At 40.0% G+C, this 144,179-nt stretch overlaps 1 protein-coding gene across 1 annotated transcript; it reads right to left on the bottom strand.

Annotated features, from left to right (window-relative positions):
• Window positions 1-23,685: 23,685 nt before the first annotated feature.
• On the bottom strand, window positions 23,686-105,173 carry LOC126158442 (protein amalgam-like). Its single transcript, XM_049916443.1, has 12 exons — window positions 105,029-105,173; window positions 84,552-84,773; window positions 81,776-81,979; window positions 73,806-73,930; window positions 73,518-73,659; window positions 72,695-72,967; window positions 62,328-62,455; window positions 59,558-59,723; window positions 47,229-47,261; window positions 32,584-32,701; window positions 31,325-31,351; window positions 23,686-26,496 (listed from the first exon to the last, which is right to left on the bottom strand). The coding sequence occupies exons 1-10, from the start codon at window positions 105,171-105,173 to the stop codon at window positions 32,595-32,597; spliced, it is 1,545 nt and encodes a 514-aa protein (XP_049772400.1). The 3' UTR covers window positions 23,686-26,496; window positions 31,325-31,351; window positions 32,584-32,594.
• Between the last annotated feature and the right edge of the window lie 39,006 nt (window positions 105,174-144,179).

Genomic DNA, 144,179 nt, shown 5'->3' with positions numbered 1-144,179 from the left:
GCCGGGTGCAAGATGCTAGCAAGGTCAATTTGCAGTCTAACTTTGCTCAATATCTTACGCACAAATTAACCCAAAGTGAACAATCCACCACAAAGTGTATGAATAATCCGTCGATGAACATAATCTCTCAAGCACCAATATATGTGCAGGACAAAAACGAAAGAAATTCCAGAACGTTACATAGCAAGAAAATCTCGGAAAAAATGAAAGTACTAATATTAAGTGACAGTCATGGAAGAGACTGTGCTCAAATACTGCAAGACAAACTAGGGCCCTCATACCAGGTAAAAAGCATAGTAAAACCTGGCGCCCCACTAAAAGAAGTGATAAAAAATGCAGAATATTTGACAAGAAGCTTCGGTACATGTGATACTTTGATTGTAATAGGGGGTTCTAACGACATAGACAAACCTCTCGATCTAATGTTGAAGCATGTGGTACAACCATTGGAACCAATAGTCACTCTAAGTCACAAAATGAATATCATTATCCATCCTATACCCAGGAGATATGATGTTCAAAATTTAAATAGTAAAATTAATACTGCAAACCTCCACCTGATTCAGGCTCTGAATTTAGCTAAACACGCGTACAAAAATAGAATTGCTGTGAACTTTGAAATAGAGAGACTAGCCAGAAACACATGGCTTACACCTAAACAAATGTGGCAAGGAGATTATCTGCAATAGACTGGCCTTCCTGACAACTATGGGTGACAATAAGAAACCAAAAGAGAGAAACCATAAACAGACGCTAATAAGCAACTGGATAAAGATAAACAAGATGGGAAATAAAAAGAGTAATAGTGGCCATACTGTGCAAACTACACTAGACAAATGGGTCACGAAGTCACAGAGACGAAACACAAATCCCCTGACCCCTCAAAAAGGTCAGGAACCTGAAAGGATCAATAATGTGATGGTGAACATCATCGAGACATCCCTCCAAAACGTCAATGTGATGCCTCAACAGTGTGAAGTGCATGTGGATACTTTTCAGGCCCACCTGGAAGATGAGATGGCTGCCAAGGGCGACCAACAGAACCAGCACAACTGCTCAGAAGTCAACATACCTGGAATACAGCACAATTTAAACTAAAGGTCAGTGACACAGTAAATATGACTTCGAGCCCCCTGAGTAAACCCCATTCAGACGTGAAAATCTATTATCACAATGTCCAATCCTTGAGCAACAAAACTGATGACTTAAGCATTTTGCTGACCAGTGACCTCAGTGATATCTCAGTAGTATGACTAGCAGAGCACTGGCTCTGCACTGATGTGGTTAAGGTAATCTCACTACCCAACTTCAAATTGTGTGAACACTACTCCAGATCAAATGATGGACATGGTGGGGTTGCCATCTTCATCAAACAACACATTGAATATAGCCCACTTCCTACCCTAAAGGAAATAGGAACAGATAAGATCTTTGAATGTGCAGCCATAAAGCTTACAGATCTAAATCCAATCGTAGCTACAATCTACCGTCCCCCCTCCAGTAGTATTAATGATTTTCTGTTACAAATGGACTTGTTTCTATCCAAAATAAGTCAGTGGAAACAGGAGGTGATTATATGTGGTGACTTTAATATAGACTTTCTCACCCACAACAGAAACAGGGAAACATTGATTAACATTGCAAAAACTTATAATCTGCATGGCCTTGTAAACAAGCCCACTAGAATAACACCCACATCCAAGACAGCTCTAGATCAAATTTTTGCAAATAGAAATAAACTTAACCCAACTCTAGAAGTATACAATGCAGGATTCAGTGACCACCAAGCTTTCATTCTAAAGGTCGATGTTAGCAAAGATACCTCAAACCCAGTCCCACCTAAAACTTTACGAAGGTTTTTCACCCAAGAGAACTTGAACAAGCTAAATGCCCTCCTTAGTAAAGAAAAGTGGACAGAGATGTACACAGCAATGATGTCAACACGAAATTCAACATATTTCTTGACTTTGAAGAGGCCTTTCTGCAAAAACCAGTAAGAATAAATAATAATAGAAACAAGAGTTGGATTACACCAGCTATAAAAGTCTCTTGCAAACATAAAAGAATACTCCACATGTTATGTAAACAAAGTAGTGACTCCCCCAACTAACAGAATACTATAACAACTACACATGTATCCTAAGAAGAGTGATAAGACATGCAAAAAGGATGCAGAATGATGAGTACATTGACAAATCCAGCAATAAAGTAAAAGCAATGTGGAATATCATAAAAAGGGAAAGAGGGGAAATGAAAGCTTCACATACGAACATAGAAATCAAACTCCACAATGAATCTATATCTAATCCCGAAGTTGTGTGAACTCATTCAACAATTTCTTTACAAGCATAGCTGAAAAACTGGTCCAAAATAATCCTAACACAAATTACCAACCAGCAAACCAAAAATATCACTCATGTGCAGAGTCAATTTTCATTACCAAAGTCACTGAAAATGATGTTGCAAAAGCCCTCAGAGAGTTAAAAAATTCATATTCAGCTGCAATTGATGGTATCCCAGCAGCTGTAATCAAAAATTGTGAACACACAATTGCTGAACCATTAACTCACCTCTGTGACTGTTCTTTCCAGGCAGGTATCTTCCCTGAAGCTCTGAAACTTTCTAAAGTAATTCCTGTCTTCAAAAAAGGTGATAATAAAGATATGAATAACTACAGGCCTATCTCAATCTCATCCTGCTTTTCTAAAGTTTTTGAAAAAATAATGTCCAAAAAAATGATGGACTTCATTGAAAAAAAAGATTTACTAAGTTTAGCTCAACATGGGTTCAGAAGCAACAAATCTACAGAAACTGCACTATATGATTGCATAAATACGCTTTTAGAACTGTTAGATAGAAAACAACCCATAACAGGCATATTTCTGGATCTGTCAAAGGCTTTTGACACTGTTGACCACAAAATATTACTGGAGAAATTAGAACACTACGGTATCAGAGGAACTGCAAACAACTGGATTGCTACATTCCTAACCAATCAGATGCAGAGAGTCAGCACGAAATATACTAATAGACAAAGCAACTCAATAACCGAAATACTATCAAGTAATAAAACTGTAAAGCAAGGTGTTCCACAGGGCTCAGTATTGGGACCCCTACTTTTCCTCCTGTATGTTAATGACTTGAGCCTGAATGTTGATGCACACGAAACAATAATATTTGCTGATGACACAACTGTACTCCTCAAAGGGGAGAATACAGAGGTGGTGCAAAAAGCTGTGAACGTGGCTACTGATCAACTCAGCAACTGGGCAAAAATCAACAGATTAACTATCAACACCAAAAAGACAGCTTCCATGAACTTCCACACAACACAAAATGCAAATTCCTCTCAGCCATCTGACACTATAAATAACCAGTCAATAGATACCGAAACTGTTTTCAAATTCCTAGGTCTGTGCGTTCAAGATAACCTGAAATGGAATACACATACAGGAAGGGTAAATGCCAGGATTTGTACTGGCTGTTATGCATTGAGTGTACTGAAAACATGTGCTAGCCTGAAAACATTAACCAGTGCATACTACGCTTATATACAAGCCCACCTAAAATATGGTGTAATATTCTGGGGAAATGCTCCAACTGCTCTGAGCACATTCAGAATCCAGAAGAGAGCATTGAGGATTATGAATGGGAGCAAACCCAGAGACTCCTGCAAACGCATCTTCAGAAAGTTAGAAATCCTTACACTGCCTTGCCTCTACATTCTTGAGACTAAAATTCTTCAGAAAACATATAGTACCAACTGACCCCAGAGTCGTAAAAAATAATGAAATACATGAACACAACACCAGGAAAAACGCAAACCTGCATGTTATACGTACAAACACTCAACTGTGTAAAAAGGGAGTTTTCCAAATGGGCCTCCAACTGTTCAACAATCTTCCCACTAGTATTAAGTCCATCGAAGACAACATAAAATTTAGCAAAGCTGTGAAGTCATATTTGTTGTGTCACTGTTTTTACTCTGTAAATGAATACTTAGAACAGTAATCTTGCTGTTTGTGCTAAATTGAAAACATTGAGCAATATAATACATTAGAATACTATAGTCTTACATTAAAACATGTTAACAATGTTAAATGACATTTTCCGACATCTGCAAGACACTGTGTACCATCAGATCACATGGAATAAATAAATAAATAAATGTCTTCTGACTGGGGCCACAGGAGAGTGAAGTGTGCTGATTATTAGCATATCCATAAAATAGTGATATATAAGAAAATCAAAAAACAGACTTTGTTCAAGTTGGGAATAAGTGTTCTCATTTGAATACTCTACTTCAAAGTGAAGATTTTTCTAGTGACGACTTTTTGTGTTCTAAATGTTTTGACAGAATAACAACAATGATAGTATCTGAACAAGGTGAAGCCTCCCATGGTGCAGATGATGCAGATTTTTTATTAGTAGAGGAAGAATTAAATACTCTGAATCAGTCAACTACAGAGGTAGGTGTTAGTCCTGTTAAAAAACCATGGTCAGTGAAGTCGAGCCATAAGCTCTGTGCTTCAAGAAAGTGCAGAGATAATATTAAAGCTATGGATGAATACACTACAACAAAACTGACCACACTCTTCAAAGTAGAAATTCTATCTTCAGAACAAAATGAACCAAAGCACTCTTGCCAGGAATTTTTCACAAATATCAATTCAGCTGTTGAATATTGGGCATCCTACAGTAAAAAGGTGCAAGTTTTAACTATTATTACAGAGGCATTTTCAAAGAAAACAATTCTGAACCACGTTCCATCAGTATCAAAGTACATGGTAGACAAATCAAGAAATATGAGGTCTGTAAAAGGAGTCTTTGGAAGACCAGATCCCCATTATGGTCATCCTGTAGAAGCAGCTCAAGTTCAAATAGTGCAATCATTTTGTTGGGAAGATAAATGGGACTGTTCTCGCTAAAGTGCCAACAGAAAAGACACTATAACTGTAACAGTTGAAGGTCAAAAACTTTGAACTTTGTTTGGTAACTTTGAAGAACTTACTGGAGCATGTGACACATGACACTTTGGTTGGGCATGTTAAGTCATTAGTAGTCTGTGACGTAAAGTGAGAAACTTGTTTGTTTCAAGAATGTGGTGACTGCCCTGGAAAGGGAGGACTATCATTACAGACACTTGGCCTGCAAGACGTAGCAGATAACTCTGCAGAAATTACGAATGTGGCATGGGAGGAAAATAAACTAATTAAGAAAACTGTTACCTTTGACAGTTTCATTGATGAAATTGATAAATGGTCAGTGAAAGCAATAATACACAAGCATCTGAAGAAATTGCAATAACAAAACATTGCAGAAGTGAAAGGGTCTGCACAGGCTGAAGAACTATGTTTCGCGCTTCACTGTGATTTTGCTGAGAACTGATTTATAATTCTCCCACAAGAAGTACAAGGGTATCATTGGTGTAATGACCAGGTTTCAATTTTTACAGCAGTGACATATTTTTAAAACAAGACCACATGTGTTGTAGTTATAAGTGATGACACAGGACATGACTCAGCACATGCTTTGCTAGCAACACACAAAATTCTTCAACTGCAAACAGGGGCAGAGAAGATCATCGTTATTTCTGATGGTGCTTGTAGTCATTTTAAAAATCGTTACTAGCTGTTTGAATTAAGTAAGTTGCTTGTGCCAACTGACTGGGCATACAGTGCTATTAGTCACAGGAAGGGCCCGAGTGATGGAGTAGGAGGCTTGCTGCAGCACCATGCTACAGAACATAATCTTTAAATACCAAATATAGCTGCGATTCAGCATGCTGAGGATTTTATGAGAGTAGTGGAACCTTACACATCCACAGCCCTCATTCTTTTAGCCAAAGATGAAATAAAAGAATTTCATGTACAGAAGAAAGAAGAATAGTCCAAAAAAACTACTCCTGTGAAAGGAATTCAGAAGACACATTTTTGGACTCAAAGTTATGGGCAAACTCATATTGTACACACTTTAAAGAACAAGAAAGAAGAAATTTCGTTCATTCGGCCAACACCCCAGAAACAGCAGGCTAATATTCATATTGACAACCTGAGAGAGGGTATCTTTGTGGCATGTTTGTATGACTGTGACTGGTGGATTGCAGAGATTATAGACACCAGTTATGAAAAAGCAAAATTGTAGTGAACTTTTATGCTACCACATGGACCAGCTGAAGGACAGCAACAGCGCCATCAGTGCTCACTTCCTGTTCACTATGTTTTGGATATTGTAAGTGCTCAAGTTCCTATTGGCTCAACAGGCAGGTGTCACTCTATATCAAAGGAAGATACTGAAGCAGTTGAACACATTTTTAGTTCATTGACTGGCTAATTTCAGTACAAAACAGAGTGCACAGAAGTTGTAGAAATTGAAACCTTTAAGTCTTTCGACCTTTCACATACATTTTGCAAGCATTTAAAGTGCTTAAAAAATAAGTCTCTTACTCATTTTCAAAACTAAAATTATGTTAAATACAGCTAGGTTTTGATTTTTATGAGCCTGTTATTTGACATTGTGGCAATAAAACAGGTTCTATGTACGGCAAACATTTCAATTGTTTATAAAACCTGTTAAACCTAAAAGTGGAAGCTCTCATTTTCAGGGAATGTAGAACGATATGGTACTAATCAACAACAACAAAAAATCAAAATTTTATGGATTGGTATTTTTGAAAAAAAAAATGTTTTTCCAGAAATTACAAAAAAAGTTCAGAACACTATAGTAAAATAACTTTGACAGATAAGTCCAAATGGAGGGTTTCTTTGTAATCATAAAGCAATTATCTTTCAAATAAAAAAAAACCAACAACATACCTAGAACTGTTCCAGAGATACAGCATTTTAAAATTTTTTCCAAAATTCGCATATTCAAAATAGTGTGCTCAGTGTCATCTTTGGAGGGCTGTATCTTGGAGCAGAAATGTTTTTGGAGAAAACAAAGAAATACGTTTTCCTAACTTAATCCTTCATTATAACATATGCTAAATTCAATAACATCCGTGACTATGAAGTTAAGATTTTTTCCTAGTCTGCCTGAATTGACATGGACAATACCATTGTATTATGAACAAGGAATTGATAATTCTAATAATAAGACGAAGACTATTTGGCAATGGCAGTAGGGGGGGAGCACAATAAACAGAAGTTTGGGAACCCATGATCTTGAACTTTATTTATGAAAGCATAGAGTGCTTGTTCATTTGGCATTGTTATCACAGATGCACAGAAGAACAAAAGAACTTTAGAGGACTTCAGAATCAAATGTGAAGGAAATCTTGAATGCAATTCTGAAAACATTGCCAATATTTTCAGCTAACACGTCTTATCAGTGCCAGAACAAATAAGGTACGAGGGCTCTGTTTGAGGTCTTGAGTCTTATGCAAAATACTATTCCCACAAGTATCAGAAAACTCATATTAGTCCGGTCACAGTCTCTGAAATTGATGGAGCAATCATGTCTGCGAAGAATAAAAATTCCATTGGAGCAGACATTATCTCTAACAATTTGTTGAAACCCTGCCATGGTTCTGTAAGTAATGCACTTAGTCACATTTGCAAAGCATCCTTACAGTGAGAAACTCTGCCTGACAGATTTAAATTTGCTGTTGTGAAACCTCTCTTCAAGAAAGGTGAAAAAGCAAAAGTTACACATTAAGATAAGTTTTAATATTCTCAGCAAAAGACAGCTTGGTTTCTGAAGGGATCTGTAAAATGAACAAGCACTCTATGCTTTCATAAATAAAGTTCAAGAGCGTAGGTTACCAAACTGCTGTTTGTCGCACCCCCCCCCCCCTCCCCCCATTGCCAAAAATGGAAACTTTGCACTCCTCTTCGCGATGGTAATTCTGTGTATTACCTACAACAAGCACCTGAAAATGCGACCGATTAGCTCATTGTATTGGAGGTGGAGGGCTGGGTTAAAAGGGAAAGTAGTTAGGGTTTGGTGAGGGGAGGAATTCGTGAAAGGGGAAATGCATATGTATTAATTTCTCTTGGCACTGCCAGCATAAATGTAGTGCATGTGCCTTGTATCGCTCTGCCATTGTGGGGTAAATACCACACGGAAGTAACATGGATTTGTGAAGACTCATTATCGGAGCCGCAATTTCCATGCACTATCATATCTTAAAGTGCATGCGTTCATGAGCAGTCACAATACCAAAATTGCATAATTAAGCAAACAACATTAAAAATATGCAGTATCAAAATTCAGTTCCAGTTTTATATTTACTTCGCTTTGGCACATCCTTTTTCCAAAACGTTTGCCAACGGGCACCAGTTCCATTTCGTAGGAGGTGCACGCACCTGTGGATTGGCACCACTGATGTGCAGTCAAGTTAACATTTCCCCTCTCACGAACACAGCGGTTAAACAACACTCCCTCTGCAACACTCGTGTCTTTGAAGTAAGACGCTAATTAAAATCGCGCATACAACAACCACAAACATAATGTTCGTTCTTTAAAACTGTTTCCTCAGTTCATTTTGTGAAAAGGTCTCCTCTTGCAATACTGGTAATTGCAATGAGTGCACTTCGCAGTTTTACACAAATATACAGGGCTATTACAAATGATTGAAGCGATTTCATAAATTCACTGTAGCTCCATTCATTGACATATGGTCACGACACACCACAGATACGTAGAAAAACTCATAAAGTTTTGTTCGGCTGAGGCCACACTTCAGGTTTCTGCCGCCAGAGCGCTCGAGAGCGCAGTGAGACAAAATGGCGACAGGAGCTGAGAAAGCGTATGTCGTGCTTGAAATGCACTCTCATCAGTCAGTCATAACAGTGCAACGACACTTCAGGACGAAGTTCAACAAAGATCCACCAACTGCTAACTCCATTCGGTGATGGTATGCGCAGTTTAAAGCTTCTGGATGCCTCTGTAAGGGGAAATCAACGAGTCGGCCTGCAGTGAGCGAAGAAACGGTTGAACGCGTGCGGGCAAGTTTCACGCGTAGCCCGCGGAAATCGACGAATAAAGCAACCAGGGAGCTAAACGTACCACAGCCAACGGTTTGGAAAATCTTACAGAAAAGGCTAAAGCAGAAGCCTTACCGTTTCGAACTCATTGATGGGGACATGCTGCGCCGAGTGTGGGAGGAACTTGATTATCAGCTTGATGTCTGCCGAATCACTAAAGGGGCACATATCGAACATTTGTGAATGCCTAAAAAAAACTTTTTGAGTTTTTGTATGTGTGTGCAAAGCATTGTGAAAATATCTCAAATAATAAAGTTATTGTAGAGCTGTGAAATCGCTTCAATCAGTTGTAATAACCCTGTACTGGTGTCCACGCGTTCACTGGATTATGAGCGGTAGAGTATTTGTTACAGTACGAATATTTGAAGTTAGTGTTTTATCTCAAGGGCAGTGAGAGGTGATGTGAGAGGAGGAATGTTTATCCGTCACCAGTTGGGAGCTCCAAAAGCTACAATATTACATAAATTTGACACGGAAGAAACAAAGATTCGAGATGTCGCATTATACAGACAGACGCTCATCTTCCAACGCGTTACTCACATATAACAAGGAAAATGAAACCGTCTTAACGGTGTTGTAGCACTAAGCAATGAGGAAAACGACATTTCAAAAATGTATGGAGCATTTTAAACAGTGTCAGATAATTTTATATAAATACAATTATTACCACTAGCATTCAACCTCTCATTTCATTATTATTTAAATTGTCAACAGCAAACAACACACTGATCGCATCTATGGTGCCACAAGAGTAAAATTTTGACTGTGGCGTCAGTGGGGGAAAAGGAGCTTTATCGATTCGAAATGTTCCGACTTGATGTGCCACAGGAACTTCTCTCGGCCACCTTCCTTTGTTGGTGTTTCGCTTTGTCGACTAATACCGTAACACAGACATGGGAAGAAAATGGGTTAGGCATATTGTGTTGTATTTTACACACAATTCTAGGATTCACACGAGAAAAGAGGGTACGGTGCCTATTGTGCCTATGCAAGCTATTGCAACATCTCCTTTGAAGCCAGGAAAATTATTTGTATCCCACACAAATTTCTAAATACGAGGATATTAAATAAAAAATTCTTCGATGTATGCATTTATTCCCTAAAATGGTGAATATACACATTTTCATTTCAGGCTCTATTCATTACAGACATTGCCAGTTTCAAAAGCGACACTTATATGTAGCAAATATTGTGAAAACAAAGAAGTCTCTTGAAATACATCGCAATAATTAGAGTAAACATGGCGACTGCTGATAGTTGGAATACTGATTGGAATACTCTCTTTCAAATTCTGAAAGTGGCAGGGGTAAAATACAGGGAGCGAAGGGCTATTTACAATTTGTACAGAAAGCAGATGGCAGTCATACGAGTCGAGGGGTGTGAAAGGGAAGCAGTGGTTGGCAAGGGAGTGAGACAGGGTTGTAGCCTATCCCCAACGTTATTCAATCTGTATATTGAGCAAGCAATAAAGGAAACAAAGGAAAAGTTTGGAGTAGGTATCAAAATCCATGGAGAAGAAATAAAAACTTTGAGGTTCGCCGATGACATTGTAATTCTGTCAGAGACAGAAAAGGACTTGGAAGAGCAGTTGAACGGAATGGACAGGAGGGTATAAGATGAACATCAACAAAAGCAAAACGAGGATAATGGAATGTAGTGAAATTAAGTCGGGTGATGCAGAGGGAATTAGATTAGGAAATGAGACACTTAAAGTAGTAAAGGAGTTTTGCTATTTGGGGAGCAAAATAACTGATGATGGTCGAAGTAGAGAGGATACAAAATGTAGACTGGCAATGGCAAGGAAAGCGTTTCTGAAGAAGAAAAATTTGTTAACATCGAGTATATATTTAAATGTCAGGAAGTCGTTTCTGAAAGTATTTGTATGGAGTGTAGCCATGTATGGAAGTGAAACGTGGACAATAAATAGTTTAGACAAGAAGAGAATAGAAGCTTTTGAAATGTGATGCTACAGAAGAATGCTGAAGGTTAGATAGGTAGATCACATAACTAATGAGGAGGTATTGAATAGAATTGGGGAGAAGAGGAGCTTGTGGCACAACTTGACTAGAAGAAGGGATCGGTTGGTAGGACATGTTCTGAGACATCGAGGGATCACCAATTTAGTATTGGAGGGCAGCGTGGAGGGTAAAAATCGTAGAGGGAGACCAAGAGATGAATACACTAAGCAGATTCAGAAGGATGTAGGCTGCAGTAGGTACTGGGAGATGAAGAAGCTTGCACAGGATAGAGTAGCATGGAGAGCTGCATCAAACCAGTCTCAGGACTGAAGACCACAACAACAACAACTGCTGATAGATCGGTGAGGCTGTGAGCAGTCTGAAACAGAAGACAGCTCCAACAAGTTCATATTTGCAAAAGAATTCAGATATCACTGCCATTACATGAACTGTTTAAAGCAGTTGTTAGCTCTGTAGAAAATACCATCTCGTTTTCAATTGTTTGTTGTGTATATATCGAACGAAACTAAAAATTTGCAACATCTGTACTCTTGTACAACTGTAATGTGAAAAATTCTAAACTTGCACTACCTGATCGTTATGTCTTCGGCCATACCATCAATCCGACGTTTCACAGTGTTGTCAGAAAGCAGTGCTTGTGAAAGTTTCTGTTTTCTTTCTGGTCCAAGAACAATATCGGCTGCTTTCAATAAATAGGGTTTGACAAATGTTTCTCCAACAATATGACTTTTCTTAGCCTTCGCGGTGACTAGCCATTACTCATAGGAAGCTAGGATCGTTTTTTCAGACGTGTAGAAGTGTGCACAGAATCAGTTAAGTGAAAAATCCGTGCAAGTCACACGTGTATTTATATTAAAGCCAACTTAGAAATTTTCCCTTGTGTGAGACCGTTTGTATAAGATCGTGTGTCGATTTAAAGTTCTAGATTCACATATTTTACTATTGCCTTGCTTCTTCTGCGTAATTTTTCACTGATTGTGTCAATACCTGTTTGTATCATGCCATAGTATGAAATTTCTATCATTTGCGAGCGCCGCAATTAACTAGTAGTGTTATCTTCAATTGTAGACTAAGGCCTAAACTAAATGGTGCTCGTTTAAAATTTTTAAGGAGTCAGGCCTATCCACATTCAAAACAATCTTTCTCTAATTTCATTGTACAATTACATGAGAAATAGGTTAGTTTCAGAATTTTCGGACGCTTACAAAACGATATTTTCGTCAAGTTAGTTTTCGATATGTAATTTAATTCGTAGCAAGTCAGCATTTGTGGTTCGCAGTTCAACCAAAGTATTCATCACCCCTGAATTTCATTCTATACCAACTCAAATAAAGTTGCTTTTTTTTAGAATTTTCAGAAGCTACCATTGTCCTTTGTATAAACTACAAGCAATTTGTAAAAAAATCGGGGTTTGTGGTTTAGTTACTGTAGCAGATTTTCTAACTATCATTCTGTGTTACATCTAGTGTTCCCTTAAGAGGGGAAGCCCTATATATTATCTTCATTTGTCGTAAACAAAATCGGTTTTCGAGTTGGCTAACGACTATAAATTAACATCAAAAAGTTTTAGGAAACTAGTAATTTTTACTACAGATTTTTGTGTTGTTTGAAAAGAAATCTCATTTTGTGTATCTTCTTCAGTTCTTATAGGGAATTAGCAGCTTTTTAGCTCTACAGAGTAAAGGATTATCAGCAGGTTTGGTTTAAAGTTCTTCGTTCACTGCCTTGTAATACATTGCACCAACCAAAATACAGCCTGACTTTGAATGCCGTTCTCAAACACAGGACGTGTTGGCTGATGGTTCATAAGCTGCTAGAAATCGCACTGACTGCTGTCAAACGATAGAATTGGTGTGTTGGAAGAGCTCCTGAGAGTCATGTACCTGTGATACCTTACCAGAGGTACCTCAAATACTATCCTGTACCGTGGAGCCTATCCCCTCTGCAGAAAGTACAGGATCTGTGAAGAGCCATCCACTTGACTGCAAGATGCTTGTCAATGGTAGATCTATGCGTCCTCTATAGGGTGGACAGGGACCAGGGTGTTGTATTGATCCCCCTAACCAACAATTTTGAGGTGCTGTCTTTCACTGAAACTCATCCAGTGGGACTTCACTTTGTACACATCAAAAATAACATTACTGCACAAACAGCTCTGTCCATGACCATGCAACAAGAGATAGGCTCAACTTACATTTACCAAGAAAAAAATAAACATAAAACTCCAAACAACATTTTCTACCAAGGAATAAAACTGTACAATAAATTACCAAAAGAGATTAAAGAAATTGCAAAAATACACTTAGGCCTATTTAAAAAGGCAGCTAAAAAGTACCTGTTATGCAATACATTTTATACATTGATGGATTACTTAGAGAGAGTAGGGGGTTTGATAAAAAATGTTATACAAATAAATAATAACAATAATGATTATAAAGCATCCAACATTCCACATAACACTTTCACTTTATGTTTTTTTTTTTCCTTTCAAGAAATACTTACCCCCCAAGCTATGCCTAGCACAATACTAACACCTCTTCCTCTTTCTGAGCTCAACATCTCACTCATTATGGAGGGACATTGACTCAGTTTTTCAGGATAGCAAATGGGAAGTTGCGATGCAGAAAATGGCCCAGAGATCACCAGTGTGTGTGTGTGTGTGTGTGTGTGTGTGTGTGTGTGTAGTGAGTGAAGTGTTATGAAATGATGTGTGTATAGTGTGTGCAGTGGCTGGTAGTGAGATATGAGTGAACAGTGTGCATTACATTATTTAATAATCTATTTGTAAAAAAAAGTATTGTATGCCAGGAGTAAATGTAATGATTGTCTCTAACTAGAAGTCTGTAAATATATGTGTATATGAATTAGCTTATTTTAAATTGGTCTTTGACATGTCCTATATCCTTGTAAAAAGAGATCTACGGATGAATAAAACTGCTGCTGCTACTACTACTATTACAACCTGTTGTGGGAAAACCAATTTTGTCCGACGTCAGGAGGTGGCAAACACTAAAGGATAGGGGTCTATTAATAGTTTGGCAATTCAGACATATGACGAATGATGCTATCTCTTTGGGAAATGGTAGCAAGAGACAGGAAATGACACCAGGTGCACTCAAGGTGAGTGGGAGTGTCATTCAACATGCTGAAGAAGCTACTCCAGCAGCCACTGAGGGAACAGGGTGCAACCAACTACAGACTGCGGCGCACGTTGAAACAAATGATGCCTGTCGTCTGTGCTATGAAGTCATTCCAGCAACTGGCAGAGAAGGTTGAGAAGACCAGGCTTGCGCGTGGAGTTTCAACGAAGCTCACAATTTGCAGCACTGTCCCTAGAACTGATTGTGGCCCCTTGGTTCTGAGTCTAGTGGAAGGAGTGAACCAGAGACTTTGAAGGTTCGGTGACAAGCTACGCTGCAACTTCCTGGACTTGCACCATAGGGTTGACAACTGTAGGGTCTCTCTAAATAGGCAAGATGTGCACTACACATCAGAGGCCGCTACTCAGGTAGCTGACTGTGTGTGGGGTGCACACAAGGGCTTTTTACATTAGGTGACTCTCCATCCATCCCAGATAAATATAGCTGTAGGAAACCCAGAAGTATCAGTGTAAGATCGAAAGAAATGCATCCCACAGGTGAGATTATTAAAATCCTAATGGTACAAAGAACAAGCAGAAAGATATACATGTTCAGTAAACTAGATAAGAAACATCAGTAATGTCATAGTTCAATGAGGAATTTGAAAAACTTTCAGCACAGGTCAGGAGCATGTAGAGGAACTCTAACTCAAGTTAAAAAGAATAGTTGACCATTCACTAGACAGACATGTACCCAATAGAACAGTTCATAACATGAGGGAATTTTCATGAAATACAGTCACTCTACAGAAACTTCTAAGGAAACAGAGATTACTGCATAATAGATGTAAAACAAAGTGCAGGGCTATAGATAGAGATGCTGAATGAAACACGTTTGGCTGTCAAGAGAGCAATGCCTTCAATGACTATCAAAGCGAAATATTGTCAAATGACATTTCACAAAATCCAAAGAAATTCTGGTCGCATGTAAAGGCTGTTACTGGCACCAGAGTTAGTGTCCAGTTCCTAGCGAATGAGACAGGAACTGAAATTGGGGATAGCAAAACAAAAGGTGAAATGCTTAACTTAGTTTTCAAATGGTCCTTCACAAAGGAAAACTGCCCCAATTTAATCCTCATACCCTTGGAAATAGTAATGAAATAAGTATTAGTGTTAGTGGTGTTGAGAAACAGCTGAAATTGTTAAAATTGAACAAAGCTCCAGGGCCTGATGGAATCCCTCTCAGATTCTGTACTGAATTTGCGGTGGACATACCTCTTCTCACTATAATCTATCGTAGATCCCTCATACAAAAAACCATGCCCATTTCTTGGAAAAAGGCGCATGTCACACACATCTACAAGAAGCGTAGTAGAAGGGGTGTCTACAGGGACTGAACCGTACAATAACTCTGGGTTTGGTGTGGAGTGGCGGTGAGGTGGGTGGACTTCTGTGGCCTGTTGTGGGGTTGTGAACCACCGGGGGCTATGGCAGGATGAAGCCTCTCAGCCGTTTCTAGGTTCCAAGTTTAATATACACAATACAATGGGGGATATTGAACGCAAACAGAAAATGGCAGCACAATGGGGAGTTTCCTTGTCGGAAACAAAGCAACTACTGTCAACAATTAGTACATCATGAAGCTGTGAGAAATCCTAAACAGAAGACGGCTGACCCGAAGTTTTCCGAATAGGACCGACGTGTGGTGATCGGCAAAGTTTTCCCACGTTTACTGTACTTGTACACTACGAATTCCGGCGGCCAGATTGGCTTACATTCAAGCTAATGGTCTAAGATGAAAATGAATCTCACAAAACACAGGAAATAGTGGGTACCCAGTTGACAGTTTGTCGTAAGTACTAGCACATTTGTCTTGAATAAAGTACTAACACATTTGCGTTGAATAAATAGCTATTTTCTATTTTTTTTAACACTGTGATGCATTTGTACCATTCACCCCGGCTGCATCCTCTTCCATCCCCACTTTTTTTTTTTTTTTTGGTGCAAGGTATTACAGTACCAAACTGCTGAGGTCATCAGTCCCTAAGCTTACACAGTACTTAATCTGACTTAAACTAACTTACGCTAAGGACAACACACACACCCATGCCCGAAGGAGGACTAGAACCTCCAATGGGGGGGAGCCACACGGGCCGTAAGATCGTGCTGCAGTGCTTTACTGTTCCTGATATTTATAATGACTTAATTGTAGGTAGGCTAATCTTATATTTTTTATACAGGAGATCCAAGAGTAGATTCTTCTTAGTAGCAAAATTATCAATCAAGTCATCTTTAAATTTCTGTTCACTTGTAAGGTTTTTTTCCTGTGGAAATTGTGTAGAGAGAACTTATCCTATCATTTGAAACTGAATTGTGAACGCAGTTTTTAATTCTTTTATGGGTGCTCATGCTTCTTTAAGAAGCTGTAGTGACAGGGAATGTAAGAATTAATTTGATAAGCTTTGTTACTTCATTATAAATATTTTGAAGATCATTGTCCATTATGAATTTAAGAATGTCTCCAGGTGTTCAATATTTGTGTTTGTCAATGTAAACATTTCCTAACTTATTTTCCAGTCATTTTCTGTTCTAGAATGGGTAAGTTGTAAGGAGGACATCCAGATTCATTGCTGGGAAATGTGATTTACAATTTCCAAACCGATTCTTTTCAAGCAATTCTGTGAACCGAATATTCTGAAGACATCCAAAAGGCATTTCCATTTGCACTGTCATGTTATCTAAAGTCTCGTAAGATAACATCTTAAGGGACTGAAAGTCATGCTCATGATCAGTTATTTCACTGTTAAGTTTCTTGTTATAGCTTTCAGTACACGCGGTCACAGTTTTTTCGATCTCATATCGTGTAACAAACTGATGATCTTCTTGAATTCAGCATTGAACATACTAATTACACATGCAATTTTGTGTTAAAGAAATGCATAGAGATGGTCAACACACATAAATATTTCATTGTAAGGGCAAGACAAGAAAAGGAATTGAGTTTTATTAGCTAGGCAAGTCAGAACCACTACTGAACGAATCTGCATCCCAATTTTCATCATCTGTGGTGATCATCTGAATAGCTTGTGAACTGAAATTCGTGCATGCAATACACATATGAGGTGATCTAAATTTTTTATTTTCTAAGAGTTGTGTTCTCTTTGAGGACATGCAAAAAAGCGACTGGAATGCCACAAGATTGCAAATAAAAAGCACAACAGCACAAAAATTTAGCTCGCATACATTTTTGTTTGGTAATAGTTTGGAACCCTTCATGTTTACCTGCCCAAACATCGAGTGCATTGACTACAATTTCTTATAAACAGTGAGGAGTTTTGCACAACAAACATTGTAAAAACCAATAAATCTTTCTTTGGGATTGTCTTGTGAAAACCTGTGAGTAATACTCATTTGCAGCTTACAAGAAATAGCCATGATTCAATCTGCTTCCACTCCAACAAACTCATATGACTGTAAATCTTCTTTAATGCGATCATTAATTGCACTGATAACCGACACAGTTAATTCTTTTTGAATTGTGTTTGATGTTTCTTTGAATGCAAGAGTGCTCTGCAAGTAATCGAGAATGAACTGCTTGTGTGTAGACAAAAGCACCAATAATTCAAGGCAATCCCTCTGTTGTCAGAATTTTCATCTCCAAAGTGTCCTCTGAATGAAAGCTCTTTCTTGCCCAAGAAACAAACATCATCAGTAAGTCTCTCAGTTACAAATGTATTTTGTTTCACAATTGGAGTATGTTTTATAGCTAGAAGTTTGGCTCCTTCAGAAATTGAATGTTCAATTCTTCCATGACCCAACAACTGATGGCGACTTCTTGAATTCTGGTGTTTCTCAGCTTCTCTGTCAAGTTCTTTTGTCAAGCATACTCCAAAAAAGGAGCTGATGTCCATTCTTTTTCAATTCCAGACCCACCAAATAAAACAGAAATTGTTACAGAGCAACCTATAAGCCAAGGATACTTCCTATACCATGAACAATGAAATTTTCTGTTTTGTTTCACATCAACTATTGTGATGTCTGAGTGTGATGTGGATCATTTATTTTTATAAGCACACTTTTTTGTTAAGTCCAGCTTGGAAATGGTATGTCTTTTAATTCACAAAATAAAGACACAAATGTTCCCTCTGCATAATGTGTAACACCAGTTAATCAAATCCACTCATGAATTATACTACTAGAAGAAGTTCTGTTAAATCAGGTTTGAACAGTGTGCGAAAACACACAGTTTCACAGCTTAGACAAGCCTCACTGCCATGCTCCTATGACACATGTGACTGCCTGCTGACCTGCTGGCTGCTGCATGGAAACAAGAGGCTATTTCTAGAAGCCTCCAGTGAAATGTTAAAACTGGATAGCATAAACAATGCACCAAATTCTCACTCATGGATGGATCAAATGAAACTGCAGTAACATACAAAGCAGACTTATACCATTTTCAACTCTAATTAAGAGTTTTCTTCAAATTTTTGGGTAGGGTAAGCCTCAAAAGCCTCTGAAGAGCTTTGCCACTGCTTACCACAATGTGCAGTTTTACCACTTTTGCAGATGACACCAACCTTATGACTGATGGTCATAAGTGTAAAAATCTTCAAATCTTCAAGGATCTGTTAACATTATTGCTTTAGTAGAATGTTTCATGTCAATACACTCTCATTAATCTTTAATAAAACTAACTGTATTCAATTAGGTGCAACTGCAAAGGAAGAGTTAACTTTGAAGTATGCCACACAGACAATAAAGGAAATTGAAATGAAAAATACCTGGGCATTATGATTGACTGCACCATAAACTAGTGTCAGCATATAATAAACCTTCACAAGACACTCAGGTCACAGATTTTTGTGATACGTACTATCTGTGAGAGTGGGAACTTAAATACTATGAAAGCATCTCACTATGGATACTTTCATTCTCTAATGACATATGGAATTATGTTTTGGGGAAACAAATCGCTACCAAAGAAAATTTTCTTGGCCCAAAAACGTGTTGTAAAAATATTGGATTGTATAAGCAGAATAGTGGATATCATGAATACAATACAAGGAGAAAGCATGATTTACACAATGACTGGAAACATTTGACAATCGTAATATAATGTAAAATTGAAAAATTATGTACATACTCATTTTTTATTTTTAACCTGCTGTGTCAAATTTTTGTATAACGCAAATGTGATCTAGTATTAATTTTGTCTTTTTGTAACATTACCAGCTATGTATTGATTTATTTAGAAAGATCATACAAATTGTCATATAAAATGTGAAAAAAATGAAACAAAAAGAATTTACCCACAAACATCAGGCTGTTCCAACTCGCCGGCTCCGTTGTGAGCTGCGGAGCGCTCCCTGCTCCAGGGAGCCGTGTCGCTCGCTGTGACCATTCAAGTGGGCCGGCATGTGGCACGCCTGGCTGAGGCAGGCGTTTTGATGTGCCAGCTGCGTCTTACATGATCGACAACCTCATAATCTTAGCTGCTAAGACGTGGTAACGTGCTAAACCAGGAAATCCAATGTTCAGGAAATAAATAAGAAACAACTGTTTTACAAGAAATTGCATACTAAATTTATTGGGCCTCTGTTGCTTGACATTTTATTTTCATTACAAGATCGGAAATATCAGGCGTCAAAGTGTTCGCAGCGTTAATGCGGAGGATGGGCTTCATTGTTGCAGCCTGAAGAAACGATCGTTCCTTACTATTTACTCTTTTCACTGCTGAGTAAAGCTGCTCACAACAATACGTAGATCCAAACAGGCACATGATCTGAGAGACATTGTTGTAAAGCTTGGGAAATGTTCTTTGCTGTAAGGAACAATACCATCGTGACAGACCCAACGTGTTGTAGTACCTGTCTTTCAACAAAGTTGAACTTTGCACAATAATCTCTAATTGAAGTGACGATGACAACCATCGGGGGAAACTGAAAAACGAGTGCTGAACACATTAAGTTCCATTTCCAAATTAGTGAGGTCTCGGAATCGTGTTACAAACAATGTGATGAGCTGCTTTAACTTTGCTTGGTAATCTCCGAAAGTAGTACCTTCAGGTATATTTAAAGAAGCAAGACGACTGAAGAACGTTAAATGTTCATTACTCATGTGCCTCTCAAATAAACGTAACTTTTCCATGAACGCTTTGATCTGGTTGTGCATATCAACGATTAGCTGCCCTTTGCCCTGCAATGACAGATTTAATTTATTCAGATGCATAGTTATGTCAGCTAGGCACGCCAGGTCTGATATCCATTTTATATCTTTCAGACAACGCATTTCTTCCCCTTTCATTTCGAGAAAACAGGATATTTCCTCATGAATGGCGAAGAAAACATCGAGAACTTTTCCCCGACTCAGAAAACGAACTGCACTGTGGTAAGGTATATCCCCATACTCCGCTTCCATATCTTTCAGGAATCCGTGATTCATACCGTCACGCCGCACAAAATTCACGCACTTCACATCTTTCATTACGCCACCCAGCTCTACTGTTTCAGCACACAGTGCCTCTTGGTGAATAAAACAATGAAGAGTCAAACTGTCTTTCCCGAATTCGTCCCTGAGTTTATTTTTCAAACGAGAAGCAAATCCTTGGTGACGCCCGATCATTTTTGGTGCACCGTATGTTGCTACAGAATGGAGCTTATCCCACGGATATTTCATATTGTCCACTGTTTCACAAACAGCTTCAAAAATGTCACGTCCTGTTGTGGTGTAATCGAGTGGTACCTCATCCAAGAGTTCTTCAGTTAAGCACAGTCCTATATATCGGTGCTTTCGTCAAGCGCTAGCGAAAATGCAACAAAGCTCTCCACCTTTTTCCTGATCTGTGTTTCTAAATCCGCTGCCATGTCCAGGATTTGACGAGACATTGTCTGCTTCGATAGGCAAACCCCTTCAATTGCCTGCACCTCCTTTGGAAACAAACATTCTTCAACTGCTACCATGCACGATTTTACGAGTGGTCCCACCGAAAACGGCTTGCCACTCGTCGCAATGATGTGAGCGACCCTGCAGCTTGCTCGAACTGCAGATTCAGTAGTGTTTTCTCCGCTCTCATTCACCTGAAAATTATAAACGCATTACAGAACACGAACTATGTTGTATATTTTGATACCCTCCGTATTACGAAACCGTTTTTAAACTTACATCTCCTGGTATGTCGTTCTTATGCCTGACTACCAATTCTCTGCGTGCAACACCTTCTACCTGATCATAGACGCGTATAATGTCGTCGTATATTGTACCTCTTCGCAGAATTAAATACTTTATGACATACAAGACAGAGAGGACGACCATCCCTCTCAATGAATGTAAAGGTATCCTCCAATAGAGGTACAGGGCTCCCGCGGCTAGTCATAGCTGTCATTGAACATGGATTATTGCGTCAGTTGCGGCTGCATGCAGCCAGGGGCCAGTGAGTTCGCTTTCCCCTCCACGCGGGCTCCGAGCTGCCGCAGCGAGCGCTCTAGCTCCCTGGAGCTCGATTGGAACAGCCTGCACTACATCCTTGTGAGATTATTGCAGACAGATCAACGGAATAAGAAACAAATAAGTAAATTAGTTTCCTTATAGGCAGGCTGTAGTCCAACAGCAGTCTCAAATTTCTTCTCTTTGCCATTTTGGGCACAATATTTCCTTTCAGTGTAAGGAGGCAAATTTTAGTTATAGATTGTCAAAATAATTCCCAGAAGTTCACTATGTATGAGAATTTTCTTGACTGTAGTTATTAATTGGTGTATGTCCACAGATTAGTGATTATCTTCATTTCCTGATTTGACTAGTAACACTGAAATGCTATCAGAAGGTGATCCAAAGTGGTTCTATGCAGGTGTGAAACCTAAACAATAGGAAAACAAGAGAAAAGACAGGTAGAAAACGTGGAGATTTTGTGCTACAGAAGAATGAATATCAGCTGGAAACATAAATTTACCTATGAAGAGGCACTGAGATGAATACAGGAAACCATATCCCCTTGGAGGCACATCCAAACAAGGAAATAGAAACTCATAGGACACATTTTAAAGTCACAATTATATCGATAGCAGGTGATATTGAGGGAATTAATTGCCAGGGAAGACCAAGGACGTGCAGCAGATTATGAGTGATGTAGGGTGTACTACGAATGTAGAAATGAAGAGGAAGGCAGACAGAACAGTGAAATGGTGTGCTGCTGCAAACGAAGTGCCACACTGTGGGATTTTTTATGTGACTGAAATTCCCACGATTTGTAGGTTTCAAATTTATTTTGATCAGGGTACTTGATTTATGAATTACTAAAATTTGGATATCAAATTCGTTTAGTAGGCATGTTAGCTGCTTGAATACACCATTATTTACATGCCTAAATTCACTAATATTGCAATGTTTACCGATGTATACAATGTGATTAAAAAATTTGCATTTTTGCTGAAGAGATTTGGGAAGGTCCCACAAATTCTTGATGATGTTCTTAGTCCCCCAGAAACTCTTAACAGACAGATCACCAATTTTTTTCACTGGGTCTTGGGCTGATTTGTTTTTCAATGTTTCCATAATGTCAGTATGTTGAAGATGGCAGAGAGACTGATCTTGGATGACATCATTGTTACAATGCAGTTTATAACAACTGCTTTACTTTCTTAACGTATTACTTGACCAGTTCTACATCCATTATCATCTTCCTTCCTAATTAAGTCTATGCAATGCATTCAATGTATGAATCAAAGGAACACATACAATACAAACATAGACAGAGGACAAAGCCAAAGAAAAGATAATCATTCTAGGGAGTACCACCATAGTCATTATTTACACAAAGATGGATACTCATGAATTGTCATTAAACTTCCATACCCAGGGACATTTTAACAATCTGTTTAAACAATTTTAATGATAAGTTGATAATGAAATGGTATTTCTTGAGCTAACAATCCAAGAAAATATATAGTAGCGCATGTTCTCGGTGTGTGAATAAAACAACAACAGCCAAAAATAATAAGTTAAAAATATCACACAATCAGAGAAACATATTAGCAAATACTCAGCTCTTAAGTTTCACAGTAAAGTCCATTTAATGGGCAACTAAACCGCTGAATGTAGAAATCCACTTTCTGAAGTGAAAGGCAAATTTGAGTACCATTCATGATGTTTGTTATTGTAATATACTTAACTGAGACGATGTTGATGTGCTACTGGTCTTCAGCCATCATTCAAGATTTCCTTGAATAGTATATTTCAATAAAAGAAATATCTGTTCAATTAAAAACTAAAAAATGCTAAAACTCTGTCTGAACAGCTGTCAGAAGACCCTTACAGTACTGACCAACCACTGTGTCATCCTCAGCCTATAGGCGTCACTGGATGCGGATATGGAGCAATACAAAACTGGAACTATCAAAATCTTACAGAAATGCTAATTTTTTTAAATGCCTGAAATAAAATGAAGTTTGATAATTACCATTACTTAAAAAATAATTTATGACACAGAAACACTAAGGAAACAGCCAAATAAATAATGATTGACGTTTTGAGAGGTAATATTTCCAGACACAAATTCCCTGTTTCATTTGTGACCCACCAGATTTGCATTTGTGAGAGACTGAATGCATCGTTCTATGAAAAGAGTAAATAAAACATACACAGACAGAGAGTTTTCTGTGATGTTAATTACAGTTTTATTTCTTTAATCAATAACATTTATTCCTCTTGTACACATTTATGTCCAATCTCATAAAATTTTTCAGAAAATCACATTCACACAGGAGTTTTATCCTATAGCTATTACTGTGCACACTCTTGGCAATAATGAATTATTCTATATCTGAATACATTTGTATCACAGCAAATATATTTACTATGGTATGTACTACTTATAGACAAAATTAATGGTTTGTCACTGATGAAGACTATTAATTCTGCTTTATGACAACTCTCAGAGTATAGATCATTTAAACGAATAAGAGAAAAATGAAAAGTTTGCTTTTGATTTGACATAAAGAATGTACTCAATATTATTAATTTGACTAGAAAAAATCTGTGAAGAGTTGGGTATAACACTTTCTAAATATAATGCAAAAACAGAAGTGAAGGAAGTTGTATAATAATAGAAGTTACTGAGAACCTAATACAGGCACACAAGGCACACATAAGCTGTTCACCCCTATGATCCTATGATTATAATATCCTTCACTGGTAACAAAATTAATGTGATGCTTTCAAAGTGTCCATTGATACATACTCTATAAAATACAGTACAGAAAACCAGTTTCTATTATTCATCTTCACTCAAAAATGACAAAGGAAGGGCTATCAAAGCATGTAGAACTTTGCCAGAACAGACCAACTAGCATCAATTAACTATGATACAAATGTATTTCTCAACTGAAAGGTGACCATAAATTAAGAAAGCTAATTACATTTCCATTTTTGAATTTTAAACGAGTACAACATTAAAAATTAACTTAATGAGAAAACTTTTGCATTAAAATATAACAGTGACATATGGAAGCAGCTCATAAAACTCATAAATAAGTGACAATTTACAACATTACACACATACAAACATTACAAACATTAAAAATACAATCTTTTGTGAATTGTCTTGTCAGAATAGACAAATAAAATATTTACAATTCTAACATTATGTGCAAATGTATCAGTGTTTAGCCTTTTTCAGCACTGTACATTATGTGTTTCATTTGATGTATTGACCATATATTATTCTATTTTATGAAAATAATTTCAACATATGGAACTTTAATAATGATAATTACTGTTTTATGCTCCACTCAAATAACTCTTACAAAATAAAGTTTACTATGAGAAGGCACAGTGCATAGATTGTCATTTTTATTTAAGCTGCAGGTAATTTCAATGACATTTTTATGAGGTAACATAAAATAATTTAAATTTCAAAGCTGCCTTTTGTGCACTTAACTGTTATGCAGTCTTTTCTGCCACAAAAATTTCTGCATGATGTCAGTTTTATGAGAAAAGTACATGGCAATATCTATCACAAAGTAACATGTGTGAAATAAAAAAAAGACTATAGGGGATACTGTCAAATTACCAAATCACATTGACTAAATGCACATACATCTCAAAATATAACTTTCATTTATTCTTCATCTTTAAGATAAATACTAGGATGGTCCATTAACTAGATGATATAAGGAGCTGCATGTGAAGGAAGCAATAACAATATTTTACTGGACTCATCATGGAAAATAAGTGGTACACATAATAAGCCTATCACAAAACTGTGTTAGCTTAGTGAAAAAGGCAAAAGTGAAAAATTGTTCACTGAGGGAAATAGAAATTCATCAAGTACTTTCTTCCAGAGAGGTCACACTGGTATCACATTATGAAGGCATGTAATAAATAACAGGAGAAAAATAAAGACAGCAGTAGTAAAATAAATTAAAGCCTTAGAAAATATTTTCCTTGTTTCTCATTATTTTGCTGTCTTTAAGATACCAAGGAACAATAATAACAACACTTATTGTACCACTAGATGAAACATTGCTTTCTTTTATTATTACAATCATGCAGCTCAGCTGTACAAACAGAAAAAGGAACTGAGTTCAGTTACCCTTCGGTCAGTTGAATAACTGGGGAAAAATTTGATCACTATTTTCAGTGAAAAACCTCTTGACAAAATGACTGACCTATATAAAAGACTTAAAATATAGAGTGTTTTACACATATTTATAGATATGTACAAAGCAATTTGTAAGTAAAATATAACTGGCTTCATAAAGTAGGCCAAATCACATTTTATGATTGACTATAATATATATTTATACAAGCATAACTCTATAAACATGTACGTGCCCTAGGAGTGTGCCGATTCATTTCTCCAGAGGCATCAAATACTTTGGTTTATGCATGATATTAACAATGTTTTAAAAACAAGATACTATCTGTAGAGTGCAATTTCTTTCTAAAATGATGACCAATATTTGAATCTGAAAGAATACTGGCACTGATTTCCCAGAAACTGTTTCTAAGTATGTTAAACTGCAGGACTTAAAAGACCAATAACACATTCATCATATAAGGCTAACCTGCATTCCTTATTCAGAGAGCAATTGTGAACAAGGACAAATCTAACAATATTTATAAAATAAAAGCTGCATTCTTTCTTGTAAATGCAATTTTAAAAGTGTCATATGATGCACATGCAGCTTTACTGGGAAATATATGTTTCTGACTGAAAATTTTAAGATCATTTCAAGCACGAAAGGGAATTTATATGCTACTTCTTAAGTCCTAAGTTTCAGATCAAAAGAATCCTGAGTGACTGGCACAGTCCTGCAAAGCAGTAAAGCTGTCACTGGTTGCTTCAAAGCGAAGATGAACTGCTTGGTTGTTATTGATAAGAAGCTCATCAGCTATTACTCAACCGCACTCAATCACACATGTCAGGTCGAGGTAACAAGAGAAGCTTCCGTGTTACCTGAAACAATAATCATTGGATTACCACAGCTTCCAGAAAATTAAAGAGCATATTTTTTTATTATTATAGATTGGCTTCACTTATACATAACAGGAGGTTACAGACTGTCTGAAAAGCCTGTCTGCTGCAGGATAGGTTGTACTGAGAAATAATTTTTAAGAAAAAAATTCAATATGTTGAGCTGTTTCTGGGGTAATTAATGTTTAAGTTACCCAATCAGGGCATTGCTTCCTCAAATTCAAGTGTCCCACGAGATACAATTAGTATTAGTTGTTATCGCAGTGTAGATGATAGCACACAAGACTGTTTGGCTTGGGCTCAATCTTTACTACCGCCCCATGTCCAATTTTTGTATCGCTCTGTTGTTCGGTTTTTGGAAACATGTTTGGTGACACCGTCTCTGGCAGGCCACTTGAATTTGCCTGCACAGTCACATGTGTGGCTAACTTTAAATGCTAATGAACTCAGAAACAGTGAAATGTATTGAGTTTTTTCATAACAGTTATTTCTCAGCGAAACCTACCCTACAACATTCCTTACAAGCTTTTCAAATTGTTTCTGACCCACCTGTATAAACTGTATTATTTTATGTTTCAGCAGATATTTGTAATTTAGTTTTCACAATATATAGCTAGAATCAGCTGATACAAATACTGCCCAGTGTCAATGGAAAGGGTTGGTTTGTTTCCACTTACAAACAAAATAACTTCTGACGTGAAATTTTAGATGTGCATTTGATAAAGCAGTCCAAAATTAGTCTAGTGCTATAATTACAAAATTAGTCTAGTGAGATAAATATTAACAGGGACAGCAAAACACAAAGAATGACCATTGCTACACAGCACCTCGCATACCACTCTGGCCTGTGCCGACTGTTACTGTCATATAGCACCACCATTCAGTCACTGCTGGAGTATTGTTTATAATTTGTGTTTTACTGTCTCTGGTAATACAGTTCAATAAAACAGATATGTATCATACTAGACTAATTTGGGACCTCTCTATCAAATGCGCCTGTAAAATTCCAATTTAAAAATAGTTTTGTTTGTAAAGGTGTAAAGGAAAATAAACCAGTGTTTCCCATTGTCACTGGATGTCACTTGACAGCCGTGATGAGCAGTATTTGTTTGGGCTGATCGTAACTACACACTGCAAAAGATAAACTGAAAATATCTGCCAAAACACCAGAGAAAATGTTTGTGACAAGTCTTAAGAGGGACACTATATATATTGCCCCACAACTTTAATGTGTGATGTTCTGTGATATGAGTGGCCCTGTGATCCCACAAAATGACATCAACTACTTGAATAACATGTACAGGGAATACTTTCAATTATTTATTGCACAAGAACCAAACATTGTACAGATATCATACATATGTCATTTTGAAAAGAAATCCTGAAAGTTTTTTTTCACGTATACTGCCACAGCTAAGTTTGGTAATTTGCCGATAGTCAGCGCTAGTCACAAACATGGCTAGTTCAGGTGCGGAGCGAGCTTTCTGTGTGTTGGAGTTCGAGAAAAACAAGTGTGCTACAGCTGTTCAATGGATGTTTAGAACCAAGTATGGTAAGAAGCACCAACAAGGGAGGTCATTTACCACTGGCACAACAAATTCGTTACGACGGGTTGCTGGTGCCCAGCAAAGAGAAGTGGGCATCCCAGTGTCAGTGAAGTGAATGTGGAGCACATACGAGAGATGTTCATAAGGAGTCCAAAGAAATCGGTGTGTCGTGCATCCTGTGAACTCGAAATGGCTCCAATGACAGTGTAGAAGGTTCTGTGACAGAAACTGTCTATGAAACCTTTCAGATGGGAGCTAGTGCAAAAGCTCAATGATGATGACAAAGATAAGTGTTTTGAGTTTTGTTCGCAGTTGCAACAACTGAATGACAATGGGAATGGCATTGCTGATTGCTTAAGTTTTAGCGACGAAGCCACTTTTCACACTAATGGGAAAGTGAACATGAATAATTGTCGAATCTTGGGTACAAAGCATCCACACAAATGCATTGAATTTGAGTGTGATTCCCCAAAGGTGCATGTTTTTTGTGCCTCATCACGTCGAAAAATGTACGAACCAGTCTTCGTCGCCAAGAGCACTGTCACTGGATATTCCTACTTCGACGTGTTGCAGCAACAGCTGATGCCGGAAATGCAATCGGACTCTCCATTCATCTTTCAGCAAGATGGGGGTCCACTCCATTTTCATTGCGAAATTCATGGGTACCTGAACATGGAGCTGCCACATCAATGGATCGACCGTGCTACAGAAGGGGGCAGTTGTTTCATGAAATGTCCCCCCCAAGCACCAGATGTCACTCTGTGACTTTTTTCTGTGGGGACACATTAAAGATCTGGTGTATATAAAGCCTCTACCACATGATGTAGCAGAGATCCGGGACAGAATACGGGAAGCAACTGTCACAGTCGAGGATGCCATGCTGGGACAGGTACAGCAAGAATTCGATTACCATATTGACGTCTGCTGGGTCACCCATGGCTTGCACATCGAATGTATGTTAAAAAAAAAAAAGCTTTCAGAGTTTTTCTTCAAAATGCAAGCAATATGAATTACATCTGTACAATGTTAAGTTCTTGTGCAATAAATAATTGACAGTGTTCCCAGACATTATGTACACGCTGTATAAAAGAGAAGGGGAAAAAGAGAAGACAGCTACGTGGTTCAGGAGGAGGCAGGGATGGAAGGAGGAACGAAATGATGAAATGAGTAATGTATGCCTTAAAGTAAGTCAATTGCAAAGACATGAAAATAGGGAAAGTTTAGCCAAGAAGAAATAAAAATGTGTGACTGCAGGACAGGGTGGAAAACCATGCTACTAAAAGCTGAAAGATGGAATGAAGAAAGTAACATTGTTACAAAGTATGAAAGGGAAACAAAGTAATAACACTGCTTCGAAACCAACAAAACACATGCAACTGTCAAACATTTAAAGGCAGTTGACCTGCAATAACAGTGAATACCCAGAAAGAATAAAGATGGATTTACAGTGTCCACCACACCAGCTTCATGTTACTTAACACAAAGATTGTCCTAAATAATTAAATTTTCTTTTTAACTGATTCTTTTCTGATCACTATTTGACATGGATATATGAATAGTTAATGCCTTATAATCTGAAAGATATGGTTTTTTTAGGTTATTTTGTAATAAGAAAAGCACATATGTGTTGTGAACAAGGAAATATGGCTGTATGATCTGTCTTGTTAATTACTACTCTTCTCCTCATTTGTAAAGCTTTCTGGGGCAAGTTAAAAGAGTATGATTTGATTTTTTCCAATTTTTGTGCAAGACTTCACTTATTCTTCCAGTTCCCTGCAGTTTGTGGAGTTCACTAAAGGAAACTCTCGGATATACCCATCATGAATTTATTTTGTCCCTAAGCTGCAGTTGTTACCACTGCTAGTTTCTTAATCCTGGGACAAAATGCTTACTTGTGTCATGAGAGGTGGCTCATTCTAACATAGTATGCACTTTCAGTACTGGCCAATATCACCTGACAGTGATGTTAAAATGGCATTACATACTGGAGAAAACTAGCCATTCTCTGATTGGACATGCTATTTCATGAAGTGACATGCAATGTGAAATGATAAAGAAAAAGATAACTCTGCTCCTGATGTTTCCATGGGGCAGTAATCTCCAGAATGCAAAAATATAGTAATTTTTTCCCACCTATATTTAGCTCCAAACACAGTAACCAGATGTTTCTGTTCTAATATTATGACTATGAAAAATTCCAACATGGAAACAACAAACAAAAATGAGGCAAGGCAACCACTCATCTACAGCTGATTTTTGATTTGTACCTAGACCAATGAAAAATGTGAATCAAACTGAACTCAAAGCTTGATCTTTCCCTTTTGTAGCATTTTCTATTATCAGCTTACAAGACAAAATAAATACTTGTACTTGCAATAATTCTGATGGGATTTCATACATTCTTATATATTCTCAGTATTTTATTTTTTATATATTTTTAGTATTATATTTTATTGTTATTTTTTTATCAGATCACTGTGGAATAGGTCATACGTCTTGCTCTTCTAGAAAATTATGAGTAACTGTGCTTCTGTTTTTAATTATCTCACATGAACATTCCAGCTGTATATGTAACTAGTTTTACATGCAAGCAAAACTTAACATAATTCTTTCAGCTTGGTGAATGCAACATCTGTTTTACTCATAAATTTGTGTTTCTGCTTCCTTGCACTTCTTGGGAATTATATCTTCACCAATGATGCTTCAGGCTTTTACAAAAGGTTCTTCATCAGTTTTCTTCTAAAACTGCCCAAGTTGACTGCTGGTAATGTGATTGGAAAGTGGAAAGGTGAAGGAATATCCATAAATAAACCCAGACCTGGTGTATTGTGGACAGGGACTGTTGAGCATTGCAGAAGGTGTACATATCTGTGAGCTTTAAGATGACCTTTGCTCTTCAATTCATTCATTGTACATCCTTCTGCCTCATTTTGCCTTCAGTTCAAATAAAATCAGGTGCAGTATATGACATAATAACATTTCATATTCCAATGTTTTCATTGTTAATTAAAGATCTTTGGAAATACTAAATCACTATACTACAATCTGTATGAGAGGAATTAAGAATATAGCCTTGTCAGTCAAGAAAGAACTTTAATAATAAAGGCTTTGTATTTGTCAAAATTAATGGATACAATACACAACTTTGCAACTCTACCATGCTATTAATAAGAAAATGATTATAAAAACTATGCTGTCATAACCAAACATTTCAAACTAACACTCTTAATGGTCAACTAAAACCAAAACACACACTAACTCACCCTGGAAGCTTCCCATCAAGAGGTGTGCTTAAATATAAAGAAAAGCAAATTACCAAGTAATCTGAATACACAGATTCAAAATTTCTAAGCACAAAGATGCTGTCAACATGCTACACAAAAATAGTTGTACAGGGAACAGAATTTACTGTACACTAAGTCCCCTAATTATTTATTATTAATAAATTGGCATATTATACAACAGCAATAGTAGACACAACACTTTACTGTTAAATATTATAATACAATATTGTCACAAAAGTTTTCAGATTATACTTATGATACTGTATCTTCTCTTATATCTACAGACACATGATAAAGACTTGTTCCAGCATCTGGTAAAGTGCACTGTGTAGGTAGAGTATAGACTGTATGAACGTACGGAATGTTAAAAAATGTGATGTGAAAAAGGTGACAGAATAGATATGCATACTAAATTGGGCCATATATCACCTATTGGTTCAAACCTAGCACATCAGAAACATAATGTGCCTATACATGTATCACTGTGTACACTATCAGATCAAAAATAACCGGACACTCCTATGTACTGCAGAGCTGACCACAAGACGACATGTGTAGCAGACCTGCTATTATAAAATGTGGTGCGGAATACTGTATCATCAGTAGAAAATCGATAACAGCAAAATGGGCCAATCAGGAGATCTCTGTTACTTCGAATGTGGACTAGTCACTGCATGTGCTCTGAGTAACAACCCTTCTAAAGCTGTCCAAGTCAACTGTAGATGATGTGACTTTAAAGTGGAGATGTGAAGGAACAACCGCAACAAAACCAAGACCAGGCAGCCTTCATGTACTGAGGACAGGGACTGTTGAGCACTGCACAGGATGATTGTAAAAAATTATGATATCAAAGGAAGGAATCACTCTTGAGCCTAAAGAGCTACCAGTAGTTGAGCTACTACGAAGGAAGTAAAAAGAATGCAGTACAGTGGCCAAGCAGCTCCTCAAAATACACACATTTTTGTTCTAGGTGCTAAGTGACATCTGAGGCAGTGTTAAGAGTGACATGAGTGGACAGTGGATGACTGGAAGCAACTGAGAGAAAAGAGAAAAGATTTAATGAGCAGACCTGTAAATTATGATTTAAAAAGAAAGAAAAAAGGTAGTCCACAAGCCCAAAAATAAGTTTAATAACATTGATTAAAATAAGGCACCCATTTTTACACAAAACATTTTCAGAGCAATAAAAATTCTTTCACATATTTATTTCATATAGTGTGAAGAACAGTAATACTTACTTCAAAGCTAACTACAAGAAAAAAGTGCTTAGACTCAGGACAGTCAACAGAGCCATTAACCTTGGCCTAGTTTCACTTCCATTATTTCCATTTTCTGGTATCTTTTGTGGTTCAGGTTCTGTGAAAAAAACAGGAAGTAACATTTCACGTCAGTAGAAGGTCATGTACATTTCTTCAGTTGATGCACTTACATATTCACAAATTTTTTCTCTTAAAGAAGTAACCATTACAAACAAGTTATGAGGGGAAAAAATCTAGGTAAATTTCTGATATTAAATAATTGTCTATAGTGTGGAATACCAACAACTTTGCTACCAAGTAACCTTATGTATGAATTAAACGATATTTTATGGTAAGATTTATAATAGGAGTGGTCAACTGAGTCATTACACATTATACACAGGTGCTATTTTGCAAAATGCCCTGCTTTTCTAGTAGATAACATTTGTAGTCACCCTTGTTTCAAAGTTCTCACAATAAACCAAGAGCATACCTGGAGCTGTGTAGGTAAGAGCAGCTGCCCTGACTGTTGGAAAAAGAAAAGGAATTTGCAAACTGAGCTGCATGCTGGCCTGCCACACATGCAGACACATTACTTCTGTATCAGCCTGCCTGACAGCAAAATAATAAGTGCAGTTTTCACACAAATTATACTCTCTCAATTAGAGTGTTTGTTACAAAGTAGTAGCCTCAGTATGTTAGCCAAATGAACACAAGTTTTCAATAGCTTTGAGTTTTCTTTTGTGGTAAATTATATTTCATTTTCTCAATACTTCCAATTCCCAAGAAACTAATATGAGTTGCTGCCTCTCCAGCAGAGCTCATGAGTGTGCTCTTGCAATCCACGAACCATATGCACACAAGTAAGCCTAAACCCACACCTTTTTTTGCACTTGTCATTACCATTTTGATTTATTTGCATCTCAGTTGTGCTACTTACTTTGGCATGGTTCTCATTGTGTATTTGTCTTTCCTTGTATGTATTCAAGTTCTCTTCTTCCTTCTGGACACATGAAACAGTTCTTTTATAAGACTCTCCCTTTGCCATTTTCCTATCGTTCTCCAAATGAATCTTCCTTGTGCCCAAAATTACATACTAAATCCAAGTATTCCCATCCTGTTATGCAGTAGCTTACCATAGCACTAAGTCCCTCACACATTCATAAACAACACACTTTTGTCCAGTCTAATACTGGTAACATATCTTCTAAATCACTTCAAGGTTTTCATAATACACTGAATTATCTGTCTCTCTACATAAAGAATCATTACATGCACTGAAAATTATTTTATCTGTGTACTCACCAACCTTAAGTGTTAAAAATATTTATCCTAAATAGTAACAGCCCTAGTTCACTTTCTCATGTTATCTCTCTTTACCTCTGTTTCTCTTTCAGTATATGAATATCTCTCTCCTTGCTTACATATTACGGTTGACTTGATCATAACTATTTTCTTTGATTCTGATATGCCCCCAATAATTTTAGCACAGCTGAGTTCAGCGATAAACTTTTAACACAATGACACATTAAAAATCTGCACATGATTACTTCAAATATTTTGCATATGGTACAAGTGCATCTGAATGGCTTGATGTTTCTTTGACTGTTCACCATGCTCAGTTCCTTCCTCATGGATACTACTCAATAGTCTTTCACACATTAGAACCACACAACTGTCCTAATACTATAAGAACTAAAAAATGAAACAAAGTACTCGTTTCACTACTTAACTTTCTAAAACACAATGTTTGCTTCTTCCAATGCTACTTATCTTTGTATCATGAACTCTTTGCTATATTTTTTGGACTTCCATTCTAAATTGTACTTTTCCTAATCCTTTGCAAGTTGGCAGTCTATATACACTACCATTTATGGAAATTGCAACACCAAGAAGGAAACACATGAATTCAATTTAATTATTCAGTATGCCGTGTGGCCACCATGCGCTGCAATTAGAGCTGCTATATGTTTGTATCCAAGCCCATAAATCCATGACACCAGTTACTGGAGGACCGCGATGCACCAGATGCTGACCAATCATATCCCAGACATTTTCGCTGGGCGACATGTCTGGTGAACATGCAGGCCAGGAAAACAATAGTACCCATCGCTCTTTGAAGAAGGCCTGTACATTCTCCACAATACGTGGCCAGGAATTGTCCTGTTGAAATGTGGCATTTGGAGATGCCTGAAGCAGGGTGAATACCTCAGGCTCCACAAGCTCAGTTAGGTACCAGTCGCTGTTCAAAGTGCCCACAATACGTACAAGGCAAGATCGGTTGTTGTAACCAATGACCATTACACCTGGTGTTTGTCCGCTATGCTGCACCACAATGCAGCCCTCGTGTTGTGCTCACCACATTATCGCTGGATGCATATGTGGCCATCACTGTAGGACACATTGAAGTGGGACTCATCCGAAAAGATTACATGTTGCCACTTAGCACCCCAGTGACTGTGTTCACGTGCCAATTGCAGTTGGAGGAGCTTGTCATTTTTGGACAATGGAAGCCGATGTAATGGCATGCATTCAACCAGTCCAACCTGCAGCAGATGGTGACGAACTGTTGATGCAGACTAGTTCACACCTGTTGCTGTGCTCCAGTGATGAGCCAACATTGTGGATGATGCTGTACGGTCCGTAATGGCCATGCGGACAAGATGACGGTCATCCCGTGCTGTGGTCATGTTCCATGGTCCAGTTCCCACTTGTCACTGTGTACTACCTTCCTCTCTTCACTGCTTCCACACACACATCGCTGTCATAGCAGCATGACCTGTGTGAGCCAAAATGTCATGGTATGACAACCCCATTTCCCGGAGACTGACAATTCTGCCCTGTTAGGCTCCCTTTGACATCAACAAGGCATACCAGCACTCACTGTATTGTTTCCACCTTGTGTGACAGCTCTGCACTGACCACACTAGGCACAACACTGACCCTATTGGACAAACACGAGATGGCTCTGCCTGGCCTACATGTACCTCATCTTGCTATAAAACGTATCACGTATTGCTTGCACACCTGTCGCCACTTCCACCAAATGTGGCACTATTTGGGTAATTCCTTCTCGGTGTTGCACCTTTCACAAATGGCAGTGTCTCAAGTTTTGCTGCCCCCCCCCCCCCCCAAATACATTACTAAGTGTTAATACACTCAGCCCACCCATTCTAATCACTCTGCCTCATTCTCCTACTTGGTTTCCTCCAGCTTCCCCTTTTTGCAGTTCCACACCTCATTCAGTGGAAACGAAACCATTATAGGATCACTTTGTTGTCTGAATGTTTGACCATCTGTGAGGACCTCTTTTCTCACGAAGTAACAAATTGAGCTTTACCTCAAGTACTGAGGTCTACGATCCCTAGGATGTAAATTATTTAAGCTTCAAATTCAATGCAATCAGAAAATATGGCCATGAACAGGGTGGTCCATTGATAGTGACTGGGCCAAATATCTCACAAAATAAACATCAAACAAAAAAACTACAAAGAACGAAACTCGTTTAGCTTGAAGGGGGAAACCAGATGGCACTATGGTTGGCCCGTTAGATGGCGCTGCCATAGGTCAAACGGATATCAACTGCATTTTTTTAAAATAGGAAGACCCATTTTTTATTACATATTCATCTAGTACATAAAGAAATATGAATGTTTTAGTTGGACCACTTTATTCGCTTTGTGACAGATGGCGCTGTGATAATCACAAATGTATAAGTACGTGGTATCACATTCTGCCAGTGCGGACGGTGTTTGCTTCGTGATACATTACCCGTGTTAAAATGTACCATTTACCAATTGCGGAAAAGGTTGATATCGTATTGATGTATGGCTATTGTGATCAAAATGTTCTCAGAAATGATAAGTTCACAAAGGTACATGTATGACATTGGAACAACCGAAATAAAATGTACCTATGTTCTGTATTTTAATTTAAAAAAACCTGTCTGTTATCAACTGTTCATCTAAAATTATGAGCCATATGTTTGTGACTATTACAGTGCCATCTATCATGAAGCGAAAAAAGTGGTCCAACTAAAACATTCATATTCCTTCACGTACTACACGAATTTGTAATAAAAAATGGGGGTTCCTATTTAAAAAAACGCAGTTGATTTCCGTTTGACCCATGGCAGCACCATTTAGTGGGCCAACCATAGCGCCATCTGGCTTCCCCCTTCACGCCAGACAAGTTTCGGTCTTGGTAAGCATTTGATGCTTATTTCGTGAGATATTTGGCCCGGTCACAATCAATGGACCATCCTGTTATCACAGGTTTTAATACTCACAAACTCACTCATCAAAACCTACACATGAACTATGTATACCCATGTTGGGCCTGGTGGCCCATGTTGCCTAAAAACTGAGAGATTGCTGGATTGAAACTCGGCCGGACCACTGATTTTTCAGTCTTCATTTTAAACCAGCCTTCACCTCCCAACAATGTGAGGAGTGGCCAGAAACATTGCATGGTTTGGAGTCCACATTCAACTGTAGGTCCCCTTTCCCCAGTTGGATAACTGGGGTAGGTTAGGGACATGCAAGTCACTGAAATGGTGTCCAATAGAAAGGCTTCCAAATTATTATTATCTATGTAGATAATAAGTTTGCATGAAACCCTCAGAGCACGAGTCCTACTCAAATGTTCTGCCCTGGCATGATCTTTTCTAACACACTTACATTCCCTTCCTACCCCACCACCACAACAATTACTTTTCTCCCCAACTAACAACCCAGCCAAGACTACTGCTCGCAGTTATGTCAGGAGACAACAATTTCTCTCTCTCTCTCTCTCTCACTGTGTGTGTGTGTGTGTGTGTGTGTTAGCCATAAAGAAAGACTTTTCTTTTCCAGATGCCTGTCCACTTTGGCAGTAACAGTGATAAATATTTAAGGGATATTTTAAACTGTAGGAGATGTACAAATAAAATAAACCAGACCATAGTTCCTAAAGGCAGGCTTTTTAAGTTATATACTATATAAAATCCAGAACAATTTCAATATTTTAATGCTTTATATTCATAGACAATTCAATTAGATGGAGAACTGTCCTGCTGAACTGACACCATTGCCTCAGTGAATAGCATCACTTAGTGTGGAACGTGACAATGAATTTATCAGAGTTTTACTGCAAAGAAATGCAAGACATGAGGTCTCAGCACTTGTCCAGTTTTTTCTCTTCATGTTCCTCCTGATAGTCCCATAACCTGCATGCATCAAAATGTTCTGCCCTGGCATAATCTTTTCTAATACACTTACACCCCATTCCTAACCCACCACGACAATTTTCCATCTACACAACTGATGCATGAAGTACTACATCTTTGATACTGCGTAGGTAGCTGAATTTTTGCAGCCAGCCCAGCATATTGAGGATATACTGGGAGTGGCTCCATCTGAACAAAAATAGAGTTGACAATATAAATCCTCATAGTCAACAAATCATGGATGGCCGAGGCCATAAATGGATGCAAATCAATTCTAAGAGTCAACAAATAAGCGTTAAAGCAGTACCCACTTTTCGTACTATTCAGAACCACCTCCTTGGTAGGGGTTACAGAAGCCAGCAGTATTACTGCTAACTCCACAGCATGTGCTAAGAGTTTGGGTAAATGTCCATTGGCTTGCTGAGTTATGGTAAATGGTGGTAAGAGAGCATCAAAAAGCAAATGAATTCCTTGCTTGAAGGACAGTACTGATCCTGGTCTGGTATGAAATTCAACTGTCATCCCTCACAGTGATGTTAATATACTGAATGTCACATTGACGCATCTGGTACACAAGGTGGTACAAGGGCATCAAAAAGCAAATGAATATCTCTTGCCTGAAGGATGGTACTGATATTGGTCTGGTATAAAATTCAATCATCATCCATCACAGGTGATTTTAATATACTGAAGGTCACATTGACGCATCTGTTTGTGTACACACTGCTTGTTCATAAAGCGGGGGCACCAGCCATTTTTCCATTCAAATTTTATCACAGTTGTTTGATAAATGCTTGATAGAAACAAAGACCACTGATCTCAGTGTTACTGAGCACATATCAGGTACTATGGAGTAACATGTGTGCTGCAGAGTATATGCATTCTTATCTTCCACCCTTCTGATAGCTATTGAATGCTGATGCATAAATGTTCCACTTGCCAATATGAGACACCATCAACATTGGGGAAATGAAGTGCCTAATTTAATTAGTGTAATTACACATGTTAAAAATATGTATAAACCCTAGACATAATGTAAGACATTTCAAATCAGAATGAAAAGCAGAAATTAATACTATCAAAATCTGATAAAAAAGACTACTTACTAGCTGCCAAACAGAAACAATTGGAGTAGCACTGACAGATACACAAATTGCAAAACATGTATGAAAGTTTGTTTTCTACAGGGGAAAGGAAAAATGGATAATTCAGATGAGATACAAAGTATTACTTTCATACAGTACCACTTTTTCCTTGTGAAGGAATTTTTGAAAAATCCAAACACTAAAGATGCAACTTTTGATGTATATAAATATATCTATTGTGTTTATCAATACTGCTCCAGGGTCATCCCTATTGCTCTTCCTTATTATTACTCATTACTTAAACATGGTCTGTGACTTACTATAGTAATTTAAACAGCTAACTGATATCACCCTGAATATATGAGCTATGAACTGTTACACGAAATAGCAGACATATGAAGATTTTGCAAACAACAACATAACTATTAATGTTAACTGCCTTCACATTTTTGAGCTCATTTTACATTGAATCTCTTTTATTGCATTGACTCTTGTAATGTTTTCTGGTCATACTCAATTTAACTTTCTTTGAAATATCACAACAGCAAAAGAATTATAAAGGAAAGTGCACTAAGTAACTTGAACGTATTACACAACATGCTTTTAAAGAGTCTGTATGACTCTAAAAATCACATCATAACAAAATTAATTTTTCCATTACCTATTTTGCTATTGTATTAAGTGTTAGTTTCTTGCTACATTCGTATTAATGGCATTACAGCTAACATGCATTAAATGATCAGCTAAAGATATTAATATAATAACTGAAAGTGCTAAAGGTACAGCACCGCATGCTATTGCTACCAAATCAGTTTTCGTAGTTCTCAAGGTAGTCTCTAGATTATTAAATACATACAAACCATTTTACATGCAAAACATACACTTCAGAATCAATATTCTATAAAGCACACAGCAACAGGACACCAGGAAAAACATGTATCTTATTAGTGCAAAAGCTTCATAGTGTTACTGAAATGAATACAGGAAACTGGCCAGGCTTCAGTTTATTTAAAAAGATGGATTCTATATTCGGTAATGGGATGAAACAATATGCATGACAAGTTTTTAGAAACAATTTATTCTCTTCAAACATTTCAAGTAAAATACTTTTTTCTGTTAATTTGCATAACTCTAGAAGAATTACATTTTATAACATGGCCACAAATACTGTTTGTAGGTGATAAGTGAATGAGACTGAAATACGCAGAGGTTACAAGAGTAACTGATCAAAATGCATATTCTTTGGTTTCCATAAAAGCAATAACGAAACATTCAGTTTATATCTTTCCTTAATACAGTTTTATTGTTTACACTATCTTGACACAATAATTAAAAAGGTGTTCCAAATTTCTGCCTAGTCTTCAATGGATCGTCTGATGAACTCTGAACTAGTGACCAAATCAAAGATGAAATTAAAACCAAATGCAGGACTAAATTTTCCACCTCATATCAATGCACTTGCTTCCTCACACATCCATCCTAAAGCAAACAATAATTTTCACTGCATGCATTTTATAGATTTCTATTACCCACCTGTAGTTCCAGAAAGTGAAGTATCGATTAGGATTCTATTTCACACTAACAGTTGAACGCAAGGAACTTCTCTCTCTCTCTCTTTCTCTCTCTCTCAGACACACACACACACACACACACACACACACACACACACACACACACACACAGAATAAAAACAAGAAATCTTTTCCTTCAAAGAGAGGAAATACTGAAAAGTAATTACAAATAATGCTGCTTAGAGGAAAACAATCTCATGCCAGTATTTATTAAAGCCACTGGGCTTTACATCTCCTTTATTTACACATGTCAAAAAGTAATCTTCTTCTCATTATTGCTTGGTTTGAGTGACAGTTTTATGAAATCAATTTATTCTTAAGTCCCCTGTATTTACCTGAACACTGCCTGCAGAAAGATCCTTTCTGTTATTTCTGATTCGGTTAGTCTTTTCATGTTATTCTGCAACTTTTAGTAAATATCAACTCTGTACATTGACATGTACTTCTTGGCTATTACTACAGGCAATACATAACAACGGAAAGTACAGTATCATGAAATTTTAAACATCTTTTCTTTTTTTTAAGTAATTCATATGGAGTTTTGTTTACGTAAACCACTGTGTTATACACCTGCAGATAAATCGTGTGTGGTGCAAAGATCCACTTAGAGACTGTACAACTTCACTTGTTTTTAGTTTTTATTTTTTTCTTACAGTGAGCTAGTACGATTTTGAAGTGAGTCTATGTGCTATCAATAGTAAGTAGTAGAGAAGCAGTAAAAAATCTACTGATATGTCACTTTCATTTTTCATCAATTCAAGAGCTTGACTCTTTAGATGTAAATGCAAGAGTTGAATGACAATTCTTTGAGATTTTAAAATAGAGGAACTGATGGCATCAATTTTAATATCATCTACCCAGATTGATATGCTATCACCTGTCTGCGTAGTAACATCACGCTTATGACATGGAAAGATGCTACACACATTTGCAAGCAATGCTGTAAGCTAATCTCCAGCACCCTATATCTTTCAATGGGAACAATTCAGTTGTTTTTTTGGATGAAAGATTTACGCTGTTGCAAACAATTTTCTCAACGCAAGCCAGATAAAGCAGCACAAGGACTTTTTTACCTTGCTATAGTGAATATATTATTAGTGCAATATGAGAATCTTCACATAATGACAAAATGAATGTGGATTGCACAACGGGGAGCAAATAACTGCAGTTTTTGCTGCTGTCTCAATTGCCGTCTATGCCAAAAGTAAATGCTACTCCATTACTGAAGAAACATATAGCCAGCCAACAACACTGCATATTGTCATTTGCTAAACCTGCGCCCCCCCCCCCCCCTCCCCCCAACGAACCATGGACCTTGCTGTTAGTGACGAGGCTTGCGTGCCTCAGCAATACAGATAGCCGTACTGTAGGTCCAGACAAACATGTGGTTCCTGAAGAGGGGCAGCAGCCTTTTCAGTAGTTGCAGGGGCAACAGTCTGGATGATCAGCTAAAAGCAAGGGGAAACTATGGCCATAATTTTTCCTGAGGGCATGCAGCTTTACTGTGTGGTTAAATGATGATGGCATCCTCTTAGGTAAAATATTCTGGAGATAAAATAGTCCCCCATTTGGATCTCCGGGCAGGGACTACTCAAGAGGATGTAGTTATCAGGAGAAAGAAAACTGGCGTTCTACGGATCAGACCGTGGAATGTCAGATCCCTTAATTGGGCAGGTAGGTTAGAAAATTTAAAAAGGGAAATGGATAGGTTAAAGTTAGATATTGTGGGAATTAGTGAAGTTCGGTGGCAGGAGGAACAAGACTTCTGGTCAGGTGAATACAGGGCCATAAATACAAAATCAAATAGGGGTAATGCAGGAGAAGGTATAATAATGACTAAAAAAAATAAGAGTGCGAGAAAGCTACTACAAACATAGTGAACACATTATTGTGGCCAAGATAGACACAAAGCCCATGCCTACTACAGTAGTACAAGTTTACATGCCAACTAGCTCTGCAGATGACGAAGAAATTGATGAAACGTATGATGAGATAAAAGAAATTATTCAGATAGTGAAGCGTGACAAAAATTTAATAGTCATGGGTAACTGGAATTCGATAGTAGGAAAAGGGAGAGAAGCAAACGTAGTAGGTGAATATGGATTGAGGGTAAGAAATGAAAGAGGAAGCCGCCTGGTAGAATTCTGCACACAGCACAACTTAATCATAGCTAACACTTGGAACAAGAATCATAAAATAAGGTTGTATACATGCAAGAAGCCCAGAGATACTGACAGGTTTCAAGTAGATTATATGATGGTAAGGCAGAGATTTTGGAACCAGGTTTTAAATTGTAAGACATTTCCAGGGGCAGATGTGGAATCTATTGGTTATGAACTGTAGATTAAAACTGAATAAACTGTAAAAAAGTGGGAATTTAAGGAGATGGGACCTGGATAAACTGACTAAACCAGAGGTTGTACAGAGTTTCAGGGAGAGCATAAGGGAACAATTAACAAGAATGGGGGAAAGAAATACAATAGAATAACAATGGGTAGCTTTGAGGGATGAAGTAGTGAAGGCAGCAGAGGATCAAGTAGGTAAAAAGACGAGGGCTAGTAGAAATCCTTGGGTAACAGAAGAAATATTGAATTTAATTGATGAAAGGAGAAAATACAAAAATGCAGTAAATGAAACAGGCAAAAAGGAATACAAACGTCTAAAAAATGAGATCGACAAGAAGTGCAAAATGGCTAAGCAGGCATGGCTAGAGGACATATGTAAGGATTTAGAGGCTTATCTCACTAGGGGTAAGATAGATACTGCCTACAGGAAAATTAAAGAGACCTTTGGAGAAAAGAGAACCACTTGTATGAATATCAAGAGCTCAGATGGAAACCCAGTTCTAACCAAAGAAGGGAAAGCAGAAAGGTGGAAGGAGAATATTGACTGTCTATACAAGGGCGATATACTTGAGGACAATATTGTGGAAATGTAAGAGGATGTAGATGAAGATGAAATGGGAGATATTATACTGTGTGAAGAGTTTGACAGAGCACTGAAAGACCTGAGTCAAAACAGGGCCCCAGGAGTAGACAACATTCCATTAGAACTGCTGACAGCCTTGGGAGAGCCAGTCCTGACAAAACTCTACGATCTGGTGAGCAAGATGTATGAGACAGGCAAAATACCCTTAGACTTCAAGAAGAATATAATAATTCCAATCCCAAAGGAAGCAGGTGTTGACAGATGTGAAAATTACCAAACTATCAGTTTAATAAACCACTGTTCCAAAATACTAACACAAATTCTTTACAGATGAATGGAAAAACTGGTAGAAGCCGACCTCGGGGAAGATCAGTTTGGATTCCGTAGAAATGCTGGAACACGTGAGGCAACACTGACCCTACGACTTAGATTAGAAAATAGATTAAAGGAAGGCAAACCTACATTTCTAACATTTGTAGACGATGTTGACTGGAATACTCTCTTTCAAATTCTAAAGGTGGCAGGGGTAAAATACACGGAGTGAAAGGCTATTTACAATTTGTACAGAAACCAGATGGCAGTTATAAGAGTCGACGGGCACGAAAGGGAAGCAGTGGTTGGGAAGGGAGTGAGACAGGGTTGTAGGCTCTCTCCCATGTTATTCAATCTGTATATTGAGCAAGCAGTAAAGGAAACAAAAGAAAAATTTGGAGTAGGTATTAAAATCCACGGAGAAGAAATAAAAACTGAGTTTCAATGATGACATTGTAATTCTGTCAGAGACAGCAAAGGACATGGAAGAACAGTTGAATGGAATGAACAGTGTCTTGAAAGGAGGATATAAGATGAACATCAACAAAACCAAAACGAGGATAATGGAATGTAGTCGAATTAAGTCGGGTAATGCTGAGGGAATTAGATTAGGAAATAAGACACTTAAAGTAGTAAAGGAGTTTTGCTATTTGGGGAGCAAAATAACTGATGATGGTCGAAGTAGAGAGGATATAAAGTGTAGACTGGCAATGGCAAGAAAGCGTTTCTGAAGAAGAGAAATTTGTTAACATCGAGTATAGATTTAAGTGTCAGGAAGTCATTTCTGAAAGAATTTGAATGGAGTGTAGCCATGTATGGAAGTGAAATGAGGACGATAAATAGTTTGGACAAGAACAGAATAGAAGCTTTCGAAATGTGGTGCTACAGAAGAATGCTGAAGATAAGATGGGTAGATCAGATAACTAATGAGGAGGTATTGAAAAAGAATTGGGGAGAAGAGGAGTTTGTGGCACAACTTGACTAGAAGAAGGGATCGGTTGGCAGGACATGTTCTGAGGCATCAAGGGATCACCAATTTAGTACTGGAGGGCAGTGTGGAGGGTAAAAATCGTAGAGGTAGACCAAGAGATGAATACACTAAGCAGATTCATAAGAATGTAGTTTGCATTAGGTACAGGGAAATGAAGAAGCTTGCACATGATAGAGTAGCATGGAGAGCTGCATCAAACCAGTCTCAGGAATGAAGACCACAACAACAACAAAAGCTTTGAAATGGCAACTGTGTTGAGATTTTAGCAATAAAAATATAATGCTCCCAAAGATGCAGTCACCTATGTTAGATGTTTGATTATGTATGCAATGGCCCACTAAGGCTGCACATGCTATCACTGCTATCATACAATAGGAAATGAAACTGCTGGCTCAGAGTTTTATTTATCTAACAATCAGATAGGCTGACTTCTTCATGATTTATTTGGATCATGTATAAAGATTATGTCATGTATGAATATCTGTGCTACATGCCGTTTGCTATCAAAATTATGTGACTATGTAATTCAAACAGGCTAAACGATAGGCAGTTCTGAATGTGCCCTAACTAGTTTCTCACAGAAAAGTGATTGTTTTAGACTAAAGTTGTTTTGTGGATCCTATAGATGTGCTAGTTATTCACAAACAACATATGATGATTAATCAGCCACTTTTTCATTTCTATGGTGTTGCCGTACTTGAAAAGTCAGATGAAATGAGGAACTATACACAAAAGTAACTGTGATATAATGAGCTGTTATCACATAAACAGATATAATCATGTTGCCCCCCCCCCCCTCCCCCAGTGCCTCCTCTACTTGGTCGGTTCATAATCTACTATTATGTAGAAGTTATATTATCTCCTGAATTTTTAAACTACACATATAATTTTCATGTAAGTTCAGTGATCTGTAGTGAAGAAATTTGCCAAATATATTGATGGCCACATAACTGTGAACCTTTTCTTTTCCATAATTGATCTGAAGCATACAAAAGTAATAACCAAAAGTTATGATGCATATGGAAGATGTTTAGTAGCATCTGCACACCTATTCTGTCTTGGTGTACTGAAACCAACTTGGGCAATTAAACATAGAATTTTGATTGCTTTGCATCATCTGGTCACCAACATTTGTCAGCATTCCTTGTCTAACCACATTATTGCAATGAGTGGTAAATAATATCTGAAGAACTACATTAGTAACAAACTATTATCATCATGGATGAAGAATATGGATCAGCACACCATGAGTCTTTGTAAGTCATATATCACACACAAGAGTACTGATTGTTATATAAATGTCCGTATTTCATAACTTGTAAAAACAGTTTTCTGTTACATAAGGAGGAGGCAACTTTTATGAAACTGCCATGTGTTTTCTATAAGGCTCCAAGGAAAGCCAATTAAACAGTTTCTTTAATTTTCCAAAGTCTTACAACTTTAGGGATACTGTTGGAACATAGGAAGGGCAGACACCATAGAGTTAACTACATATCCATATGGACACAGATAATGCAAGAAACAAGTCACAATACAGATTGTCCAAAGTGGTGATACAACATGAAGACAACATTATACCCAGAAGCAACCTTAATATTAAGGAGAATAAGTACTCTGCTTCCCAGTGTAAGAAGCAGTTGGGTGGAAACAGAACAAATAGTATCTGCTCAAGTATGTCAGTAAGAAGAATAAAAACTGTAAAGCAACAGACAAACCAGAGAGGAAGGCAAATAGTTAGAGGATGATCATGCTAAGACATGTAACTAAACACACACACACACACACACACACACACACACACACACACACACGTCTCTCCTAAGAATCAGCAGGCGCATTTTCTCTGGTATTCCGGCAGGTATTTGCAGTTTCATATTTGCGAAGTTTAGCTAGAGTCAGCCCAAACAAATACTGCTTGCCAGATCTTTCATGCGATGCCCAGCTTTGAAGGAAAGCATCATTTGTTCCCATTGCAAAGAAAATGATTTTTAAATTGAAATTTGAAGTCCCCTTTCAATACAGTGATCCAAAATTAGCCTAGTGGGATATATGTATTAACGGAGACAGTAAAACAAAAAGAAAACCAGTATTCCAGCAGTACCTCAGTTGCTGCTGGAGTACTGATTATTCTTTGATCTCTACTGTTCCTGTTAACATGTACTGATTAACAAATATCACACTGGACCAAGTTGGGACAGCTCTGTGGAATGGCCACATAAAATTCCAATTTAAAAATAATTTTATTTGCAACAGAAAACAAACTGAAGCTTTCCATCAAAACTGGGACTCACATCAAAGATTCCAACTATGCATTGCAAGAACGAAATGGCAAAAATCAGCTGAAACAACAAAGAAACCTCACCTGATGACTCATAGAAGAAACACTCATTATATCTATATTTCAAAAAGGAAGTATGCAAGAGGTTGGATTAATGATGATTACAATGCAAAAAATGCACTCAACAAGCATTCAGACAGTAACTTCATACATGATGAGGTGTCAACTTAGAAGTAATAAAAGGTCCCAAATTGATGATGGTAGTTTCACATACCTCCTCGAGGTTCTGCTACACCAAGTTCATGAGCTAAAAAACAAAATATAAAAGCATAAAAGACTGAAATCAAACAGAAAAAGCTTGTGCAAATTCTTCAGAAAAAAGATGTGCAGCTTTTGTAACGGCCATTTTCTTGTAATCTATATCTGCTGGTCTGTGCTTATCTACAGAAATGTCATAGATTAGTTACTAAATTTTATTTTTGTAAAATCAAAAGAGGTTTTATTCCCTGATTATTCAATAAGCCTCACATCAGATGCCTGACTTAGTGCTTGTCATTAAATTTCTGCAGTACACACACTCCATAAAACGTAAGTATGTGGCACATATGTTCTTGACATTGCAAAAGCTGCATTGAATTATACTTAAAACAATGAGGTAATTTGTTTTCTCAGCTACTCTTCACAGTGATACTATCTTAGGAAGAGAACATTATTTACAGTGCAGGGAAAAATAAACATCAGGCAAAACTACTTTCACAACAAATTACTACACTTTCACTAAATAAAATGTAAGATGTCACATTGCTGATCACATTTACTCATAAAATCAGTGCACATAACAAAAGATATTAGTGACATAAATATACAAATAATTGTAAAATTTATTTTTCTACTTACTTTCTAAGTTACTGAAGACAATTTCTCACTTGGTAAAGTAATACAAGGCCAGAATAATTACCTTATTTTCCTTTTGCTTTGAGGTGGACTCAATATACTATGTTCTGTCATCTTAGGTGTAAGAAGGTAAAGAATATATGTAAGCATGCTAACCTGATTTGGTGATTTAAAAGAACCTAAATGAGGATTTGAAAAGCTAGTCAATCCCAAGATGTTTTATCCCTACTCATTTAATTCAGTTTGCAATTATGGTGCTGTAGCACAGTAAAAGGATACATATCTGAGCTTTTAAAGTATTCTAATCGCAATTTTGAAAAGAAAATTCAATTTTCCCTTTGAAAATCCATTCTAATAATAAAACTGTCATGTCTGCCTGTGTTAACATACTGATCTCCAATAATATACACGAATTTTCATGCAGTTTTCACAGGTAACTTGAGTGCAGCTTAGGGCTACATAAAGAGTTTATTTGATTGAAAGTGGATTTTAAAAAAAAAATTTAAAGTTTTACCTAAAATGTCTACTCAGCTTAGTAGTTTAGATGTTCTCACTAAAGAATCAATATATGATGCCATTAGTTTCGTAGTACACCAAAGAATCAATAAAAGGTGCTATTAGTTGTTTTAACTCAATGACAAATGTATTCTCAGAAGTTTATGTCAGTGAAAGAATTAAGCACCACAATCTTTACATTTAGGTTCTGGTCAGCAGACTTCTCAACATGATTAACATTTCTATCAAGATACAGAACTATTTCTTGAAGATCAAGTTCAATTGTTCTTATCATTTTCTTTATTTGAGCTGCTTACGATGAAGCCTATTGTACACTGAGGATTAAATTTACTTTCTTTCCTTCCAACAGCAACAACTTAACAATGAGTAATTACATGAGAAATTATTATGAGTGAATAATCATGCTGTCAGGAACATTTACAATGGCAATGGGGGAATATTTTCAAGAATTACAATGGTGAGGGCACAGTGGTCTGGTGATAGGGAACAAAATATACAAACAGAAACTTTATTCATGACTTTATTGCACTAACAGCCCATTCAACAGCTCTCATTCCAGAAAATTTATTCCACTGCAGGAATGTCCATGTTGCCTCCTTGGAACTTTGCAAACAACATCCAAGAGTCTCTTTCATATTAATCACAAATGGTTATTGTGAGATACTGTTATAAAATTTGCATCTCTAATAAAAATTCAACATGATCAGGAAAAGAAGAAAATGGAAAGAGAAATGCAGACAATTCACTGTTAAGGGACTGCCCAGATTTCCTCACAAACTGAAATTGCGATACCAGTATAGGAAAAAGGTACTTCCTATTTGGAATAGGTACTTGATTCAAATGTGATTAGAGGCAGTGTATTGGACATATCATATCACATTTGTGTTTGCACTTTTGTAGTGATCAGAGCATAATGTTGGATGGGTGTAAAAAGCTTCATATCTTCATTGTCTCTCAAAGAAATATAGTTACCGAGGAATTCCTCTTGGTCTCGCATACTCATTCCCATATACAAGAGTTGTCCTGCACCAAGCAGAAGACATGCAAGTACTCCTTCAGTTTCCCCCCACTGTCCAAAGTGACAGAGATGAAGTACTGTAAAATGGACAAATTTTCGAAGGTGCACTCAGTCTAATCTCTCCTTTTCATGAATAATCCGAGATGTCCACATCAAGCTGCACTGTTGGATGAATTTCTAACAACTGAAGACATCATCACTTGGATCAGCTATCAACTTCTCCAGATCTGAATCCAAGTGACCATCCTCACAAAAATCAGTTTCAGCACATTTTTAAATACATGTATGTATCATGTCGTTTTTGGAAACCCAGAATCTACTATGTAGGAATCAACATGGATTCCGGAAACAGCGATCATGTGAGACCCAACTCGCTTTATTTGTTCATGAGACCCAGAAAATATTAGATACAGGCTCCCAGGTAGATGCTATTTTTCTTGACTTCCGGAAGGTGTTCGATACAGTTCCGCACTGTCGCCTGATAAACAAAATAAGAGCCTACGGAATATCAGACCAGCTGTGTGGCTGGATTGAAGAGTTTTTAGCAAACAGAACACAGCATGTTGTTATCAATGGAGAGACGTCTACAGACATTAAAGTAACCTCTGGCGTGCCACAGGGGAGTGTTATGGGACCATTGCTTTTCACAATATATATAAATGACCTAGTAGATAGTGTCGGAAGTTCCATGCGGCTTTTCGCGGATGATACTGTAGTATACAGAGAAGTTGCAGCATTAGAAAATTGTAGCGAAATACAGGAAGATCTGCAGCGGATAGGCACCTGGTGCAGGGAGTGGCAACTGAACCTTAACACAGACAAGTGTAATGTATTGCGAATACATAGAAAGAAGGATCCTTTATTGTATGATTATATGATAGCAGAACAAACACTGGTAGCAGTTACTTCTGTAAAATATCTGGGAGTATGCGTGCGGAACGATTTGAAGTGGAATGATCATATAAAATTAATTGTTGGTAAGGCAGGTACCAGGTTGAGATTCATTGGGAGAGTCCTTAGAAAATGTAGTCCATCAACAAAGGAGGTGGCTTACAAAACACTCGTTCGACCTATACTTGAGTATTGCTCATCAGTGTGGGATCCCTACCAAATCGGGTTGACGGAGGAGATAGAGAAGATCCAAAGAAGAGCGGCGCGTTTCGTCACAGGGTTATTTGGTAACTGTGATAGCGTTATGGAGATGTTTAACAAACTCAAGTGGCAGACTCTGCAAGAGAGGCGCTCTGCATCGCGGTGTAGCTTGCTCGTCAGGTTTCGAGAGGGTGCGTTTCTGGATGAGGTATCGAATATATTGCTTCCCCCTACTTATACCTCCCGAGGAGATCACGAATGTAAAATTAGAGAGATTAGAGCACGCACGGAGGCTTTCAGACAGTCGTTCTTCCCGCGAACCATACGCGACTGGAACAGGAAAGGGAGGTAATGACAGTGGCACGTAAAGTGCCCTCCGCCACACACCGTTGGGTGGCTTGCGGAGTATAAATGTAGATATAGATGTAGATACTGATGCAAGCCGCATATTTTGTGATTAATCTGAGCTTGGTTCTGAAACCCTGCTCTCATCCTGTTCAGGCAATGTGATCCCTTTCTGGATTATGCTTAACTTATGGCATGACTGGTTACGAAAAACCTTAATTTGATGGTACACTACTTCAAACTTCAATAATCAGAAATTAAGGCCTAAATCTTGGAGGATGTCTGTGTAGGAATTACAAATGTAAGGGCAATGGAATTTCTGCTAGAGTGCTAAGGATACTCACTGTTTTGGAATGTTGCATAACTTCACAGTAGGGTACAACAGTACGTAAGAAATCAGATGTTAAATGCACTTCATCAATGAAACAAACAAGAAATGAACTGGAAACTGTGGCACTTATAAAGAAAAGAAAAGAAAGTGCAATTTCCAACGAGGTCTTCTCTTTTTTAATGTATAATTTGACTCATTTTAATTTCCTAGAGGTTCCCCTTTGTGATGGAACCCACAGACCATGATAAATGAATGACTGAAACAGTGATATTAAACCAGTTATTTGAATTCCAGGATATTATTTTTGATGAAAGAAGATTCAACGAATTTTACAGTACACAGTAATGACAGCAGATAATATGCACAGATATATGGAAAATAACATTTACCATTTTATGGGAGAAATTAACACATTTACTCTCCCTGCAGGTTACTCTTACTCAAAGGCATAATAGCTGTAATGTTGTGCTGTGTAACTTCTGCTCCCTCTTTCAGTGTTCACACTCCTGTCATTCTTTAAGAGATCCACATCGTTTCTGCTGTTCTTAATAATTTCTCTCGTGGTTGCTGTTGTTCCCACTTAGTCTTTTGCATGAGTAATCCACTTAGTCTTTTGCATGAGTAATCCCAATCAATATATCCATGTATGTGTACTTATTAGCCAGTTATGGATGTTAATTGATTGTTGCCCAATAGGCAGTTTTCTGCTACTAAATCAGTAAACACTGACATACAATTACAGTAGATACTGCCATATTTCATCTCTCTCTGCTGCTCATTGTCTGCAAGAGTTTTCTAAATACATTTTACTTATTTATTTATTTTCATTATTTGCAGAATAATGTAAATTTAAGAACTGGATTGGTTTGACAACACTGTATTTGCAAAAATGTTGTATGTGAATTAACTGGGATTAAAACTGTTAAATTTTGACAAACATGGAAATTCAAAACAATTAAAAGTATATAGAGTAGTCTGCAGGTAGTAATAGTTGAACCTGCACCATGTAAACATGACTGAACAACTCATTGAATAACAGATGCACTGAGTTATTGGCAAAGAGGGAGGGGGGGGGGGGGGTCTGAGGGGTGGAGAGAGAGAGAGAGAGAGAGATAGAGAGAGAGAGAGAGAGAGAGCGTGGGAGAGAGAAAGGGAGAGAGAGTGTGGGGGAGGGGGGGGCAAACACATTCATGTATGAGCCTCTGACAATGATATGTAAACACTGCATGAAATGCTTGCTTGAAAATAAGTGTAGATATTAACCAGGCCTGTAGGCTATGCTGCTGTACTGAACATGAGCAGCACATTCTCCATACACTGCAAGAGTCAGAACCGTGTTCTGTGTAGACAAGAGTGCATTATATTGGAGCTAACAAGGAGACATCCCAGTGGTGGGATCAACTTTTTGAAACCAGATGTTCAGTGATGTAGGTTAAGATCCAAGGTGCCACATACTGCAGTCATTCACCGTGGTGGGCTCTCGTTTGTGGGTAACTGACTTTTTTTTTTTTTAATTTGTGCCCTGCTCAACAATGTTAAAAAAGTCAAATTACATAGTCTGGTTGTGTGGTGTAATGGATAGGATAACAGCTTCATAAGCGAGAGGTTGTTGGTCTGAATCCTGTCAGGTAAAGAAATTTTTTTTACTTTTATATCTTTATTGAAATAACTTTGATCATTATTTTAGTTCAGTTAATTGGTTGAAACGTGAATTTTTATTTCTATTGCTTTGTCATGTTATTTTAATCACTGTTTCATTTTTTATATCATTGTTTTTCCAATCAGAATTTTTGTGACTATGAATTTAATTATATTTATGTATTATAATATTCAATTATTTGACAATTCCAGTTATCAGTTAAAAAACAAAAGGCAAAATAATCTGTTTATATTGACTGTGCAGTGGTGTGAAAAATGTATTATTCGTTGCCAGACGTCCTATTTCTTATTCGATGGTAATCATACAAACATTTAAAACATAACCTAAATATCTGTTACACTATGGACAAAATAATGCAGATGATGATTTAAATGAGAGGTGGGTTTTAGTAAAAAGAAATTCAAATAAAATGAGAAACTGATGTAATGAACACAATAATGTAGATGAAAAACCAGTGCGATGAAACAAAAGAGAGTAAACTGAAATTAATACATAAAATTAATTAAAAACACATGAACATAGATTTCAAGTGGAAATAGAATGATAGGAAGAAAAAATGAGAGCAAATGAGGAAGTTGATGTTATGATTAAAATGATGTGACAAAGTAATGGAAATAGAAAATTACATTTAAATCAGTTAACAGAGTAAAAATGATGATCAAAGTAGTTTTGATACAGTTTTGAAAATGAAAAATTTAATGCACCTGACAAGATTCAAACCTACAACCTCCTGCACGGGAAGCTACTGTCCTATCCATTACACCACATAATCAGACTATTTGAAGTTACTGTTTCAATGCTACTGAGTGTCACACTAAATTCCAAAAAAAATTTTTTTTGTCAATTACTCACAAACAAGGGCCCACCAGAGTGAATGGCTGCAATATGTGATACGTGTAGATTGTTTCATAAAGCTGATCCCACCTCTGGAGACCTCTCCCTGTAAGTGAATTCCAATGTGGGCATATTGTTGGTGTTTATACATTGCACGCTTCCATAACCAAGGTAGCCAAAGTTTTTGGTGTTTCATGAGGCATCACATACAGGGAAAGCAGAAAAACATCATCAGTCAAGTCGCAATGAGTATGTGTTGAGTGACTGTGGTGGCCATTCAATGAAGAGTATTGTTACAAAAAGTAAGAGGACAGTAGCTGCGAAAGCCACTGCAAAGCTGAATGTCATACTCACGAACACTATCAGCATCAAAACAACATGAAGGGAGGTCCATAAACAGGGAATTGCAGGGAAAGCTGGAATTCCAAAACCACTCATCAGTGATGCAAATGCCAACAACAGGAAAAGATGGTACCGACACCATTAAACTTGGACAAAAAGGCAATTGAAGACCGTCATTGATCAGATGTGTTGTGTTTCACACTGTTTCCAACTTCTTGCCACGTTTAAGTCCAAGAAGTGAAATGTGGCAGGGGTTCATTGATGATTTGGTAAGCCATGTAATGGTATTCCATGGGCCCCATGGTTACTTTGCAAGTTCGCTTTACTGCTGAGGATTATGTGATCATTTTGGCTGATCCGGTTGATCCCACAGTAAAATATTTTTTTCCCAAATGGTGGTACAGAGTTCCAAGATGACAGAGCTCCTCAAGCCGCTCGCATCTGAAAAGTTTGGAAGGTAGGAGACGAGATACTGGCAGAAGTAAAGCTGTGAGTACCGGGCGTGAGTCGTGCTTCGGTAGCTCAGTTGGTAGAGCACTTGCCCACGAAAGGCAAAGGTCTCGAGTTCGAGTCTCGGTCGGGCACACAGTTTTAATCTGCCAGGAAGTTTCATATCAGCGCACACTCCGCTGCAGAGTGAAAATCTCATACTGTGAAAATTTGTTGCAACAGCTGATGTCAACAAGAACTGTAATAATATTAACATATTTCTACACCTACGTGTATTGTGTGATTTAAGTGCTAACAGAATTATTAACTGTGTGTTTGATGGAATATTGTGATTATTTTATGATAGTGTAGTGGTCATGCCACCCCCCCTCCCTCCCCTCCCCTCCTATCGGTTGATAGGGCACGTTCTGAGACATCAAGGGATCACCAATTTAATATTGGAGGGGAGAGAGAGAGAGAGAGAGAGAGAGAGAGAGAGAGAGAGAGAGAGAGAGAGTGGGGGGGGGGTAAATAAATAAAATCGTAGAGGGATAGAGGGAGTTATTCGGAAATGAAGAGGCTCACACAGGATAGAGTAGCTTGGACAGCTGCATCAAACCTACCTTCAGACTGAAGACACCGGAACAACAGTGGTCATGAAGTAGACCCAACATCTGTTTCTTCAACGTAAATAAATCAAATCAATAAATCAATCTACCAGCATTATTGTCTGTCAGATAATTTATTTATATCAGGCTAAATGAACTTGTAATTTATGTTTGTTTCTCTGTAATGATGAAGTCGATGAAGCATGTTAATTGAGCGAAGGAGTGGATTAAAGTAGGCATCTTCTGAATAATCCAGAGCTATCTGACATGCTACCAAACACATGAAAAATTTAAAATTGGATAATTATTCATTTTCCACATTCTACTGCAGGTCCCCACCCCCTTCCCTTTCAAACAATAATGAGCTGTGTAAATTATTTTATCGGTTTGAGAAAGGAAAGAGCATTTTACCTTTAACAGGACGATGCTTAATAAAGTCCTATTGGATTCAGATCAACATTCAGGATGATGAGTGCGTCTACTCTGGCACAATGGCCATACTGTGACTGTAGTTTCAACTACATGTGAAAGAAAGTCCCTTCCTTTATTGTTTATTAAAAATAAGTAATTTTGAAACTTGTTACATCCTCCAGCTACCCTTGGCAGATACATCTCTTCCCACATCACTGTCTTCTGGGTTATCTACAGTTGACTATCACACTTATGAAGTTACCAGCAAGTACAGTGGACTATTGAAAGACACCCTACTGGCATATGCCACATTCAGAAACAGACTTGTTAGTTGAACTACTGCAGTGCTATAATCAAATCACTGTAATAATATCCCTGACAACTGCAGTGGGCTGAGTGCAGGAGCCCGGTGTGCCCACTGCAACGTAAGGGGATTTTGTAAACGTCTCTATGGCAATGCCTCATTTTTCCAGAGCTCTATAGATGGCTATTGTTTCCGTCTGCAACCATTTGCATAGGTGAAAGCTGGAAACGATGTCGCCAGCTGTCAGGGATCATCTTATGCTGACTCAACTATCATGCTGCCTCTCCAATATGAACTTAGTATTAGGAGGACAATACCAATGGATGTGACAACTTGCCACACAGCAAGTTTCTGTGTGGACTAATTTATTTGTATAGTACTTTCAAAATGCTACACTGGTGCATTTGTTGACAGTGATGCAGCTCAACAGAAGTAAAGAGCACATCACAAAAGTGGAGCAGTCAGTATTGTGACTCGACATCTCAGCTACAGTCAATACTGAGGCAAGAGACTTAAAAGACATCAACCGCATTTCTCCAGGTATTTGGTAAATTTATGGACAGTCATCGATACGGTTATTTCAGAGGACAATTTTGGACCTCAACCACAAGTTATTTTATGTAGAAAGTATATGATACAGTTTACTTTTTCAAGTTTTTCTACTTTCTAGTGTTGACTTCAGAACTGTCAGTGTATTGTGGACATAGTGGCCAACACAGAATTTTCTCTGAACTCTAGTCTGCTCTAAGTGACATTAACTGAATTTAGTTATTTGTTGGACACTGTGACTTGGGTCGTGCATGCTGCGAATTCTAATTGTGTGTGACATCTTCTAGATATCGCAAAATACTGAGTTTATGATTCTAGTGCTGAACCTCCTCCAGTTGCTGCAGACTTCCTTGCGAAAAGTGAATTCTACCCTGGAAAAGTAAGTGCCTCTCAGGAACAGTTGCTATGCTGGATGAAGGACCAGGAACATCGCCATGTAATTGTTCAGCAAATGCCACCAGCATTCCTTCCATTTGATTTGGCACAAGAACAATGGGCCACTTATGTGGACAGACTTGAACAACATTTTATGGCACACAAAACCATAGATGATGCAATGAAGCAAGCATTTCTCTTGTCTAATGCTGGTGCTTATGTGTATGGTCTGGCTCAGCAGCTTTTCCCCGATAAAGACCTGTGTGAGTTGAGTTATTCAGATGTCAGGTGACTATACAGAGTAAACTACTTGTTACTGCAGCACACCATAAATTTTATTGTACTTATAAGAAGCCTGACTAATCGTTTAAGGAATGGGTTGCTACTTTTTGGAGCCATACTCATGACTCATTTCCTGTGTAAAAGCAAAGATTGTGCTCTTTTCTGTGCGGACACTACAGTGAGGAATATGTTAAATGTCCATGCTCTAGATGCAGAGCTATGTAGGGAACTTAGCATTTTAATAATCCATCAGTTATTTTTTAATAATCCATCAGTTATTCAAGCTTTCAAACAGTCCAAGCAAACAGAACAAGCACTTGACTACAAGGGAATTGAACTTTTCCGGACAAGCTTTAAGTGTGCAGATGTTCCTAAAGGCAAAAAGGATGTCTGGGTCACAGGCTGGATTTTGTTTCAAGAAATTATGTTGCATAGTCAAATGCTCCTCTTGTGCCAGGGATGCTTCAATAGATACATCTGACACTGACATGGAGGACTTTGAAAATACTTCTCCTAGTGACACATTTGAAAATAATGAATATAATGTTCTCTCACATCATCACTTTGACTCTAATATAATGTTGATGAAAACACCATAAGGACAAGGTTCATTAACATTGGTTAAATTTCATATAGATACTGGTTTACTTACATCTCTTATCAATAGTGACACTTACGTTTTAATTGGATCTCCTACACTGCTCACGTTCCATGGAACTTTGAATTGTTATAGTAAGCATACAGTACAAATCAAACAATGTTGTTAATCGTAAAGACAACTTCACTTTTTGTGACAAAAGTGTGCACAGTGGTGAATATCTTGAGACTAGATCTCTATCAGCATCTGCATTTCAGGATTTATGATTCAGATGCACATATCCAGGTCTTCTTTCCTGCCTAGACTGGGGGCACCAGAGCCATTTCTGTTCCATTGGACCTTTTCTGGAAACACATTGGTTCACTCTGTTTGATGCATACTCAGACCACCCCTATATGGTATGGATTTACAACACAGGAACATTCCACAAGACCCAGGTGTTACAATGGATCTTTGATGTTGGAGGTCTTCCTCGTGCCATGGTAGTGGATTATGGTGCCCCCATTATATCCCAAGAATTCTCCTTCTGTTGGACACCACAACTGACTGGGCCACCAGCCACTTCATCCCAATGTTCAAAGATCAAATGTAAAAGTTAGCAGCTGATCATCCTCCAGAGGACCCCCTCCTTGTTTCTCTCTGCTGACAGAAGCACCACCCATAAGGATGCATCACCATCAGAAAGGTTGTACAGGCACCAGATGTTGAACATCCTGTCCAGTGCACTCTACCACCAGGACACTGCAGGCATCACTGGGTTCCATCGTGGGAAATGGCAGTCAGTAACTCAGTTGGGACAGCAAGGAGAAATGCACCAACCTGACTTCACCAGAATCCAATCAAGCCTTGGGGTGGTCCTGCTTTACAAACCTTGTATCCCCTTTTCAGTTGCAGATACCAATAACACATGTTTCCACTTGGGGGAAGGGACTGTTTGAACATGGCAGTGCCATACTGTTGCTGATGCCTGGTTGTCACCAGCGGCACCTGGATGTACAGAGCCACAGTGTCAGCACAGGACACAGATGGATGTCATCCACTGCCCATAGTAGTGGTCAATGAAAAAGAGACTTTGCCCCAACCTTTTTTTTTTTTTTTTTTTTTGGAGGGGGGGGGGGGGGGGGGGAGCACCCTACAGCTGTCCCTGTTGACTTCATCTCTACCAACATCTCTGTGTTTCAGCTTGCCTGCTTCACAGGCAATAAGTCTCGGCAGCTGTTCAACAGAGGAACATTTTGCTAGACCTTCCACAGCCTCCAACCAGGGATGATGATAACACCATCTGGCCAGGAGAGCCACTGGGTGACGAGTCATTATCTATCACAGTGACAGCCAATCGTGCAGATCCAATGTAGCCACGTGCACGATGTTATAACTTGCGGCCCAAGGGCTGACAAGGTAGTCCCAGTCATATTCTACAATCAACAGTTGTGTTCCGCAGTCCACTATCACAGTTATGATGTTACCAGAACGTGTGGTGGACTACTGAGAGACTACATGGAACCACCACAGTCTTAGTACTGTCTTGCAGATATGGACTTTGTCTCTGGAGGATATTACTAATGGAAGCAATAATTTCTCATGGACTTAGTTTCCATCTGTATTGACTAATTTATTTGTGTAGTAGTTCCAGAATGCTACAATGGTGCACCATTAATAGTGATGCAGCTCAACAGAGATAGCATGTTGCATAAAACTATACAATAAAATCTTACATTCCTAGGTAAGAAATAAACTGTTAGTAAGGTACTTCATAATACAAGTGAATGTAAAATAAATAGCTGTTTGCAGATATACAAAGAAGCATTAAAAAATTAAGCTTTCACATTAAGCAATAGGCTGTGTACCAAAGCTGTACTTTTCTACCACCACCTTATCAATGAAGCTATGCACTCCACATAGTTACATTGAAGCTGTAGTTTTACTGTGACACAAAATGAATCAAAAATTTTAAAAGCCAAAATCAACTATCAAATTAATATAGTAGTCACAGTCTGACATGAGGTTAAACTTACTGAGTTGGAAGGTGTGTGGAGCAGATCGTGATGAACCAAATTCATTGGTTGAGACTAGCACAACCTCATACTCTCCTGGTGGCTGAGGACTGAGTTTATGTTTCACAGTGTAAATGTTGCCTTCAGCATCAGTAACTGCAGGACTCTCTGACTTCCAATCCCCATTCTAGAATAAATTCAAGAAGTAAATGAAATATAACCATAATATAACATACTACTTCTTAATAAGATGCTGATATGTTCTAAGTGGACTACAAATAATGGAACGAGTGAAAGAAACTACGTATCATACAACTTGGATGTTGAGTGGTTGATAGGCACATAAACAATACTGAAATCATTCCTAAGCTTTTAAGACCAAGCTGTTCAGTGGAGCCAACTGACAAATAAAAATATTCAAACATACATACTTGGCTACATTCAGTGGGACAGCTACATTGTACTACCACTGTAGCCTGTCTAGGCTTGTATATCAATCTTGTTTATGCATCAGTCGACTGCTCAACAACACGGTGAGATGTTACCTTTATTTCTCTTATTGTTTTATAACTATTACATCTTCATTCTTTATCTTCAGGAAGCAAAATTCTAATTACTGAAATCACCTGACCCTGCAGACTAACATTTGAGTGACCGTCCTTCCCCATCCGCCACCCCCTTGACTTTTATAACTTCCCGCAGCCAGTCCTTCTTTTCTCTTTGAGGAAGTAACATATAAATTCCAAATTATAGGAAAAACATCAATCTTTCAGGAGATAAGTTTATGATAATACTCCATTTTAATATATGCATAATCACACAGAAGAGGTGTACACATATATAGTCTGTTGCCAATACTAATTGAAGGACATTGCAAATAGATTCAAATAAGACAATTATGAAAACTTTGTCCCCTTACAGAAGTTATATGCACATATAAGAGAACTGTCACAGTATTCAAGCAATGACTGTCCCTCCAACAGCATGTTAAAAAAAAAGTCTGTACAAAATGTTTGTAACAATGCACAAAGTTAACTGTAAAGTTTCCAAAAGTATGACTTCAATAATGTTTTTGGTAAGTAGAATTACCAGTTCAAGTAACCAGCAAATCAGTAAATGGATCCATTTAGCTTGTTTATATGCATTCATGTTCTATCGCACAAAATGTTAGTATAATAAAAAGTAGCTATAAAAATGTATAGTTCTCATAGAAATCTGCTCAGACAGCCATTGAAATTTACAGTGCCTTTATTCCCACATAAAATCCGTAATTAGTTTTAAAACAGTGCTATTTTTATCACTTGATAAAAAACATGACCTTTACAGAGTAATCAGCCTCAGTAGGAGCAGAAAAACCTTTCACAAAATTCTCTGATAACCTATCCAGTTGCACAAATAATACATACGGGGGGGAGGGGAGGAGGTAGAGAGAGAGAGAGAGAGAGAGAGAGAGAGAGAGAGAGAGTTGTTTAAGAGGAGTGGGCACTAGGACTGTGTTGTGTGTGATTAAGCTTAAGGGTATTGGTGTTACATATCACTCTATGGCATTTTAGTATTGACAGTATTTCCTCATTGTATAAGGTAAATGATAATACTGTCAGGTACAGAGGATCTTGCCAACATTTAATTTGTTCCAAATATAAATGTACATAAATTGTGCAAAAAGAACCTTTGTGATTGGGCTGCCTTACTTTTGAAAGAACTTGCAACAGCAAAGAGTCAGTGAATTACGACTATATTTTCAAAAAACATTTTTATATTATACAATTATTTATTGAGTACTGACTCTGAGCTATAGATCAGTTACAGAATATATTTTTCATAATATTAATAGAATCAGCATCATCACAGTGTGTCAACTATATCAATTTATATTTTTACTCATGCTTATCATTTAGAGACAAAGAACACTCTAAATTGCTGGTTTCAGAAGCATCTCCTAAGTTGCATCATTATAGCAAAACTTTACCAATGGAAATTATTACATTAAGAAATTAGATATGAACTTTCTGTCACATAGGAACTTAGCTAGATTACCATAGTGAAGTGCAGCGTCTTTATGGGGTTTTGACTCAACAAAGTAACATAAAGCTGTATGGAGAAATATTGAACTATCTGTAGATAAAAATTGCTCGTAGCTTCAAGATATTTGTAAATGGAGGACATTACATGTGAACAGACCTCTCTCTAATCCCTCCCACAAATCTTCAATTGGATGCAAACAGAAAAAGCACTGTACACACCTGGCTGTCCATATCAAGATTCCTAAAAATGCTCATCAAACTGAAATTAGACACTCCTTGGCCTCAAAGCACATGTTTTCACATTTTCATACATCCCATTTTGGAAGTGTATGAATTGAATGAGTAATTGTAAGAAAATTTTCACAACAGGAACCATTAACTGGCTTTTCTAAGAAATCTGTGGACACAGGCTACGGCATGAATAAATGCTCCAGTCAAATACTGAACTTAAATTGCATAGTACCTCTTTGACATACAGGATCTATGGAAGCATGGTGCATCCTGCTGTCCATACAGAGACTACCGATATTATAACTAACACACCCAAGGCATATCCTGCCATCCATCTAACATCAAATTAGTGACATCATGTGCTCAAGAGTGTCATTACTTCTTGTACAGTATGCTAAACATGTACCCTACTAATGTGGCCACAACTTATTACTTGCGGTGCTTCAGGAAAACAGCAGCCTATAAATACTATTTTTACAAAAAACACATTCTAAGACATGCACTAGTAATTGAAATAAATGTATATGACAAATTACCATTTTGTTCCTGTATTGCAGTTCATACTTAGATATAGGCGCATAGCTTTCCAAAGTCCATTCAAATTCAACACTACTTCCATCATCTGCATGATTAACTTTCTTTAGAGCAGGTGTACTTGGCTTCCCTGCAATATATCAAACTAACATTAAATTTGTTTCATTTTTCTTCATTGCCTTAAAATTCAACACAGTAGCATGTTTAAGTATACTTTGGAGATTTACATTTTTTTTAATTTATGAAAATAGTAAAAAAATGTTGGAATATACACTGCTATGTCATTAATTAACTGTTAAATAGTATACAACAGCTTAAAAGGTGCAAGTTTTGTAAAAGTTCTTCTTTGGCACATTATTTGCAACTGACCCATTCCTACACATCATTTCATAAGCTTCAGTATATTTGTACTTTCTTACTGATTTATGAAAGATGGATATTGCTTGTGCAATATTTCATAAATTCTAATAACTATTTTAGTCTTGTGTGTTATTATACAACATCCAGCAGTTCACGTATCTTTATACAACTTGAAGACATTATGAATACCTACAACTGCAATGCCCCACAGTAAAATATTTAGAACAAGCTCTTATTTTATACTCATATTTCTTTGATCATGTGAGATGCTAAGAGTGAATCAACATATAAATTGCACATAAATTGTAACATGTAGTCCTATTATACTGGCAAAAACTATTGAAGATACTATGAAATTATGAAACTGAAAAAAGTACAGTAAAAACATAAAAACAGACACAGCAGAATGATTACCAACTGCTGCCAAATAATTAAAAACATAGCAATTAAACACATGGAAAGGAGGATGAATAAACCACTTTTGTCTCTTCAGATAAGTAAGCCATTGCTGTTGCCTCAACAATTAACATTCTTTTGGCTTTGAGTTTCATGTTTTAATACAATGTTATATATCTTTCCCTACCAGAATTAAATTCCGTAGCTCATCATAAAGGTCAACATTCCATGTTTTGATGTGATAATGGTACAACTCATAACTTTCAAACTGCTCAGGATTGTCAACATGATGCTCATGATGCAATAACTGTGTTGGGAAGTTGTGGCAGGCATGAACTTAATTAAAAAGTCTACATAGGAGGTTGTTTGAGAGACACAGGAAATGATTTGAACAACAGTTGTTAAGACAACAATATTATGAAATGGTCAGATTGCTACTCACCATAAAGACAACCAGCTGAGCTGCAGACAGGCACAACAAAAAGAGGGTCACACATTAATACCTTTTGGCCAAAGCCTTCTTCAGCAAGGAAAACACATTCACATAAGCATGCACACCTCACTCACACATGACTGCTTCCACCAGCAGTTCTGACTAGAGCTCTGGTCAGAGTTGCACGGAGGTGGTCATGTGTGCATGAGGTGTGCTTGCTCATGTGAATATGTGTGTGTGTGTGTGTGTGTGTGTGTGTGTGTGTGTGTGTGTGTGTGCGTGTGTGCGTGTGTGTTTTGTTTGCTGAAAAGGGCTTTGGTCAAAAGGTATTAATGTGTTACAGCCTCTTCATAGACCTTGTCTGCAAGTCAACTGTTCATCTTTACGGTAAATAGCAACCTGTCCTTTTCCTAATTTTATTGGCATTCTAACCTGGAGTTTCCACGTTTCATTTTTTTTTTAACAATAATTTCCCAAAATTTTATTCTCTTACAGATTTTAATTGCTCAAAGTACACACAAATTGTGACACTGGTGACTCTGATATCTGTAATTGTCGTAATGGTAAACACAACTGAAGATAATCCTTGAGGATATGGTGCTCCCAGGTAAGCGTGCTATTACAAGTCTGCTTAGAAATTTGTAGCAGTATACTGTTTATGCCTAATGAAGTGTTTTTCCCCTTCAGGTTCACTGATAGTGAAATTAGTTTCAACCACACCAGGTGTTCTGAAAGAAATTTCCTAGCATCAGCCTTTAGATCTGCAAAAGATTTGTTGCTAGAACAATATGGAAACATAGTTAACTTGCATTTTATGTAGGACAAAGGTAAGTTTTATATGAGAAACAGCAGTGAACAATCCATGGTGTACATAGTCTCCCAAGTAGACTGTTTCCCTCAAGCCTCCTCCCCTTACAAAATAAAAGTTACATTCACTCAAGACGATCTTATGGCTCTGACTGACCTTGGAGGTAGGATTTTAGTAAGGTGCCCAAGGCTCCTCCATTGTCAAAATAGCATGTTTTGTCAAGGTGTATTTTCTGATCTAGACAGTCACAAGTCTTTAAGACATCAAAAAATACAGCCAATGGCGATATATTTTTGTTCAGCGAGACCAGTACAATATTCAAATGAAACCACAGTTTCAGCTGTGAACATATGTTTTTGAAATCCAAACTATCTATTTCTAATGATGCCAAAATTCTTCACTCTCTCAAGGATTTGAAAGAATTTACATCTAAAGTGATATGAAATTATTATCTGTGACATTATCTATCTTCTGCAATATGAAGGGTCTTTTAATATGAAAGGTCTTCACTATGGTAAACTGTAATCTACCAGATACCCTGACACTGTACGTAGATCAGAAAATGGTTCAAATGGCTCTAAGCACTATGGGACTTAACATCTGAGGTCATCAGTCCCCTGTAGATCAGAACATTCTGTAACTGATATGCTCAGTAATGTAAAGTGCCATTCTTATAGTCTCTAGTCAGTTCTATACCCAGGTGCTTCTCTGCCCTTCAAAAAACTTTATGTCTAGTGAGAATTTTGATAAAAATATTGTCAGTACCTAACAAGTGATTAATTTGTCCTTATATGAACTTTCTGCAAATCTATGTCTGCAATGTCAACCATTCTGTAGTTTCAATCAATAATTTTTTATGAAAACTAAGGAAGTTCAATGATTTTGTGAAGTAATTCTCCAGGTAAAATCAAACAACAGGAACTCGAGGTTGGAATATCAACAATATGAGGAAAAGGATTGACTGCTACTCACCGTAAAGATGACCCATTGAGTTGCAGACAGACACAATAAAGAGACTGTTACACATTACAGCTTTCCACCAAAGCTTCCTTCAGCAAAGAAAACATACACACATTCACAGAAGCAAGCACACCCCATGAACACATGACCACTACTTGCAACTTCCATTAAAAGCTTAAAAGAAGATTTTGCACTTCACAAAATGAAAACAAACAGTATGTATTCAATGACTGCAACAGTAATGAGTCACAGCTGAAATCAGACAACTCATGCAAATACCTTTAGAAGTATCAGGAATTCCCTGGCCTGCCTATTCTCATTTTTATAGGCAAATCCAATTAATAATTTAAGAAATCCTCTTCAGATTGATCAGATCTTTCTCTGCTTTAATAAGAGAGTAATTGAAGTGATTGTAAGGTCAGAAGACCTTCTTTTTCTCCTCAAATTAACAATATGGCCATACACAGAGGTTGTATTCACTTGTGAAATGCAGTCTTGGTGAAGCAGTGAGAAAATAACATGAATAGATGACCAGTAACCCCTCTCCACCAGATGTGGGGGCACACACTGGGGTGGGCACATGTCTTGAGGATGTGCCAACAAAGGGCAGAGGCCAGTGGCCAAGCCATACTGACATACTGAAAAATAAAGTGCCATTTTGCTGTATTTTTCGATGCAAAATGACCAGTCATTGGACGACCAAAAAAGTATGTTCATGATGGAGGTCCAAGATCAAGAATTCTCAGAACACACTAGACTGACAGACACAAGATTGGAAGCTATGTTTTGTGCAATATACAGTGGGAGTACAACTGCAAACTAACAAAAACATTATTGGTGGAAGCTAGAAAAATTCTTGCCATTGGGAGCACGGTGTTCACTTCACTTTCTGATTTCACTTTCTGATACAGGCTAGGTAGTGTCAACTTGATTCTCTTCCGGATATCGTAGGATTGTCTCTGATGTGGTGATGGAGAGAGACAAAGGCAATATCTGCAATTTATACTGGTAATAGTCTGAATTCTAGTGACCTCCACCTTCACATCTGTAGTCATTATGCCGGCCCACAATTATCATAAGAGCATACAGCAGCTTCAGCAGATTGTTTCACAAGAAAGTTGGAGCATTCCTAGAGTCAAGTAAATTCATACAGGCTAATGTGCATGCAGTTCTTTTTTCTTTTGAATGCAGTTCTTCTTTCTTTTGATTGTGCACTCACTGTATTCTTGCAGCTCTATTATGTTTAATAAATCTGTTAGGAAGCAGTTTATCATTGTTGTGCATATCCTCGTCAGAAAGCCTACCCAGGCCCTTAATGTCGATTCTCCTGCAATCAACCGTGTTAAAATTAATTCTGTTGTGTATCTTCATGAAGCATTCGGATTTCAAGGAGCAATCTGACTCTCAGTAGGCCTGGTTCATGCAGATCTGGTATGCTCACATATAGTATTTTGCACCCCAGGTGTAACAATTTGTGGGGATGTGAAATGGAACAATCACATAAGTTCAGTCATAGGTAAAAAAGCAAGTGGCAGACTTTGGCTAAGACGATTGCTTATGTAAAATTCATGTGATTCTCCATACAATACTGCCCAGCCATGTGGGAATCACCAAATAGGACTAACAGCAGATACTGAACATTTGCAAAGGAGGGCAACACCAGTTTGTTTGACCCACAGGAGAGCAGCACAGAGACGATGAAGGAACTGTAAACACTTGAAGGTAGACGTAAACTATCTCGTGAAAACATACTCAGTAATTTTCAAGAACCAATTTTAAGTGATGAACCTAGGAGTATACTACAACCCCCTAGGTATTGCTCCCATAGTGATCATGAAGATAAGATTATAGTAACTACAGCTCAAACACAGTCATTTAAGCAAACATTCTCCCCATACTCCAAATGTGAATAAAACAAGTAAAAGCCTTAATAACTGGTACAACAGGTGTCTGTCATGCACTTCACAGTGGCCTTCAGAGTGTTCATGTGGATAATTTAGGAGTAAAGGAACTTCTCACCGAATAGAAGAAACGTTGAGCTGTCAACAAGAACACAAAAAAGTTTGAAAACCTCGCCAGCTTTCAGACAGATCCTTTAAGGAGCAAGAGTATATACAATGAATAGAGAACATACAATATCCATGGGTATTATATGTTCAGCCAACACAATGTATTTGACAGTTGTAATTAAAGTGCAGCTACTCATGGAGGTCCAGAGTGGGCTATAATTGTCGTATGGTAGTGAAACTTGGTAGATATGCTAATGCATCAACACAGAAACAATTTACGCTGGAAAAACTATCAGTTCCAACTGTGGCCACAAGGTCATCTGAGAGGCCGTAACATGAGTGAACAATATGGCCATCGAGAAGAGAGACCATGTGCTGTTAGCGAATCTGTTTTATGTGAGCAGCAGCAATTACAGTGCATCACTGACATTAGAGTATTGCTGACTGAAAGGTCTGAGGTGAGGGCCAATGTAATTAAATGGTTTAAAGATGATGATAATGAAATTTGAAAACATGGGTGAACTTGGTGTGGCACCTAGAAGAGAAAGCATTCTATCCCAGTGTAAATTATTGACAAAGTTTCTGTTGCTGTAACAGACCATACAGCACATGCCTTGGGTAGTGCGAGTGCTTGTGCAGCGTCATAAGAATTGACCATCCCATAGTTACAAGTACAGAAAGTTTTGTTGCCTGTATTACAGTGGTACCCACATAAGATCCAGTTGGTGCAGCAAATGAAACCTTATAATTCACAGCAGTTTTCTGAATTTTCTTTTCAGTTTCTGGCATGGATTGAAGTTGACAACATTTGGTCATGCAATATTCTATGGAGTTATGAGGCCCATTTTACACCACAGGGTCAGTAAATACACAGAACTGACAAATTTGGGGTACTGTTAAAACATGCACTGTGCACAAATATCCATTGCACTTGCCGTATTTGACTTTATGGTGCAGATTCATAAGCACCTTTATTCTCGGTCCATTCTTCTTTGAAGAAAATGCACCCAGACGACCCATCAGATGTACTGTGATGTCTGCAAGTTATCAAGAACTCCTTCTACAGCATGATATTGTTTGCTTTGGAAGAGTACAACGGTGTGGGAATCGTTTTCATGCAAGATGTGCAGCACCCCATGTTCCTCACCCAGTGAAAGACCTGCTTAATGCAACCTTCCACAAACATGTTGCACCAGAGGTTTTGCAGATGCATAGCCTACACAATCACCTCATCTGAATCTATGTGACTTTTGATTCTGAGGATATCTAAATGAATGCATTTACCAGGACACATTTGATCTCTACCTGATCTGAAGGCCAGAATACCGGAATATGTTGCTCAGATTCCACTGGAACTGGTGCAAGAAACTGTTGATCATCTCATTTTACAAATGGAGCAGTATCTCTTAGACATCTCCACTGCTCATATTGAACAATCTGTGCAAGAAACAGTTACTAATAAAATCAACCTCACACTTTTCGCACTTGTTTGTCCTTTTCTGCCGATGTCCAGTTCCTAATCCATTACATATGGAAACATTTCTACACATCATTCTTGCATTCATGGTGCCAGGTGCACCTGGTGTACAAAACTGGAACTATTTTTTTCCAGCATAAATTGGTTTCACATTAACACATTAGCATATCTACCAACTTTCGCTGCCATATGACAATTACAATGCATAATGGACCTCTGTGAGTAGCTGCAATCACAGGTGTGTATGTGTGTGTGTGTGTGTGTGTGTGTGTGTGTGTGTGTGAGTGTTCATGCAAGTGCATGTGTGCACACCTATTTATAAGTACTCTATCTTGTTAAAGGATTCAACTGGAAGCTTTTTTGTGTTTGTGTGCATGTGTCAGTTGACAAATCAACGCCACTACTATTCATTGAGTGGCCTCCTTTACTCCCTTTTACTTCTAAATTATTTGCTACTTGCCAGAACTTTCCTTACCATGTATCCATATGTAGATGAAGATGAAATGAAAACAAAAAATTGTTATATGCTTCTGTCTGACTTCTGCTGCCAGAGACTGTGGCCATGTGTGTGTGAGTTGCGTTTATGTGAGTGTGTATTTGTGTGTGTATGTTTTCTATTTTTGACAAAGGCCTTGTTGGCCAAAAGTTATCTTTCCAACAGTCTTTTTGTTTTGCCTTTCTGTGACTCAGCATCTCCACTATATCGTGAGTAGTACCTATGCTTTTCATTATACTGTAATCATTTATAAAATTTGTTATCAACAATCCATCTGAGTTTGAGAGTAACAGAGATGCTTATGTGTACAACACTAAAAGGAAACAATGATCTGCTTTATATCTTTTAATGAATCTAACTTTGGTGCAGATAGGGAAAATATACAACTATAAAACACTTTTATCGTGGAAATTAAATGTTTGACAGAAAGCAGAAGTGTTTCTCCTTTACAACTCATTTTATAACACAGAGGAACTCTTGAATAGAAATAATTGGCCATTTTCAGGGTTCCATAGCTCGATTTTTAAAAACAGAACCCTTATAGGATCACTTTGTTGTCCATCTGTCAGCCTGCCTGTCTTTCCATCTGTTTGAGACCCCTTTTTTTCTCATTAACAGGTATGCATAGCAATTTGAAATTCATGTCGCATATGCAGATTTACAGTCCCTGATGGTGTGAAAGCTTTAAGCTTCTAAGTCAATGCAGTCAAAAGATATGGCCATTTAGATCACATATTTCAATGCTCACAAACTCATTCATCAAAATCTACAGGGCACCTCCCTTTAACTGAGAATCAAGAAATTTGACACAAAGTATGTTTCACAGCACAAGTAAAGGAAAAAAATCTGAAAATCGTTACTTTGTAATTATACCAGAAAAGAAAAAAAGTTCCCAGTCATTGTCTGTCTGTCTATCTGTCATAATACCCCTTTTCGTCAGGAATGGGTAAAGATATCAAGTTTTTATGTCATGAACTATGGTCTACCACCCCTTGGCAGTGTAAAACTTTAAAGTCAGTGCAATCAAAATATACAGCCATTTACATCATGTTTCGATATTCAAAAACTCACTCATCAAAACCTGTATGGTACAGGGTGAGGCAGTGAAACGGCACGATTTTGTAAAACCACCAAAGATTTATTTACAAGTAAAATCATAATAGTTGAACATGGATCTCAAGTACAAGAGTGGAAATTAAAGATTTAACTTAAAAACAATCATTTTTTAAATATGGTGTCAGTCAGGTGTCGTCCTTGGTTTTGCACACATTGTCTAAGCCTGAAATGAAATTGTCCCATGACGTTTCGTAGCATCTGTACTGGAATGTTGTTAATTTCCTGTCGAATTCGCTCCTTCAGGTCTTCTTTTGTTCTTGGTGGATTTTCCTGGAAGACTTTGCACTTGAGGTAGCCCCAAAGAAAAAAGTCTGGTGCCGTCAGATCTGGTGAACGGGCAGGCCAGGGGAAATCGCCATTCCTGCTGATTAGACGTCGTGGAAATGCAAGTCTGAGCAATTCCATTGAGACATTAGCAGTATGGCTTGTTGCACCATCTTGCTGGAAGAGTTTTTCAGCATCTGGATCATGTCGATCAATTCCAGGCAGACCAAAAATGGTCAACATGTCAGCATAACGTCCAGAGTTTACCGTCACTGTGTTGCCATCTTCATCTTCAAAAAAATAGGGCCCCACGATTCCACGAGATGACATTGCGCACCAGACTGTTACTTTTTCAGAATGGAGAGGTTTTTCATGAAGTTCGTGCGGGTTATCTGAGGACCAATATCTGAAGTTTTGCTTATTTACGTACCCACTAAGATGAAAGTGGGCTTCATCACTCATCCATAAGTTATGCACTCTTTCTTCATTTCGTTCAATAACGTTAAGCATTGACTGGCAAAAGTGTATACGGTTATTGTAGTCATTACGTTTAAGGGCTTGCACTACCTGAATTTTGTATGGATGATAGTGAAGGTCACTCTTCAAAATCCGTCTTACTGATCGATTGCTGAGACCAAGTTCTGCGCTGTGCCGTCTCGCGGATTTTCGCGGACTTCGTCCCAACGCTTCGCGCACACGATTAATGTTCTCGAGTGTCCGGATTGTTTTTGTGCTGCCGCCTCTTTTCTTTGTTGTGCTAGCAGTAGCTTCAAAGGTTTTAACCCAAAGGAGAATGGCTTTCCTTGATGGCACGGGAGCCCATGGCGGCAGGTTGAATTCACGATGAAAGGCGCGTTGAGCACCAACCACACTATCCGCATTTTTGTAATATGCCTTTACGGCATATGCACGTTGCGCACTCGACCAACGCTCCATGGCTACTGAAACTTCCACCACTCTAGACGCCCAAGGTCACTTCCCCCACTCTCGCAACCCCCCTCCGCGCCCGACAACCACTATCGAAATCGTGCCGTTTCACTGCCTCACCCTGTACACTCCGTTAATCTAGAATTATAAATTTTGGCAACAATCTATATTTCACAGTACAAGTAAAGGTAAAAATCTGAAAATTCTTAATTGGAAATTATATCACATAAAAAATATTTCTTTTTATAACCCCTTTTCCCAGGAATGGGTCACGGTATAAAGTTGAAATTTATGTCAAATACTAAGCTCTACAGTCACTTGGCAGCATAAAAAAATTGAAGCTTCTAATCAACGCAGTCAAAAGATATGATCACCTGTAAAGGCACCTTTTTCTCAGGAATGGGTAGAGGTACCAAGTTGAAATTTATATCAAATACTGCACTAAGGCCTATGATCCCTTGCCGGTGTAAATACTTTAAGCTCCTAAGTCAATGTGATCAAAAGATATGGCCAAATGTCACAGTTGGATACTCGCACATTCACTCATCAACAACTATAGTGTACCACCCACAAATATTTCAGGCCTGGTGGTTTAGCAGTGGTGTGCATACCTGGAAACCGAGAGGCATTGGAACTGAATGTTGGTTGGATCATGAATTTTTCGATCTTTGTTTTAACCTACTCTTCACCTCTCAAAGGTGTGAGGAGTCGCCAGAAACAAAATGTGATTCACTTTCCATGTTCAACTGTCGTTCCCCTTTCGCTGGTTGGATAACAGGAATATGGTAGGTACACACAAGTCACCAAAGTGGCATGTAATGGAAAGACTTGCACCAGGCCATTGACCCACAAGAAATAATTATTGGTATCTATACAAATAATTCTGTTTGTATGGAACCCTCAGATCATGAGTCCTGTTCACTCTTGTCTGGTTTTATTACAGAAAAAAAACCTGTTAATGGCCAGCATGTAGCGATATTGATATTAGTTTAAGAAGTGAAGGGCCCATTAGCTGTGGAAAAAATACGACTTTCTTTCTACCTGAAATATATGAGAGGTGTGGAAAATATGGCTGCAGTGGTGTTGTACACTAATAATCAGAGGTATTCAAGCAATAACTTACGTGTCAGGTCGATGGTGCTCTTTGCAGAGCCAAGAGTGTTTTCTGCTTCACATGTGTATATTCCAAAATCTGATGTCTTGGTCTTACGTATCTTAAGTTTATATATGTGATTCACGTGGGTCACTTCAAAATCATTTGACGGTTCAATCAGACGGCCATCTTTCTGCCATTTCACTTTGGCTTTAGGTTCAGAATCAACTCTGCACTCCAGTTCAGACTCATATTCCACACCGCTTATTACACTTTCTTTTATAGCGGTCACCTTCGGTTTATCTGTGAAAGAAAATAAAAATTACTATCTTTGTAAATATCAGTTGTACTTCATCTACATCTACACAATTACTCTGCAGTTCACGATTACATGTCCAGCAGTGGATTCTCTTAATGACAAGGATAACAAGAATAACTTTTCAAAATTTGTCCTTTGACAAGGAAGTACCAGTATCTAGGCAGCATATATGAAGGGCTTATTTCAATAGTGGTACAAGTCCATTACGTCCACTTTTCTGTTTATAATGCTTCTGACATTAATGATCCAAACAAACAGAAAGAAAGGTTCATCTCTAGCAAGAAGTCATATGCTTGAATATTTGTGGTATCTCAACTGCAGATTTTTCAGCACTCATTTAACTTTAGAACTCTGTATCTCAAAATGAACAAAAATGGACTTGTACCACTATTGAAATAAGCTCTTCATATTACACACTGACTGTGAACACCAATAGCACAAATTAATTAGGACCTCTAAGAATGTACACCTGCACTCTGAATATTAGCAGTAATACAAATAAATTATGAATGTGAATGTCTTGTGAGTACTTACAATGGACGACCACCTTAACATGTGCTGGATTGGATTTGCCGTAGGTATTCTCAGCTGTGCACTCATATTCTCCTGAATGGCTTGGCGCTACTTTCTCAAAATTAAGCATAGATCCCTTAAATGTTTCTTCTTTGGCTTTCCTCTGGAGAAACAGAGAAGATTCTTAATTGTTTCTTTCAAGCGAATTAATTTAATTCTGCATTGTTATAATGTTAACACATAGCCACACAAAAGTAAAGCATGTAAGATTTACATTAAATATAATTTATTATTTTTCATATTTCATACCTTCTTAATCCAGGAAATTGTAGGTTTTGGGTATCCATTTGCTTCACAGCTGAGCGTAAGGGCTTCTCCAGCCTCAACAACAATGGATGACTTATTAGGACGGATTTTGGCAACTTTTGGAGCCTCTGGAATACAATAACTACTGTTTTAATTACTGCAGTATAAAAGTGTTCTTTTCATACACATTGCACTTACGAGGATTTTGTTGATCAATCTTTCTTGTAATATCTGAATATGTATTTGGTTTGAGACACTCATGAGTCTTCAACGAGTCACATGAATATTGCTAGGTTAACATACAATGAAAGAGAATGAATATGGGAATTAAGTTTACGGATCATGAAAGTTTTTTTAAACACACTAACTGAAGAAACTAGAGGAACAAACTAAGAGAAAACTTTTAGGTGCTACCAAAATTAGTGAACTGTTTAGTCCCATTTGCAAAAGTTTTGTGTCCCACACTGAAATATCTTCTTATTTCTTAAGTCAACATAAATTCACTAGTGAACATAAAATTGCACTGGGGGGAAACTAAAATAGTGTGTTGCCAAAGACATTCCTGTTGCAGAGATGGAGTTGTATCTTAAAAATATAATTAAAAATAGAGCTACAACAACAACCAATGCATTCTGAATCGAGAGACATTAAATATGATGTCCCACACATTCAGTGCTTTGTTTACTATTATTCTTTGTGTATGTAAATGATTTACCTGGGACATATAGAACCCTTCAAAGTCTATATTGTTTGCCTATGACAACTACATCGATAAAAGGCCTAAATACATCCGCACCAAGTACAACCAGGAGAATAACACATACTCATATTCTGCAATTTTGAACAAATTAAAATGAAACAAAAGCAGAGATCAGTGAGCAAACACTAGATGAGAGTCATGTGAAATTTGTAGGTGGCCAGATGGATAATAAACTTGGGTGGCACCAGCATGGCAATAAGTTGACCAAGAAGCTCAGTTCTAGCTGGTTAGCACTATATCTCTTATTATAGTGACCTACAGAAGAAATTGCAAATGTACTTTCACTCAGTACTGTCCAATGGTATAATCTTCTGGGGAAATGCAACTTAAGTCCACAAAGTATTTATTCTACAGAAGCATGCTGTATCAATATTGTGTGAAGTTGGCAACTGAACACCTCACAGAAACCTGTTCAGGAATCTAGAAATAATTGCACTTACATGCCAATAAATATACTCCCTACTGGTAATTGTGCTAAAAAAAATAAAAAAATAAAAAAAAAGGGGGTAAATTTAGAATCGACTGCAGAACTCACAAGCACAATACTAGAAGTAAAAAGAATTTCCATATAGACTACCACTACACATCTCTATCTATGGTACACAATAGAGTTTTCTATTATGATGCAAAAGTCTATCACAGTTACCAGTAGATATGAGGTAGGGCTCTGTAAATTACCAGATATTCAAACACAATGCAAAAAATATCTCATCAGCAACCCCTCCCGCAATTTATCAGAATATTAATACTATTGATATGTGTTCAACAGTTTTGATTTTGTCAGTGCTGCATCCTGCAACTAGTGCATGTGAGTGCAAGTGCAGTGAGTGTGGTGTCACCACACACACATGTTTGAATTGGCCTCCAACTGTATCAACGCAGGCCAGCTGCTCGAGGTCACCTGTTGGATGCAGCCAGGTGGCAAGGTCTCCACCACACCATCTGCTGGCGACTCAAACATATATGCTCGCACAGCAGTGCTAACTGATTATCTAGTATATCCTTCCAGTGTACCCCTCATATCAGTGTACTGTGTCTTGTTATGTGGGGATCCACAAGAGTCTGTTTTCCATTATTGTTCAGAGGTGTATGAATTATTTGATATTTGAGTTACCTGGCCTGGTCTCGTGTATTATTTGGTTACTACATGACTGGCAATGAGGATGGGATGGGTTCCGTGTGTGCAATCTTTAAGTGTACTTTCATCAGGTTTATTCATTACAGACGTCGTGCTACTGGCCCTGACTGAACAGGTTACTTTGGCTGTGACCACTTTGTTGGCTTCCATTAACAAACAGGGTACCGTTCAACCGGTCCACCCACCCGCATTCTCTTCATATGATGCTACAGGCAACGATTGGAATGCTCACGAAGAAAGACTCAGACAGCATTTTTTGGCTTTTGGTGTGACAGGTTTGAATTTGTGCAAAGCCTTCTTTGTCTTGTGATTCCACCAAGGCATATCAGTTACTGTGTCAGCTTGCCTCTTTACAAGAACAAGCAGCTCATACTTTTGATCAATGTGCAGTTGTGTGAACTTGATTCAGATGCTTTCTTCATTTTCACAGTTTAAAGATCTGAAAACTTCCTCTAAGACTAGTGAGAATGATTTTGATTATATGTATTCTCCTTGCCTAATACCTTTTTCAATTCTAGATTTCTCACTGCTTGGATAAAATCTAATGGATACTATGGCATCGTAATACATATTCTTCAGTATAGTAGTTTACTTTGAATGAAAGTCTTGTTTTTGAGAGACTGCTATTACAGATTTTTTTGAAACTGAGTCAAAAGCTTTCTCAAAATACATGAACCCCAGACAAAGTGGTCATGCATACTTATTACTTTGTTTCTTAACCTTTATTAAAGATTGTAAATGGTCTGCATTGCTGTATCCACTTCTATAGCCAACTTGTCCCTTGGTTGTTTAAAATCCTGCAGAGCATTCGTAATGAAGCTATGGAGCTTTGAAACCAGTCTGCTAATAAATTTCATAAAAACTGTAGGTGCTTGATGGCCTTCCTTCCCGTACAAAATGAACTGCAGCTGTGGATCGACAACAATAAGCTATCATGTGGAAATGAACCAAGATACAATCTAAAGTTTTTTATTTGATTGGTGATAATTTTAGTTACTAACAAGTAAATTATAAAAAGAGGACTGATAGTTTATAGGTCTTTTACATCTGTCTCCTTTATAATGAAGTAGAATAATTACAGCTTTTTTTCAATTTTGGGGAACAGGCTTCCTCTAAAACCAATACTGCAAGTTCCTTTTTCATTACTTTACCTCCAGCTTTACCCATTTCTAATGGGGCACGATAACCATCAACTGCTTTGCCTTTCTTCATACATCAAATGGCTGTACACACTTCATCTAACATTACTTCTAGAATGTATTTATTTTCACCACTAACTGTCTGAGTTCCTAATTCTTCTCTTGAACTACTCAACTTTTTATAGGAACCTTGGAATGCTAGTACAATTTTATCTCCATTCTATATCACTTCATTTTAACTGATGAAATGTGCTGTCTACCAATAAGTATGTTTCCATTTTGCTTTTCTCATGCTCTACTGCTTTCAACTGTTTCTCTTGCCAAAGTTTCATTTTGTCTTCTTACATTTTCTTAAGACATTTATGAATAGTTTTGATTCACTGTATCTGTCTGCGACTCAATGCCCACACTATGCGGTCAATAGCAATCTATCCTTTTCATCCTGTTGTTGTTTCATCTCAGATTTTCCACTCCTTGATGAATTCAACCATTCTATAACATTTCTATCACCAATTTCTTAAAACTCGCGTTTTCTCTTTAATAGTGACCCCATTTTCTTTTGCTTTCTTCATACCTGCAACATTTAATATTTGCATAAATATCTTTATAAAACAATTGTTCCTTTCATCTATGTGTGTATAATCTTTATTATCTAAGATGATAAACTTTTTGACAAATTTGATCAGGTACACCCGTCTATTCTTAAATATATTCTAGTACTTTGTGTCCCACTTTATTTATTTTCTACTGTGCATCTTGTGGGTAAACAATTACTTGAAATATCAACCTGGCATAGGCTGTCACCTCCTGTATGTTTACTTTATTATTTGGTAAAATATGTCAGTTTCACATTTTGTTCCATGTCTTTGTCAAGTTCACTACCAATGCTTTCTTCCAGAAGAAAGAGTTCTCAACAAACATATTTTGCCCCTCAGCAGACTCTGCTAATGAATGAAATATTTCTGTTGTATCAGAAGTGTTAAATTGAAGTAGCATTCTTTAGTTTTTCTCCTACTTTTGGATTAAACCCTTCCATTACCTTTCATAATTCCCAGTCCAACTTCCAATGGTGTTTATAAGCAAATGTTATTATCTGTTTAGCCAAACTATGTGTTGCAAGGTGTGGGTCCAGAGGCTGGCAGCTGTGCACCATGGCCTGAAGTCATCACCTGATTTGTTTCAGTTGACCGCTCCCATTTTTCTTTCACCCCGGCCAGAATACCAATGTATCAGGGCCCCCCGTGAACCATGGACCTTGCCGTTGGTGGGGAGGCTTGCGTGCCTCAACGATACAGATAGCCGTACCGTAGGTGCAACCACAACGGAGGGGTATCTGTTGAGAGGCCAGACAAACGTGTGGTTCCTGAAGAGGGGCAGCAGCCTTTTCAGTAGTTGCAGGGGCAACAGTCTGGATGATTGACTGATCTGGCCTTGTAACACTAACCAAAATGGCCTTGCTGTTGTGGTACTGCGAACGGCTGAAAGCAAGGGGAAACTACAGTCGTAATTTTTCCCGAGGGCATGCAGCTTTACTGTATGGTTAATGATGATGGCATCCTCTTGTGTAAAATATTCCGGAGGTAAAATAGTCCCTCATTCGGATCTCCGGGCGGGGACTACTCAAGAGGACATCATTATCAGGAGAAAGAAAACTGGCGTTTTACGAATTGGAGCGTGGAATGTGGAATGTCAGATCCCTTAATTGGGCAGGTAGGTTAGAAAATTTAAAACGGGAAATGGATAGGTTAAAGTTAGATATAGTGGGAATTAGTGAAGTTCGGTGGCAGGAGGAACAAGACTTCTGGTCAGGTGAATACAGGGTTATAAAAACAAAATCAAATAGGGGTAATGCAGGACAAGGTTTAATACTGAATAAAAAAAATAGGAGTGCAGGTAAGCTACTACAAACAGCATAGCGAACGTATTATAGTGGCCAAGATAGACACAAAGCCCATGGCTACTACAGTAGTACAAGTTTATATGCCAACTAGCTCTGCAGATAGCGAAGAAATTGAAGAAATGTATGATGAGATAAAAGAAATTATTCAGGTAGCGAAGGGAGACGAAAATTTAATAGTCATGGGTGACTGGAATTCGACAGTAGGAAAAGGGAGAGAAGGAAACATAGTACGTGAATATGGATTGGGGCTAAGAAATGAAAGAGGAAGCCGTCTGGTAGAATTTTGCACAGAGCATAACTTAATCATAGCTAACACTTGGTTCAAGAATCATAAAAGAAGGTTGTATACATGGAAGAATCCTGGAGATACTAAAAGGTATCAGATAGATTATATAATGGTAAGACAGAGATTTAGGAACCAGGTTTTAAATTATAGGACATTTCCAGGGGCAGATGTGGACTGTGATCACAATCTATTGGTTATGAACTGCAGATTAAAACTGAAGAAACTGCAAAAAGGTGGGAATTTAAGGAGATGGGACCTGGATAAACTGACTAAACCTGAGGTTGTACAGAGTTTCAGGGACAGCATAAGGGAACAATTGACAGGAATGGGGGAAAGAAATACAGTAGAAGACGAATGGGTAGCTCTGAGGGATGAAGTAGTGAAGGCAGCAGAGGATAGAGTAGGTAAAAAGACGAGGGCTAGTAGAAATCCTTGGGAAACAGAAGAAATATTGAATTTAATTGATGTAAGGATGAAGAGGCTTATCTCACTAGGGGCAAGATAGATACAGCCTACAGGAAAATTAAAGAGACCTTTGGAGAAAAGACAGCCACTTGTATGAACATCAAGAGCTCAAATGGAAACCCAGTTCTAAGCAAAGAGGGGAAAGCAGAAAGGTGGAAGGAGTATATAGAGGGTCTGTACAAGGGCGATGCACTTGACGACAATATTATGGAAATGGAAGAGGATGTAGATGAAGATGAAATGGGAGATATGATACTGCGTGAAGAGTTTGACAGAGCACTTAAAGACCTAAGTCGAAACAAGGCCATGGGATTAGACAACATTCCATTAGAACTACTGACGGCCTTGGGAGAGCCAGTCCTGACAAAACTCTACCATCTGGTGAGCAAGATGTACAAGACAGGCGAAATACCCTCAGACTTCAAGAAGAATATAATAATTCCAATCCCAAAGAAAGTAGGTGTTGACAGATGTGAAAATTACTGAACTATCAGTTTAATAAGCCACAGCTGCAAAATACTAACGCGAATTATTTACAGACGAATGGAAAAACTGGTAGAAGTCGACCTCGGGGAAGATCAGTTTGGATTCCGTAGAAATGTTGGAACATGTGAGGCAATACTGACCTTACGACTTATCTTAGAAGAAAGATTAAGGAAAGGCAAACCTATGTTTCTAGCATTTGTAGACTTAGAGAAAGCTTTTGACAATGTTGATTGGAATACTCTCTTTCAAATTCTAAAGGTGGCAGGGGTAAAATACTGGGAGCGAAAGGCTATTTACAATTTGTACAGAAACCAGATGGCAGTTATAAGAGTAAAGGGGCATGAAAGGGAAGTAGTGGTTCGGAAGGGAGTGAGACAAGGTTGTAGCCTCTCCCCGATGTTATTCAATCTGTACATTGAACAAGCAGTAAAGGAAACAAAAGAAAAATTTGGAGGTTTGCCGATGATATTGTAATTCTGTCAGAGACAGCAAAGGACTTGGAAGAGCAGTTGAACAGAATGGACAGTGTCTTGAAAGAAGGGTATAAGATGAACATCAACAAAAAACGAGGATAATGGAATGCAGGCTAATTAAGTCAGGTGATGCTGCGGGAATTAGATTAGGAAATGAGACACTTAAAGTAGTAAAGGAGTTTTGCTATTTGGGGAGCAAAATAACTGATGATGGTCAAAATAGAGAGGATATAAAATGTAGACTGGAAATGGCAAGGAAAGCATTTCTGAAGAAGAAAAATGTGTTAACATCGCGTACAGATTTAAGTGTCAGTAAGTCGTTTCTGAAAGTATTTGTGTGGAGTGTAGCCATGTACGGAAGTGAAACATGGACAATAAATAGTTTAGACAAGAAGAGAATAGAAGCTTTCGAAATGTGGTTCTACAGAAGAATGTTGAAGATTAGGTGGGTAGATCACGTAACTAATGCGGAGGTATTGAATAGAATTGGGGAGAAGAGAAGTTTGTGGCACAACTTGACTAGAAGAAGGGATCGGTTGGTAGGACATGTCCTGAGGCATCAAGGGATCACACATTTAGCATTGGAGGGCAGTGTGGAGGGTAAAAATCATGGAGGGAGACCAAGAGATGAATACACTAAGCAGATTCAGAAGGATGTAGGCTGCAGTAGGTACTGGGAGATGAAGGAGCTTGCACAGGATAGATTAGCATGGAGAGCTGCATCAAACCAGTCTCAGGACTGAAGACCACAACAACAACAACAGGGCCCACGCATGGCAGTATGGCCATGGTATGTTAGCCTGCCAGAACCTGCTGAGTTTGGCAAGTTTTGTGAAGGCTATATTAAAGTTTCATTTATTTTACTATTGTTCACAATTATCCTTTTTAGTTCAGCTTATATGCAAAAGTCCAGGCACTGTAATTTAAAAACTACATGAAACGTGTGTCATACAGATAACAGAAGAATCTTTAAGTAATTTCCACATCATCTGGAGTGCACACAACTGATGTGTCCCACTTAATAGTAGTGAAATTTGAATGTTAAGAAACAACATCAAGACAAGAAAGGATGTATTAATGTGTCACAGAGTAGCATTCATATTCTTTGCTATGATAAAACCTTGTCTTCTAACATACTTGAAAATGAATTATGCTAAAAATAGGTATGATTACAATAGTTTCCACATTTTAAAAAGTGGCTACTGATGTAGGCGAACAATGTATGGAGTCTAACAATTATAATTTATACATGGATTAGATGTAAAAACTCCCAGAGCACTCTATTTGAATTTGAATTTAATGTATCAAAATAAGGGTTCTTCTTACCAAAGACCTCCAATGAATGGTGTAGATCCATTGGTGTTTCATTAGACAGTATTTCACACGTATAGGTACCACGATCTGTAGGGCGTACATCTGTCAAAATCAGATTAGAGCCATTTAACTGAACCCGTTTATCTGTTGTTGCTATGATGGCACCCATAATCAGTGATGAGGTTCCATTTTTCCACATGAGAGGAAAGTTTGGGCCTAAAATGAGAAAACAAAGTACATGAGAAAATTCACCAAGTAATATTTTCTACAAGTTGGGGCCCACTACACTCTTATTTGTTTTTATTTTTTTATCTTGGAAACAAATGAAATTTGTTAAACATTTTCATAGTTTCATTAAGTTAATTTAACAAGAACACTGTTATTTAGAACATACTCTAGCACTACATCACACAGCCAGACTCAGGTAGTGAAGAAACAGACAAATATTCTGCTGCAAAATTCGAGGCTCAAGGTACAGATTCTCTCCGTCAGTGTGTATGTGGAGACTAGCTTCATAGGGTTGCCACAGCCCACATGAAACTGCTAAATTCCTGTTGCTTTCCAGGTTTCCAAATTAGTTATTCAATTTACATGGAAAAGAAATTGCAGATAAAAGAACCAAAAAGTACCTCAGATTCCACCATACACTGAGCTGACAAGAGTCAGACCTTCTTTTGCTCGGCGCAATGCAGCAACTTGACATGGAATGGATTCAACAAGTCGTCGGAAGTCCCCTGCAGAAATATTGAGCCATGCTACCTCTACAGCCATCTGTAACTTCAAAATTGTTGTCGGTGCAAGATTTTGTGCACAAACTGATCTCTCGATTATGTTCCATAAATGTTTTGATGCACTTCATGTAGGGCGACCTGGGTGGCCAAATCATTCACTCAAATTGTCCAGAATGTTCTTAAAACCAATCGTAAACAACTGTGGCCTGATGTTAAGGCACTACGTTAACCATAAAAATTCCATTCTTGTTTGGGAACATGAAGTCCATGAATGGCTGCAATTGGTCTCCAAGTAGCTGAACATAACTATTTCCACCAGAGGACCCAGTCTATTCCACATAAACACAGCCCACACCAGTATGGAGCCACCAAAAGCTTGCACACTGCCTTATTGACAACTTGGGTCCATGGTTTCATGGATCTGCACCATACTCGAACCATACCATCAGCTCTTACCAACTGAAATTGGGGCTCATCTGATCAATCCATGGTTTTCCAGTCATCTGTGGTCCAAAGGATATGGTCAGGAAGCACGGAGATGCGCTGCAGGTGATATTATGCTATTAACAAAGACACTTATGTTGGTTATTGAGTGTCATAGCCCATCAAAACCAAATTTCACCCCACTGTCCTAATGGATACTATTGTCGTAGATGCCACATTGATTTCTGTGGTTATTTCATGCACTGTTACTTGTCTGTTATCACTGACAACTCTATGCAAACGCCGCTCCTATCAGTTGTTACGCGAAGGCCATCAGTCACTGCACTGTCCATGGTAAGAGGTATTACCTAAAATTCTGTATTCCTGGCACACCCTTGGCACTGTGGATCTCTGAATATTGGATTCCCTAATGATTTCTGAAATGGAATGCCCAATGTCCCTAGCTCCAACTACGTTTCTGCATTCAAAGTGTGTTAATTCCCATTGTTCGTCCATAATCATGTCACAAATGTTTTTCACATGAGTCGCCTGAGCACAAGTGGCAGCTCTGCCAATTCACTGCTCTCCTATACCTTGTGTAAGCGATACTACCACCATCTGTATATGTGCATATCACAGTCCCATGACTTTTGTCACTAGATGAAGATGGAATATATGTGGCAAGGACTGAATTTTAACATTCACCATAGTTTCTCACTCAACTTTGATATATGTTGTACCAGCACCATCAGCTATTCTGGTACAACCACAGTATTTCTGGCTGAGCAAATCTGCAACATTCTCAGACTAATTGAACTGGCCAGTTATTGCCCTAGCATTATGCTTCTGTGTTCTCAAGTCAAATCTTACTCGAAGATATGCTATGTTTTTGTGTGACTCCACCATGCTACCACCGACAATAAAAATTAGTTTAAGTTCATGTCACTCCACAATATTAACTTGCTCATTCTGAGTGACAAGGGGGCTATCTGAACATTCAACTTGAATGAAGACAATGTCTCAGCCAAGATCACATTTGTAAAACCTCAATTTACAATGACCAGTATGGTAAACAGAGTCACTTTCATCTGATCAGATCACACGGGGGTAGTTCTGTTTACCGAAACTGGTCACTGTAAATAAAAGCTTTACAAATGCGATCTCGGCTGAGAAGTTGCCTTCCTTTAAGTTGAACACCAGAATGTTGTCTTAGATGTTTGTTCAATTTGATGAACCCAGGTATTGCAGTCAAATATGGTCACATTTTTCCCACATTTGTGTGTGTTACATTGGATTTACTAATATTTTTATTTACTAATATTTTATTCATAATTCACATTTTTAGACTCAGGTCATTTATTTAAAATTAATTAACGCAAACTACATGCATTTTATCTGTTGTAACAAACTACTACAAAGCTTAAAACCATCTTATCTTACCTAGTTTTATATCAGAATCTTTTATTACCTCTCTGAATCATTGTCTTATCAAAAAGTAAGCAAGAACTCATTTATGTGGCTTTTAACATTTGGCCCTCATGTTCAGTGTCACATCAAATCAGTAGTCCTGGCAGAATTCTGCTGCCACACAGCACGCTTAAAGCTGCAAATATTAAATAGCTGTAAATACTTACGCTCCTTGAGATCGTCCACTGGGACTTTCCACGAGCAGGGGAAGGTAACAGTGTCACCCTCATGTGCCTCCAGCATCATAGATTGCACGGTGAACTCAGGTGGCGGACCCGTGTACTCCTTCTCCTCTTCGTAGTCTGACACATTGGTGTCTGGATCATCATCGTTGGCATAATCATCCATCTGGTAGCCGTCATCTCCATCCAAGCTTGGTCGTGACAGACCTGTAGACACATACATCGCCCATTAGAAATCAGTAAACAATGGAATCGGGTATGCATGGTTTGGGACTGAGTGCATTTTACAGATAGTGTAAGCAGAAGAGTAAAAGACTACACATTTTTCCATTAAAATCCAACAAGGTCGAAATAACAATGAATCCAGGGATTGCAGCTGACAATGTATGCATATGCTAGTTCGATCAAGTTCAGTTGTGACGTGCATCTGCTTCATGGTGTTGTCCTATTTTCTTTGTAGTGTTAGCACCTGGTACATATTGCAGATTTCTGGCACTCATTCCAGTGCCTGATGTCATACCCACACCTCACATACCTCAAGTGCGCCATCTTTCTACGAGTCGTGCTATTTCTGCTTTGCGAATTTTTATATCGTAACTGTTAACGAGTCATATTTTCTGAGGCTGGAAATAAGAAATGGCTCCACATTTCCCTACGTAGATGCAGGAAACCACTGAAAATTCTCATCCAGGCTGGTCGAAACAGCGGACTAAAAGTCGTTGATCTGAGCATGAATTTAATTCTGGTCAGGCTGGCACCCTTGTCTCTCACATCAGCGCTCTGTGTGCGCTTTGCGATCACTTACAAAAGACCAAAATCTTAGAAGTGCAAGACCCATGTTTAATACGGAAGCGCTCCGAGTGCCTCGGCGGTGAACTTCGAATTCGGGAAAATATAGGGCAATAATCTATATACTTGTTTTCCGAAATGCGAGTAGTACATACTAATATTTGTCATTTATACTTTATGGATAGGTCTGGTAGTCTAGTGATAAACTGTATTTATTTGCAAAACCCAATAGAGCAATTTCGACCTTGTGACTGTTGTTGTTGTTGTTGTTGTTGTGGTCTTCAGTCCTGAGACTGGTTTGATGCAGCTCTCCATGCTACTCTATCCTGTGCAAGCTTCTTCATCTCCCAGTATCTACTGCAACCTACATCCTTCTGAATCTGCTTAGTGTATTCATCTCTTGGTCTCCCTCTACGATTTTTACCCTCCACACTGCCCTCCAATGCTAAATTTGTGATCCCTTGATGCCTCAAAACATGTCCTACCAACCGATCCCTTCTTCTAGTCAAGTTGTGCCACAAACTTCTCTTCTCCCCAATCCTATTCAATACCTCCTCATTAGTTACGTGATCTACCCACCTTATCTTCAGCATTCTTCTGTAGCACCACATTTCGAAAGCTTCTATTCTCTTCTTGTCCAAACTAGTTATCGTCCATGTTTCACTTCCATACATGGCTACACTCCATACAAATACTTTCAGAAACGACTTCCTGACACTTAAATCTATACTCGATGTTAACAAATTCCTCTTCTTGAGAAACGCTTTCCTTGCCATTGCCAGTCTACATTTTATATCCTCTCTACTTCGACCATCATCGGTTATTTTACTCCCTAAATAGCAAAACTCCTTTACTACTTTAAGTGTCTCATTTCCTAATCTAATTCCCTCAGCATCACCCGACTTAATTTGACTACATTCCATTATCCTCGTTTTGCTTTTGTTGATGTTCATCTTATATCCTCCTTTCAAGACACTGTCCATTCCGTTCAACTGCTCTTCCAAGTCCTTTGCTGTCTCTGACAGAATTACAATGTCATCGGCGAACCTCAAAGTTTTTACTTCTTCTCCATGAATTTTAATACCTACTCCGAATTTTTCTTTTGTTTCCTTTACTGCTTGCTCAATATACAGATTGAATAACATCGGGGAGAGGCTACAACCCTGTCTTACTCCTTTCCCAACCACTGCTTCCCTTTCATGCCCCTCGACTCTTATAACTGCCATCTGGTTTCTGTACAAACTGTAAATAGCCTTTCGTTCCCTGTATTTTACCCCTGCCACCTTCAGAATTTGAAAGAGAGTATTCCAGTTAACATTGTCAAAAGCTTTCTCTAAGTCTACAAATGCTAGAAATGTAGGTTTGCCTTTTCTTAATCTTTCTTCTAAGACAAGTCGTAAGGTTAGTATTGCCTCACGTGTTCCAACATTTCTACGGAATCCAAACTGATCTTCCCCGAGGTCGGCTTCTACCAGTTTTTCCATTTGTCTGTAAAGAATTCGCGTTAGTATTTTGCAGCTGTGACTTATTAAACTGATAGTTCGGTAATTTTCACATCTGTCAACACCTGCTTTCTTTGGGATTGGGATTATTATATTCTTCTTGAAGTCTGAGGGTATTTCGCCTGTCTCATACATCGTGCTCACCAGATGGTAGAGTTTTGTCATGACTGGCTCTCCCGAGGCCATCAGTAGTTCAAATGGAATGTTGTCTACTCCCGGGGCCTTGTTTCGACTCAGGTCTTTCAGTGCTCTGTCAAACTCTTCACGCAGTATCTTATCTCCCATTTCGTCTTCATCTACATCCTCTTCCATTTCCATAATATTGTCCTCAAGTACATCGCCATTGTATAAACCCTCTATATACTCCTTCCACCTTTCTGCCTTCCCTTCTTTGCTTAGAACTGGGTTGCCATCTGAGCTCTTGATATTCGTACAAGTGGTTCTCTTCTCTCCAAAGGTCTCTTTAATTTTCCTGTAGGCAGTATCAATCTTACCCCTAGTGAGACAAGCCTCTACATCCTTACATTTGTCCTCTAGCCATCCCTGCTTAGCCATTTTGCACTTCCTGTCGATATCATTTTTGAGACTTCTGTATTCCTTTTTGCCTGCTTCATTTACTGCATTTTTGTATTTTCTCCTTTCATCAATTAAATTCAATATTTCTTCTGTTACCCAAGGATTTCTATTAGCCCTCGTCTTTTTACCTACTTGATCCTCTGCTGCCTTCACTACTTCATCCCTCAGAGCTACCCATTCTTCTTCTACTGTATTTCTTTCCCCCATTCCTGTCAATTGTTCCCTTATGCTCTCCCTGAAACTCTGTACAACCTCTGGTTCTTTCAGTTTATCCAGGTCCCATCTCCTTAAATTACCACCTTTTTGCAGTTTCTTCAGTTTCAATCTGCAGTTCATAACCAATAGATTGTGGTCAGAATCCACATCTGCCCCAGGAAATGTCTTACAATTTAAAACCTGGTTCCTAAATCTCTGTCTTACCATTATATAATCTATCTGATACCTACTAGTATCTCCAGGATTCTTCCACGTATACAACCTTCTTTTATGATTCTTGAACCAAGTCTTGGCTATGATTAAGTTATGCTCTGTGCAAAATTCTACAAGGCGGCTTCCTCTTTCATTCCATCCCCCCAATCCATATTCACCTACTATGTTTCCTTCTCTCCCTTTTCCTACTGACGAATTCCAGTCACCCATGACTATTAAATTTTCGTCTCCTTTCACTACCTGAATAATTTCTTTTATCTCGTCATACATTTCATCTATTTCTTCATCATCTGCTGAGGTAGTTGGCATATAAACTTGTACTACTGTAGTAGGCATGGGCTTTGTGTCTATCTTGGCCACAATAATGCGTTCACTATGCTGTTTGTAGTAGCTAACCCGCACTCCTATTTTTTTATTCATTATTAAACCTACTCCTGCATTACCCCTATTTGATTTTGTATTTATAACCCTGTAATCACCCGACCAAAAGTCTTGTTCCTCCTGCCACCGAACTTCACTAATTTCCACTATACCTAACTTTAACCTATCCATTTCCCTTTTTAAATTTTCTAACCTACCTGCCCGATTAAGGGATCTGACATTCCACGCTCCGATCCGTAGGACGCCAGTTTTCTTTCTCCTGATAACGACGTCCTCCTGAGTAGTCCCCGCCCGGAGATCCGAATGGGGGACTATTTTACCTCCGGAATATTTTACCCAAGAGGACGCCATCATCATTTAATCATACAGTAGAGCTGCATGTCCTCGGGAAAAATTACGGCTGTAGTTTCCCCTTGCTTTCAGCCGTTCGCAGTACCAGCACAGCAAGGCCGTTTTGGTTAATGTTACAAGGCCAGATCAGTCAATCATCCAGACTGTTGCCCCTGCAACTACTGAAAAGGCTGCTGCCCCTCTTCAGGAACCACATGTTTGTCTGGCCTCTCAACAGATACCCCTCCGTTGTGGTTGCACCTACGGTACGGCCATCTGTATCGCTGAGGCACGCAAGCCTCCCCACCAGCGGCAAGGTCCATGGTTCATGGGGAAGTTGTGACTGTTATCGAATGGAAATTACGTTCCTGATTGTGATCTTGTGTGTATTGCATTCTTCGATATGCAATGTAAATATGTTGATCGTATTATATTCAATTTTTTTTTCCTCTCCTCCGTGTATTGTGTGGGGTAAATGATTCCATATCTGATTTTTTTTTCATATGAAACAGAAGTTGCTTTCGTTGCAAGGTATTTTGTGGGTTCATGCCTACTTGTTACTGCTTATGAATCTGTGGGTGAACTGCTCGATTGAAATGTACTGCAAGTATATTGTTCGTGTTCAGCGTTATTATTGTTCCCATCCATTTCCCGTACTCGCATTTAATGGAGCCCATTGAAATTTTCAGTGATTTCTGCAAAAATGTACTGTTTGTAGTACCTGTTACTAGCTTGTGAAAACATCTGCGTAACTACTGTTGCATTTTTAGCATTTGGAATAGTACTATAGGCACCATGACTAAAAGCATACTAATCTAAATCTACAGCCATACTCTGTAAGCCATTTTGTACAATGCACAGCACTTTCTGGCAAGAAGCAACACCATTCGAAGCAGAATTACATACTCGTTCCATGACAAGATGTAATAACTGTGAACACTAATACTGTCAAAACCTGCTAACATGAAATTCTCCATTAAATTGCGAGAAAGAACGGAAAACGGATGCAAACAAAAATAACGTACAATACGAGCAATATACATACAAAGCATTTAAATCGAGCAGTTCAAACACAGGTTCGTAAGCAATAACAGATACACATAAATCCACACTGCATCGTACAACGAAAGCTTCAGTTTTAAACGAAACAAAAAGAAATATGGGATCAATTACCCCACCCAATACCACGGATGCAAGAAGAACGCAATCAGGTGACGAGCAACATATTTACACTACTGGCTATTAAAATTGCTACACCACGAAGATGACGTGCTACAGACGCGAAATTTAACCGACAGGAAGAAGATGAGGTGATATGCAAATGATTAGCTTTTCAGAGCATTCACACAAGGTTGGCGACGGTGGCGACATCTACAACGTGCTGATATGACGAAAGTTTCCAACCGAGGAAAGTTTCCAACCGATTTCTCATACACAAACAGCAGTTGACCGGCGTTGTCTGGTGAAACGTTGATGTGATGCCTCGTGAAAGGAGGAGAAATGCGTACCATCACATCTCCGACTTTGATAAAGGTCGGATTGTAGCCTACCGCGATTGCGGTTTGTCGTATCACGACATTGCTGCTCGCGTTGGTCGAGATCCAATGACTGTTAGCAGAATATGGAATCGGTGGGTTCAGGAGGGTAATACTGAACGCCATGCTGGATCCCAACGGCCTCGTATCACTAGCAGTCGAGATGACAGCCATCTTTTCCGCATGGCTGTAACGGATCGTGCAGCCACGTCTCGATCCCTGAGTCAACAGATGGGGACGTTTGCAAGACAACCATCTGCACGAACAGTTCGACGTCGTTTGCAGCAGCATGGACTATCAGCTCGGAGACCACGGCTGCGGTTACCTTTCACGCTGCATCACAGACAGGATGGTGTACTCAACGACGAACCTGGGTACACGAATGGTAAAACGTCATTTTTTTCGGATGAATCCACGTTCTCTTTACAGCATCACGATGGTCGCATCCGTGTTTGGCGACATCGTGGTGAACGCACAGTGGAAGCGTGAATTCGTCATCGCCATACTGCCGTATCACCCGGCGTGATGGTATGGGGTTCCATTGGTTACACGTCTCGGTCACCTCTTGTTCGCGTTGACGGCACTTTGAACAGTGGACGTTACATTTCAGATGTGTTACGACCCGTGGCTCCACCCTTCATTCGATCCCTGCGAAACCCTACATTTCAGCAGGATAATGCACGACCGCATGTTGCAGGTCCTGTACGGGCCTTTCTGGATACAGAAAATGTTCGACTGGTGCCCTGGCCAGCACATTCTCCAGATCTCTCACCAATTGAAAAGGTCTGGTCAATGGTGGCCGAACAACTGGCTCGTCACAATACGCCAGTCGCTACTCTTGATGAACTGTCCTATCGTGTTGAAGCTGCGTGGGCAGCTGTACCTGTACACGCCATCCAAGCTCTGTTTGATTCAATGTCGAGGCGTATCAAGGCCGTTATTACGGCCAGAGGTGGTTGTTCTGGGTACTAATTTCTCAGGATCTATGCACCCAAATTGCGTGAAAATGTAATCACATGTCAGTTCTAGTATGATATATTTGTCCAATGAATACCCGTTTATCATCTGCATTTCTTCTTGGTGTAGCAATTTTAACGGCCAGTAGTGTAGTAACGAACTATATACCAGGTATTACTGCGACGCTACAAACTATCTACCATGCAACATTTGATCGGTACGTTTACAGCTGTATCCCTGAAGATACTCCCGAATCTACACTCCTCCTTGTCCAGAATGAGGTATTAACTTCTTTTTGCAAGAACGCCGTTAGTCAAATCATCAGAAAGTTAGTTCGATATTTCAAAAGCTTGTATTTCGTTTACTACCGACGTTGCGGAACAGCATCGAATGCATAAAGGAAGTCAAGGAGCACAGCATCTGTCTGTGCACTCTTTACAGATTCCTGTACACGAGATTTCCGTACTCCAATAAGGTTATAATATGTGAGGATAAAAAATGTTCCATAATTCTACAAAAAAACTGGTATAAGCGACAAACTCGAAGACCTGTAGTAATGTGGATCTGGTTGTGAAAGTTTTTTAAAAACTAGAATGAGCTGTGCCTTTTTCTAATCGCTTGGAGCCATTCGTTGTTACAGCGTCCTATTATAAAACTGCTATTAGAAGAGAACAAGTACTTTCACAATAATTATATAAAATCGTACAGGTATCCAACCATGTCCATTCGCTTTTCCTCTGTTTAGCGATTTTAGTTTATTTGCGATTCGGCGATTTCTTGCACTAATAACTTCCCGATTAAGGTGTTTATACAAACACACGCTAAAATTAAGTATGTAACGGCGTAGAGCAAATAACGTAGCACGTTGTTTCAAACGTCGTGAGATTAAGGATCTTCACTTTACTGAAAATTGCAGTACCTCAACCACGTATCGCGAATCATGTGTTATTAATGGTGGGCGGCTGCTGAAAAGCAGGAAAAATGATACTTCAATGCAGCTCACGTACGGCGTATTTTTATTACTTGGCTCCAAGGGGCGGAGAATTCGCGTACTCCGGCCCTGCGGACATCACGGTGGGAGGTCCCGCCGGAGCGAGAGGACTGCGCAGATGTTGCGTACCTGTCGAGTGGAAGCTGGTGACTGATGAAGCGCAGCTGCCCGCAGTCGCCACTCGTGTACTCGTAGAGGGCAAAGGAATCCGCAAGGGGAGGGGGCCAGGGGTACACACTTTATATTTATTGAAACTTCCTGGCAGATTAAAACTGTGGCTCGAAGCTGCGACTTTTGCTTTTCGTGGGCAAGTGCTATTCCGAGTGAGGTATCCAAGCACGAGTCAAAGACACAGGACTTCTCCTGCATACTTCGTTGGACTAGCACTCATGGAAGAAAGCGTATATATACTACAAAACTGCCACACACTATTGAAATAGTTCTACTAAAACGCAGATTTAGCTTTGCCGAGTACGATGGGTCATTTTGTGGGTCAGGTTAGGTTTATTTCTGTTTCTCCACTATGTGGAATATTAATTTGACATTTTCCCACAATTTTTTTCTATCCAGTATGATTTTCCTCTGTTATTCTCTGTTGCAGATTTTTAATTTTCTGTAAAATCCTAATGGTAAAAACCAACTGCTGTATGATGAAAACTACTTCTTCTGAATAACGCGTTGAATACCATGAATTAATTATAAGGAGGATGTAATCTGAGGTCGCTGAATAAGATGGTGGTATACTCATGTTCACAGTAAAAACATAAACACACCCTAATTATCATATACTAATGAAATATGCTCGTCATTTCAGTATAAAATAGTGTATCCAAATAATATTGAGCGGAATCTATCAATCGTTTCTATAATTCACGTCAAATTTCGCTTTTGGGGTGCCAGACGTTCTCAAACTCACCGAATTTGTTATATAAATACTGTAATTTTGGAATCTCTTCCTCTATTGGGAATATTTCTTCGGATGCGCGTAGTAGAGGCTGAATATTCCAATTTGTTAACAACAACGAAAAGCAAAAGTTAAGAGAAGTTTGCACTTTGTCGTATTTGTTTAATCTTTTCAATCAAAAAGTAGTGATCATAAAAGTGATAAACATTCGAAATTTAGAAAAATGGAATAGTTATACACTACATCCCATTTAGAAATGACATCGCCCCTGTATATAATAGCGTTTAACATATGTAGAAAAATGGGCTTGCGACAACTTTGAAACAACACTGCTGTAGTCAGAAAGTCAAAGAAAGCTGGAATGCCAATTTTTTCGTTTTGGTTACAGACACTGCCAGAAAATTTCAGAATTTTTTAAGTAGACCACTCAGCACTGAATGGTAGAAACAGTTTTCTCGAATGTTCATGTGATATGCTGCGAAAGGCACAGGCTGTAAGCGCTTAGAGGCTAATTTTGGGCCATTTATTTACAGTCAGTAGCTTTTTAAAGAAATGTGTTCCGTAGAAAATTTTAGGAGAGAATGGGAATTAAAGATTTACTGACGACAATTGAATGTCAAATTTGTCAAGAAATGAAGAGGACCGGATGAGAATTTGATTGGAGAGATATTTTGCAGTCCATAGAAATTAATGATGACCAGCATGGACTTCGCAGTCGAAGCATAGACACAGCGGTGGATAAGAGGACGGATTTGATTTTCGGTATAAAAGCGAGAAAATCGGTGCTCGTGTCTCGAAATAGTGCGGTATGTGTAAGAAAATTCATAACACCAAGCACTTAAATGTCGCATACGCGCTCACCAAAATCTAGAACTGTTTAGCTGTCAATATAAACACGGACATTTGAAGTTCTGATAAAATACACTGATGGGAAAAACGTAAGGACATAAGTTACTATCACTTGATGTGTCACTGTCAAGTAGAGCTCGATAAATCTTGGAACTGACCTAGAAATAGCTGCTACAGTACAGTACAGAAAATAATTGAAAAACTATAAGCAATGAGACGAACAGAAATGGCATTTCTATTCAAAGAAAATCATTACACTGCAGTCACCGTTATTCATGACGGTCCCCTGGCATTACAAAAGGCGGGATACGGTTCTTAATTGGTTGTGTGATCAACATGAACGGCAGAGCATGCTCTGTATAAAGGCTCCTTATATATATATATATATATATATATATATATATATATATATATGTTTACTACTACTACTAGGCTACCTTTAAAAAATGATAAACTACTACTACTAGGCTAATTACTGTTTAGCTCTCAAGGACCTTTATACTGAAATGTTTCCCACACCACCTTGTATTGTCTTTCTATGTGTGTGAGTAACTGTATGTTCACTGTTGTGGGTGAATACATACAACGTACACAGGGCGATGTGTGAAACTGATAGCGATTACATGCTTCCGCTGCTGTAGAAATCTGCTCCAGCTGCTGCAGATACCGTGTTGAGCTGAAAGTGGTAATCAAAGTACGGAGAAATATTCTTCGGGGCTCTGTTGCATAGCAATCAGATTGCTTTCAGTTCTGAGAAATGTCCAGGTACAATTGTGGATTTGAATGATCTATGAAGTGAATTCTTTTCCGAAGAAAGCATCGAACTATTTCACTAGAACTGAACGCTCCTGTCGGAACTGTTCTCAAGCTGGTATTTATTATTAAATCACAATAGAAGTATACGCTGGTTGTAGAATAACACGTACCTTCTTGAAATGAACAATATTTTATTGTTCTATTAACTGATTTCCTTCCATATACACATATATTTTACAATGTGAATCAAAATCTCGCAACGGCGTCGATTTTTTACATCACAAGAATGGTTCTCTTCTTATAAAATTACTGTTAACAAGAACAAAAACTCTATATCCTAAGAATTATTATGTGAGTGTTGACAAGGGTAGCCTTGTGCCAGATAGGAGCACAGCCGAGGTGAACATACACCCTACTAAGAACCATGCCCCGCATTTTGTAAAGCCAGTAGCATCATAAATCGCGGTGACTTCATTGCAATTATTATCTTTCAATGAAAGTATCAGTTCTGTGCGTCTCATTGCGTATTTCTTTCGTTTACCTTGTGTACAATACTGTAGTAGTTTCTTCTACGTGTGATCCAAGTTTCATAGAGTTATGTTACTTGGTAGTGACTCTTCATGCAAAAGTTACTTTCATCCTTACGTTTTGGACACCTGTGTAATTTGTCACATATGCGAGACTTGTTGGAGCTTTCACGCAGCATAAAATTTTAACAGTTGTCTTTTAGCTAATCCATTATCGCCGAAAACTGAGGGTAAGTTCGCTTTGATAACAAAGGTTTCCCTCTTGTCAGTACGTACAAGGTGAACTCGAAGTTAACCAGTGAAGTTTCGGACGTTTTTCAGGGATATTTACTAATTGTGGTTTATTCGATTTCTTACTCAGTTACCACGGTTTCTGTGAAAGTATCTCCAAAAAGTGAAAGAGGCTGTAATATGCAATCGCCAAAACGTACAACACAAAACATAAAGTTGGCGCCAATGTAAAGATGTGGTTGCCGTCGCTGCGCCGCTCTTCCATTGCCTTCAGTGATCACATACACCAGATGTACATCGACAAAATCTTCATCAGTAAAACTATCCTTACTGCTGTGTATCACCGTTAACGTACAACCTGGAAATACAAATCCGAGACAGAACCGAGGAGGATTGACTGGCAAGCTTGAGAGCGAGGAGTAAAGTGGGCCAAAACACTCAGAAAATATCAATGAACAATCTCCGAAATTTTGTAGGTAGATATCAGGTTCAGCCTTTATAACAGTGGCGGGATAGCGACTGTCTTGTGCACGGAAGAGGCTCAATTTCCCGGTGATGGAAAGAGTTAAAAGTAGGAAAAAATTCAATACGTCTAGATTTCATAACTGTATGTGTATTTTTCCAACAGTGGGACGGGAAGAGGAGTTGGTTAGGGAGAGTTATGAGTGGTGGGGCGGGGGACAACTCACTCAGACCCTACGTTGATTACGTCACAACCAACCCTATACATTAACGAAATAAAATTGTGGGTTATTTTAAGTAATTGTATGAGATTGCTTGGGTGGATGGTTAGTGGTGGTGGAAGAGAATCCTAAAGCCTATGTAGTCTCCAGTTATGATAGTATTCTGTGTCGTCATTGGCCTGTCAGGTGAAAGCTGCAGCAGCTGCAGGAATACGGTCAGCAGCCTCCATTCCCGTGCGTGCCTGCGGTTCCCTGGCGTGAAAATCGCACCCGTTGCGTCCGCAGGGGGTTGTTAATTCCAATCAGCTGAGGGGGCGTTGTCCCGAAATACCTGCAGCTAAGCACGCGAGCCCCTCCCTGCCACGTGCAACCTATTCGCGCCAAGTCCCGCAGACAAAAAATAACAGACGCGTGTCCTATAAAATTAGCTGATTGAGGTTTCTTAAGATCAACAATAGAATTTTTGATAAAAACAATAGCCCCACTCCAATGTATATTTAGTCCTAGTTACTGTAAATGTTGTACTAATGAATATTGTAAATGCTGTCCTAAAGAATTTTTTAAACACATTTGAAATTTGCGAAAATTGTCAACACATGTAACTTTTACAGTTTAAGCCAAGAATCGATATATTTAAAAAGTTGGCATGTTTATCTGCGCTTTGTTTTCATCTTTTCGATCAGTTATGTACTAGATAATGAACTTATAACCCTTAATTGAGGTCGTACAGTAATGATGAAGTTCCTGAAACAAGGCTAAAAAGTTGTTCCGATTAGTCAATACAAAATAAAAGATGTTGCTGAAGAATCTTATTGGAATGATATGTGGGCCACTTAAATCAAGTACTCATCACATATAAACGTCATATTTGCTACTGAAGTTACTGAAGGCAACTTCTTAATCAATCGTTCCTCTCTTAGCCGAGCACAATTTAGGAACAGCGGATCATCCAGTAGCATTTTGGAACATATACTATGCTCGAACATTATGAATTACTTCGAAGGTAACGATTTATTGACAAATAGCCGGCCGGCCGGAGTGGCCGTGCGGTTCTAGGCGCTACAGTCTGAAGCCAAGCGACCGCTACGGTCGCAGGTTCGAATCCTGCCTCGGGCATGGATGTATGTGATGTCCTTAGGTTAGTTATGTTTAATTAGTTCTAAGTTCTAGGCGACTGATGACCTCAGAAGTTAAGTCCCATAGTGCTCAGAGCCATTTGAACCATTTTGAACAAATAGCCAACACGGATTCAAAACAATATCGTTATTGTGAAACACAACTAGCTGTTTATTCTCACGAAGCAACGAGTAACATCGACAGAGGACGTCAAATTGATTCCATATATTCAGATTTTCAGAAAGCTTTCGACACCTTTCCTCACAGGCGACTTACAATTAAAGTACGTGCTTATGGAGTATCGTTTCAGTTGTGTGACTGGATTCGTAAGTGTTATACGCCCTCTGTTGTTTCTGATCTACATAAACGATTTAGGAGACACTCTGTAACGGTCTAAGGTCGTTTGCAAATGTTGCTATCATTTACCGTCTTGTAAATCATCAGATGTTTAAAACGAATTGAAAACTGATTTAGACATGATTTTTGCATTGTGTAAAAAGTGACAATTCACTCTAAATAATGAAAAGTGTGAAGTCATCGACATCAGTACTAAAAGGAATCACTGAATTTCAGTTACGCGATAAATCGCACAAATCTAGCGCCTGTAAATTCTACTAAATACTTAGGGATTACTGTTACGAATAACTTAAATTGGAAATGTCACATAAATAATTTTGTGGGGTAGCTAGTCAAAGACTACGATTTACTAGCAGAACACTTACAAAATATACGCGGTCAACTAAAGAGGCTGCTTACACTACGCTTGTCCGCCTCTTATGGAGTATTGCTGTACGGTATGGGATCCGCATCATGTAGGATTGAAGGAGGACATGGAAAAAGTTCAACGAAGGACAGCCGTTTTGTATTATCGCTAAATAAGGGAGAGAGTGCTACGGGAAAGATACACGAACGTCAGTCACTAAAACCAAGGCATTTTTCAGTGCGGCAAAACCTTCACGCACAGCATGAAAATATTTTGTTAGCGTCCGCCTACATAGGGAGAAATGATCATCATGATGAAATAAGAGAAATCAGAGCTCGCAAGATTTAAGTGTTCCTGTCTACCGCGTGCTGTACGGGAAAGTGGCGGTAGAGAAATAGCTTGAAGGTGGTTCGATGAACCCTCTGCCAGGCACTTAACAATGTATTGCAGAGTAATCATTTGGATGTAGGCGTAGATGTAGATCATTCACAAAAGTAATAATATCAATTTAAACTAACATATTTGATCCCGGTCACCCGGTACGTTGCAGTACTATTCCGTGCATGCGTACACTTACAAACAAGGTTCATTATTTCGTTTCATGTCTTCTGCGAATGCGTAGCTTCCTCTGATCAAGCTGACCATTAATTATGTCATTTAACTATAAAACTGCATTTTTCATCAGCGAACTTGATAACCTAGGAACTGTAGGGTATTCTGAGAGCAGTGACAATAATCGCCTACTCTTTCGCTGCGTAAATTACCAGTAGCATCGAGGTGTTGGTAGACTCTTATGGCCGAAGTAAGAAACTGTAAGACTGGTTGCAAAAGGTGCAGTACATCATATAGTATAAAGGAGGACTGGCATAATTTAAAAGCTATTACAAAATGGACCTCGAAGTTCGTATGTTGTTGCTCGTGTAGCTGACGACTTAGATTAGGCCGTGCTAGTTGTATGTAATGAGTGGATGCACAATGAACGGTCGTGTTTGATTATGTTGTTGTTGTTGTTGATGATGATGATGATGATGATGGTGGTGGTGACGACGAGCCAAGGGAAAGTGTGAAATCTGCTGCCGGCACATAGGCTTCACCTCGCTAATAGCACCAAAGGAGCCGCCAGGCTTATTGTTCTCATCCGTTGAAGTAATCACCAGCAACAGCCTCCCAAGACCTCACTCCATGGACCACTGTGTAAGTTTGTCACGGAAGCAAACACACTTTCATAGTGCCAAGGCTTTCACTTGCATATGAAACGGAATAATATTACTGACATATTGATAAATTTACATAAATGTAATTCATTATGAAACCTGAAATCTGGTATAACGGTTTTTACGTATTAGGTGTACTAACAACATTTAATGAAATTATTCCAACGATTAATAATGACTAAGCCCACAAAATTTTGATTTAAAGTAAATATCTTTAAGTTCTGGTCAAAATCCACCCTAAACTTTACCGCAGAAACTGAATTTTTAAACAAGAACGACAAAAGAAAAATATAATTGGTCATCATCATCATCATCATTTAAGACTGATTATGCCTTTTAGCGTTCAGTCTGGAGCATAGTCCCCCTTATAAAATTCCTCCATGATCCCCTATTCAGTGCTAACATAGGTGCCTCTTCTGATGTTAAGCCTATTGCTTCAAAATCATTCCTAACCGAATCCAGGTACCTTCTCCTTGGTCTACCCCGAGTCCTCCTACCCTCTACTGCTGAACCCATGAGTCTCTTGGGTAACCTTGCTTCTCCCATGCGTGTAACATGACCCCACCATCTAAGCCTGTTCGCCCTGACTGCTACATCTATAGAGTTCATTCCCAGTTTTTCTTTAGCTAAGAGTCCTGTTGTCTCAGCTATACTCCAAGTCTTCCAAGCCAGAATGTTAGCATCTCGAAATGCTTCAAGGCCACCATAATCACAATGATTACCCCACACTACAGCTATTGTCAACCATGTACTACCTCCAAAAAGAGCTTGTACATCACATGTGAAGTTCAGGCGGAGTCCTCGATACACATTTGGACCTCCAATCAGTTGTTGTTTATTAAACTGTCCAGCCAAATCAATATCAATAGCCTTCAAAGCACGATACACAGGAACGCTGCGCCGCCAGCGACGACGCCATGCACATCGCCGAGGCATTGCTGTGGCACGTTAACACAGGTGAACGTAGCAAGCCAACGCCCAGCGAGACACCCAGAGCTATGCGTCCGCACTCCTTGACGTTCGCAGAGCGAATGACGCTCCGTGCTGCGGAGTAACCATTAATCTTTATTTTACAATTTCCATTCCCCACTTTGGCCCATATAAACAGGTACTCATCAGCATTTAATTTCTTCTTCTTTCTAGTACTCAACACAAATGGCATACTAGGAATAAGTGTACCATATGGAACTTTAGCTAAGAGTCCTGTTGTCTCAGCTATACACCATTGTTCCCATCTACTAATACCTGCAATCATCCTAGCTACTTTCATATCCGTAACCTCAACCTTACTGATAAGGTAACCTGAATCCACCCAGCTTTCGCTCCCATACATCAAAGTTGGTCGAAAGATTGAACGGTCCACAGATAACTTAGTCTTGGTACTGACTTCCTTCTTGCTGAAGAGAGTAGATCGTAGCTGAGCGCCCACTGCACTAGCTTTGCTACATCTCGCTTCCAATTCTTTCATTATGTTGCCATCCTGTGAGATCTGAACGGCCGAGGAACACGTGGATTCAGTGGAGATTTAACAGGCTGTAAGCGTACCTCGTGAAACGCGAAAGAAGATGATGAAGACCGAAATTTTACAGATAATTCTGCTTACGATTTACGAGCGTATATATTAAGCATGCTTAGCCGCTTGTTGCTATGAAACTGATTTATTTAGGAGCTAGGAGAATTTGTTGGCAATGGCCTTGCCGCAGTGGATACACCGGTTCCCGTCGGATTACCGAAGTTGAGCGCTGTTGGGTGTGGCCGGCACTTGGATGGGTGACCGTCCGGGCCGCCATGCGCTGTTGCCATTTTTCGGGGTGCACTCAGCCTCGTAATGCCAACTGATGAGCTACTGCTCACAGAAAACCATCCTAACGACCGGGAGAGCGGTGTGCTGACCACACACCCCTCCTATCCGCATCCTCAACTGAGGGTGACACGGCGGTCGGATTGTCCCGATGGGCCACTTGTGGCCTGACGACGGAGTGCTAAGAGAATTTGTTAGTAACAGTCGAGGTAAGATTGTTCCCAAACGAATAAGTCACAGAAATAGCCATTAAACCTACATGAGTGCACTTTCACGTGTAATACACTAAAAGTAATCGCAGGTAGCGTGTTTCAGGCGCTCGGTACAAACTCATTACAAGATACAAAAGCTAAACAGCGCAAGTGAGAGCCAAACGTGCCATCGACCAGAAAACCCCGTCAGGGAGTGTATCAGTGCAGGCAGTTACAAGAGCGGGTAATTTGTCTGAGGGGTGAGCCTCTGACGGCGCCACTGCCCCCTGGTAATTTGTCACCGCCGCGCCGCCTTTGACGAGCAACTGGGTCACAGAACGGCCGACCTCCCGCTAGCGGCGCCCACGGAACACGTAACACGCTCCTCTGGCGTTCTGCACTGCGCTAGCCACATTAATCTTTCTGGTGGCTCATTAACAACTTTTCGGAGACCGTAAGCCACCAGCACTACTTTCTCGCTGTTATCGAACAGATTTACAAATTTCATACACATTAATAAGCAACTGAATAAACAAAGTTTCTGTGTTGGAGAGAGATCGCGTCTGTCTAGGGTGACCAGATGCAGACGTCCAAAAAAGAGGACAAACAGCTTCAGAAATGAGGGCGAAGTTAGAAAAAAGACGGCACAGGCAAATGTGCGTTCAAATTTAATAAATGACTTAACTAACAGATACAACATCATTCCTTAATTTTTATTGGTACGTCTCTGAAGATCAAATGTACTGTAGAAGTGTGGGCTTGCTTAGCAGATAATCGTAAAAAGATACACAGGAAAATTCTTTTAAATTATACTGGACCATCAAAATACCTTTAACCAGACTCAGGATTCAACCTATTCCTGGCCGGCCGCGGTGGTCGCGGTTCTAGGCGCGCAGTCTGGAACCGCGCGACTGCTACGGTCGCAGGTTCGAATCCTGCCTCGGGCATGGATGTGTGTGATGTCCTTATTAGGTTTAAATAGTTCTAAGTTCTAGGGGACTGATGACCACAGCTGTTAAGTCCCATAGTGCTCAGAGCCAACCTATTCCTGTCATCAGTCCACTGTGTTGTAATGAGCGAAAATAAACGTTCTGCACTTGTTTTGTGCCCTGATATAAAGAAAAAGTATCTGACAAGTTTTAACAATTCTGAATGACAATCAACAGACTTACTTTCAGAAAATACTTGGCCCTTTCTAGCTGCAAGATAACCCACTAAATTCGGTATCATTACTATTCCGTTTCAGAAGTTACCTAAAATTACAGAACTGGTCAAAACATTTTCTTTACATTCATCGTGTAAATACAAAAGGCTTTTCTCAACATCTTTTTTTAAGAGACATCCATTTGAAAAATGAAAAGTTGTCAAACATACAGAGCTATCGTTTTAAATGTTCATGGCACGATTGATACTGTAACATATGCTTCTTCCATAAAAAGTTTACCTCCTTTAGCAAAGCCTTCTCCTATTGCAATTTCCAGCTTCTGTTTAACCTTTCAGCAAGCGAATTTTTCATTTAATCGGTTCTCAACACCTTACGCACAGAATGTAAAATTTCAGTCATATCAAGCACAGAATTTTCCTCCTTTTCAATTTGCAGAATATTTGAACGGAACGTAGTCATCACGAAATGCATATGCCATAAGTAGGCTTCACTTAATCTATTCTCAAAAAAACTGATACAAAAAGTTTGTGGCTTGGTTTCAGACAGAAAGTAAGATTTCAGAGCAGGAGACATTTCCAGTGCGCTTTCAATGGCTGGGAGAGGAGGCAACCACTTAGTTTTCGCATGCTGTTCCTTTCTAACAGTCTAAACAGAAAAGTAATTACGAACTGTCGCAATGCCAGTTTTTTTTACAACTCACTCGGTTACAATAAACAGCAAATCACACTCACACAAGAGTACTGAGTACACGACATGAAACCTATAACGCCAAGCCAAGACAGTATGAATTCGGAACTGAAAATACGGAACAAAAATTTATAAACAATAGATATTTGCATTCGCTTATGCATTGATCCATGATCAGTAGTGAAAAATCGATAAAATCGACGATCCTGCTGCCATCTATAGATAAGGTATTTAAGAAAAGAGCAATAGAATCGGAATAATTGCATATACAGTTTTATTAAAGTCAACTTTGCGAAAAAGGAGAACAATGTAAAAATCCGCCCGGGCGCCGGACAAAGAAAAAAATACGGAGAACGTGTCCGGATTTATCCGGACATCTGGACACTCTACTTGGCGAATGGGATAGTTCGGAGTACCACGTGACTGGGATGAAGTCCGACCTTATAATGGACGTCAGTGTGGCAGTCGAGCAGGGCACACATGGCATCCGCTCATTTCATCGCAGCCGATTGAGGTGGTCTGTCGCGGTGGCCAAAGTCACCTGCTGACGGCGGCAACATCCCGAGCCATGTGATCGTTTCGTTTTCTGTTGTTATTGTGGACTTCAGTCCGACGAGTAGTATGATGCACCTCTCGACACCAGTCTATGCCGCACACGCCTCATCATCTCCGCACAACTATTGAATCTACATCCAACTGAACCTGCTTAGTGTAGTCAAGCCTTGGTCTCCCTCTACAATTTAAGCCCCGCCCTCTGCATTTTCTTCCATTACGAAATTTGGCGATTCCTTGATGTCCCAGGACTACTTAACGATCTCTTCTTTTAGTCAAGCTGTGCCACAGTTTTCCATTTTCTCAGTTCGATTCAGTAGCTCCAGATTAGTTATTCGGTCTGCCCACTTAATTTTCAACATTCTTCTGTAGCACCACGTTTCAAAAGCTTGTATCCACTTGATGTCTGTAACCTTCATAATTCAAGGAGTGTATTCCAGGCAATAGTGTCAAAAGCTTTCTCTAAATCTACAAATTTGTCTTTCTTGAAGCTACGATGGGCGTTCAATAAGTAATGCAACACTTTTTTTCTGAATGCAGGTTGGTTTTATTCAGAATTTCAATAGTTTATATTACTCCCTACTGTTCTGACCACAAAACCCTATTTTTCAACATAATCTCCGTTCAATACGACGGCATTAGGCCACCTTACTGGGAGGGTTTGTACGCCCGCATGGTACCACTCTACTGGTCGACATCGGGACCTACGTTTTGTTTCACCAATAAGCTCCCCATCATCCAGGTACTGCTCCCTGCACAGTGCATCCTTCACTGGGCCGAACAGGTGGAAGTCGGAAGGTGCGAGACGGGCTGTAGGGCGGATGAGGAAGAACAGTCCGATGAAGTTTTATGAGCTGCTCTCCGGTGCGCAGATTTGTGTGAGGCCTTGCGTCGTCGTGGAGAAGGGGAAGTTCGTTTGCATTTTGTGGCAAAATACACGCAGAAGACGTCACAACAGTGTGCTGCCGGCCTGCACGCGGAAGATCGGGCAGGTTTGCGCGACCATGTTGCGATGATGACAGACGCCTCGCCCAACGATTCACCGTGCTTTTGTTGACTGCCAGGTCTCCGTAGACATGCGGCAAGCTACTATGAATATTGCGACGTTCTGGTTTTTCGCCAAAAGAAACTTAACGGCAGCTCTCTGCTTGGAATACACCTCCATTACAGACGCCATTTTGAAGGCTACGCCATGTATCGGAATTTCATGAAATTGTAGGGGCTGAAGTGGGAGTATTCCACGACGTCCCATAACAAATTCTGCATTTTTGCAGCCCAAACTGGCCGAGGAAAAAGAGTGTTGCATTACTTATTGAACGCCCCTCGAATTTTTGTAGTAAGTCATATGATCAGTATAATCTCACATGTTCGTAGATTTCTCTTCCAGTTCGTATCCATACAAACCGTTAGACCTAAGTGTTTGTACGTTACGGCTACGTATTTGCGTCAGTTGACTAATTCCAGTTGTGACTCACTGATGTAATGGTTATAAGATACAACTTTTTGTGCTTTGTGATGTGTGGAGTATCATTGTATGGTTGTCCTCCTTCGTACTGGTCCCTCTAACTTTGAGTAGACTGTCTAGGAACGCACGGGCAACAAAGCTGTCTGGAACGTCATTAACCTGAGTCCCAGGCCAGCGAGTAGCGGCGGTGTGTGCCGCGGCGCCCGCCGCAGCCTTTGGCGCGTCCACGTGCCGCCGACCGAGCCGCGTCGCCTCAGCGCACGACTCAGGCATTTGGCACAGCGCCCTCGCGGTCACTGCCGAACGTTCAGGCAGAACGTCTAAAACTGCTCGCCGCCCTTGCCATGATGTCACGCTTAAATCGGGACTGCCCGCTCACTCCCCCACTAACTGTGTATCGGTTCGGAAAACAAAAATACCACCACCTTCCTCTTCCAGAGATCCTTCGGGGACTACGGTGACGGGTCGCGGTCCGCGCAGGATGATACTTGGACCACATCTATTTCATCCGTTTTCTTTCTTCGAACCTATGGTGCCAGCTGGTCGGCTGTAACACCATTTTTCTTCTACTTGCCCCAGTCCCATTATGCTACCGGACTGGCAGTGCACATGACAGTTTGGTCTTGTCCATCCCCACTCGGCAAAATCCAGTGAAGACTCAAACCAACTTCCTTAAATCATGAGTCATCGTATGATCTTCTTGCGCTTCTACATCGGCAGACTATGTATCTGGCCAGCACAGAAGAACTATGGGAACATACCATTTAAGTAGTTAGATAATATGAGCAAATAAGAACCAGCGCATAGCCCACAAGTAGACGTGTAAACCTACCCTAGGCTACCGTAGACTATCATTAAGTAAGCGTAGACTGCGGTACTTTTCCCAGACCTCTGGTCAGTGAAGGTTCTACCCGTGTTATCTGTACGGTGGATGTGTTGCATACCTATCTGGCGGTACCTCGTAAAGGATCGCTTTCTTTAAGTTTGTGATCAGTGTCTTACTACATTCCCTTTGAAACGAGAAACGCTCAACTATCTAGAAAATGAGTGAGGGTATACAAAGGCATCACCTATGGGACATTTTTGTTCTGCATAGTTACCCTCGTGTCTGTTGCTTAAAATTAAACAATATTTATAGCAAAATTGAAATTGTCAATGTTTACTTCAGGTTTTATTCGAAAATTCTTGGTTTTTGACTTGAAACAGTGGGACGTTGTAGTAAAAATAAAGAAAACTATAGAGATTTACCGTACAGTACTAAACGACGCAAGAAAAAGGTAAAATAAAAGACCTGCAAAGCAAAAATGTATCACACATCATTTCAATACTTCGTCGAAAAATGTTTCTGTTATTCACAAACAACTTTCCCGTTATAAATAACGTCAGGAAACTGTTTTCTTTGATCATGATGAAGAACAGTGTCTTTAGTACAAAATAAAAAGAATAGCTGTACATATTTTTATGTTGGTGCATGCAAATTGTACTTGCATCAAAAGTAACTACTTGGTTACAGGTAAGCAACAACTAATTTTAATTACCTATAAAACGTAATGTATATTCTGTAAGGATATAAAAAATATAATTAACTAACACCGAATGATGTGCTGTTCTAATTACATGCAAAACAAACACGAAACAAACAAAAAATCAAACAGAAGTCGTCGGTTCCCAGTTATCCTCTTACACATTCATTTATGTCTCTTTCCCTACCAATTCTGCCAATACTACCGATAATCCTACCATTTTCTATGTCATTTATGCACTGCACCAAACTGCCGAACCGTAGTTTTGGTAGAGCGCCACTCTACTCCCAACAGTGTGGAAGAATCGTCCAGAATATAGTAACGTACTACTGCACTCCTATGTGGGAGACAGCAAAGTGCAGATTGTCTTCTAATTGGAAAAGTTGTTGTCTCCCCCCCCCCCCTCCCCGCGTTTCCACCTGTTCTTCTTGAAATGTGCATGTTGTGCCTTATGTATAAAATTTAGTATAGTTCAATGGGAGATCAGTGTTTGACATCCCGTCCACGACTGCGTCGTTTGAGACAGAGCAAAAGGAAATCGACCACGACCTTTGCAAATGAATCACCCCAGCATTTGCTTTAAAGAGTTTAGAGAACCTACGGAAAACCTAAACCTCAACGGTGGGACGGGGATTTGCACCGGCGTCCCCCCTAATGCGAGTCCAGTGTGCAAATCATTGCGTCACCTCGCTCGATGCTGTAGTTTCTTTTTGTATTTTTGCTGATAATAACAGAAGTGAAATCACCAATTCTGTTGGTGGCACGTAGGTTACGCCCAAGGAACAGCACCAACAGGGCATCCAGAGGATGGACCATCATCAACAGTGTCTCCCACCGCCACGCTATGGGACACTCGGATTTAACTGAGAGCATCGTATGGTTGTACACCATCGCATCTCCTCTTCTTGTGAGGTCAATTCAGAAGACGAAAATTTCCTTTACGTTCAGGATTAGAACAGACTGTCTGCGCGTCGGTCACCATTGCCAAAGGATTTATGAGCGAAATCAGCAACGCGGGCGAGTGTTTTCAGATATTACAGGAACGAATACAACATCAAAACAATCAGTTGCAACGAATTTACCTCTTCATAAATAAATAAATAAACTCAACCCTATGGTTTGTTATCGGGCTACCTGATGTCAGACTGTTGAGTCTCGTGTCTGACACTAAAAAGCAGCGAAAATACTTCTTGATGAGTAGTGGCCAATTCACATTTACCTGAAGACTATTCGAAGACTCCTTTCTTTGCTTACTACTCTCTGTCAAGTATGAAATATCCTGCCCTTTCTATCAAGGAATTCTTGACCCCGTCACACATCAGAATCAATGTGCAATATGAACTATTTTCATTCCAAGGCGTTCTCACTCTATGCTCATCAAAATTCAGGTGAAATAAATTAATTTTAGAATATCCTGTGCGGAAAGGGGATTCACAACTCTGTCTGTTTTGTGGGGTTTCTCTAAATTACTTTAGGAGGAGAGTAGAACAATTTAATCCTCATGTTTGTCAGTCCAAACTAACGCTCCGTGTCTAATTATCTTGCTTATCTCGAAAGTTGACCTCGATTCCCTCTCTTTTTGTGCAGACAGTGGGAATTCGGTTTACACGTAATCGATGTTTTTTTGAAACTAGAGATAGTTAAAATGATAACCGTCCTTCTACTTGATAAATATCACTGTGTTCTGATATAAATAAATTTTAACACGTTGCTGCACATAGTTACGAACGTTGTATTGCAGTGATATGAACCGCAATTCCTTTGACTTAAGTGCAGGCGAGTCTGACTAGAGTTTTGGTGGTATTCCCTGATTTCACTGAACCTGTATTAATTACGCAAAACGTCGTTCTTTGTCACTAATGTGAAATATGTGCTCACCCGTATTGCTCGTTTTGTGTGTGTGTGAGATAACGAGAGAGAGAGAGAGAGAGAGAGAGAGAGAGAGTGAGCGAGAGAGTGAGCGAGAGAGAGAGAGAGAGAGAATTTTCTGATTTTCGGAGTACTGAAGGAACAATCCGTTTTACTTGCTACAAGACATTCAACAGCCTAAATCGCAGAAGATATTTCTTTATTGAAGACAACCAGTTTCGGTACACTTTACTGACACCTTCAGGTCTTAAAAATCTTTTTGCCGTCAAACGTGTTCATTTTACGTTGAACGTCACGCCATGACAACTTGGTGCGAGATTCAACGTAAGATGAACACATTTCATAACAAAAATATTTTTTTTTAAGACCTGACAGCAAAGTCTGTCGAAACCGGCTATCTTGACGTTTTTTAGCAAGAAAGGGAGTGTATTTGAGGGGTGGGGGGGCAGGAGGAGGGAAAACAACTGTGGAGGGGGACTTACGTAAGCCTGTTCAAATGCATGCATGTTACAGTACTTAATAAGAGATGAAGAGGCTTGCACAGTATAAACAATCTCTGGACCCACGAACACAGCATCTACAGGGCTTGAACAGTACAAACAATCTGTGGAACCATCAACGCAGCAACTACATCTCGCATCAAACACGCAGTTAACGTGCACAGTGAATTATTTCCACTTTGTATGTACAGGAAACAGAGTAACGACATATTTACAGCCCACAGCCACACAGAGGCAGGACTAAATCTCGACCTCTGCTTTATGAGGCAGCGAGGCTCCGCCGAGACCACGGAGGGCAGCGCACCAGCTGGTTCTGTGGGAGGCTTGTGGCGTTGTGCTGCCAGCAAAAGGCCACGGGAACACCAAATGCCAGACCTCGCGGCATTTTGAGTGTTTGGTGCATTTATCGTGGTCCGCAGAGCGCAATCGACAGCTGAACACGCAACGGACACACAGCTACTGAAAGAGGACTCATGTCTTCGATGTAAGTCACTTCCCACGAAAGCCTTGTGGGCATTCTGTCCAGATAAAATATTGGCTCTCAGTCTGTAATCATAACAGTTAGTTGTCAATTAAAGTTGAATGGTGCATTCCACTAACTGTTTTCTCTGCCTCAATACCTCCTTCGATCCTTTTCTTCCCTGTTTGCGTCGGTCTACTTATGACGAAAGGTCTTTCTACGATTAACGCATTCGTCTCAGCGAGGACGGCGCTATTGGGACGACTGTCTTATTTTGTACTGTAGAGGAAGAAAACATCTGTGAATCTGTTACAGATATCCTCTATGCATTTTGCGCAAAAGAAACCAGGCTAATCAGTACAGCCGGAGCAGAATTTTAAGCAGGATTTCCTAAATGTCACTGTCAAGAGTGCCACCCTGTTCTCTTCTTGATTTCTATTCTGCTGTTACGTTACTTCTTATTGCCAGACACAGAAAACATTTCGCAAGTACAGTCAATCGAATTCGATTCGCTGAAATGAGAGGAATGGTTTACTTGAATGAAATCAATGAAGATGCACTGAAAAGAAATTATATCCGCAAAAGACGATCACATATCCTGAACCGACACTGTGATAAATGTCATGATTAATGAAAATCGTTTGCCCTACCTGAACTCGAACCCGGATTTCCTGTTTTTCGCAAGCAGTTGAGTCCCAATCGGCACAAATTTTCATCAGTCACGACATATTCATAGCATTGCCGTTCCAGCATCTCTGATTGGCTTCGCTGGTACCATTTCATGTCACTGCACCTTCATTGGTTTCATTCCCATCATCTATTTACTTTCATTTCAGTTCATCTAAGTCAGTGGCTCCCAACCTTTCTTAGACCACTAACCCTGAGTGCAATCAGATATTACTTAGTACCCACCCCCTCTCCCCCTACACCTCCATCCCTCAATCACTTCGCCCGCCATCATCAAATTTAATGCCTAACTGAACTGTTGTTGTTGTTGTGGTCTTCAGTCCTTGAGACTGGTTTGATGCAGCTCTCCATGCTACTCTATCCTGTGCAAGCTTCTTCATCTCCCAGTACCTACTGCAACCTACATCATTCTGAATCTAACTGAACTACACAATGAAAAAGAATATTCTTTGAAAACCTTTGTTTCTAAAATGATGAAAGATAAATGATATTGCGATATGTGTATGTGCATATATATATATATATATGTGTGTGTGTGTGTGTGTGTGTGTGTGTGTGTGTGTGTGTTCAAAAATGGTTCAAATGGCTCTGAGCACTATGGGACTTAACATCTGTCGTCATCAGTCCCCTAGAACTTAGAACTACTTAAACCTAACTAACCTAAGGACATCACACACATCCATGCCCGAAGCAGGATTCGAACCTGCGACCGTAGCAGTCCCGCGGTTCCGGACTGAGCGCCTAGAACCGCTAGACCACCGCGGCCGGCTGTGTGTGTGTGTGTGTGTGTGTGTGTGTGTGTGCGCGCTATAATGAATAATGAAGCAATTCCCGGTGAACAGCGAGTGCTACCTACAACTGAGCCATTATCCACAGTGAGGGTGACACTTGTTACAAAACGTGCTTTTCCTGCACTACTCCTCTCCCTACCGCATTTGCTTCGCCCACACCATCCATCTCCATTTAAAATTCACCTAGGTAAATTGTGTGCATTATAGTTACTGTTTGTAAATCGCTTAAGTGTTGGACTCCTTACTTCTGAGATGTTGGATTGCACGACTTCAGGTTGTTAACGCTTTGTGTCTGACCACTCTAATAACAACGATAATAATAATAATTCTGTGCACAGCAATATCGTGTTGTGCTGTCAGTTAAATCGGATGTCTATTTCAAAGTAAGTAATGAAGAAATTTCTGGTCTATTGCAGGAACTATCTACAACTTGCAGAAGACATTTTCATGAGATATTTTTTGCATTTGTTACGTATTTCTTACTTTTACTTTCACATATGTATAGTTGAAAGTACAAAATACGTGTGGAATCGGTTGTCTGTGTGAGGCGCCTGTAACATACACCGCATTATGTCATGCGTTGATGCTAGTAATAGCAGAAAAAGCAATTATTGATAACTTATACACCCAGTATTAAAGTCTTACAAAATTGCAATAATAGTAATGATGTCTTAAAAGTAATTTAGTTTCATGACTGAAACACAACGACACCCTTTTGATTTTTTCCCCTTATAAAATCCCATTTTACCCCCGGGGGGAATTACCCCCACATTGGGAACCACTGATCTAAGCACATCCCTAATGACTAGGTAAGCCACAGTCTCTACTGACTCTCACATACCCTTTGGGGACACCTCTGGTAATGACAATGAATACTTGATTCATGTCTGGAGGAAAGCTCAGAGAGACCTAATGAGTAAATCAGAAAAGCAAAAAATCCCGGTTCGAAGCAAAGTTTTCATCAGTCACGTCTTGTTCCTTACAATCAAATGTATTCAAGTACTTTTCGTTTGAAAACACGCGACAGGTAATCAGTAATTCGTCTCATTAACGTACTGCAGCCATCTAATGAGGAACGTTTTGATCGAACTAGTAATAACAAGCAGCAATAAATACAATACATACTCGTATGTCATCAATTCAGATGTTGGTATTTTTTCACAAGTTATCTACTTGTCCTTCTTTCTTTCAAATTGTTGGTATTTCAGTTTCTCTCTCTCTCTCTCTCTCTCTCTCTCTCTCTCTCTCTCCCTCCTGAAAAACTGCATTTAAACCAGCCCTTCATACACAGTTCCCTACATTGTAGTTCAACAAAACTGAACGTTATTTGCTTTCCCAAATGTATAAAATAATTTGCAATTTTGAAGATTCTTTTCATACTGCAAGCCGTATACATTCAGTGAATGGAATAAAAAAACTGAACACACAAGCCATGTACAAACACACGTACCTCCTCCTAGGGTAACTAAATAAAACTAACAAATCAGATCTCAGTTTGAAGTTAATATCTTATTGGTTTTACAGGATTGCGATGCCTAATACGCTGTAGGAAAACCATTGGCATTGAAAACAGCTTCCAGTCGTGTCGGGACGGATAAACAAAATACTTGTATAGTTTTCAAGGGAATGTTACACCATTCTTCCTGCAAAATAGTGACAGTTTCAGGTAACGATGATGGAGGAGTATAGCGATCAAGCAGCGTTCTCTCCAAAGTAGAACGCAGAGGCTGAGTAATACTGAGATCTGATATATGCGGTGGCCAGGAGATCGGATCAGCCAAAATACTCACGTAATCCTCGACAGTACTAAAGTACCTATGGGTCCCATGGAATATCACGATATGGTTGTCCAAGTTATTACCAAAATCCCACCATGTTTCACTCCTGCGACACAAACTCGGCCAGAAGTTGGAAACATTGTGAAACAAGACTCATCTGACCAAATGGTTGCTTCATAGTCCATGTTTTATGGGTCGGCGCCACGTTTTCCTATTACGAGCATTAGTGTATTTGCAATTACAGCTCGCACTGCAATTCTCTTCTTCTGCAGCTCCCTTCCTGGTGTTTTGGTGCTGACGCTGTTCGCGAGAGCGACACTGAGTTCTGCAGTGACTTTTTGCAGCTATCGTTCTCTTATTTTTCGTCACAGTCCTCTTCACCGACAGTCCGTCATTTCGTCCGCGTTGTGATTTATCGGATGATGTTTCTCCACTATCCCTGTACGTGGTATAAACCTACGGTATGGTAGCTCTTGAATCAACAAACACTTCGGCTACCTTGGTTACGGAAACAGTTCGACCACGTTCGAATTCACTTAGCTCCGATATAATACATTCAAGAATTTCAAGCCATTTTGACTGTTTTTCGACCGTGACTGTCTCGAGAAATAAGTAAATATTTTTTTCAGTTACCGCTACCAGACACAAACTTTGTCAACTATAGTACTACTTATTTATTTAGCGACATGGTTCGAGGGTTAAACATCATCTGCAGGCTAAATGGCATTACAAAAACAACTTCACAATAAGGTCATACTGATGTTACATAGTCTTTTCGTAAATGCTGTGGTCATCTTTGTTCTTCTGGCGTGGCAGTCTCGTTGTGATGTGTTGCGATGTTTCCATTTCCGTGGCTCTCTTGGTCACTCACAAATTGTCACTAACACAGCAGTAACTTGGAAACACGATGACAAACTTATGATCGTGTTTCCAAGTTACAGTGACCAAGAGAGCCACGGTAATGGAAACACCGCAACACATCACAACGAGACTGTCACGCCAGAAGAACAAAGATGACCACAGCATTTACAAAAGACTATACAACATCAGTATGACCTCATTGTAAAGTTGTTTTTGTAATTCCATTTAGCCTGAAGATGAGGTTTAACCCTCGAAACATGTCGCTAAATAAATAAGTAATACAATAGTTGACAAAGTTTGTGACTGGTAGCGGTAATTTAAAAAAACTTTTACATATAATACATTCACAACTACACAGAATACTGTTCTGTCCATGACTGACACTTTCAACGTACTTAGGACATTGCACAGGCGCCGTTCGTAATTAAATACAACAGCAGAACATGCAGGATCGGCTAACAGCTGTATTTATGTTCAAGCAATCATTTCTCGCGCCAAAGGCCTTGCTGCAGGGCTTGGTTAGCACTTGGATGAATGACCATCCGAATCTGCCAAGTGCTGTTGGCAAATGGGGTGTACTCAGCACTTGTGAGGTCAAATGAGGTGCTACTTCATTGAAAAGTAGCGGCTTCAGTCACGAAAACTGACAACGGTCGAGAGAGCGGTGTGCTGAACACATGCCCCTCCACATCCGCATCCAGTGACGTCTATCGGCTGAGGATACGGAGGTCGGTCGGTCGGTCGGTACCGTTGGACCTTCCGATGTCTGTTCGGACGAAGAGTTTTTTTGTGCTTTCTTAGGAGAAGAAAAACTTCTTAGCCAAGATCACAGTAAAACACAGTATTGTGGATGACCGGTTTCGGTAAAACTATTATCGTCACCAGATCTTCGTACAGGTTATTATAAACATCTTGTGCCAGATGCATACGAAATTTATCCCTTAAATCTCCAGATGCACAACATATGTCATGAATTGTGTGTTGGCACCTCAAAAGTAAAAAAAAAAAAAAAATGGTTCAAATGGCTCTGAGCACTATGGGAGTTAATATCTGAGGTCATCAGTCTCCTAGAACTTAGAACTACTTAAACCTATCTAACCTAAGGACATCACACACATTCATGCCCGAGGCAGGATTCGAACCTGCGACCGTTGCGGTCGCGCGGTTCCAGACAAAAGTTAAAATTACTATGTACACAAATCTCCACAATATTGCATCCACATGATCACACGTCATGCCTAATAGGGCGCCACAAGACTGATTCGAGGTGTTCCCATATTTTTGTCCAATCCCTGTGGCTTCCACGACGCGGCTATTGATTTTTTTCCCACATCTTTGAATCCCTACTGATGAGGAATTGGATGGCTGTTGTAAAAACACGTCTTTTCAGTTGTAAAACCAAGTTATTTTCTGCCAAACGTCGCAGTTAGCTGGGACTGAGGCGGAGGGGGGACCAAACAAACGTCCCGTTGATCTTGATCGGAAATGGAGAGATTTACTGTCGACATGGGATTGGAAACAACATAATCCATCAAATGCATCCTCATTAAGAGTGTAGTATGGTTTAAAAGACATTACAGGAGAAGATGTTTCTGGTATTGGAAATTATAAGGTGTTTTAAGACCTCACCGTAATGTACTTCGGATATTTCGCAACCAAAGAATCATTTTTGTTACCAGACGTATTTGCTAACGAGTTAATTATGCGCATGAGATGTCAGCAGGGCAGAAATCTGTACCAGAATCAAAATTGCCTTATGGTTTAACTCCCTAAGACATTATAGATGCAAATGCGTCTGCTGTTGGCAACTAGAACGTAGTTTAGGACCTCTCCAGTTACTATCTAGGAATAACAGGTCACAACCGCAGGACAAAATTTTGTTAAGAAACGTAGTATTTCTAACACATTTTTCAAATTTTGTTAAGAAACGTAGTATTTCTAACACATTTTTCGTAAGTCACGCGCATGAAATGACACCAGTCTACAAGCGCCCGTACTGATAACTGCTAGAAGCAACAAGTTATCTGCTGACACCGGAATTATTCTGTCCCTTCCACTAACAGATAAAAATGTGTATTAAAAGCACTCTTCAATGTGACTCATACTACGCACTTAGATGTGCAACATGTGATACAATGGCGTCACAGGAAATTCTTGCCAGAACAGCAGTGTTCAATTTCTGCAACGGCGCTACGCTCAGCACAGATGAATCACGCCATGTCATAAATTACGGTGACAATAGCAAAACATCTACAGCAGTAACTCAGTCATCAGTAGAAGAGGCGAGCAACGCTTCTCTCATGAGACAGGCTGGTACAGATAGGCTGTCCTATCTGAACCCTACGATTGGCACTTTTCTCCTCATCGTCTACATTTGTACGACTGCCGCTAAATGCACGACACCACTGTTTTGCTTTTCCTTTGCTTATTGCTAAATGTCCATAAATATCTCCCAGTTCACAACGAATTTTAGAAACAGTATGCCTTTTCTATTGATAAATTTAGCAACTCGTCGTATATCAAGTTTGTTTGTGTGGCCATCCTCCGCAGCAAGCATATAAATACTTCTTTTGTAAATAAAACTGCCTTTTCCTGCTGCTGGTTACTTTATTTATCCCATACGCGTTTCGCCTTCTCCTGTTCTAAGGCATCATCAGTGGGATCTACAACGATACAGTTTTGTTAGTTATAGATTATCAAACAGTTCACTTCGCGATTTTTTGTAAAAAAAGTAATTAATTACGATTTGCTGATCTGCGTTTCTTCACATCTGGTTTGGATGTCGCACTACCACTTTTATCACTGCCATATAATCACATCTTTGTTTTCTAGTCTTCTACACACTGTTCACCATGTTTCTCACCTTTTTTTGTGGTGGACTATTGTTCTTTTGTCACTAGATACAACTATTTCGTCGTACACTGCTTTTCACAGCGTAAATATTGCGACTCTATTACGTGTTTCATCTTATTTGGTATGTTTTACAATTTGTTGCCAGCCTAACGAAGTATATCCGATACTAACTTCTATTTATGATGTTTATGCCGTGTGTGTGTATGAGTGAGAGAGAGGGGGGCATAGAGACGACTTTTTTTAAATATCGTTGGCGGCGGGTTTGTATATTTTCGCAGCCAAGTCATCGACCTATTATACAGAGAAAATGCAACAGCAGCGTGAGGAACTTTGATTGCTTCTGCATCGAAGATCTGTCATTGTTTCTTCGAGATAAGTCCTCAGATACTGATACATAGATAAAAAGCAAAAATAATGTGAGGGAATGTTCTCTTGCACTGCATATCTATCATAAGTTGTGGATAATCGGTCCTTCCTTTTTAAAATCTTCTCGTATCTGAAATTTTCTTAACGTAAAATTGGCTATTCCATCACATTATCTCTCAAGAGACACTGGTGTGTAAACCTTCAGGGCAGTTCATTCGTCGAATATCCTCTCGTTCCAATAATTCCTCCACCTGCGCCGTTCGATGCGGTCGCAATTTGTCATGCATAAAAATGCAGTCAAGACCGAATGGACTGCCGGCCGCGGTGGCCGTGCGGTTCTAGGCGCTCCAGTCCGGAGCCGCGCTGCTGCTACGGTCGCAGGTTCGAATCCTGCCTCGGGCATGGGTGTGTGTGATGTCCTTAGGTTAGTTAGGTTTAAGTAGTTCTAAGTTCTAGGGGACTGATGACCACAGCAGTTGAGTCCCATAGTGCTCAGAGCCATTTGAACCATTTTGAACCGAATGCAATCCTGAAAAGACGAAGTGGGGAAGGAGTTCAGTGTCGTAATAGCATTGACCGGTAAGTGTGCTGAGTTCAGACGTTTTGAGGTCAGTACGCCGATGCAGCATTGCGCTTCACCACACCGTAACTCCTGGGCTACCAAAACGATCATGTACGATAATGTTCCTTGGTGCGTTACGTGTTCCCGCCACTCGCCGTATGAGGACATGTCCAGCATTGTCGAACATGATCGTTTTCGTGATGCACGTGTTATGGAGTGGGAAAGTATAATGTTGCGTGGGCGTACTGACTTCCAAATCTTTGAACAGGGTACATTCTCCTGTCAACGTTATTGTGACACTGTACTACATCCCTATGTGCTCTTTCCAGGAGTTCATTCGGCCCTGACTTCACTTTTACGGTTGACAATGCGCGACCGCAGAGATGGTGGACCGTCTGGAACGAGAAGATATTCGGTGAATCGACTGGCTACCCGTCCCACCGTGTTAAATCGCATCGAGCGGGTGTGGAATGCGTTGGGGAAACGTACGCAGCACATCCAACAGTTGTCAACCACGCTCGAGGAACAATGGAACGTTCTACCAACCTTGTGGCCACCACGGGAGCGCTGATTTCTGCGTAATTACTGTCTTCGAAAAAAAGAGTCATTTCTGTTCGCCTCATTCTGTATTTCTTACAGTTACCATCTGTACTACACTGTAGCCTTTTTTTCTATGTATGGTGAAAGTTAAAAACTGGTTCAAATGGCTCTAAGCACTATGGGACATAACATCTGAGATCATCAGTCCCCTAGACTTAGAACTATTTAAACCTACTAACCTAAGGACATCACACACATCCATGCCCGAGGCTCCGGCCCTGATGGCCGAGCGGTTCTAGGCGCTACAGTCTGGAACCGCGAGACCGCTACGGTTGCAGGTTCGAACCCTGCCTCGGGCATGGATTTGTGTGATGTCCTTAGGTTAGTTAGGTTTAAGTAGTTCTAAGTTCTAGGGGACTGATGACCTCAGAAGTCAAGTCCCATAGTAGTCAGAGCCATTTGAACCATTCCCGAGGCAGGATTCGAACCTGCGACCGTAGCAGCAACGCGGTACCGCACTGAAGCGCCTAGAACTGCTCGGCCACAGCGGCCGGCGGTGCAAGTTCCATCGAGCAATGTTACTTGGCAGTGACACATTATGAGAAAATTACTTTCGTCCTTAAGTCATGCACAGCAGTGCATTTTTAAGGTCAAGAAAATGAAATGTGTGGGGGAGACATGAAAATATCATGTAATAGTCAGTTTCATTGAAACAACTATTGTGGACTCGTTCTGTCACCTTGGAACCGCTTGGTGCATCTGTAAACGCATTTCGTCTCATTACCAGCGTTGTTGCACGCCAAGTAAACTTATCATCGCAGACACGCGTAGTGGACACACAAATTCCTGTTTAACGGCGAAACGGCGCTCCTCATGCTCGGTGACTCAATTCGTTGTAATTTGCTAAATGGCCGCTGCAAAACAAAAGCTAAACATGACACAGTTGCGCGTGCACGGCAATTGCGGCCACGAGTCATCCTGCCGTCATGCGGCCTTTGGCGCGTTCCACATGCGACTGCTTCGTGCATTGCTCCAGAAGACGGTTCTATTATGACGCGGATACGTCATGCCCACTTACGTGCTCATGCAGCTAGTGTCCTTGCAGTTGGCTCATGCTACTTGGCTAAGTAGTTACATCACGTGATGCACGCTAGTGTTACAGTGTGGCAACGACCGATGCACGCCCGATACAACTTCTAATCTCTCGTGTTTTCACACACAAGGCATTCAGACAACACGATTAGCAGAGACTGAGGTAAGAAACATAAACAAGTTTTCTAGAGGTATGAAAAAGCAAACTTCAAATACAACTATCGAGGTCAGGCACTGACTGAGGCTCCCAATAAAACTGAACAACTTTTCTCAAATAGGTATCTTCGAATCAAAACTGGAGCGCTCCAGTCCCATATTTTAAAGCGCACTGAAGACCAGGCGCTTTTGTGGTACTAACTTAATTAAACAGCACGTTATCAAACATAAGCGTCTACATTCACTCAGTAATATAATCAAGCCAATAATACAATCGGAATCCTACGATACCAGCGGGTACCGACAGGTTTGTTTGCCTAAAGAAAAATTCATATGAAAACTGTGTACATGAAAATAAATTACTTCGCGGTTAAATATTTATATTCCATGTACTTAAAATAATTTTGAATTTTTAATATAAAATTTTGCAAATTCTGTTCTATTAATTCAGCTATGTAGCAATGATTGTCTTTGACAAAGATGTAAACTCTTTGTTTTGCACAGTTTCTCTGCTCTTTAGTGTGTAGAGGTGCGCCTGCTTAGCTGGGTGGTAAGGTGCTTGCCTCCCGCGCAGCGGGCCCGGGTTCGATTCCCGGCCGGGTTGGAGGTTTTCTCCGCTCGTGGACTGGGTGTTGTGTTGTCCTCATCATCATTTCATCCTCATCACCGGCATGAAAGTTGCCCAGTGTGGCGTCGACTGAAATAAGACTTGCACTCGGCGGCCGAACTTCCCCCGGATGGTGCCTCCCGGCCAAAGATGCCATACGCTCATTTCTTTTCATTGCGTAGAGACTTGGCGGCGAGTGGGGTAAATGAAAGGTGAGTCGTTTTACGAGACTGCATAAGGCAGATGTATTATTTGTTTTGTTTGTTCAAACTATGCCATCGTAATATGTGAAATGTTGCACAACACAAATGTTTAAAAATTCAGATGCGGTACTTCATTTAGTACTTCGAGGATTGCCTAATTTGCTCAATTGTCTGCCCAGTTAATTTTCTCCCTAGTAGAAGAAAGCCTCTGGATGTTATCATGCCTCCAAAAAACACAACGAAGCCAACATCAAGATAATCATCTACGTAAAATTTCATATTATCACACGTGGATGTGTCGATCTATGCAACTCGCTTCACAATAATGACTAAGTCCGGTCTGAGAACAAGTCATTCAACACGCAGCATTGGAGAAGCACATTACAACTAACTTCACACAACGAGACTTAGCGTTTTAATTCTTTAGTCCAAGTTACCCGCGAAATTTATTTACCTACTTTGTTATTATTTATTATCGATTTGCTTCCCTTATTAACCCACTTATTGGCTCTGAGCACTATGGGATTTAACATCTTAGGTCATCAGTCTCCTAGAACTTAGAACTACTTAAACCTAACTAACCTAAAGACATCACACACATCCATGCCCGAGGTAGGATTCGAACCTGCGACCGTAGCAGTCCCGCGGTTCCGGACTGCAGCGCCTAGAACCGCACGGCCACCACGGCCGGCCTAACCCACTTAATTCCTACCAAATTCGATACGAAGGAAAATACAAATGAAAAAAGAATTAGAATGCATTTGCGGATCGAACATAGGTTCTCTGTTCCCCAGCCCTGCCATTGTCGCTAAGCCAGTGGCGCTTTCGTTGGACACAGCTTACCTTATTGCTACATAATCACTAATGGTAACAATTTCTGCCTTCGATTCCTAGACAAATGTGTGTGTTGCCGGTCCCGTAACCGATGACGAAAAATGGTCAATTTTCAGTTATCTATCGATCTCGTCAATTTTAAGTGGACTGCGCGCTATGAACCTTAATGATGGCTTTTTGCCGGCCAGTGTGGCCGAGCGGTTCTAGGCGCTTCAGTCTGGAACCGCGCGACCGCTACGGTCGCAGGTTCGAATCCCGCCTCGGGCATGGATGTGTGTGATGTCCTTAGGTTAGTTAGGGTTAAGTAGTTCTAAGTTCTAGGGGACTGATGACCTCAGATGTTAAGTCCCATAGTGCTCAGAGCCATTTGAACCATTTTTTATTGCTTTTTCGTAAAGAAAGGAATATGGAGCGAAAATATCTTAAGACTATTTACTTTTAGGTTGTACAAAAACGACCCGCCAAACAGAAGTCGAAACGCTTGGTCGTGTCTGAGAAGGCCCCCTTGTGGATGACTGAGTCATGGGAAACCACTGGATGCAATATCGTTCGTCGGATGCTGTGCATTTGCTTCCGTACACTCCTGGTAGAAAAGGGTCTCTGATGCTCCGCTTCCAAAGCGGCGGATATCTGACCCTTGTCAGAGCGTCTAGCGCCCGGTATGGCTCTGCAGAAGCGACATCCGCCCGTCCAACACCTGTGGTCGTCAATAAAATCTTCTCGGTTTACAAAACGTGTCATTTCGAATAAAACACAAGAGCTTTCGATAGCAGCCTCCGCCATCGTTACCGATGGCTGTCCAACCTCGACTATTTTAGTCGAAGTGTTGCGGCTTGTAAACCGAGAAGATTTTATTGAAGTTTGCGACCGCGAAAGACGCCGAGGACATCTATCGCCGTCCTGTGCGGCGGCGCACACGTCTGGAGACGTTCTCTCCGCGACATCGAAGATCCAGCCTGGACACCGCTGACCTTGGAAAGACGAATTATTGTATAATCTTCGATATCCCATGACCCATGTGTCTTGCACCGAATACCACCCCACGCTCAAAGTTGGTTAACTCGCGACTTGCCGCCACGTTCACTATATACCTGCCTGTATAACAGAGGGCTCAGATATAGTCTCTGAGCTCCCTCCATAGGCCGCATCTAGACGTAGCATTCGTCCATCACAAACCATTCCCGTCACTCAGTTTATAAAATTCACTAAAGCGGAAGGCTACTGACCACCAACACAGGTTGACTAGATCGCACTATGAAAGCAAGGAGCAGCACAACTGGTACTAACGTCAAGAAGGGCGAAACTTCAAACATCACACCCCTTCCCAAGCAATGCACAGCTGTGTATAAGTTTGCTGTATTTGAGTTTAATTTAAATTGAAAAACAATATTTCATTAGTTCTGCATGCTAAACTCCGGAAGATGAAGGGAATTGGCCCGAAACGAGTGATATTTTAATATTATTACAACGTGATGCCATTATATCCTCGTTGTCTCGTAGCATAAGTAATAGTCAAACATTCAAGATGACAGTGTGCACGGAATGAAACTTTGCGTGTGTACTTTCACATACAACTTAATGTTATTCACATTAGTAGTTCCTGATAGGTAAAGGACTACGCAATGAATGTATTGCGGGGTGAACGGTTGTTAACTACAGATATAACCTTTTTCGTACCTCTAACGAAGTTTATGTGAACCTTGGCCACTTCACTAACACTTTACTATGATCTAAACGGCAAGACCAAGGCTGTCCAATCCCAGTCAAGAGATGTGGACATGGCGATCAAAGTGAGACTGTACTGTCCCGAAAACCTTGGGTGTCAATATTATCAACTTTTCCTGTCAGTTTTTTACGAGAATATACACCATGAACAATAAGTGTGACGACTTCGTTTCATCTAAAAATACCTCTGAGATCTCCAGGTTTTTTCAAGGTTGAAATTCCAAATTTCCGTGAAACGATTTTTATTGTATGCTGTACTACATTTCATAAATGAGAATTACATTATTCTGAATTGCGCGGATATTCCGAGTTCATCCGGTATTTATGGTTTCAACAACAATTTTGTAAGATATGGGGGATTCCTCTGTTACTGTCGTTGCCTGTCATCATTCCGTGCCACTCCGTGTCACCTCAAGTACATGGGAAACCCTCACAGGAAGAAGCTGCTGTCACTGGAATGTAGTATCACTACAATTTGACAACAACACATCAAGTTTCAAACCTGACGCTCTCTGCGCTGTAGTCATTGTTGAAGTGCCTCAAATTCGGCTTCGCACTGAAACCAGTTGAAAAGAACCATAGCCTGCATATTCATTGCTTATCTACAAAACATGCTCGTTCACTTCCAGACTCCTCCTTATATTCTTTCTTTCCTCGTTTTATCCCGTATCTTCACGGGGCCGATATATTAATCTGGATTTAACAGAGGTGGCCGGATGTCCTTCCTGTCGCTACCCCTCTCCCCCCCCCCTCTCCACCCGGCGGACTCAATGCACTCCAATCTGTCTGCGTCTGGGGTTATCCCGTGTGAAAGAGTGAGAGTTTTTCCGAAATGTTTGCGAATCGTGTCACTGATGCGGCACTTGGATACCAGCCCGGTATTCACCTACCTGGTGGTTTGTTCATTTATTTATTTATTTGCTGCAATTTACAAATGACATGCCACATTATTACTAAGATAGGTCGTCCTTTCACAATACGAAATCGTACATGTACAGAATATGATACTTATTTGTGATTTCTTATTTTTAAAAAAGGATTAATAATATTGTTGGGGTTGGGAAACCGCGTAAAAACCACAAAGAGGCTGGCCAGCAGACCATCCCTCGTCGTTACTCGGTCGGGTGGATTTGTTCCAGGGTCCGCGCACCTCCCCGAATCCCGGGAGCGGTGTACTAGCGCGCGCGGTTATCCGGGCGGTCTCCGGATTACTATCCATGTCTTTTATAAAAAAATCTACTTTTACTTTTGTGTTGAATGACGAATTTACATTATGTCACACGCCGCGCCCCTTAAAACTCACGCTACGTGAAATGGACCTGGAGCCCGAGAACGCACAATATCGAAGATTTTCGAGGTCAACGAATGTCCCAGAGGTAGCAGTGATCGAACAACAAACATTTCAATACTTCAGTTCCGTACATCACCTTTCCTGATGCGACTCCACAGCCCATTATTTCCAAATCAGAATCTCAGCCTGTTTTGTTTTCAGCAACAGTTCAATTACCCCTAAAACCTCTCAGAATTCCCTGGATCTTCAGCCATTTTTTTCCAGCAAATTCAGTTGATCCGTTACTTCACAATATTCCCGCGTTTCTGGTAAGTCGCCACCCTAAACAACACTATACGTCTCTTTCCAAAACTTAATAATTTAGATGAGAAATGTACATCACTGCATTTGTGAAAACCAGTATGACGTCAAAATGTTGAACATTAAAGGAAGTGTACTGGGCAGTTGGCGTGTTATCACATTCAAAATGTGTCTGAATATTGAAAAGTATATCGTATAAAAATGCGCGACTCGCATGTAAGGCGTTAAAGCCGCGGCGACGATTGCGTCAGCATAGAGCCACGCCCACCCCGCGCTGCCGCGCCGCGCAGCTGTTTCTTCGGCTCCCCCACCCCTCCCCCTCTATCACCACCGCCAGGGCGCTCCAGGCAGTGGGCCAGCGTGACGCGACCGAGGTCATCGACCTCCGGCCACCGCCGCGCCTGTTTTTGGCAGGGCAGACACGCACCAGCCTCGACACCTATTCACGGCCCGGATTTCACTTCCGAGCGCACCTTCCACGCCAAGTGATGCGGCAACACATCCATAACGACTGTGACAACAGCGAGCATTCTGTAGGCTGTGCACACACGCTTTAGCTGCCAAGGCCGCTAACACACACTGTAATCTGACTTAAATTAGTAGGTATTTGACAGCGAGGCGGTTGCTCCCACCAGCAGTTCACCAATGAGAGCCTGGTATTGCGCCCCCCCCCCCCCCTCCCCCCATCTTTGTATCGTCACGAGCCACCTCCGTTTCCCAAAGCACTGTGGTTTGCAGTTGTCAAGTACGAACCTTTCCTGCGCACTACGATTTTATCTATTTGAAAGAAAAACATTTCTCCGGCCCTCACTAAAATGAAAAACGGGTTTGGACATTCTCAGAGACATCGTCCATCCAAGTAGTTTCGAGACTCATTTTATTCCTGGTGTATAAGCGACGTCAGCGCAGTAACTACGGTGCCGGATTGAACTAATAACAGATGTTCATTTGACCAACCAGTAGTGACAAGGCAATCTCAAGACGCGGACGTGCGACTGGAGTGTGTTCAAAAAAATGTGTGTCAAATCTTATGGGACTTAGCTGCTGAGGTCATCAGTCCCTAAGCTTACGCACTACTTAAGCTAAATTATCCTAAGGACAAATACACACACCTATGCCCGAGGGAGGACTCGAACCACCGCCGGGACCAGCCGCACACTCCATGACTGCAGCCTCTAGACCGCTCGGCTAATCCCGCGCGGCTGGAGTGTGTCAATGTTGTTGTGTCGCAAATCGCAAAGGAGCAACACCTCCCAATCAAGTGCACAAGACATTCTCCAAAATGTTTTGAAGAAGAGAAAGCCGGCCGGTGTGGCCAAGCGGTTCTAGGCGCTTCAGTCTGGAACCGCGCGACCGCTACGGTCGCAGGTTCGAATCCTGCCTCGGGCATGGATGTGTGTGATGTCCTTAGGTTAATTAGGTTTAAGTAGTTCTAAGTTCTAGGGGACTGATGACCTCAGATGTCAAGTCCCATAGTGCTCAGAGGCATTTGAACCATTTTTGAAGAAGAGAAAAAGCACGCATTGGCTCCCTAACACAAAGAGTGATACACTGGACGCATGCTGTGCCTGACTGAAATGCAAAACACGGATAATTCTTTCCTGGAAAAAAATCATCACGGGTGACGAGACTTGGTGTTATCCATACGAACCTACTACAAACGACAAAGCGTAGAAATTCACGTGAAGGATCAACGGTTTGACGACATAACTGACGTTGAAAGTCAGTGTGGCGCGAGAGTTGAACAGAATTTCGAGGCAAGGCTTTTCTGACAGTTTGACACGGTTGTATGAACGTTCTGCGTGTTGTATTCAAGTACGGGGTGATTGCGTAGAACACCCGAAGCATTAAAACCGCCATCATAAGGTTTATCTATTTTCTCTCAGCTACTAAAAGTGAGTCTGGGATATTTTACGAGATTTTCTTTCGCAGTGCACAGCTATGGTGGCAGCATTTCTTATAACGTCGCAACTTCTGACCTAAACTTCAATTTAAATCACACCACAACGAGGTAGGACTCGAGTCGGAGGCAGTCTGATTGGATCTTGGTATTGGGTCAACTGTCATTGAGATTTGGCGAGAAAGGGTAAGAGGAAATGCTGCATACGGTTTCTTATGTGCTAACGTCGTGGCTTAAACCACGTAGCTTTCCGCAATATCTCGTGGAGTGAGAGCGCGCCACAATGAACACTCCGTTGGAAGAGGACTTTAAAACCGGTGGTTTCCTCAGTGTACTTGACAGGAGTGTCGCCGCTCTCTCGCTTCTCCCTTTTTAACAACACAAACATTGAACTCTACACGCACTTGTCACTTTCGTCTAAAATAAACAGATATACCCACAAACCAACAGCAGCCACACATCATGAGGACCAGGTGTCAACTAATGAAAGACGTATCTTTCTTCCCTAGCGTTTAGTCTATCGTTCGAGTTCACTGTTTTGGCAAATTGATTTTACTCTAACTATGCGGCCGGATATCCTTCCTGCTGCCACAGTCGACAGTTAACGTAAACGATGGGGCTCGTGAGCGCTATCTGTCTATAAACTTCGTTCACTGTGTCATCGTATTTTAACTGACTGATATTGTATTTTCCGTGGCGGTGGTTTGGGACCACCTCAGCATTTGCCTAAACGAGAGTGGAAAACCACCTGAAGACCACAGTCAGGCCGGACAGTATACCAGATCAGTGGTCGTTAAAATCCCTCCCATATTCGATTTAGGCCTTGCTCACCGAGCTGTCTTGCAAGCTAGCGCGTGCGCATTAAGGCGTGTGTCCGCTGTTTAGCAAGTAAACTTCCGCAAGTCGTTTGCAGAAGCTACTTCTGAAAGTAGTAAGTTGACTTCCGCAAGTACCGACAACTTCCAGAAGTAGCTTCCACAAGTTAGTGAAAACAGTTTCTTGCGTCTGGCTGCAACTGCTTGCCAAACCTGCCAGTTGCTGGAAGTTTTTCTCGACCTTGTAGAAGTTTTTGTGTTTTCAATACCGGCACGAAAATGTCAGCGTCATAAAGCAGAAGGGCGCAAAGACAGATAGGCCGAAACCAAAGTACCGTTCGAAAGCCTAAATATTCGAGGGGCCTTCATTAAGTAGTGCAACATATTTTTTCTGAAAGCAGGTTGATTTTGTTCAGGATTCCAATACACCATATTATTCCCCACTCTTTTGGCTACAAAACCCAATTTTTCAACATAATGCGACGCCCTTATGCCTGTATGACCGCATGGTACCCGTCTACTGGTCGACGTGGGAGTCAACGTCATACTGCATCAATAACCTCCTCATCCTCCACGTACTGACATCCGCGGAGTGCATCCTTCATAGTGCCAAAGAGATGGTCTTTCATTGCTCTTTATGGTCTTCAGTTAGGCGGCGAGCAACCCATCGGGCATACACCTTCAAAAATGGTTCAAATGGCTCTGAGCACTATGGGACTTAACTTCTGAGGTCATCAGTCCCCTAGAACTTAGAACTACTTAAACATAACTAACCTAAGGACATCACACACATCCATGCCCGAGGCAGGATTCGAACCTGCGACCGTAGCGGTCCTGCGGTTTCAGACTGTAGCGCCTAGAACCGCACGGCTACCCCGGCCGGTCATACACCTTCGAGAAGCCCAACTCTTGGAAGAGTTTGTCAGCACCATCAGCACAGACGTACTGTTGAACAGCGAGGTGTTTGATTGTAATCCGTCGATCACCTTGAATGAGAGTGTCCACACGTTCCAACATTGCAGGAGTAACAGCTGTGTGTCTCCGGCCGGCACACGGGAGATGAGACATGTACGTGCGACCTTGTTGCGATGGTAATAGACTCCCCGCGCAGTGACTAACCGTGCGTTTTTTCACCGCCAGGCGTTCGTAGAAATTCTACAAGCGTCTATCAACATCTTTAATGCCTTGGTTTTCCTCCAAAAGGAATTCAATCACAGCTCTCTGCTTGGAACGCAACTCAGTTACGGACGCCATTTCGAAAGTTACGTATAGCGCCGCCGCCTAGCCGAAAATCATGAAACTATAGCGGAATCTCAGAAAATTTTAATTCGGCTTCTCGGTTAGAAATAAAAGAAATACGTGTTTCAGTGTTTTTGAAAATATTTTTTTTATTAAAGCACTTTAAAGCTAGATCTATGAAATCTGGAATTTGCTTCTAAAGAAATATGTGTTAGGGGATAAAGTTTCTACGGAAATATCACCACAAGAACTCAAAAGGTAGCATTAACAAAGACCTCAGACTCCAGCTATCAGAATCTCTTTTTGGTCAGAAGTCCGTTCGGAAAAGTTCATTCTTCTATGGCCTTAATTTGCGTAAACGTTTAGAAGATGTCGCAGTTTGGGAACTACATAAAAATTCGGTTAAAGGAAAAAAAAAAAAAACCTGTGCAGACCATACGGCCTACGCGAGCGAAACAGCGGGCACTGAGCTAGATTGTAATCGAAGTAACAAATACTGTTTGCAAAAATACAACAGTAACTAAAAGGCGGTCTGCTGGTGATATAGTCTGCCGCGTTTTTGTATCCCGTTTTCGAAAATTGGACTGTAGGCCTACAACAGGCAAGAGAGATTCGAAACTTGCATACGACATTCTCAGAAAGCTTTTGAGGTGCTCCGATTTTAGTTCATTCATTTATGTTTCTAGATAAATTGAAGGTACGCCTCTTTATCCATCCCTTCACCCAAACATTTTTTTCTTCTTTCTGAACTTTTGGTTCTTCGTCACGATTTTTCTTCAATAATAATAATAATAATAATAATAATACAATAAAGGTGGCGGCTGCTGGATTTTAAGCGCGACACTGCGAACGTTCACTTGCCTGCCTCACGATGCGACTCTAGTGGAAACACTTCTGCTAGTACTTGCAGCAAGTTACTGAAATTACTCGCAACTTGCTCGAGCGACTTGTGGTAGTAAACTCGCAAGTTTTCATTCTAACGTTAACACAGCACGCGCATGCTGAAGTTACCCGCGAAGTTACTGGCTAGCGAACACACGCATTTAAACCATACGAACAGATCGAAGAAGGAAAACATTTCGTCCTATTTTTTACGTTACTTACCAGTGATACTTAAGGTCGAATATCTTGCGGTCTCACAATCGTTAAAGAGCTAAATACTTCATCAAGAATTCTTTCTGTCTGTGCACGGACGGCTTCGTCTTCAGTAGCTCTCAGCGACATTAAATCAGCCAGGACGGCTCAGCCTTCTGTACTACGGCGGTGACTTCTTTTAAAAAGATCAAAGGCTACCTGAAGCTTATTTCCACCGTTATTAAGTGCGTCCTATGTCACAGCTGAAGAAATATCGAGTTTTGTCGCCAGTTAGTGTTGTGGTTGGATAAGGTGAGAGATGGAGCAGCGATGAGAAACCGAGGGAGTTCACGCAAAGAGGAGGCTGTTAGTATTCATGTATTTCGCCCACTGCCTTAACAAATATTGCATTATTTGTCTCGCAGGACGCTAGATATCTGTTACGTAAGCTACTGCCGGCCGGTGTGGCCGAGCGGTTCTAGGCGCTTCAGTCTGGAACCGTGTGACCGCTACAGTAGCAGGTTCGAATCCTGCCTCGGGAATGGATGTGTGTGATGTCCTTAGGTTAGTTAGGTTTAAGTAGTTCTAAGTTCTAGAGGACTGATGACCTCAGATGTTAAGTCCCATAGTGGTGAGAGCCATTTTTTAAGCTACTGTGTTTATTGGGATTTGACGCAAAGACGATCATTGTAATCCACCGACCTCTATGACATATGCGGGGTTTCGGAAGAAAAAAAAATATAATTTTTGATGTTTGTAGATTAAATTACTGTCCTTGGAAAAACTGGTAGAAGCTGACCTCGGGGAGGATCAGTTTGGATTCCGTAGACATGTTGGAACACCTGAGCCAATACTGACCCTACGACTTATCTTAGAAGATAGATTAAGGAAAGGCAAACCTACTTTTCTAGCATTTGTAGACATAGAGAAAGCTTTTGACAATGTTGACTGGAATACTCTCTTTCAAATTTTGAAGGGGACAGGGGTAAAATACAGGGAACGAAAGGCTATTTACAATTTGAACAGGAACCAGATGGCAATTATAAGAGTCGAGAGACATGAAAGGGAAACAGTGGTTGGGTAGGGAGTGAGACAGGGTTGTAGCCTATCCCCAATGTTATTCAATCTGTACATTGAGCAAGCAGTAAAGGAAACAAAAGAAAAATTCGGAGTAGGAATTAAAATCCATGGAGAAGAAATAAAAACTTTGAGGTTCACCGATGACATCGTAATTCTGTCAGAGACAGCAAAGGACCTAGAAGAGCAGTTGAATGGAATGGTTAGTGTCTTGAAAGGAGGATATAAGATGAACATCAACAAATGCAAAACGAGGATAATGGAATGTAGTCGAATTAAGTCGGGCGATGCTGAGGGAATTAGATTAGGAAATGAGACACTTAAAGTAGTAAAGGAGTTTTGCTATTTGGGGAGCAAAATAACTGATGATGGTCGAAGTAGAGAAGATATAAAATGTAGACTGGCAATGGCAAGGAAAGCGTTTATGAAGAAGAGAAATGTGTTAACATCGAGTATAGATTTAAATGTCAGGAAGTCGTTTCTGAAAGTATTTGTGTGGAGTGTAGCCATGTATGCAAGTGAAACATGGACCATAAATAGCTTTGACAAGAAGAGAACAGAAGCTTTCGAAATGTGGTGCTACATAATAATGCTAAAGATTAGATGGGTAGAACACATAACTAATGAGGAGGTATTGAGTAGAATTGGGGAGAAGAGGAGTTTGTGGCACAACTTGACAAGAAGAAGGGACCGGTTGGTAGGACATGTTCTGAGCCATCAAGGGATCAGCAATTTAGTATTGGAAGGCAGCGTGGAGTGTCAAAATCGTAGAGGAAGACCAAGAGATGAATACACTAAGCAGATTCAAGAGGATGTAGGTTGCAGTAGGTAATGGGAGATGCAGAAGCTTGCACAGGATAGAGTAGCATGGAGAGCTGCATCAACTTAGTCTCTGGGTTGAAGACCATAACTACAACAACTTAGGTATGTATGCATCGACAAGTAGTCTTCAAAATTTATTTCACTGGCCTCTAGCAGCAATATGGGCAGTGAAGTCGCTGGGCCTTTGTTACATGGCGGATAAGCAATTTTTTGCGTCACACGGGCACGATCGTTCCTGCTATCATGTAGTTTCGCTTAGTGTGAATAGTATCTCACGTGAAGTAGATGCCCGTAATATCACTGATTGTTTAAGATAGCGAAATGTTTATTTTTTTAGTGTCTGTATTGTGGCATATGGTGGCGACTACTACATTATCTACCGCAATTTGACGTGTGTGTTTTTTGAAAGACTATACAGGGGAACTCGGGAGCAAAACGAGATATCAGGACACAACCGGAATGTGCTGTTTTCTATACTGGAGAATTCTGCAATCTACTGTAGTGACATTTAACTATGTCTCTGAATGAAAGGGAAGGTGCGGCAGCCATTTCGATTTGCTTTGGCACGCAACTTGTTAAATGAAGGTTATACTTCACTTTTCCAGCTGTGTTTTTGTAAATCTTGGTGAATTTAAATGCAAGATAATCCATTAATTCTTAATCGTACTCGCTTAAATGACACGTAATCTTAAAGTGCACGTCATTCTCAGGAAGGAAGGGGCCGGTGTAGAATAGGACAGTGTCCTGTTTCAAACTATATATATATATAAATATAATATGATATAAAGGAGTTACTATTTGCTTTTATATATATATATATATATATAATATGATATAAAGGAGTTACTATTTGCTGTGGAACTTTTCGCAAAACACTAACGAAAACTCTACCGAGTCTGCGGACCATGACGTCGGACAAAGCCATGTACAGGACTGTTTACGTGCCAATAGAGATAAAAGAGCACACTGTTCAAAATTGTTCAAATGTGTGTGAAATCTTATGGGACATAACTGCTAAGGTCATCAGTCCCTAAGTTTACACACTACTTAACCCAAATTATCCTAAGGACAAACACACACACCCATGCCCGAGGGAGGACTCGAACCTCCGCCGGGACCTGCCGCACAAAAGAGCACATTGCCACCAGCGTTGCGTCTCACATTCAGCACACTGCCCATGCGTTATAGCGGAATGATTCCACGTCTTGTACAAGATTAACGTTCACTTTCACTGCAGCGACCTAGATTTGCCCGGCGTGTGTGTAACTGCGTCCATTCTGAGTAGATCTAATCTCAAAATAGAAAAAAGAACTTTGAACTATAGTGGTTTTGTTTACTATTTCATAATGGTGACTAGGGATGAAACATTTTAAATGAATATTTTGGAACAAGTTACAATTTGCATTAATTTTTTATTTTTTAACTAGACCTATTCTATCGCCATTTCGCTATCTTCAGGCACTGACATATTTGAAGTTACATAAACGTGTAAACAGAATATTACCTATTCTGGGTTATGGGGCTGTGTCTTCGCTGTGCCGGCCGGAGTGGCCGTGCGGTTCTAGGCGCTACAGTCTACGGTCACAGGTTCGAATCCTGCCTCGGGCATGGATGTGTGTGATGTCCTTAGGTTTGTTAGGTTTAAGTAGTTCTAAGTTCTAGGGGACTGATGACCTCAGCAGTTGAGTCCCATAGTGCTCAGAGCCATTTTTTTGTCTTCGCTGCGACGTTTTCTGACTTTTTTACTATTGTATGTACACTGTACTTTGAGTATCTTTAAATATGAAATCATAATTACACTGATACACATGTCTGCCGTAGTAGGCACCCTTCTCATGTACTGATTATAGACGCTTAAAAAAAGGGAAGAGTTCGTGGAACTCCATTCAACGAGATTATTATTTAGTGTGAAGAATTATATACTCTGAACACTGACCACTCGACATACAGCAAGTGGCGCAATGAAGATAATTTAATAAAAAACAATAAATAACGTTTTCAAAATTGTAAAGAAACTGACTCGATTACAGTACTTTCAAACGGTGGGCATGAATTACCCCCACCCCATGATATTGCGAGCGTGAAGTGATTTAGGGAAATGAAGGAAAACTTAAAGATGAATGGCCGGAGGCAAATTTGATCTATCGTCCTCCTAAAGCGAGTGGACCGTGCTACCCACGTCGCCTGGTCAGATTTGGGCTCATACGGAGGCGTCCTAACAATGGCTCTTCCGGCACAACACCTCGGGACGGAACAGGGCAGGGGTCAAATGTCACAGCATACAGCGGCTTGCCGAATACCGACTAGGATGGCAGAGTCTGGAAACGAGCCGCCTACGGTTGGGCAGAGACAGGGGCAGAGCTGGTAGCGGCCTCGGCAGCGAGGTGCCAGCAGGTAGCGGACGCCCGCGGACGCGCCGCGCCTGCCGATGCTACACGGCGAGCGTCGACCCCAGCGTAGCGCGGCGCCTGCGTCACGCACTCTACGCGCCACCGCCGCCGCCACGCACGTCGCGCCGCCGTTGCTCCCTCGCGCCTCCCTATCCAGCCATCGCCACTGAGGCCGTACTTAGCTGCCGGCGGTCGTCGTGACCCGATGCCCAATGCCGATGCCTCGAGTCTCACCGGTGACTCACGCCGTAAGACGTCGGCACGCAGACAGTGCTTTCGAACGTCAACGTTGGGCGTGCGGAGTTCAACGTGCTGCTGAACGCTCGGAAACGATACGGCTTGTGCGTACAGTTCGTGCGCCCAAAGTGGTATACGCGATAGTAGCGCGCTCCAGCGGCAGTTGTCGGCTCTGTCTGGCTCACATATCACAGTTCATAAAATGTCCCATGTCTAGATCCCAGCCATGTTGTTCACTCTGCAGTATAAATAAATAAAAACTTTAATATCGATAAATTTGTCATAAGTGTAATGGTACTTGAATTACGTAAGCATTACGGCACCTCACCTCAACCTCTCGATACCAGCAGTATTCTACTGTTTTCTGTAAAAAAGTTAACATATTTCTGTGACAACATTCAGATTTGATTTCATTAATGTAGAGGTACTTTGATACATCGATATGTTTATATTGCAATGATATTATTCTGATGTGTATTCTTTCTTTTGTCACTATGATCTTTGACGTACTTGTAACTCTGATTTTTTGGGGCGCGTAAGCGGTTATTAGAGAGTCAGGTCTTGGTCGTCAGGTTGAAAAGACGCAAATTGTAGTCAGTTTATGAAGTGTGAACTTTAACAGTGAGGAAGATATTTTCAAGTATGTTTTATATTGTGATGTTGTAACGAAAGTAATAAAAAAGAAGTGTAACTTAAATTCGGAGTGCTGATTACTTTTTTTACATCACCACTGTCCTAACTTGCAAAAGTTTAATCTTCAAGAATGGTTTATAAAACACATCTATAAAACTTTTGAATATCGCAGAGTAACACCTAGGCCTCTTTGCATCCGAGCTTGGAATCACCACCACCTAGATTTTCGACGATTGAGCCATGAGTTCATAACGAGACCAGCGTGGGAAACACGAAAAGATGAGTGCCTAATTTATCCATTTTTTCATGATATGACTTTCTTAATTGTGCTCTAAATGACACCTGCTACATAATATAACTTTGTTGTTCCTGAAAATGTAATATTTAGCAGCGTGATCAACACTACAATCATAATTAATTTTTGACCTTTGTTGTGGTAGGGTTGTTAGATAAGGCAAAATAAGGCATAAAGGAAAGTACCATGTCCAGTCAACAAGGGGATAATAAAGTTCCATTACAAACAGTGCGATACTTCAACCAACTCTCTCTGCCAGACAATGAGATCCTCCCCAACTTTTATCACTCCTACCACGTTTAACTCCCCCTCCCCCCCCCCCCCTATCACGCTCCACATCAGGGCTCCTCTCTCCTTTTCCCTCTCCATCCATCCCCATCCCTTTCCTTTTGCAACCACTGCCCTACCCACCCTCTGTGACACCCCACTTCCACCCATATGGTGCGAGAGGGACGAAATAACAATAAAGCAAAAAAATTGTGTGATACAAATTTATAATATTCCTCCGCATAAGATACAAATTATTTCTTCATTCTTACTTTTTAGTGAAACCTTAAGGTTATTCTTACTCGATCACTGTTCTTGTTCAATAGCAGAATCTTTACAGCATATTAAATACAAAACTTGAAACAAGAAAGTCCAAAATATCTTAGCGCAAGTAGTGTAAGCCGTGTTTTAGATAAAGCCAATCGAACAAACTTACTCCTCTGAAAGAGCGCACTTATATTTATATAACATCGAATATTATAGAATATACTTCTTCTAAAGTACTAAGAAAGTACCGGAACCTATTAGAAAACGCGAAGGTTAGTACAAAAATATTTGCGTCCAGTGAGACGCGAATCAGCAAAAAAAAAAAACAGCTGTTACCTTACAATTCTACGACTCTTCTCATTGCGTAACACCGATCATCAATGAGGCACCCCCATACTTGCATCTTACCACCTACTGAAACCATTAATCGTACATATATTATTAACTGAAATTTAATTACAACAAATCATACCAGGAACCATGCGTTTCTGACAGACAGTCAATGTGCCGTTTCCATGAAACAACATACTTTTATAACAAGCAAGTTACAATAAATCTTAAGTCGTACAACTAACGATGGGTTTACGAGAGACCCTCAATTTACAGGTGCCTAGAAAGGATATACATACATACGGGTTTTTAACTGAAAGCCAATGTGGCGGCTTCGACCCTGTACTGAAGAGAGATGGCGTCATGTTACGTGGGTGGCGCTCTTCCATCCCACGCATAATCGAAATATCTAATATGCGAACTATTGCTCTGCACGTTCGTAAAGACTCCCCAAAGTGCTTTTTCCACGCTATGACGTCAGAAACTCGGCACGTTCAATGATCAACGTTAGAATGCACGATCGGAATGCTGACGACTTTAACAGAGTTCAGACCACTCGTAGCGATACAGCAACGCTCTAAGTCGTCACTATACAGTTATTGGAGGTGCATTTTAAAGTGGCCTCCGGATCTGCTTTTGGGATGTTGAGCATTCAAAGCTGTAAAACCAAGGGAGGTACGGCAGTGGTCAAGGTATTGACCTCATATTCGAGAGGAGCACAGCTAATCCAGTCATTCAGGTTTAGATTTTGTCTGGTGTCACTAAATCATTTTAGGCTACAATATGATTATTTTTAACACTAACCACTTTAATTTCTTAGCAGCATTCGATAGCTAGGGGGAAAAAAGGAAATGGCGAAGCAGCGCATATTAATTTACTTACACCCCGTGCAAAAAGGGTCGTGCAATCTATTTTTTTCCACTGTTAGAATTTTTGGAAGATAGTACAAATAAAGGGGAAATAGAAGGAAAAAGAGGAAAAAGAAGAAATTCAGAGCTGTAAGAGCCACAGATGATTTAGTCAACATGAAACTGTTTCTGATATGCTCAGACAACTTAACATGAGATATGGCGAACGAAATAAAATGTTCTTTTCACGAAAGTTTGTACATTATAAGTTAAGGTTTCCACTGTTTGATTCATATACCAACACGATTCCATGATATATTTAGAGTGGAAGCAACAGGGACCTGATAAGGTGGGCTGTGGCGGGTATTGAGGCATGCTGGCGTGCACCGCACCTATGAAGTGCGCAAACCAAACAACGAAGCTGGTCTCCCTCGTCAATAATAATCTCTTCTAAGTCGTTCCTCAAAGTAAAGCACTCATATCCACTAACCGTTAATCAAAGCCAATGGTGTCCGTTTAAAGTTTCGCGCGTTTAGCTGTTACAAAATTATTTCAGAGGGAAACGGACAAATGTTAAACGGAATGCTCGTAACTTCTTCACTGACTTATTTAGTTCTCGAGGTTAGTAATTTATATGGATCGAGAGTTTAGCAGTTCACTATTTTGAAAGATATCCGAAACATGGTTGTTTGACACAACTAGGAATGAGAACAATGCAGACGATATAAAATTAACACATTAATTTTTGTATTTTATCTGTAATTTGTGTTTGATCCGATAACTAAGTTTAGGGTAGAAAATTTCACACACTGGAGGCCCTGTTTGAAACTGTTAAGAATGAGAACTGTGTAAGCAACTCGAAATTAACACATCATTAATTCTTCTATTTTATCTGGATCAAGACAATTAGGTAGATGCAGTATCTCCTGACTTCCGAAAAGAATTTGACTCAGTATCACATCAACGATTATTAACATAGTGCAAGTATATGGGTTATCAAACATAATTTGTGACTAGATTAAGAATTTCCTGATGGGGAAGACGCAGCGTGTTACCTCGGACGGGAGGTAACCGACAGATGTAGAAGTTGCTTCAGGCGTACCACAGGAAAGTGCATTTGAACTTTGTTGTTCATGTTGTATATTAATGACCTGAAGGGCAACATTAATAGAATCTTAAGACTTTTCGCAGATGATTTAATTATCTATGATGAAGTACTACCTGACAAAAAGCTACATAAATGTTCAAAATGGTTCAAATGTCTCTGAGCACCATGGGACTTAACATCTTAGGTCATCAGTCCCCTAGAACTTAGAATTACTTAAACCTAACTAACCTAAGGACATCACACACGTCCATGCCCGAGGCAGGATTCGAACCTGCGACCGTAGCAGGCAAACATTCACCTGTATCATTTCAAAAGAGCTATAGCTCTGAAACCGCTGAGAGCAGATAACAAGTTTATCTGGTACCTATGCTTCAAAAGAGTCTGTACTATCACATCTTTTAGTGTGCAAGAGTCTAAGTAACTTGCACGTATAATTGAGTTGTTTGCTGCCACAGAAAACTTTTGTACAATCCCGTGAACAGTCTGTCAAGCAGTACTGTTTAATCTTTACCTTATAAAATTCTTTGCACACACTCAAGATCAGGAAACAATTTTGTTTCAGAAGAAGTTAGTGTATTTGAGCTATGCTTTACTCGTACATTTCTCAATAATTCAAAAAGAACTATGTTTTCCGCAATTAGCATGATATCGTACGTACGATATGTTATCGGAGATTACGTGCTCTGTATCCTCTAACTTTTTCTTTTAATTATCAGATGTACCACCTACGCAATAAAACGCTGGTATTATGCTATGTAGACCAAAAGTTAGTAAACAAAACAAATACTGTGACGTCCGTTTACTCCTAAAACATCCTGTATACTGCCGCATATTTCCCATAAATGAGTTACAGGAGGGGGACGCTCGTTCGTTACATAATGGAACTTGTTTATTGCTGTTGCGGCATTCGTGCTGAAATTAGAACTGCGCGGCAGACGGACGAGCGATAATCCTATGACGTGTGCGACAATCTTCGAAAATGACCGGTAAAAACTGTGAAGGCCAAGAACAGATGCTTGAAAAATGAGCAGCAAGGTCTCGTTATTTAAAAGCAGCGATAAAGGCTGAGTTCACAGAGCGAGGTGCTCCCCCCACGATATCAAGCCAGCGCAGCTGCGCGGAGGACACACAACTCCTTCCGCATATTTGTCGATAGCGTTATAAAGCCATTTGGATAATATTCTTTCCCTCTGGAGGCAGTCAGGTTTCCGGTAGTCCGGTTTCCGAAGTTCTAAACTAAAAATCATACCTGATGAACTGCGTACGCATTAAATTTTTCTAAGAAATTACAGGAGAAGAGCTCCACGTATTACATATTAGATTTTCCTCCTGTTTCATTCGGATATGGTAAGCTAAAAGACTGACTAATACATAGAAGGCTGTAAGGCTGATCGCTGAAACTTCAGTAATGTTTCCACGAGATAGTTGGTGTTTACCTTCAAGTGTCTGCCAATTCAGTTTTTCAGCATTTACGAGACATTCGGTCAAGTAAACGTATCCCCTCACATACCGTCCTTGTTTGTAGACTTCCTACATCCACAGTTAGTCGTATCTGATGTTACATACGTGAGCAATATTCTACGATGAGTCAAACGAACGTTTTGTACGCAGTCTTCCTTGTCGACTGACAGCATTTTCCCTGCATCCTAGAATGAATCGAAGTCTGGCCTGATTTACCTACGACTGAGTCTACGTGATTATTCCATTTCGTATTCCCACAAATCGCTACAGTCACGTATTTGTATTCGTTGGTTTTTTTCCAGTTGAGGCTCATTCATATTGTAGTTAAATAATACCATGTTTCCTTTTTTTCATTTTGTGAAGTATACAGTTTTACATTTCCGAACATTCAAAGTGAGTTGACAATACCTGCAAGTTTTGCTATCTGATTAAGATCTGATTGAACATTTATGTAGCCGGCCGCGGTGGCCGTGCGGTTCTAGGCTCTGCAGTCCGGAACCGAGGGACTGCTACGGTCGCAAGTTCGAATCCTGCCTCGGGCATGGACGTGTGTGATGTCCTTAGGTTAGTTAGGTTTAAGTAGTTCTAAGTTCTAGGGGACTGATGACCTAAGATGTTAAGTCCCATGGTGCTCAGAGCCACTTGAACCATTTTGAACATTTATGTAACTTTTTGTCAGGTAGTACTTCATCATAGATAATTATGTCATCTGCGAAAAGTCTTAAGATTCTATTAATGTTGCCCTTCAGGTCATTAATATACAACATGAACAACAAAGTTCAAATGCACTTTCCTGTGGTACGCCTGAAGCAACTTCTACATCTGTTGGTTACCTCCCGTCCGAGGTAACACGCTGCGTCTTCCCCATCAGGAAATTCTTAATCTAGTCATAAATTATGTTTGATAACCCATATACTTGCACTATGGCAATAATCGTTGATGTGATACTGAGTCAAATTCTTTTCGGAAGTCAGGAGATACTGCATCTACCTAATTGTCTTGATCCAAGGCTTTCAGGATGTTAGGTGTGAGAAACGCAAGTTTCGTTTTGTACGACCTATGTTTCCGGCACGGAAGGGTTATTCACTTGCCTCGGTCACTAACATAACGGGCACATGTAGAAATGTATTCGGGGATAGAGAGGGGGGGGGGGGCGGGTTCATGACATTAAAATTACCATTTTTAGGGTTCCGTATTTCATTCGGTAAAAACGGAACCCTTACAGGAGCACTTTGTTGTCTGTCCGTCTGTTAAAACCGCTTTCTCTCAGGAACGGGTAGTAGTACCAAGTTGAAATTTATGTAAAATACTTAGGTCTACGCTTCCTTGGTGATGTAAGAAAATAAAAGCTTCTAAGTCCATGCATTGAAAAGATGCGACCATTTATGTCACATGTATTGACACTCGCAAATTCACTCATCAGAAGCTATAATGTTCTTCCTGTTGACCTAAAATCATGAAATTTCACAAGAAGCAAGGTTTCACAGTAAAAATACAGGAAAAATCAGATGATTGTTAATTTTTTAATTATATCACACAAGTCAATGCAATCAAAACTAAAGGCCATTGTCAGATTTTGAAACTTGCAAACTTACACATCTAAACTTATAGATGAACTATATGTATACATAATTAAGTATCTACAAACCTTCAGAATGCAAGCCTTACTAGCACATGTCCGACTTTTTTTATGAAAGAGTTGCTCAGTTTCGAGACGTGTCGTGCCATAGAACTTAGTGACACAAAAAATATATTATATTCCAGAGAACTGATGGTAATCCAATCAATAAATGAATAAAATATATGTATACCATATTCAAAGGGGAGAAGGTAAGTGTCGCCTCTTGTTTCTTTCCCTCCCCCGCCCCTCTCTGCCGACGCCTATAGTCACCAATATAATATTTATTTATGTTGTCAATATGCGTTTCGGGATGAACCCATCGTCAGTCCTATGGCACGAAATATACAATGTAACACAAGATAGTTGAAGTCACACATTATAACAGCTCAGTTTGGGGAACCGCTGCTGGTTGTCATGGGGCAGGATGAGGAGATGACCCATTACGTTTGAACTCACAATATGTTCTGAGATTCTGCAGCAGATGGATGTCAGCGATAGGACAGCTTTGTGGTTCACTTCTGTAGCACCTTTCTTATTTTGGTGTGATCTGTTGTTTGGTAGGTAGTGGTAAGTTCCTATAGTTTGGTCCTATAGCAACTGATCACTACCTACCAAACAACAGATCACACCGAAATACGAACGGTGTTACATAAGTGATCCACAAAGCTGTCCTGTCGTTGACATCTATAACTAAACTGTTCGCCCCGATAGCTGAGTGGTTAGCGCGACGGACTGTTATGGCACGGGGCCCGGGTTCGATTCCCGGCTGGGTTGGAGATTTTCTCTGCTCAGCGACTGGGTGTTGTGTTATCCTAATCATCATCATCATCTCATCCCCATCGACACGCAAGTCACCGAAGTGGCGTCAACTCAAAAGACTTGCACCAAGCGACCGGTCTACCCGACGGGAGGCCCTAGCCACACGATATTTCATTTCATAGGACCAAACTGCTGAGCTCATCGATCCCTAGGCACACACATTACTTAATCTAACTTACGCTAAGTACAACACACACACACACCCATGCCCGAGGGAGGACTCCGACGAGGGGAGCCGCGCGAACTTGGCAAAGCGCCGCAGACTGTGGGGCTACCACTCGCGACACCTGTTGTTTATTCAGACAATTGGGTACAGCTTTTTGTCTGCATGATCAACGGTATACTGTAGTTAAAAGAGGGCGTAACTCAATAGCAAATTCTGCACAGAATCTGATAGGGATTCCGCCCTGCCATCTCTTTCAGCAGCAAATACACTACTGGCCATTAAAATTGCTACACCAAGAATAAATGCAGATGATAAACGGGTATTCATTGGAAAAATATATTATACTAGAACTGACATGTGATTACATTTTCACGCAATTTGGGTGCATAGATCCTGAGAAATCAGTACCCAGAACAACCACCTCGGTCCGTAATAACGGCCTTGATACGCCTGGGCATTGAGTCAAACAGAGCTTGGATGGCGTGTACAGGTACAGCTGCCCATGCAGATTCAACACGATACCACAGTTCATCAAGAGTAGTGAATGGCGTATTGTGACCACCGGCCACCACTGACCAGACGTTTTCAGTTGGTGAGAGATCTGAAGAATGTGCTGGCCAGGGGAGCAGTCGAACATTTTCTGTATCCAGAAAGGCCCGCACAGGACCTGCAACATGCGGTCGTTCATTATCCTGCTGAAATGTAACGTCCACTGTTCAAAGTGCCGTCAATGCGAACAAGAGGTGACCGAGACGTGTAACCAATGGCACCCCATACCATCACGCCGGGTGATACGCCAGTATGGCGATGACGAATACGAAGCTGGATTCATCCGAAAAAATGACGTTTTGCCATTCGTGCACCCAGGTTCGCCGTTGAGTACACCATCGCAGGCGCTCCTGTCTGTGATGCAGCGTCAAGGGTAATCGCAGCCATGGTCTCCGAGCTGATAGTCCATGCTGCTGCGAACGTGGTCGAACTGTTCGTGCAGATGATTATTGTCTTGCAAACGTCCCCATCTGTTGACTCAGGGATCGAGACGTGGTTGCACGACCCGTTACAGCCATGCGGATAAGATGCCTGTTATCTCGACTGCTAGTGATACGAGGCCGTTGGGACCCAGCACAGAGCTCCGTATTACCCTCCTGAACCCACCGATTCCATATTCTGCTAACAGCTATTGGATCTCGACCAACGCGAGCAGCAGTGTCTCGATACGATAAACCGCAATCCCGATAGGCTACAATCCGACCTTTATCAAAGTCGGAAACGTGATGGTACGCATTTCTCCTCCTTACACGAGGCATTACAACAACGCTTCACCAGGCTACGCCGGTCAACTGTTGTCTGTGTATGAGAAATTGGTTGGAAACTTTCCTCATGTCAGCACCGGCGCCAACCTTGTGTGAATGCTCTGAAAACCTAATCATTTCATATCATAGCATCTTCTTCCTGTCGGTTAAATTTCGCGTCTGTAGCACCTCATCTTCGTGGTGTAGCAATTTTAATGGCCAGTATTGTAATTCGTGCACGCTGTGAAGGACGGGTAGTACGGCGGACAGGCGGCTTCGTGCAGCGTCCAGACGACAAGCAAACATCGCACCGTTTCCTAGCCCTGCCCCGCTCTTTTCTGGACTTCCAATTGAAAGCGAGGCGCTGCCCTCACAGGCTTCTGTTATAAACGACCGGCACATTTTATGGAGGTCAGTCGCGGAGAGCGCGCCAGGCAGTTCCCGGAAGGCGGCGCGAACCCATTTCCTCGCACTTTAGATGTGCGATACCGAGACAAAAGGCCAGCGAGTGGTGCCGATCGGGGCTGTCTGCACGCCAGACTGCGCAGGAGGCGAGGCGAAAAGGCGGCGGCGGCGGCGGCGGCGGCGGCGCCAGGCTAGCGTGGCGTGTTGGCTGCGACTCTGGGCCACGCCCCTCGCGTGCGGCGCGCTCTTCCGTCAGCCGGCCACCCCCTTGCCCCACCCCCTAGTGCGGGGGCAGCGGGTCACCATCGGGAGGCCACTGTCGCCCACCTCAACCGCGTCCTCGAGGCCACCATACTAAATTGCTGATCCACTTTCGTTGACATGCGAGTCCACCGTACGTCAGCCGAACCGAACCGAATCTTAAATGCGAAACTTATTCTCAGACTAAAACAGTGAACCAATCCGGGTCTCGAAATCGGTCCTTTACCTCTCGCCGACAACAGACAGCCATTTAGGGCATTATGCGTAAAAGGTAAGGATCCGAGCCCTACCACCTCGGCTGTATGAATTACCCAAGATCCACAAGACCAACGTTGTTAGCGCTCCTGGCTCACGGACGTATAAACTGGCAAAACACTTGGCCTCTCTGCTCCAGCCACACGAGGGAAAGACGGACACACACATAAAGGACTCAGGACATTTCACTGAGAAACTGAAGAAACTGAAACTTGCAACAAACGACATCCTGGTCAGCTTTGATGTTGTTTCTTTGTTTACGAAAGTGCCACTCATTGACGCTCTGGAGCACATCGGTTCCATTTTCCCGCAAGGCATCACAAAGCTCTTCCATGTATGTCTCACGCCGAGCTATTTCACGTGGAATGGCGATTTCTACGAATAGCTGAAAGGCGTCGCCATGGGTAGTCCTCTCAGTCCACTGGTGGCCAACTTCTTCATGGAACAATTCGAAGCACAGGCACTGGACTTGGCGACTTGCAAACCTAAGGTGTGGTATAGATACGTCGATGATACTTTAGTTGTGTGGCGCCATGGTAAAAAACGGCTAGCTGACTTCCCTAAGACACCTGAACAGCCTCCATACAAACGTAAAATTTACCATGGAAGTAGAAAAATACAAAAAACTATCATTTCTAGACGTGCTGGTCACAAGGATGGCGAAAACCTGGGATACAGCGTGTATAGAAAACCGACACA

This window comes from Schistocerca cancellata, chromosome 2, assembly GCF_023864275.1.
Source record: "Schistocerca cancellata isolate TAMUIC-IGC-003103 chromosome 2, iqSchCanc2.1, whole genome shotgun sequence".
NCBI classification, from domain to species: Eukaryota; Metazoa; Arthropoda; class Insecta; order Orthoptera; family Acrididae; genus Schistocerca; species Schistocerca cancellata.
This window is presented reverse-complemented; position numbering and strand designations above follow the sequence as displayed.

What these genes read in the sequence shown, in the direction of transcription:
- LOC126158442 (XM_049916443.1), bottom strand. Translation starts at nt 105,173, where the DNA reads ATGCCTGAGTCGTGCGCTGAGGCGACGCGGCTCGGTCGGCGGCACGTG. An exon ending in TGCAATACAGGAACAAAATG is followed by an intron (nt 59,724 to 62,327) that starts GTAATTTGTCAT and finishes AATTTATTCTAG; the next exon opens with AATGGGGATTGGAAGTCAGA. An exon ending in TCCACACACCTTCCAACTCA is followed by an intron (nt 47,262 to 59,557) that starts GTAAGTTTAACC and finishes TTTGTTTTTTAG; the next exon opens with CTCATGAACTTGGTGTAGCA.